The 141,085-nt window shown below is 42.9% G+C and overlaps 6 long non-coding RNA genes, 39 other non-coding genes and 1 pseudogene across 46 annotated transcripts; all 46 read right to left on the bottom strand.

The window, feature by feature from the left end:
- Positions 1–34,290: 34,290 nt before the first annotated feature.
- LOC127197224 (small nucleolar RNA SNORD113/SNORD114 family) lies at positions 34,291–34,360 on the bottom strand. The gene has a single exon (XR_007831628.1). It is a non-coding gene; the product is annotated as a small nucleolar RNA SNORD113/SNORD114 family (small nucleolar RNA).
- Positions 34,361–35,384: 1,024 nt separating this feature from the next.
- Positions 35,385–35,454, bottom strand: LOC127197268 (small nucleolar RNA SNORD113/SNORD114 family). Its single transcript, XR_007831637.1, has one exon. It is a non-coding gene; the product is annotated as a small nucleolar RNA SNORD113/SNORD114 family (small nucleolar RNA).
- A 2,721-nt stretch (positions 35,455–38,175) lies between these two features.
- Positions 38,176–38,250, bottom strand: LOC127197159 (small nucleolar RNA SNORD113/SNORD114 family). The gene has a single exon (XR_007831611.1). It is a non-coding gene; the product is annotated as a small nucleolar RNA SNORD113/SNORD114 family (small nucleolar RNA).
- Positions 38,251–38,902: 652 nt separating this feature from the next.
- LOC127197154 (small nucleolar RNA SNORD113/SNORD114 family) lies at positions 38,903–38,977 on the bottom strand. Its single transcript, XR_007831609.1, has one exon. It is a non-coding gene; the product is annotated as a small nucleolar RNA SNORD113/SNORD114 family (small nucleolar RNA).
- Positions 38,978–40,493: 1,516 nt separating this feature from the next.
- LOC127197143 (small nucleolar RNA SNORD113/SNORD114 family) lies at positions 40,494–40,568 on the bottom strand. The gene has a single exon (XR_007831606.1). It is a non-coding gene; the product is annotated as a small nucleolar RNA SNORD113/SNORD114 family (small nucleolar RNA).
- Positions 40,569–41,388: 820 nt separating this feature from the next.
- Positions 41,389–41,463, bottom strand: LOC127197254 (small nucleolar RNA SNORD113/SNORD114 family). The gene has a single exon (XR_007831633.1). It is a non-coding gene; the product is annotated as a small nucleolar RNA SNORD113/SNORD114 family (small nucleolar RNA).
- A 630-nt stretch (positions 41,464–42,093) lies between these two features.
- Positions 42,094–42,168, bottom strand: LOC127197137 (small nucleolar RNA SNORD113/SNORD114 family). The gene has a single exon (XR_007831605.1). It is a non-coding gene; the product is annotated as a small nucleolar RNA SNORD113/SNORD114 family (small nucleolar RNA).
- A 1,516-nt stretch (positions 42,169–43,684) lies between these two features.
- LOC127197211 (small nucleolar RNA SNORD113/SNORD114 family) lies at positions 43,685–43,758 on the bottom strand. Its single transcript, XR_007831624.1, has one exon. It is a non-coding gene; the product is annotated as a small nucleolar RNA SNORD113/SNORD114 family (small nucleolar RNA).
- Positions 43,759–44,537: 779 nt separating this feature from the next.
- Positions 44,538–44,612, bottom strand: LOC127197259 (small nucleolar RNA SNORD113/SNORD114 family). Its single transcript, XR_007831634.1, has one exon. It is a non-coding gene; the product is annotated as a small nucleolar RNA SNORD113/SNORD114 family (small nucleolar RNA).
- Positions 44,613–45,257: 645 nt separating this feature from the next.
- LOC127197204 (small nucleolar RNA SNORD113/SNORD114 family) lies at positions 45,258–45,331 on the bottom strand. Its single transcript, XR_007831622.1, has one exon. It is a non-coding gene; the product is annotated as a small nucleolar RNA SNORD113/SNORD114 family (small nucleolar RNA).
- Positions 45,332–46,150: 819 nt separating this feature from the next.
- LOC127197260 (small nucleolar RNA SNORD113/SNORD114 family) lies at positions 46,151–46,225 on the bottom strand. Its single transcript, XR_007831635.1, has one exon. It is a non-coding gene; the product is annotated as a small nucleolar RNA SNORD113/SNORD114 family (small nucleolar RNA).
- A 643-nt stretch (positions 46,226–46,868) lies between these two features.
- Positions 46,869–46,942, bottom strand: LOC127197195 (small nucleolar RNA SNORD113/SNORD114 family). Its single transcript, XR_007831619.1, has one exon. It is a non-coding gene; the product is annotated as a small nucleolar RNA SNORD113/SNORD114 family (small nucleolar RNA).
- A 798-nt stretch (positions 46,943–47,740) lies between these two features.
- On the bottom strand, positions 47,741–47,815 carry LOC127197265 (small nucleolar RNA SNORD113/SNORD114 family). The gene has a single exon (XR_007831636.1). It is a non-coding gene; the product is annotated as a small nucleolar RNA SNORD113/SNORD114 family (small nucleolar RNA).
- A 647-nt stretch (positions 47,816–48,462) lies between these two features.
- LOC127197216 (small nucleolar RNA SNORD113/SNORD114 family) lies at positions 48,463–48,536 on the bottom strand. The gene has a single exon (XR_007831625.1). It is a non-coding gene; the product is annotated as a small nucleolar RNA SNORD113/SNORD114 family (small nucleolar RNA).
- An 818-nt stretch (positions 48,537–49,354) lies between these two features.
- LOC127197173 (small nucleolar RNA SNORD113/SNORD114 family) lies at positions 49,355–49,429 on the bottom strand. Its single transcript, XR_007831613.1, has one exon. It is a non-coding gene; the product is annotated as a small nucleolar RNA SNORD113/SNORD114 family (small nucleolar RNA).
- Positions 49,430–50,071: 642 nt separating this feature from the next.
- LOC127197199 (small nucleolar RNA SNORD113/SNORD114 family) lies at positions 50,072–50,145 on the bottom strand. Its single transcript, XR_007831620.1, has one exon. It is a non-coding gene; the product is annotated as a small nucleolar RNA SNORD113/SNORD114 family (small nucleolar RNA).
- A 1,515-nt stretch (positions 50,146–51,660) lies between these two features.
- LOC127197219 (small nucleolar RNA SNORD113/SNORD114 family) lies at positions 51,661–51,734 on the bottom strand. Its single transcript, XR_007831627.1, has one exon. It is a non-coding gene; the product is annotated as a small nucleolar RNA SNORD113/SNORD114 family (small nucleolar RNA).
- A 784-nt stretch (positions 51,735–52,518) lies between these two features.
- On the bottom strand, positions 52,519–52,593 carry LOC127197271 (small nucleolar RNA SNORD113/SNORD114 family). The gene has a single exon (XR_007831638.1). It is a non-coding gene; the product is annotated as a small nucleolar RNA SNORD113/SNORD114 family (small nucleolar RNA).
- Positions 52,594–53,236: 643 nt separating this feature from the next.
- LOC127197149 (small nucleolar RNA SNORD113/SNORD114 family) lies at positions 53,237–53,311 on the bottom strand. The gene has a single exon (XR_007831607.1). It is a non-coding gene; the product is annotated as a small nucleolar RNA SNORD113/SNORD114 family (small nucleolar RNA).
- Positions 53,312–53,651: 340 nt separating this feature from the next.
- LOC127194139 (uncharacterized) lies at positions 53,652–55,413 on the bottom strand. The gene is made up of 3 exons (XR_007831246.1): positions 55,082–55,413; positions 54,428–54,555; positions 53,652–53,690 (listed from the first exon to the last, which is right to left on the bottom strand). It is a non-coding gene; the product is annotated as an uncharacterized LOC127194139 (long non-coding RNA).
- On the bottom strand, positions 54,152–54,226 carry LOC127197126 (small nucleolar RNA SNORD113/SNORD114 family). Its single transcript, XR_007831603.1, has one exon. It is a non-coding gene; the product is annotated as a small nucleolar RNA SNORD113/SNORD114 family (small nucleolar RNA).
- Positions 54,876–54,949, bottom strand: LOC127197131 (small nucleolar RNA SNORD113/SNORD114 family). Its single transcript, XR_007831604.1, has one exon. It is a non-coding gene; the product is annotated as a small nucleolar RNA SNORD113/SNORD114 family (small nucleolar RNA).
- Positions 55,414–55,641: 228 nt separating the features above from the next.
- LOC127197119 (small nucleolar RNA SNORD113/SNORD114 family) lies at positions 55,642–55,716 on the bottom strand. The gene has a single exon (XR_007831598.1). It is a non-coding gene; the product is annotated as a small nucleolar RNA SNORD113/SNORD114 family (small nucleolar RNA).
- Positions 55,717–62,225: 6,509 nt separating this feature from the next.
- LOC127197242 (small nucleolar RNA SNORD113/SNORD114 family) lies at positions 62,226–62,295 on the bottom strand. Its single transcript, XR_007831631.1, has one exon. It is a non-coding gene; the product is annotated as a small nucleolar RNA SNORD113/SNORD114 family (small nucleolar RNA).
- Positions 62,296–65,834: 3,539 nt separating this feature from the next.
- Positions 65,835–65,904, bottom strand: LOC127197230 (small nucleolar RNA SNORD113/SNORD114 family). The gene has a single exon (XR_007831629.1). It is a non-coding gene; the product is annotated as a small nucleolar RNA SNORD113/SNORD114 family (small nucleolar RNA).
- Positions 65,905–75,846: 9,942 nt separating this feature from the next.
- Positions 75,847–78,127, bottom strand: LOC127194091 (uncharacterized). Its single transcript, XR_007831230.1, has 3 exons — positions 78,076–78,127; positions 77,234–77,314; positions 75,847–76,306 (listed from the first exon to the last, which is right to left on the bottom strand). It is a non-coding gene; the product is annotated as an uncharacterized LOC127194091 (long non-coding RNA).
- A 476-nt stretch (positions 78,128–78,603) lies between these two features.
- LOC127197112 (small nucleolar RNA SNORD113/SNORD114 family) lies at positions 78,604–78,675 on the bottom strand. The gene has a single exon (XR_007831597.1). It is a non-coding gene; the product is annotated as a small nucleolar RNA SNORD113/SNORD114 family (small nucleolar RNA).
- A 2,974-nt stretch (positions 78,676–81,649) lies between these two features.
- On the bottom strand, positions 81,650–81,721 carry LOC127197067 (small nucleolar RNA SNORD113/SNORD114 family). The gene has a single exon (XR_007831589.1). It is a non-coding gene; the product is annotated as a small nucleolar RNA SNORD113/SNORD114 family (small nucleolar RNA).
- A 207-nt stretch (positions 81,722–81,928) lies between these two features.
- On the bottom strand, positions 81,929–84,973 carry LOC127194113 (uncharacterized). The gene is made up of 3 exons (XR_007831242.1): positions 84,890–84,973; positions 84,044–84,132; positions 81,929–82,077 (listed from the first exon to the last, which is right to left on the bottom strand). It is a non-coding gene; the product is annotated as an uncharacterized LOC127194113 (long non-coding RNA).
- LOC127197180 (small nucleolar RNA SNORD113/SNORD114 family) lies at positions 83,639–83,710 on the bottom strand. The gene has a single exon (XR_007831614.1). It is a non-coding gene; the product is annotated as a small nucleolar RNA SNORD113/SNORD114 family (small nucleolar RNA).
- A 378-nt stretch (positions 84,974–85,351) lies between the features above and the next one.
- On the bottom strand, positions 85,352–85,423 carry LOC127197082 (small nucleolar RNA SNORD113/SNORD114 family). Its single transcript, XR_007831592.1, has one exon. It is a non-coding gene; the product is annotated as a small nucleolar RNA SNORD113/SNORD114 family (small nucleolar RNA).
- A 1,572-nt stretch (positions 85,424–86,995) lies between these two features.
- LOC127197061 (small nucleolar RNA SNORD113/SNORD114 family) lies at positions 86,996–87,067 on the bottom strand. Its single transcript, XR_007831588.1, has one exon. It is a non-coding gene; the product is annotated as a small nucleolar RNA SNORD113/SNORD114 family (small nucleolar RNA).
- Positions 87,068–87,847: 780 nt separating this feature from the next.
- On the bottom strand, positions 87,848–87,918 carry LOC127197104 (small nucleolar RNA SNORD113/SNORD114 family). Its single transcript, XR_007831596.1, has one exon. It is a non-coding gene; the product is annotated as a small nucleolar RNA SNORD113/SNORD114 family (small nucleolar RNA).
- A 690-nt stretch (positions 87,919–88,608) lies between these two features.
- Positions 88,609–88,679, bottom strand: LOC127197077 (small nucleolar RNA SNORD113/SNORD114 family). Its single transcript, XR_007831591.1, has one exon. It is a non-coding gene; the product is annotated as a small nucleolar RNA SNORD113/SNORD114 family (small nucleolar RNA).
- A 248-nt stretch (positions 88,680–88,927) lies between these two features.
- On the bottom strand, positions 88,928–92,370 carry LOC127194102 (uncharacterized). The gene is made up of 3 exons (XR_007831239.1): positions 92,139–92,370; positions 91,287–91,374; positions 88,928–89,078 (listed from the first exon to the last, which is right to left on the bottom strand). It is a non-coding gene; the product is annotated as an uncharacterized LOC127194102 (long non-coding RNA).
- On the bottom strand, positions 90,278–90,349 carry LOC127197098 (small nucleolar RNA SNORD113/SNORD114 family). The gene has a single exon (XR_007831595.1). It is a non-coding gene; the product is annotated as a small nucleolar RNA SNORD113/SNORD114 family (small nucleolar RNA).
- On the bottom strand, positions 91,755–91,826 carry LOC127197091 (small nucleolar RNA SNORD113/SNORD114 family). Its single transcript, XR_007831594.1, has one exon. It is a non-coding gene; the product is annotated as a small nucleolar RNA SNORD113/SNORD114 family (small nucleolar RNA).
- Positions 92,371–92,612: 242 nt separating the features above from the next.
- Positions 92,613–92,684, bottom strand: LOC127197085 (small nucleolar RNA SNORD113/SNORD114 family). The gene has a single exon (XR_007831593.1). It is a non-coding gene; the product is annotated as a small nucleolar RNA SNORD113/SNORD114 family (small nucleolar RNA).
- Positions 92,685–96,228: 3,544 nt separating this feature from the next.
- On the bottom strand, positions 96,229–98,503 carry LOC127194132 (uncharacterized). Its single transcript, XR_007831245.1, has 3 exons — positions 97,836–98,503; positions 97,232–97,320; positions 96,229–96,485 (listed from the first exon to the last, which is right to left on the bottom strand). It is a non-coding gene; the product is annotated as an uncharacterized LOC127194132 (long non-coding RNA).
- On the bottom strand, positions 96,963–97,036 carry LOC127197191 (small nucleolar RNA SNORD113/SNORD114 family). The gene has a single exon (XR_007831618.1). It is a non-coding gene; the product is annotated as a small nucleolar RNA SNORD113/SNORD114 family (small nucleolar RNA).
- A 2,033-nt stretch (positions 98,504–100,536) lies between the features above and the next one.
- Positions 100,537–100,607, bottom strand: LOC127197072 (small nucleolar RNA SNORD113/SNORD114 family). Its single transcript, XR_007831590.1, has one exon. It is a non-coding gene; the product is annotated as a small nucleolar RNA SNORD113/SNORD114 family (small nucleolar RNA).
- An 858-nt stretch (positions 100,608–101,465) lies between these two features.
- LOC127197167 (uncharacterized) lies at positions 101,466–101,542 on the bottom strand (annotated as a pseudogene).
- A 1,271-nt stretch (positions 101,543–102,813) lies between these two features.
- Positions 102,814–102,885, bottom strand: LOC127197249 (small nucleolar RNA SNORD113/SNORD114 family). The gene has a single exon (XR_007831632.1). It is a non-coding gene; the product is annotated as a small nucleolar RNA SNORD113/SNORD114 family (small nucleolar RNA).
- Positions 102,886–103,524: 639 nt separating this feature from the next.
- Positions 103,525–110,050, bottom strand: LOC127194121 (uncharacterized). Of its 2 annotated transcripts, XR_007831244.1 has the most exons (4): positions 109,508–110,050; positions 108,307–108,484; positions 107,592–107,667; positions 103,525–103,665 (listed from the first exon to the last, which is right to left on the bottom strand). It is a non-coding gene; the product is annotated as an uncharacterized LOC127194121 (long non-coding RNA). The 2 variants fall into 2 exon arrangements; XR_007831243.1 differs by lacking the exon at positions 109,508–110,050 and having other exon boundaries at positions 108,307–108,590.
- Positions 110,051–113,897: 3,847 nt separating this feature from the next.
- On the bottom strand, positions 113,898–113,970 carry LOC127197217 (small nucleolar RNA SNORD113/SNORD114 family). The gene has a single exon (XR_007831626.1). It is a non-coding gene; the product is annotated as a small nucleolar RNA SNORD113/SNORD114 family (small nucleolar RNA).
- A 25,225-nt stretch (positions 113,971–139,195) lies between these two features.
- LOC127197612 (small nucleolar RNA SNORD112) lies at positions 139,196–139,273 on the bottom strand. The gene has a single exon (XR_007831703.1). It is a non-coding gene; the product is annotated as a small nucleolar RNA SNORD112 (small nucleolar RNA).
- Between the last annotated feature and the right edge of the window lie 1,812 nt (positions 139,274–141,085).

Genomic DNA, 141,085 nt, shown 5'->3' with positions numbered 1-141,085 from the left:
AGCTGCCCTGGGGGCCCAGTCTCCTCTAGAGTCCTATAGTGTATGTGACACCCACCAAGTGACATGTCTTGCTGAAGACACCTGCAGCTGACACCTAGGCACTTGTCTACAGAAGAAGTAGGTGGTTGGCTTGTATCAGCTGTTTGATTATATTGTTGTTATTTGATATTTTTTATCCTTTTCTGAGTTCCGCTCATCTGAACTTTAGCGCGTGAGACAGCCTAGAAGTGTGCCTCCTAGTTTCCCTTTCCGACTACGCCTGTCCTGGGAGGTGGGAATACAGATGCCAAGTGTCCCTGGACCCAGCAACACACAGAGCCATGGGGGGGGGGGAGTTGTGCTTCTCTGAGGTAAATGCTCCCTCCCATGCACATGGAGAAAAGTAGCAAGTGACCCTAAGACCCTTTGACCCCTTCCCGCTGTTCCATGGGGGAGCTCTCCGAGGTGAGATTTGATATCGAAAAAGAAGTGCACCATGTTTGTTTCGTCACAAATAAAAGCGAAAATAACATGGGCAACTTCTTTCCAGGTACCACAGGTGAGCTCTTGCTTGCTCCAGCAGTGTGCCTGTGTGTGGAGGGATGCTGAGGGACAGGCAGGACGGGTGGTGGGTGAGGCAGGCACTGGCTTGCCCTGGAGGAGGGCAGGGCGAGGTAGGTCCCGACCGAGGTAGATGGTGCAGTGCCAGATTAGTCCATCCCAAATTCCCTTTACCGTAGGATCCCTGAAGTCTTGGTGGATAGAACTTGGACATCACGGTCGAGGATTCTGGGCTGCGACCTCGGCAGTGTTCCTGAAGGGTGTCCATCATCCAGGGGGGCCCCTTCTAGAGCTGAGGGGAAAAGGACACGGAACTAGGTGACAAAGTTCAGGGCAGCATAAGCCAGTTGTGTTTGCCTGTTGAGGCGCTGATACCCAGGTCTTCCCACTGAGATGTCCTCCTCCCTGGGTCCCCTACAGGCAAGCTGCCCCTACACAGTAGCGACTTGTGACTTGGACAAACAACAAATGTCTCACAGAGAACTGGGAAGCACAAGACAGGCAGGAGCAGAAGATGCCAGGATTCTGAGAATGTGAGGGGTCTGGGGGTACAATTCCCATCCATCATCTGCAGGACTCCGGAAGAAGATATAGGGCCCTTCCCTGAGAAAAAAAAAAAAAAAAAAAAAAAGCACATTATTGTGTGTTAAGATCACTGGCGGGCTGGAGAGACAGCTCAGAGGTTAACAGCACTGACTGCTCCTCCAGAGGTCCTGAGTTCAATTCCCAGCAACCACACGGTGGCTCACAACCATCTATAATGTGATCTGATGTACACTGTATACATAATAAATAAACAAATCTTAAAAAGAAAATCACTGGCAAGTTAAAATGCTATGAAAATATATCTGAAATACAGCCAGAAATTCCACCAAAGAAAGCAACCTTGTACCAACAACCTACCTTAGACAGCACAAAGAGAATAGAAATATCAAGCAATAGAAATATCATTTAAAAAAATGCCAATTGTACTCATTAGTAACTTAATGATGTGTCATCCACAGGAGTTGTCTGGATTTATATAACTTAAAGGCATACAGACTGTGTTGAGCTTCAGGGAGGATCTGATGCAGGTCTCAGGTTGAATTCTGTTGCCCAGATGGCCTTTGGTTCCTTGCTGCCTCTCCAATCTGTCCCCCCATGACAAGCAGGCCTCCCCTTCTGTGTCTACACAGCCCTGGTACCGTCCTTTTGAGTTCTAGCTGACCTTCAAACTCACATTCCTTACCACATCAGGTGGCTGAAGGGAACAAGGAGGGTCTACTCAGGCACCTCTCACAGAAACTAAGACCCATCCCCCTATCCCAGAAGCCTCAGCAAGCATCTCCCTGTGCACTGAGGTAGCAGCTGAAAGGGGAGGGGCTAACTGGTTACTTTGAAGCTGTGCCAACCCAAGTCCGTTCTTGTTAAGAAAGCTCAGAAGACCATTAAAAAAAAGAGAGAGAGACAAACTCTCAACCCAGGCCCACGACCCAGACTAACATGGCTTCCCTGAGGTTGAACCCCCGAAGTCTTCAACGCAGAATAGGATGCTGAAAAAGAAGTGCACCGCGAATGTTTCGTCACATATAAAGCGAAAAAAACACGGGCAACTTCTCATTAAGCACCGTAGGTCCACAGCATGGCACCCTGCAGTTTGTGTACTGTTGCCGTCACTTCCTGTGCGTGAGCAGGCGATCACGCTGCAGCCCCGCTGTACCTAGGGGGCTCTCACAGCTGTGCCCGCTCCACGCAGGCAGAATGGGGATCTTGTAGACAGCCTTTGGATTAGTCATCATCTAGGAGTTCCTTGGAGTCTCCTCAAGTCTTGGAGAGAGAGATGATACAACAAATTCTGGCTTTGCTTCCCAAAGTCCGGCTGTGGATCCGCGACCAGGAGAGGAAGAATGTCCCATGACCTCCCAGCTGAGTTCACCACCCACCCACTAGAGAGGACAGAAACCTATTTATCCATGGTGGAGGTCCTGGGCCAAGGAGGTCTTCACAAGATGGGGAACAAAAAGATACCTGAGCTTTTGTCAGAACCGGCCAATGTATTTCAGATGAAAGTAAATGACACAGGTGATCAGAGAACAGGTTACAGGAAGGAACGGAAATGGAGTGATAAGCTCTGAAAGGGCGTGAATAAAGCCAGGCTTCTTAGGTATTCCAAGTAGAAGGTGGCTGCCTGTGCCTGGGCACATACTTCATGACCCCGTGGGTGCAGGGCACAACCCACCTGCCCTCCATTGGCTTAGCCAATGAAACGTGAGCTCAAACACAATAGTCCCCATCTCGGCCCGAGGGCACCTAAGTCCCCATCTCAGCCCGAGGGCACCTACTTACTTTTGGTATCTCTGCCAGGAGCTTGGGGTGGGGGATGAAGGAAACCACCTTCACCTCCCCAGAGTAGGTATGCATCAGGAAGCCCTCCTAGGCATGGAAACATACCCAGAGTCAGTAGATCAGGACACACATGCCAAGAAAACAATTCTTTCAGACAAAACACCCTGACATACCTTTTTCGTTGATGGGGACTCCAATGTCCTTCCCCTAGGAAGATGTCACATCAGAAATTTGTGTCCTGGGTAGAAACTTGAGCTGGGAAGCAGCCAATGGATTTAATCTTCAGAAGATAAGCAAAATTGAACAACAGACATAGAGATGAGCAAAGACAGCAAAGCCTATCCTGAAGGTGACAGAACAGATTCGAGGCTGAGGCTGGCCTAGAGAGATCCACTCACCCACTAGGAGTGCTGCTGAGACCAGTGCCCCCGCTTGGGTTGTAGCTTAACATTCAGGAGATCATCCAGGATGGTGCTCTTCATTGAGAAGATATGGACCATCAAATACCAGTCACACCTGTGGCGAGCCTACTGCCCAGCTTTTCTTTAAGTACCACAGAGAAGGCTTGGTACTGGGTTCATAGCTGCTGGCTCACGCAGACTACCCCTGGTCCACCCAAGGATCTAGTGGACCATACCAGGTACCACTCACATCCTCCATTAGCACAGACTAGGATGGGGGCTCCCTGTGGGTCCTGACACCAATAGCCCTTCTCATAATACATCTGTGGTCAGCCTCGTAGACTCCCCAATGGCAGGATTAAAAAGTGGGAGGGACGAGGTGGAGAGATGTCCCAGAGGTTAAAGAACACTGACTGCTCTTCCAGAGGTCCTGAGTTCAATTCCCAGCAACCATATGGTGGCTTGCAACATCTATAATGTGATCTAAAGCCCTCTTCTGGTGTGCAGGCAAACATGCAGGCATAGCACTGTATAGATAATAAATAAATAAATCTTCAAGAAAAAAAAAAAACAGGGAAGGAGAGGAGTTAGGAAGAAGAAATGGCTCTGGTTACACAGGCGTGAGGACCTGAGTTAAATGTAGAAAGGACAGACATTGTGTACATACCTGCAATTCCAGAACTAGAGAGGCAAAGACAGGCAGATCCCCGGGGCTCACTGCCAGCCAGGAAATTGGTGAGCCCCAGGCTTGGAAGGGAACCTGTCTCAAAAAAATAACTTGAAGGTAATTATGGAAGATACCTGACATTGACCTGTGGCCTGCACACATGAGAGAGTGCACGCACACGCACACACACACACACACACACACACACACACACACACACACACGGGCACAAACACACACTCACATGTACACACAAAAGTAAAAAAATAAAATCTCCTTAAAAAGGTAACCCCCGCTTGAAATAGATTTAGATTCACAATGGCCGCAGCCCCGCCCATTTCTTCTTCGCAGTTGCCACGTGCATCCCACAGATGGTCTGGGTGCTGGTGGATAGTGAAACGGGTGACCTACAGCATAAATGAAGTGTACGTCACCAGTCTACCATCCTCTCAGCTACCCTGAGAGCAGAGAGCACTATTATTCCTTCAGTCACCTTGCTGGCGTGTCCTATAGCTCCTGTGAGGAGGCCCTTGCTGAAAAGCTACCACCCACAAAGAGTCATCCATCACACACCCCAAAGCACCCTCCCACCACCACAGGGACCTTGGCCCTTCTTCACACAACTTCCCTTCCCTTCCAGGGCCGAGTCCTGGGGCCACACCCTCATGGTCCATGTCACACAGTTCAGGGTACAGCAGGTCAAGCGCCCTCCCCTGAAGGCTGCATCAGGGACAGGAAGTGCCTCTAGGGTGGGGTTTGATACTAAAAAAGAGGTTTCCCGTGTATGTTTCATCGTAAATACAGAGAAGACAACACGGACAACCTCTCCTTCAAGTATCGATTAGCACTGGTCAGAAAGCAAACAAAAACAAACGGAAACGAAACTGTCGAGTCTTCACAGGTGCGAGGCAGCAGGCGCTATGAGTCTTGTCAGGAGGGTCTGCATTACATTTCTGCTTCAGTGGCCCTTTAAACGTTGACAGTGAACAGAATTGCCGGAGAATACTACCCACCAACACAGACCTCTTGTATTCCACTTCTCTCCAGGTTTAGGGGTTTGCTGAAGGAAACCAAGACACCACTCCCCCGCCCCCCGCCAGAAATTGTGCGGGCCTCGGGAGATAGCCCTGGAACAGCAGTTCTTATCTAGACCCAAAGCAATACATTGGAAATGTTCAGGAATGGTCCTCAGATTTTAGGTCCAAGAGGTAGATGGGTGGTCTGAAGTCAGCCAGCCCCCAGGTCCCATGTAAAAGCTGACTGAGTCTAGGCAGTTTCCAGCGAAGAGTCTAAAAACAGACACATTATGGAGTTAGTGGTAAAGGAAATGAGTCCCACCACCTTCTGCAGAGTAAAACAGGAAGGAGGCAGGAGCAGCCAGGTCCTGACACTAACCCTAAGCTTAACCCTAACCCTCCCACCCCCTCAGGCAATGGTTCAATGGTTCTCAATCTTCTTGATGCTGAGACCCCTTTAATTCATCTCCTCATGCTGAGGTGAGCCCCCAACTGTAAAATTATTTTCATTGCTACTTCATAACTGCAATTTTGCTACAGCTATAAATCATAATGTAAACATCTGACAGGCAGGATATCTGACATGTGACCCCCATGAAAGGGTTGTTTGACCCACAAAGGGATCACACCCCACAGCTTGAGAGCTATTGTCCTAGATGGAACTCCACAGAAGGCTCTACTGCTGACCACAGAACCAGACAGACTTAAGAAATACAAACAAATCGTATTTAAGCTCACTGGCCAAATGCCTGTGCCAATTTCAGGTTGACTTTTCTAGATGTCCTTTCTCCTGCCCTAAAGGGACAAAGGGCAGAGATCCTGCTTAGTCACTAGGGTGCCCAGTCTGCACAAGCCCAGCAGTGTGCCCTGGTAACTCCGGAAGCAAGGTACACTCTCTCCTTCTATCCTTGCATTTCCTGGGTATTTCCCGGATGGAAGCAACAGAACTGAGCATCTGCTAACCAGGAAGCGGATCATATCACTACCCATTACACTGCCCACCATATAAGTAGGACAATCTTGGCCTTCCCCAGATCTCAGTGCCTCCACAGACAAGTGTCCTTGCCTCAAAGACTGACAGTACATTGAGAACCAGAGTCATGAGTTATTGCTCAAAACAAGCAAGCCACGCATGGGATGTTTCACAGTGCTGGCTTTATAGCTCGTGGGGAACCATCGCTTGCCTTATGTGAGCATCTCTTCCAGTTCATCACACAAAGACCCAGGTACGTGTGTATGTGTGTGCGTGCATATGTGCCAGCTACCATGCAGAACAAGAAAAGCCATCACCTCAGCTTCTTCACTCTGGTCTAGGACTGGCAACTACTGCCTGGTCCAGGAAGCCTTCCAACCAGGAATTTACTACTGACAAGGGACTGTCCGAATATCTGGCCCCAAGAGGAAGTTTTCTCCCTATGTGCTGAATGAAAACTATATCATCTACAGAAGCAGAACTCTTTTTCAATGCCAGGAGCACCTCCTAAGAGTCTACTGGACACCATGGTCAATAGGCTCCACCCAGCGCTCAGTCATAGCTCAACTCTCCTCGATCAGGGCTGAGGACAAGTATCTCTCAAGTTGTTTTTAACATCAAATATTATTTCTTTACAGCCAAAATAAGGCCACCCTTGCATTCTGCCAGCACAGGTGCCAGCCTAGGCCAGTCCCAGGGACTTCAAGGTATCTTCCTGATCTCAGAACTGGGTATTCCCAAAGGTGTCACTGTATCCTGAACATCCTTTCAGAACAACTTGGAGGCTGAAAGGCATGGGTTTAGGCACCATCTGTCACAGTGGGTGGTTTGTTTTGTTTTGTTTGTTTGGCGTTTGTTTTTGTTTTTTGCTCTTTACAATAGACAATCCTGTGCCATGGGTTGGCTGCCTGACTGCCCATCACTGTGCCTCTACAGCAGGCTGGGTATGTGTGGAGACGGCTATTAGAAGCAGAATGAATACAACTTACTTGTGTGGTCTGGGGTAGATCCATTTCAGTGGCCACCATCTTCCCCAAGGTTAGAATCTCACACTGGTTGGGAAGTCCTCCTGAGAATGGACAAGACGTTGAAGGTTAGTGACCCAGGCGACACAAATCTGATGTATGGTATAGACTGAGTCACTCACTTGTTCATGTCTATTTAAGTCTCCTCCTCAGCCAAAGCTGAGGGGTGGGCTGTGAGGCCTCCACAGTGGGTTCTGATGGAAAGAGAAGTGGACCAAGGTGTGTTTCAAACAGAGAAACCTCTCTTCAGTGTTCCCAGTTAACAATGACAAGGCTACCTCTCACACCTTCCCAAAACCGGACCTTCAGACCTGGCAGGCCTATTTTGTAGGCCTGGGAGGGTTAGGAGAACAAAGGACATGAGTCAAACAATAATCCGCTGGTTTTTGTGGCGAACCAGTTATTCCTGTTCCCCTGGCTGGATGCTGACAGGACATCCTTCCCTGAAACTGGGGTCTGGACCACGAAGCCTCCAAGATGGGATCTGATACTGAAAAAAAGGTTAGCTGGGTGTGTTTCATTCTCATCAAAGAAACAGAGACCCAGAAAACCTCTCTTCCAGTACCACCGATGAACACTGACAGACTACCTTGGATACTTCCCCAACTTGACCTTCAGACCCGGCAGGACTGTTGGATGCAGGGTTGCACACTGGGTGTTAGTCAAAGTGCTCAAGCAAGCCATTAGTTGATGTTATCAGACAGCCATCCCTTGACATGCTCGGTACAGCAGACCTCCGTGGCATGATCCAGAGAGCAGTGATGCTGTAGAGCCTGGCCATTGGACTCCACCATCTTGGGTAACCACAGAAAGGCATAGATGCCCTGAACCAAAGCTGATTCTTCCCAGAGATTTAGCATACAAGTGACTTGTGTCACATATAAATTTTACACACTCTGGTCAGCTGTCAACACAATCCTTGCCTTGAACTTGGAACACCCCATATCAAGAAAGGCGTCCAAGGAAAGAGACAGCATTGAAAGCTTGTCCAACACTACCATAGCAGGCACATGTGTCGCAAATGTTGAGGACGCTGTCTCCAAGTCTAGCAGAGTGCAGCTGGCTTATTGTCCCCAAGAGTTGACATCTCTTCCAGAGAGTTCTCCAAGGGAAGGTTAGATACTGAGGGTTAGTGGACCAGGTCACAAACGGCACAAATATAGCGTGTGCTCTCTGGTCAACCACCTCACGTACCCACACATGTGTCACATGTCGATGTCACTTTCCTCGTCTGTAAGTCACCCCTGCCCACGGAGCTGCCAAGCCAGAGAAGTTTGCTGAGAAAAAGGCTGCCACGCAAGAGTTATTGTCAGACACAAGAAAAGACAAACCCACTGGGTTGCGCTAGCACAGACTTAAGTGTCCCCACCCCACAGCTGGTGTTAGCTTCGAGAAAGCTCGCAAGGCGGGATTAGATACCGCAAAGAGGTCGACCGTGTAATGTGCGCCATAAATGAAGCGAACGCGCCACGGACCACCTCTCTCCAAGTACCAAGCAGCAGCAGTAGGGACACCGGGGAACTGGCTCTTCCTCAAAGCGGTTGTCACCTCCTGGAAGTCTTCCAAGGCGAGATGTGACATTGAGAAGAAGTAGACCATGTGTCCTACGTCATAAATAAAGCGTACACACCATGGTCAACCGCATCTTCAAATACCATGAGGTAACACTGGCTGATCTCAGCTCTCTTTTGTTAATTTGGTGTTACCTCTGAGAAGCCCTCACCATGGGTATCACAAACTACCAGCAATCGGCAAGTGTGGCAATGACCACATACTCATGTTTAATGCTGCTATGACTTCCAGGATGCCCTGTAAGGCTGGGTTAGGTGCCAAGTATTGGCTGAGGATCAAATGGCCAGGGTCATAGATAACAAACATGCTCTGCAGCCAAGCACTGGATAGGTCTTACTGCCTAAGCTCTGCTCTCAAGTTGATATGGCTTCTAGAAAGCCCCTAGAGACTGGATGCTGCTGAGATGTGGTGGACCATGCTGCACACACTGTAAGCAACGCACACACTTGACAGTCTACCATCTCCCCAAGTACTGCGCTGAAGCCAGACCAGGAGCTCTCCCATGAAGTTGGCTTGGCCTCTAGGAAGCCCTCCACGACTGACTTTGATATTGAGAAGATGTGGACCATACTACATACGACACAGAGGTAGCGCATGTTCTATGGTCAACCATCTTTTCAAGTATCAATGGAGAGAGGGTGGTGTCTTTACTTTCACTTCCAGGAAGCTCTCTGAGGCTAGATGCAGTGTTGAGAGGAGACCACCATGCATTGCCTGCTGCAGATGCAGTGAATATAGCAGAGAGGAGGCCCGCAACGACATGAAGTGAAGACCCTGTAACTAGTGCTGTGACTTCTGGAAACACTACCCACTGGAAGCCCCCAAGGTGCATTCGCTGTTATGGGAAGGTGGACCAAATAACATGCGTTGTAAGTAAAGCAAGAAGCATGGTCAACTTCTATCCCAAGGCATTTGTCCCCTGCTGCCTTGTCCCCTGAGGTTAATGTGACCTCTTTGGAGACCTTTAAGGCTGAAGTTGAGATGGAAAAGAGTAGACCATATTATACACGCTGTTAATAATACACATGCAGTTTGGCTGAGGCCTCTTCTGGTACCGTGAGGTCACTGCTGGTGCAAGAACCAGTGCCCTGTCTCTGAGGCTGGCAGCATCTTCAGCAAATTCTCCAAGGATGAGCTGGAGGTAAAAAGATGTAAGCCAAGAAGCAGGTTTGCTCTGTACACCCACGTGGTTGGGTCACTAGGATATTCACAGAGGAGCCAGGCTGGGTCATCTTGGCTGGAGTTAATATGAAAAAAAGATACCATCCATGAAGCATCAGTGGGAAAAAATGTGTCTTCATGTACCTGGCTTGGCATTGAATCATGCACCCCTGTCTGCCCTTCCATGGGCATAATGTCTTGAAGGCAGCTGAGAAGAGCGTTGATGATGATGAAAATGTGTGGCATCCCTGGATCATGAGCATCTGTGGAGCCAATTACCACTTCTTCAAGTCAGGGTGGATGTAGGACACCTTCCTGGAAGTTGTCAGCATCCTGAAGAAGCCCTTAGAAGCTGCACTGAAGCTGAGAGGAACACTGTGTCACAAGAATTAACAGAAAAAGCACACAAAAAAGCAGGGATGTCTGGCCAAGCAGCCCGATGTAGGGGTTGAGCCACAACAGCGCCTCTTCTCTCATTTCAGGCTTGCTCCAGGATGGTATGGAATAGATGGCTGGGCTGGATACCAAGAAGCGGTTTACCGTCCCACATGCATACTCAAAATGTATGTGGGACGGTAAACCATTTCTTCAAGTACCGCATGATGACAGCTGTAAGAAGGCTCATGTCTGCCAGGGTGCCTCAGGACACCTCTTCATGGCTGGTGTTGAGAAGGAGCAGATCACGGAGTCTACTAACCAAGAGTCGCCTAGACACCCATGTCACTGAAGTCATGATCATCACTGATCCCAGAAAGTATTATGGTCATCCTCCCCAGAGATGGTGAGAGTTCCCAAGGCAGAGCTTGGCAGAGGAAGAAGCAGGTTACGTCATTTCCCTTCATGCAGCAAAGAAAGCATGCCATATGAAAACATCTCTTCCAGTGTCATGGAGACGCCCTGATGGTGAGTCTAGTGGCGTCTCCCCGAAGACAGTGTCCTCTCCAGGAGCCTCGGGGATGGATTTGATACTGAGGGTTAGTGGACCGTGTTACATACGTCACAGATAAAGCGTACGCTATACGGTCTACTATCTCTCCAAGTACCACACAGAGACGCCGAGGACAAAGGCTGAGGGCACGTCCAGGAAACCCTCTGGGCCACTGAGTTGGCAGAATCTTGAGTCTGGCTGGGCACAATGCATGCATCATGCGGCAGACACACACAAGCCAAGAGTCTCATCTTCATCAGGTTTGACAACAGCAATTCATCCCCAAAATGGGCAACTCTTCCAACAAACCCACAGAGGCTGCAGACAAACGATGGTGCAGTAGGTGGTAAGTGCCAGCTGTGTGCTGAAGGGATGAGGAGTTGGGGACAATAGGAGCGAGGACATGCACAGCAGGGGACTGATGTGGGGAGGGGAATGTATGCAAAATCAGGAAAGCCCAATGGCCTGTATGCAATAAAGTAGATGATCGAGTTAGTTAGCGCAGGCCAAGCAAACGTTTGAGGACATTTGAGGCCCTATCCTATCTCCTCATGAGACCCAATCATAGCCATAGGAAACGGATGCCACCAGAAAAGGACAGTGGCAAATCTGTTCCAGTCAAAGGCAGTTCCATGAGGCCTTCTAAGGCTTAATGAATTGGAAAAATTTTTTAAAGTATTATTTGAGTCAACTACGTCCCTAAACTCAAAACCACTATTTCATCTCCACACTTGGTAATGCCACTAAAAAGCCGACTGTGACTGGATTTAAACTTGAGATGAGGTAGACCGAGGGTAGAATGTTCTCCGGGGCCAGAGAGCATCTCTCCAATGCTCAGAGCAGGACGGGTGCTCAACAGGCGGGGTTCTCCCTTCAGGGAGAATTGGCTCCACGAAGCCTCCAGAGCTGGCTGCCTTGGAGATGTCCCACAGACATCTCGCGCATTGTCACATGGAAAACCATATCTTCAGATACTATGACTGAAGCTCCCAAAAGTCCCCCCAGAGGGCTCACGGAACACTCAGAAGATGCTGGTCTTGCTGTAGGTCAGAAATCAGTCATAGCAACAGAAATTACACGGAGCGGTGTGAGATGATTCTCTTTCTCGCTGTTGGTAACACCTCCGGGGTGCCCTCCGAGGATGGATTGGATACTGAGAGTTAGTGGACCATGTTACATAGGTCAAAAACATAACGCCTACGTTCCATAGTCTACCATCTCTTCAGGAACCATGGAATGGTGGTGACCCCTAGAAACCCGGGCCTCGTCCCTGAAGCTGGCGTCACTTCCAGAAAGTTTTTCTGAGACCTGATTTGGCAGTGGGAAGCAGGTGCGGTGAACAGCACACCCTCCTTGAATAGTCTCGTGGTGACGAAGGGGAGGCGGCACATCTCCCCCGAGGTAGCACATCCTATGAAGGTCACACCAACTTGGAAAGGCAAACTGCCATGCTAAACATGTTCTGACCTTTGAGCTTAGCCTTTGCTCACATTGGAGGCCAATGGTCAGTTCATTGGACCAAAGGACACACCACAACAGCACACATCATTATGAAAATACCTCTAGTTGGTATCTGCCAGGCCCACCCACACTATGGTCATTCTTGCCATGTACCCCCTCCCCCCTATATAGACACAAACTCAAGGCTTAGAGGAAAAGTACTTCCCCAACCCACAGTGAGAACCCTCCCCTCTGATGGTGCCTCTGTGTATACAATACCCCTCTCATGGGTATAAAGCTATGGGACTCAATAGTCTCTGGGGAAAGCCAAGGCAGGTTCCTGGGCTTGCCCTCAGAATAACATGAACATTCATCAGGGGCTTTGAGGCCAGTGTCTGGTGGCTCACATCCCTGCATGCCTACTCTAGACGAAGTGTTTAGAATTGCACTCATGGATCCAGTTTCTTTCCTGCTCCCAAATAGGTTAGACAATTCTCCACACCATATGGTCCTTTGCTCAGTCCACTCCTCCACACTGCCCAGAGCATCACGGCTTATATCATTCTCAGATCTAACAGCTGGATGCTTCTCCTGGAGCTCTGCATTATCCCACCAAGTGCCTGCCTAGCATCCCCATGCTCACCCTCCTCCCATGTGTCTACGCCTTTCCTCCAGCCCAATGATTTTCCATGTGTTCTGTCTTGAACATGCAATATTTATATGGCACACTGTTGGAGAAAAGAGTCATGGCCCCTGTCATCCGGCAGAGTCCAGCTTAGCAGGGATTAAACCATGTGAACACAAACTCTACAGAACACGGAGAGGCAATGGCTGACGTGTTAAAAAGAAGCAAAGAGTATTTGCGAGATCTGAGAAAGTTCTCTGAGCAGCAGAGAAAGAGTGAGAGATGATGGGAGAAAGAAGGGGGAAGCAGGGGCCCGAGTGGAGCAGAGCATGGAGCTTGTGGGCAGGGTATGGCTATTGAGCACATTTCTGTGATGAGGATGAGGTAGAAAGAAGCAGAAGTCACCCTGGTTGAACACAGGTCATACAAGGCTTTGGAACAAAGGTGAAAGACCTTAGACTTTACCTTCAGACCAAAGGAAAAACATTACCAGTTGACAAGGGTCATAGGGGGTTTTCATGTTTTGTACAAAGAAGACATCACTTGACAAGAGCATGCACAGAGAGCAATAGCTCAAGAAGGGAAAAAAAATGAAACCCAGGTAGCAAGGAGGTCCCAGAGATGGAACAGAGAGGATAGGCTTGAGATCCCATGAGAAAGAGCCAGAGAGATCTCGGTAGCACTCCAATGTAAGTGTGGGATGGCAGGCAGTAAGTGTTCAAGGCACGCCCCCCCCCGCCACACACACACACACACACACACACACACACACACACACACACAGATGTCTGGCACAGGGAAAGTGGAGGGACACCATGTTGAGCTGGGGGCACTTGGTAGCCAAATGTGTCAAGTTGGGATTGACTTCACAGTGGGAGGAGCCTGAAGCATTGGTAAGCAATCAGAAAAGAGTTACTAAACTGCCCCCATGCAAAGGGGTTCATTTAGTGGAAGTGATGGGCAGGGAGGCAAGCACACATGAGTTCTGCAAAGCTGCCAAGAGGGAAGGAAGCCAGAACAGGTTGTTGAGATATCTAAGTGTGAAGGAATTCACTAGAACACTGTAAGAAGTGAAGGGATGGTTGGCTCCAAAACAGAGAAGTAGAGGAGAGTGTAAGGCAGTTCTAGAGGATATGTAGGGGTGGGGTACAAACTCAGGGCCCCACGCCATTGAGTGGGAAGCCTGAGGTACCACGAGGATCAAGGAAGGAGGAACAATGGCACATGGCTGAGGTAGAGGGTAGGGACGTATGGTCCTCATATCTACATCCTTTGTGGCTGGAACAGGGCACACAACACCCAGCTCCATCTCCCCTCTGCCTCTCCCCTCCTTTAAGAATTCACTCTTATACATGATCACTGTACTGAGCTGTCCTCATGTGCTGACCACGCACTCCTTACAGCTCTTAAGTACTGACTACCCATGTCTAACCTGAGCCACAGGCTGGCTTGGTGCTCTCATCTTTCAGCAGCATACTGAGTAGATGAGGGAGATTTGGAGGAGATGGACACTCCCCATGGGACAAGCCATCAGGAAGCTTGTATCCCTGGAGGGTCCGAGGATGCACAGCCTAGAAAGGAGGCTGGAAGGAGGCTCCAACCATGCAGTAGAGCCAAGCCTCAGAAGGCAGAAGGCCATTCACATCTCCCCCAAAGCAGGCCATGGTGCTGAAGAAAGGGCATGTGGAAAAGCAGGGAGAGACCCCATTGGACCCGATCACTGGGGGAGATGAGGACTGGGTGGGAGACACCTGACTAATAATCACTGCACACGGGGGGTGGGGGGGGACCAGTCAGACTAGGTGCAAGTATGGTTTTTAAAATGCTAACCTATGAGTCCACATAGATGCCGGAAGCTGGCTGAGTGCTTTCCAAATCAGCAGAGCAAAAGAAAATAAAAATGTGCTTTCGGCGGTGTAACAAAAGATAGCAGAGGGAAAGAGGACAAAAGAAATAAAGCATATTTTTTTTTAAAAAAAGCTCAAACATGACAATCAAGGGGGAAAATGTAAATGGGTTATACACCCTCAAAGAGAAAGAAGTTTCAATTTGGGTCAAAAGCCTCAAATCCAAACTATATGTTGTCAATTTAAGACAGATTATAAATAAACTTGAAAAACTGCAAAGCCAAAAGATGGCCCAGAAAAATAGGAAGGCCTCAATTTTCCTGTATTCAACTCTGAGGCAGCCCACACAGCATGCATCTCAATCATCAGGCAATTTAGACAGCAGCTGACAGCCAGAAGCCACTCTCTTCCTACGGCACCTGGTTTGCCGTACACAGCAATGGGTTCGATTTGCTTGTGCAGTTGATAAAACAGTTCATTGCAGAGGCTTTCCAAGAGTGGTGAGGGGTTGGCCCCCGTTCCACTGTGAGAGGAATGCCCAGCACTTATCCATCAGGGATACGCCCACCTCCAACCTAAACAGGGAGCTTCAACTTGGTCTCGTTCAGTTATTAGGCCGCAGGGTAACCTTTAGCCTAAACAAAGGATTTAGCAGCCCTTGTAAGCTGTTACTTAATCCCCTTTCATTTTTTATTTTGTTATAAATATATGGGAAGGTAAAATAAAACACCTGATTGGTGGTGAAAAGACTAACCCTGCAATTTATATGAAGCCAATGAGTACAGCGGTCACAGGGCAGGCACAAGGCAGCCGCTCTTTGACTTTAATTTGAGATAGTCAACTGTGTGTTTGGAGAGCAGACTGAAGAAGCACCAAGGGATATCAGGGACCGCTTTCGTGGGTTTGTGAAGAGCAAGTCTCCAGTTCAGCTAACGTGTAGCCTCCATTAGATGCTTCTAGAAGCAACTATAAGGAAAAAGCCACCTAACTTAGAGATGAACAACAAAAGTAAGATGTGATTGTGCAGTTCTGTGCCACGTTGAAGCACGGTAAGAAAAGCACCCGTTCAAGGTGGAGGAGGCAACCCGCGATGGGCATGTGGCATCTGCTAACATTACACAGTGAAACAGAAGACATCAAATATGGAGAACAAAATCATAGAAACATAGTTTTCACAGCTTCTCAGTCCAAAACCAAAAAGACCAAATGATAAACAGATCTCAAATCTAGAGCCAACATCATATTAAACAGAAACAGAAATAAAGGATGTTCGTTTCATCATTATTGGGTTTTCCTACCCCAAGTGCTAAGCAATACAGTAGAAAAAATACTGCAAACTCCTAGAATAAGATTAAAACTCTGGTTATTTATAAACTTTGAATCTTTTCTAAGAAAATCCAAATGGAACAAACGAAAACTAACAAGATTTAAAAAAAAATTTTTTTTACATTAAAAACCTGTGTCTGATAAACAAGTAGACATCTTGCTTTAAAGGCCCATGAAACATTTACAAAGTTGATCATATTATACTTTAAAAGGCATCAACAAATTTTCCCAGAATAGAGTTTGCATGCACATTCTCTAGGCACAATAAAATACAGTCACATTTGAACAGAAGGCATCAAGGACAACACACAACTCAAATAAAGTGGAAGGGAGCTTTAAAGGGAGCTCTAATTTTCATATTGCATTGAGATAACCATCTAAGAACAACAAAAATCGTATTTACAAGTGTTCCAAATTACTGAGAAGACTACATAGGACATGAAGTCAAAGTTGCAACAAGAGGCAAATGCATACCGTGGAATATTTCAATCATCAAAGAAGAGCAACAGTTGGGGATACGTAGACAGACTGAACACACTTCAGGAAAGGAGAAGGCAGGAATAGCAAAGATACAGGCAGGTCTCAGTGGACATGCTCACACAAAATGCTGAATTGAGAAATTATTCCAAGAACAGATTTTTTGAAGGAAAAAGTACAGACATTTCTTTAGATCATGCATTAAAGAGATAAAGTATGCATACATTAAAATAAAGAGGTGATGTAATCACAGAAACAGATAAAATCTTGTTATAACATAGCATTACTTATAACTCTATACCAATAACAATTTAAACTTCAGGATGCATTGCCCCATAGGATTAGTAACACCCAAAGAGAACTCTTGAGTGCTGACTGTGTCAGACACAGGATGACAGACTTTATCTCTTTATCCTCTCAGGTCCCTTATTAGGCTCTCATTTTAACCGCTTGACAAACGAGGAAACTAAGTATAGGAAAGAGACGGTAGTTCAAGAGCCCCACAAGAAAGAATTTAAGCTCAATACATCTAAAGGTTTAACTACTATGATATATTAGAAAAAGAGGCAGATCTTTTAAAGATACAGAAAATTAAGATTCAAGTAAATACAAAAGACACAGAAAGCACTGCGAAAGATTTCCCAGGAGGTCTACGTTAGCAAATTCAAGTTTTCATGGATCTTTCCACTCAAATGCTTTATATATGGTACAGAATATAGAAAAAGATGAAGTGACACCTGATTCATTTTACAAAGCCAACATAACTTTGACACTGAAAGCTGACAACAAACACATTTGAAAAATCCTACATTAAACACATGAAAAGCAAATCTTATTAAAAGGACAACATACCACAATCAAATAGAATTTGGTCAAACTCAAATGCTTCAAAGTTATGAAACATTATAATTCATTGTACTGACAGAGAGAAAGAACACAAATATCTCTCAGACATCAAAAAAGCATTTCAAAAATTCTAAATCCATTACTGAATCATATGAACTAGGAGTACTACAATCTTAAAATAAAAGGTCTAGTTGGAAAATAATTTGTAATTGGACCCGACAGCAGAAACAGAAGGTAGATTCTTGTTATTAACAATTTGTTTTAGAATTTGTAGCCAATACAATAAGATAAGAAAAAGTAATCAGGAAGACAACATGAAAGAGATAAAACTATAAAGCTTACAGAGACACGAGTGACTATATCTAGAGACTCTAAATTATTCAAGGAAAAGCTTGTAGAACAAACAAAATAGTTCAAAGAGACAGATTGAAAATGGAAATTATGTATATAAAAGTTCTCCACATAACCACTGACAAGGAGTTCAAAAATATGAAGGGGCCAGATTCACAATAGAGGCGACACTCAATTCTTTGAAATAATCTTACGGACAAATTATATGTATATATATATAAATATAATATATTTAAATTGCAAAGTAGCATGCAACAAGTTTTGCTGCTTTGTTGCTGCTGTTGTTTATCTGTTTGTTTTTATTAGGCAGGGATTCCCTATGTCACTAGGTGGGCCTTGAGCTTATGCTCCTTCGGCCTCGGCCTCCAAGTGCTGGGGTTACAGGCATGCGCCACCACGCCCAGCTTTCACTGGCAACTTTAATAAATTCCACAGAAAACCTAGAGTGCTTTACACTTCAATAGGATCACTAAAAACGCACCTGTAAGAATAAACAAATGAGACTAAAAAGGAAAAAAAAATTTTTTAAAGAGAAAAATGAAGACCTATCACTACTAAATAATTCACCATAACACAACACACGAAAGCCAAATTCAGCTGGTCAAAAAAATGTAGGGAGCCAATGGAACTGGGGGAAGTCAACACAAGAGTCAAAACCATAGAGTATATTTGGGGGCTGGAGACATGGCTCAGCAGATAGGAGCACTTGGGTTTAGTTAGCACATGGTGGCTCACAAGTGCCTCTAACTCTAGTTCCAGGAAAACCAGTGCTCTCTTCTGTCACCATCAGCACTACACACAGTGCGCAGACACATGCAGCCAAAACACTCACGCACATTTTTAAAAAATGGTATGCAATGCAATAAATGTAGAATTGCATAGTTTATAATGAGCTAATGGGTTAAATATTCAAATGCAGAACATAAAATTGTAGAAGTTCTAGAAAAAATTGACTGCTTGTAAAAGATTTATTTGGGAAATACCTTTCTATCCAAACATAAAATGCAATGAATAAACCATAAGGAAAAATGAGTGATATACTTATGAAACCTAACAATTTTTATTTTTAAGGGTTATTTTAATATTTATGTGTGTGGGGAGAGATGTTTGTGTGTACATGTCCATGGACATGCTCACACATGCGTGCATGCAGGTACAGCAAAGGCCAGAAAAGAGCATCAGACTTCCTGAAGCTGGAGGTAGAGGTAGTTGTTAGTCACCCAACATGGGTGCTGGGAGCCAATCCCTAGTCTTCTGTAAGCAGTCTAAGCTCTTTGCTGCTAAACCATCTCTCCAGTCTCACAATTTTTTAATAAAAGACTCCATGAACAAAATTGAATGGAAAATGGAGATGGGGGGGGGGGGGAGGGAGAGGTGAATGCTGGTAGCATAAAAGAAAATTAAGAGTGTAAAATTGAAGGAAACACTTAGTAATACTATAGAATTAGACAAAGAGGTCCCTATATAACTGAGGTGCTTGGGGTAGGGGAGAAAGAGAGTGAGAAATTGGTTTGTAGAATTAAAAGAGAAATTTTGGATCAAAAGAATAAAAAATGGATGAGCATATACCCAAATCAACATAGAAGCAATGAAAATCTCATACAATGAGAGAAAACATGGAGATCCTACATATTTCTGTAAGATTAATGAATGGCAAAGGCTTAAGGCTTTGCACAATATTCCTGGAAGCTAGAAAGACAAGGCTTTTGTATCCCTGATGTTACAGGTAGGGTGTTATTTGCCCCCACCTCTCTTATCCTGAGAGTTTCTTTACCTGGTTTTTTCATTCCCAAACCCATATATCTCTGAAAATCTGAGGGGAAAAGTTTGTAACCTAGAATTTTATACCTAGCTGATTTATCAATGTCAATGTGGACATTTCCTATTCAAATGTGAAAGGTCTCCAAAAGTTTACTTTTCATGAACCTTTTCTCTTACAATTTTAGAAAAACAGGAGTAACCCCCAAAATGAGTATCATGGTTTCTATAAAATCCAGGGACCCATGAAAGGGAGAGAAAAACCAAAGGAACCTATCCTCAGGAAGAGAAGCTGGGAAGATCAAGATGGTGGCAGCAGCCTAAAGATGAGCTAGCCCATAAGAAGATAAGAGAGCTGACTCCAAAAAGATATCTCTTCAACACAATATACATATGTCTTAAACAATTCACATCTTTATATATACAAGAAGGCTATAAATTAGCCTGAGCTACATAAAACAAAATTGAACAACCGAAGAGAAACACACACACACACACACACACACACACACACACACACACTCCAGAAGATAAAAAAAGAAAATACTAACTAGGGAAGAGATAAAAACTCAGGACCACACACATTGCTCAGCTTTGTGAGGATGTTCATACCCTTAGAGGGGTGTAAACGCTTGAGTATTGATCAAACCAGCATTTCAACAATAACCTATTGAGGGGATGGTGCAGGGGTGTGTGCAGGGTGAAGACAAGTGCACATGTAAAAGAGAGATAAATGCTTGTCTTCAACAATAGAACAATCAAAGAGAAAAAAAGGGGAAAAAAAGCACACACACAAAGAAAGAACATCAAGAAGCAGAAAAACAAGAATGTTACTTAGCATTGGGATGTTAATGTCAAGAGAATCAGTTGAAGCCGTTACAGATAACTTAATATTCAGGTGGAGCCGGGAGGGTGGGAGGGTTGATGCTTCCCTGACAGTCTTGTAGAAGGATCTGGCTCTTAAAATGATGTGTATGCATGAGTTTGACAAAAAAATACATAAAAACTAAAGGAATAATGAAAAGTGCAAGGAGCCTGAGCTGGTAATTCAGATACAAATACCCCACAAAGAGGGCGGAAAAGTACTCTGTGCTGCTGCGATAAAAGCCGTGGGGATGGAAATGGTGAAATGTCATGTTTTGACAAATTGGCAAAGGTTAAAAAACTCTGATAATTCCTAGAGCAGCAGGCACTTCTCTCAAACTAAGTCTGAAAATGGAACTGACAAAAAGTTTGCAGGGAGTGGTTTGACCACGTTGCTCACACCGCCTGACAGAGCCAAGAGACTGAACTGTGAGGGAGAGCATGGAAAGAAGGTCCCTAACGTACGCCACCCAGCTTTTTCATCTTTCTGCAGATGGACGCACATAGACAAGTTGTCAATTATAGACACTGAGTAGATTCCTTTGTGACCATTTAAAAAAAGATGGCAAATTACTGAATGGCATGGGGCAGAGTTAAGGATACATAAGCAGATGAGAAAAAAATAGCAATGACAAGCTCAATTACACACACACACACACACACACACACACACACACACACACTATATATATATATATATATATATATATATATTATAGTTATAAACCAAAAACAAAACACTGTTAACCAAATGTTGGCAGTGGTTATCTTTGAGTGGTGTAGTCATGAAATTTCACACTTCCTCCAATATTTTCTATGCTTTTTCATTGAACAGGATTTTTTTAGTAATAAGAAAACATTCTTTTCAAATATCATGTGTTAAATGTGATTTCTTAGCTCAGTATCTTTTAGAGGAGAGCCTCACATGGCTCTTGCTTCTGTGTTTCCCCATGGCAGTCTATAGTTCAAAAAATGCAACGAACTAAAGACCAGGCTGGCTGGCAATTTGAATTTCCCTGCCTCAGCCTCTCCAGAGCTGGGATCACAGGTGCATATCATGATACCTGGCTTGTTTGCATTATTTAAAAAAAAAATACCACAGGTGAGGGAACAGAAGTTATCCTAAGCCCCATCTCAAGCTGCCGGGGAGGATTCTGGTATGCAGCTAACAGTGATGAGCAGAGATGGGGCAATCGGGGACTTGTCTGGCCACTCCTGCCTTCCACTCAGAGACGCCACTGCCAAAAGTAGCTAATACTACTCTCCAGGAGAAGCCAGTGTACCTGGCCTCCCCACAGGCAGCACACACTCCAGCTCAGTGGGAAAGCTTATCTCTCAGAGCTTACAATCTAAGCATCCACCCGACTAAGTCTGGCCTTGTCCGAGACACACGACATTGAGAGTAACCAGAAAAAGTGCAGCTTACCCAGTGAGACTGGCACTGCGCCCCTGGCATCTTTCCTCACAGGAAGCTGGATCAGGCAACCAAGCCTCTACAGGTTCTATGTTGGGGTACCTTTCAAGACAAAGTGGGCAAGTCACGAAACAAAATCCAGCAGAGCATTCTGTCTGCTCAGTTAGACCCAGAGGAACCCTGTACATTCTGAGATTGGGGGCTTCAGGAATGGAGAGTCGAGTTTGGCCCATGTCCTGTCCCCAACTGGTCCTTAGCAGTGTACAATAGGGCTCCAAGGCCATCTCGGAGAGTGCAAACACGAGGTGTGTGTGAAAACGATGAGCTGTCCTGTGCCAGGAGATTAGAGCACAGGCACGAGGGGCGGTGGGGAGGGCAGCAGGATTTTCATGGAGTCCTCATTGCTGTAGGCCATGGGGGCATCATCCAGGAATGCTGACCTTGAGTGTGTAGCCCAAAATAAAGGGAGAACCAGTGGATAGAGGGTTGCTGAGAACATAGCCTGGAAGGGACTTGGTGCAGAAGAAGGAACTGTGAGTGGAGATGAAGGGGCCAGTCCAATGAACAGGACTGGCCAGGCCCCGCCCCCCACCTCACCCCGTACTTAGGGTTAGCTGATGGATGTAGCACTACCATTACCATTTACCATCTCTGAACTCAGGTATACAGAATTGGACTAGTGAGAGCTTTTTATGGCACCAGGCAACCTTAGTCCATGTCACCTTCACTTAAGGATTGAAGGACTCAAACAGTCACCTGAAAGCCCATGCTGTGCCCTGAGATAAGAACACTAATGAGGACTTATGTCTGCAGAGGCCACTGCTTCCTATTCGGTCATTGTCCCATCTACTTGGTGACTACCATGGGTGCTTTCCACAGGCTCCTACATCTGAGAATCGAGGATCCAGAAGCTTGCTTAGACCCTGGGTGTAGTATAGTCCTGGCTGCATCACTCCTGACCCAAGAGCTGAGCTCAGTGGCTCTCACTGTTAAAGAAGAAACGGGCTACTGTTAACGACAGGTGGGTCCTCTCTGAATCTGCTTCCACTATCACAGAGGAAGCATGTGGGGGCTAGTGAGAGCCAATGACCAAACTTTGGGGTGAAGTGAGCTCAGAGGGCCAGAGTGGGGCACAGGGGGATTTGGATTCTATACAAAATAAAGAAGGGAGCCCTGCTCTTGGGCTGTGACTCATGTGCACCACGATTTTGGAAAAATGCTGTCTCGGACAGCTACTGGCAGGAAGGACTGTCCCAGATGTTTCTCTGTACAGCTCTCAGAAAGGTCAACTAAATCTGGGAGTTAGTTAAACTCTATTATTCCAGTGAGCAAATAATAAACATATGTTACAGTACAAATGGGATGGAAGCTTCTAGAAAGCAGGAGGCTCTGTGTGGAGACAGAAATGGCCAGGCCCCAAACAAGATGACTGCCTCTGAAGATGGCTGTGGAGAAAGGAGACACATCCCGGATGTTAAGACATCTGGGTTACTTCTGCTCATCTGAGTGCTTGTTTTCTTTTTTCGGGGCGTGGGGAGGGCAATGGCGCACCCATACAGCACTGGTCACTGGTATGTCACAGGTGGCTACACTCACCTCCTCCCTCCGCTGCAGGAAAAGGGTGAAATCTCACCAGGCCCTATTTCCTTTCTTTCTACCTTCTAAATCACCATTCCGCCCACGAGAACTGGCTCATCTAGTGTAGACTCATTTTGCCCACCAACCTGGCACCTGGCTGATCCTTTACTCTCACTCAATACAGCCATGTTCTCAAGAAGAGGTGAAAAGGAGGACAAGCCCCAAAAGAGGCCAGAAGACATCTAGCAAGGTTCCCAAGTGGCTACTTTGCACAACCCCACGGCTTCAAAGGCTGTGCTCTCTGGGAACTGGCCCCTCCACACATTTCTCATGTGCAGGGCCAGGTCTGATGAGTGTGCAGAATGGTGGGATTATATAGGGGGAAAGTATATACCATCCCGAGCAATATGTAGAACAAGTTAAACACAAAAGAAGGAGAATAGGGCCTAGACTGTGAGGACAGAGCAAGGAGTCCTCAGAGACAGAGAACACTGTTCACATGATTCCCCCAAGAAGTCTGTGGTCTGACCTAGGGTTTTGTGTTTCTCAGAGATTTTCATAGGCAGGCTCATCACTAAATGAATCCAGGGGCTCAGAAATATCCAGTGTAGTGGAGATGAAGGGCACAGCTGCAGGGAGGGAGTCCGAAAGCTGGCTAGGGTCTCTGGCCACTGCTGATGCTGGGACTATGCTGAGAATGGGTTCTCATAACAGGGCCAAGGATGACCTCTACATAACCAGAAAATATGATGGAGGGGGAATGTGTGAGTTTAAGGGAAAATAAAATATCATCAACTAGATCTAAAATTAAGAGCAAGTATGTAAGAAGGAGGCTTGGAATATACGGAAAAGCACACCCCAATCAGGCAGAGCCTGATCCCAGGCTCACTGGCACAGCACAGCACAGCACAGCACACAACAAAGAGCCTTTTGCGCAACAACAAAATGAAACCAATTTGTGTCTTAGAGATGAGTTCTGGGTACCTTCCTGGGTGAGGAAAGAGAACACCACCAGGTCTCTGATCATTCCACCGATGGAATAATGAGGCCTTGGGGGCACGGTTCACACTGGTCCCATCCTACACCCCACCCAGGCTGGGCCAGATCTCCACACCCATTCACACCCATTCACTGCTTAGTGATTTTAAGACCAAGCTCCTTGATGGTTAGGGGAGGGTTGAAGCTTTTGCCAAAATCTTCAAGGAAGAGCTAGAGTGGGGAATACACTCTCTCCAGCACCATCAGGGAAGCACAACTAAACCACAAGGTCAGCCTTGCAAGTCGGCTATGGGCCCAGTGACAGGAGGACTTGTATTCAGCCTTCACTCTACTCCCCCTTTTCATCACATACGCTCTCCCAACTCCCAAGTCAGACTCAGCTATGGCCTGTGACCACAGGGTTTCAAATTTTGAAAGAGACCTTTGGCAAAAAGATTCGGTTCCAAGCCCTAGTCTGATTGCCCACATCCTGTCCAAACTTCTTGGGGGGAGTGAAATTTACTTAAGTAGGGAATAAAATTCATGCCAGGCAATTTCAAGGATTAGGGTTACACATCTTCTAATGAGGCACAGGCAAAAGCAGAGCTGGATGTGGAGGGCAGACTCCAGCAGTGGGCAGGGACTGTCACTGTTTGGGGGATACAGGACCCGAGCCAGGCATGTACTCTGAAAACCCAGGATTGGCACACAACTGTGTGTGTTTGCCCTCATTCATCTTTACCTTTCCCCAGCAATATCCATGCTGAAGTTATGTACCAACTTCTGTTCCGGGCAGCAGAGCCCAGGGGCCATCAACTTCAAGCACCTCAGCCAAGGACAGCAGGGTCTGCTTGGAGTGGCACACATTCAAACAGGTCATGCGTGATCAAGGAGGTGTCTCTAAATATGTGTCAAATCTAAGGCCAAGTAATAGTCAGAGCCCGGGTGACGCATCTCAGGGCAAAGACTTGCTGCCAGTTGCAGTAGCCATGTTAACGATGGTGGTGGTGGTGGAAGTGCTAGTGATTGTGGTATCCATGGTGATCATGATGGTTGTAATGGTGGTACCACTGTTGTTGCTGCTGATAGTAGTGTCATGGTAGTAGTAATGGTGCTTGTATTAATGACAGTAGTAATGGTACTCTTGAAGGTAATGGAATTGGTGGTAGAGGTGATGGTCATGTGGTTGTTAGCGATGGCGGTGATGGTCGTGTTGTTAGCGATGGCGGTGATGGTCATAGTCAAGCTGAGATGCTATTGTTGTTGGTGTTGGTGATGGTCATGTGGTTGTTAGCGATGGCGGTGATGGTCGTGTTGTTAGCGATGGCGGTGATGGTCATAGTCAAGCTGAGATGCTATTGTTGTTGGTGTTGGTGGTGGTCATGTGGTTGTTAGCGATGGCGGTGATGGTCATGGTCCTGGCAGTGATACACTATTGTTGTTGGTGTTGGTGATCATGGTGATGGTTTTGACGGTAGTGTTAATAGTAACAGTAGTGCTATTGGTGGTGGCTGTAGTGGTAGGCATTAATAATTGTGATGAGAGTGATGAGAGCTGATGGTGGCAATGTTTGTGATGATGGTAGTGGTGGTGCCTATGCTGATGGTGGTAGCAGTGGTGATGGTGGTGGTGGTAGTGATAATGGCGTTAGGCAGTGGTGATGGTGGTGATGTAATGCCAAGAGAAACTAAGGCTGCTTTGAAGTTGTTGAATGCTGTAAGACTGATTGTTTACCAGAAAGTTCTCTTCTATGTTTGTGCCACCCTTAAAGCAGAGTTTTAGAGACTATCCAACAGTTGTAACTGCTTGCCAAGCCTCAACATCCCAGGGTTACACACTGCCACAAGCACACTCAGATGGTAAACAATCAAATGAAATTAATCAAAAATTGAGAGTCGGGTGGGAAAACTTTGGAAGAGAGGGAAATTACCTGAGTTGGTCTGAAGAGGGTGGATGGCGGGAACTGAGATCAACTCTTCATGGCTGAGCTGTATCCCACATCATCACTCAGTCCAAAGGGAGGATGCAGAACCAGGAGCATGGGCTAGAGTCCAGAGTCAGGGACCACCATAGTAAGAAAGGAAGAACAGCCAGGGTCAGGCACATGGCATTGCTAGACTAGTTGAAAGAAAAGACGGAAGGGAAGAAGGGAGGAACCATAGGTGGTACATCTTAGGCAAGCAGCCCATATAGAACAAAAATGGTGCTGCCAACGTACTTTTTAAGTCTTCTGTTCTCTGGTAGAAGGGCGTACTGTGCTTTGTTTACTGGATGGTTCGCCTCATGTGCCATTCCTCTTAGAACTTGGTTGACCTCTCCAGTCCTAGACATAACCATAGCATCAGACAAATATAACCAAAGTGATCAAATAAATATAGCCACTTTGGATTGGGAGGGGGCCGAAGAGGGCTTTTAAATCTTTTTAAGGGTATCTCTCCCAGGTGTGATCCTACACACAGGAAAAGCACGAATACCCTACAATAAGCTTCTGTAGAATGAACAAATCCTTTGGGAATCATCATCCTGTAGCCGGGGCTTACTGTGGGACGATGCTTCTCATTAAACCCAAAGAGCCATGATTAGAAGCGAAAGGGATTTGGTTTGCTTGAAAAGGCAAGGCATGCGCCCACTCAGCAGAGGCATAAAAACAAGCCTCAGTTATTTTTGATCTCCTGTTTTGGCAGAGGCAAAGGTAGCTTTCGGGAAGACCCAGGGCTTCCATTCCACTATGCCAAGCCAGAGTTACCCAAGGATGGGCCAGTGTCCCGGGCAGTAAGAACTGCCAGTATCCTGTCTCATTATCTGGCACAGGAAGCTAGGCCCTGGCGAGAATCTGGTCTTGCAGGGAGGATGCCACAGACCATCTGACACATAGCACACTCCTCCAAAGAGCAGCCACCAGGCCATACTGGTTCCACAAAAGCACATGTATTTTTAGTCATTCGCTCATTCATTCAGCAATAATTTACTGGGCGCCTACCAGGCTCAAGGCTGGGCAGGGGTTGGGGATAGAGAGAAGAATTTGACCCAATTCCCGGCCCTCAAAGCTCTTTAGTTCAGTGCTGACATGTAAACAAACGCCCATGATAGAGAAAGCAGGGAGCACTGGCTCAAGTATTTACAACTGGATTGGAGTTGGGTGTGGTCACGCTCCTTGGAACAGCCAGAGAAAGAGTAGCTGTGAGTTCATTCACTGCCTCACGCCCAGCAGAGACAGCTGACTCACTCATTTGTTCAGTCACTCATTCACTAGGACTTATTCTTTAATTACATACTTGCTGACTAATTTGCTCCCTAATCAATTCTTTTATTCATTAACTATGATATGTTCATTCAGCCATTCATTGGGCTTTTCACTCACTTATTCACTTATCACTTCTTTCAGTCACATGTTTATTATGTACTTATTATAGTGATTTTTCCTTTCATTGATTCACTCAGTCACACTTCGTTCGTTCGTTCGTTCATTCATTCATTCATTCATTCATTCATTCAGGCAAACAGTGACTCTTCTCATTAATAGACCCAAACACTGACTCACTACCTCACTTATTCCTTCATCAGAACCAAAGATCTACTCACCCATTCATTCATAAAATCCATTCAAGAATTTGTGGACTGACTGATTCACTCAAGATCGCACATTCACGTCTCCCAGGTTGACTCATGGATGCGTTTGTCTTTCATTCATTTGCTCCCTGGCTTTATCGTTCATCACTCAGTCATTCCATGCTGGCCTGCTTACTTTTCAACTTAGTCATTAATTAGTGCATTGTTGATCTGTTCTTGGCACAATCCTCCATATTTTCATGTCTTCATTCCTTCATTTTTTCCCCTCAAGAAATCTTTAATTCACTCACTCTTTTATTCACTCTTTCTTTTTGTCATCATTTATTCATCTACTCACTCAACAAACATTTCATATGCCCCTTGCAGTAAGCTGAAGCTGTGAACGACCTCACAGCATGGTAATGCCACCATTTATAAGGCAGCCAAGACTTAAAATTGAGCAGAGATCCCAATTCCACATTTCTGGACCACACATACACTTGTCCTGTCACACTGTTTGTGACTTGCTACTATGAAATCCCATAGCCACTGGATCAGGCTCCCATATAACATCTGGGTTTGACACAAGGTTGTTCAAGGATGAAAGTCAATCGCCAATAACTATTGGGAAAAAAGTAACACTTTTATATCAATTATTTTTACCATTATCAGATACTAAGTTATCAGAAAAAAATTATGGAGTATTTGAGACTCCTAACAAACTTGAAAAGAAGTAAGCTCACTAGAATTTATGACTGAGAAAGGCAAAAGTAACTCCTGTAAGTGCCATGAAAGAATATAAAATGCATCTCATCAGTACATACAAAGTGGCCATGTACACTGTGTTCTATTAAAACTCAGACAGGAAGACACTAGGTTCCTTCTGTAGATGTCAATGGCTAAGAACTGTAATCACAGTATCTCAACACATTTTATTTTATTTTATTTTATTTTATTTTATTTTTTTTTTTGGTTTTTCGAGACAGGGTTTCTCTGTGTAGCCTTGGCCATCCTGGACTCACTTTGTAGACCAGGCTGGCCTCGAACTCACAGCAATCCGCCTGCCTCTGCCTCCCAAGTGCTGGGATTAAAGGCGTGCGCCACCACGCCCGGCTTCAACACATTTTAATTGCTGGCTCATGACTGGTCTGCTTACATTTTGCTTTTTAAAAGATTGGTTTACTAAATAATAATTGCAACAGTTCCACAAACTCAGCAAAGTAAAAAAATAAAAACAAAAAGAACAAGTATTTAACATGTTTTTGGAGCTTCCTTTTATACAAATGCAACAGATTAATTCTTTTTGGTTAAATGGGTTTCAGAGAAAAAAAATAGAAAAAAATAGATTTGACCATATCTGTTATTTCATGGTCAATGTTCCCATGGGAAACTCTCCATCATTTACCACTTTTTGGAGGTGGATTTTTCCTTATTAATTTAGTCACTCATTTTTAAATATAAAATCAGCAGAAAATAATTTATAGCCAAAGAGAGGACGGGGAATTGATTTTCTACATTTTTCTATAGATTCCTTTAGTGGAACACATTACACGCCCCTGGTTAAACAAATCTTCCTTTTATGATACAATTGCAGGATGGGTGCCATGTGGATACTGCACTTGCTTTTATTTCCTTTTTTTTTTTTTTTTACCAAGAACACAGTCTTAGCCTGCAATTAGAGGGTATCTGTGACCTCTTTTCCAGAATATAGTCCAAACTTGTATAGGTCTCATTCATGCAAACAGACTGCCTGTAGCTTCTCAAGACCACCTGACCACTAGTGTATGTGTCGTCTTCTTTGATGATAAGACACACAATGTCAATTTTAAATAGACAGTGGTCACTGTAACAAAAAGAAAAAGCAAGAATAGAAGCTTGGTCTACTACTCACCCAGACCTATACTGCCCCCGGCCATACAGTCAGTGTTGGGACCTTCATCCTGATGCCATGACGAAAGGAGCCCACGTGTGTCTATTCTACTGAGTACAAAGTAACACAAAGAAGCATGAGTTGGCCTCAGTGTCAATCTACATGTTGCATTTATTTGTTCATTAACCTTCATCTATTTGTTTAACTTTTTTTTTCTATAATAAGTTAAATACCAAGGAACCTTTAGCACTTCAAACCGAGTGGACCAAGATATTTCAGAACCGAATTAATAATTCTTCTTTTAAAATTGGTCCACATACTGAGCTCTTTTTCCTTCCCCATCAATAGATTTACTGAGATATTTACTCAGCCTCTGTACAAAATCAATGTCTACAAGTCCTCACAAGCTCCAGGGGAGGTGGAGATTCTTAAACTTCCCTGGAGTCATTCTCCTCATGTTTCCTCCCTACTTCCTTCATGCGATGGACCTCAGTCACTCATTGTGATCATGGCGTTCCTCAGATTCATTCCATTCACATCATTAGCCCATTCGCATGTTGGTTGACACCTTCAATGTGCACAAGCCCAGCTCCGAGCCCACTTCCTAAGAAGCAGCCTCCACGCATCAGGAGGTGTTCAATTCAAGTCATTTGTATTAAACTGAATTGATTTTGGCTCATAATGCATTAGCATCCTCACAGACCATAAGGCCTATTATCATCTGTAAGACACAACGGAAACCATGAGCTAATGGCCCAGACGAAGAACTTTATCACTTACATTCTATGACATTCTCTCTTTCCAGAGGACAAAGGCAGAAATCTTCATGATTTGGAACTGACCGGCTGTGGCACAGCACCCTGGAGATCAGAAAGAGGACATTTGCAAATGGTAGTGCCTAGGTACGGGGAAAGGGTATTGTATCTATACAGTACATATGTATGAAAATAAAAAAATTAAAAGACATATTAAAATTTCAGAGACTTAATAAAATACTGAAAGTATTTTTATCCTTACTTGTTTATTCTTTAAGATGATAAAATCACTATTTTTACACTCTGGCAAAGATAATATAGGCACAGGCACAGGCTCTAACTTTGTGGTGGCAGTCAGCAAGCACACAGTGGTCACTCGTGGAGATGACGGGGTATTTCGTCTTATGATAAAATGGGTTCTGAACTTACAAAGAACCTAGAGTAATATTCTCACCCAGCCATCATGAGCTATTGACTCCTAGACACACAGCAAAGCCTGCTGGTCCATTATCATCCCTTCCACACTCTACCAGGGCTCTTCCTTTGGCACACACATTAGGAGTTAGACTGCAGCTTTCTCTGTCATCTTAAACCACTTCCTTCTTCCTTGGTTCCCATGGACTCATTTCTACTCAACACGAACACGAGCCCCATGGCTACTTCTCAAGGTCTTTCTACGGACTCTGCCCTAACATGGCATCCAGGCTCCTACTGTGCTGGAAGTCCATGCCCCAGACACTCTTCACAGTACAGTCTATAACTCCCTCATCACCAGCACCACCGTCGTGGGCTTAGACTGCTTCTTGTGTTCGTCATCCATGTCCTCATGGGTTTATTGACCATGTAGCTGAATCGATCGGCTCACTACAAATAATCATACAGCAATTACAAAATCGTGTGCTCCTTCTACCTAACTACTACCCAGGAGGCTACCTCTATTTTTTTTTTTTTTAATCTGGTGATTTATTTATTTATTTATTTATTTTTACTTCCTGTATATTGGTGTTTTTCCCCCCCCTTGCTTACATGTATGTCTGTATGAAGGTGATGGATCCTAGAATTACAGACAGTTCCGATCTGCCTTGTAGGTGGTAGGAACAGGTCCTCTGGAAGAAGAGTCAGTGCTCTTAGGCACCCTCAGTACCAATACCCCAGCCCCAATACCTCTATTCGTAATCAGCCTCAGTGCTGTATAATAAAACAGTGTAAAAATGCTTTCTATTAAGTCCATTTTTACAGTTAGGTCAAAGCGTCTTCTAGATGATTCTACTTCACACTTAAAAAATAATTTTGTAGGATCAGGTGTGGCACTCTGGGAGGCAGAGATAGGCAGGTCTGTGAGTTCGAGGCCAGCATGATCTACGAAGTGAGTCTAGGACAGCAGGGATACACAGAGAAACCCTGTCTTGAAAAGCCAATTACTACCACTACCACTACCACTACTACTACTACTACTAATAATAATAATAATGAAAAAATCAAGAAAATTATCTTAGCTGGCAATAGTCACAGGGCTTGCCACACTCACAACACATACGCTCACCCAGAGATCTGACCAAAGAATGGATCAGCACAACTTTGTCCATTGAGGAATACAGAGCAAAAAAGATCCTTAACAAGAGTGACACCTCATTTACACTGGTCTTTGTATTTGATCTTCCATTAGTCAGTCATTTAGGCAATTGGGGATGCTTTTCATTTGATTCTCCTGTGTAAACAAGCAGCACCAGTCAGTCTTCTCTACCTGGTGCTCAACAGTGCTTTCAGTGCTGAGAAATGTCTCATAGTCGAGTGAGGTTTATTTCTACTCATTAGTAACTATCTATTTGGTTGCTGACTCTTTCCTTGAACTGCCTGTAGAATTAGCTTCAAAATGCATCTTGAGAAAAGCAAAATTGAAACCCTTATATCTTCCTGATCAATGTCCAGAGGAGGGTGGGGTGGGGTGGGGTGTCTGCATTGCTTCTATGTTGTACCTCAGTTCCCTAAACACACGCATTCATCTTCCAGACAACCCAGAGAGACCCGAGGAACCCAGCATGAACACTGGTCTCTTTCCATTGCTATCCTCTTTAGTTATTAACTCATTAATTTACCACGGGCAACTTTTAAGAAGTATGGCCCACAGAAACCAAAGCCTTTGATATTGCTATAAACAGTTAGGGACTCATTTTCAAAATTGTGTCTTACCATTACAGTGCTCAGGTTTTCATATGTGTGCCTTCAAATGGAATGCATCGTGTCCTTCACGCATTAGAAACTGGCTTTCTGCTATTAAATAATGGCATAGAGTAAGATCATGATATAAATATCATATTTGAATACAGCTCTAACAAAACTATACAAAGACAAAAATTTATCTAATACTTACCTTGGCCTCCAGGAGTGAATAAGGAACTTTTCTTCCATTAGGCTACTCTAAGAGATAAAAAGTAGAAGCCATGACAAAGAAAATACTATTTTTTACTCTCCACTGAGTGTTGCTTTTCAGCTTTTATTAACAATCATTAATTGATAGTGTACTTATTTCCTTTATTATTAAAAGAAAAATGAAGAATGTTGAACTCCCCTTTATTCCAGAAATAGAAAACTTCTATAATTTATACTGTTGGTGTTATCACAGCCAATGAGGTGGTCGTTCTGTAAGTAAATCATGATTTCAAAATCCACTGATGGTATTTTTGCTTCATCATATAGTTTTAATTTTTGACATTGCCAAATTTATGTTTTTAATTTATTTGCTTACTACTCACCCTGGCCCAATTATGAAAGCATAATAAAATGAATAAATACAAACTCTAAAATGTAATGTGATCCAAGTCCTGACACTTTTCAAGAGAATCATATGAATCAAAGAATGCACTGCTAATCTTTGGGGATGGTCATGAGAATTCCAGACATGTATCCATTCATGACTCCTCCTATACCACCACGGTCATCACTGATCAAGGACTTGTTTTATTTCTCTCTTCTTCTCTGCTGGTAAGTCATCATCTCACTACCAATGTCAGCTCTATGAATTTCACAAGATGAAGAACAGCCCTTCTGGGGCTGGAGAGACAGCTCATTGGGTAAGAGCACTAGATGCTCTTTCACAAGTCACGAGTTCAATTCCCAGCAACCATATGGTGGCTCACAACCATCTATAATGAGATCTGATTCTCTCTTCTGTCATGCAGGTGTATACATAGGCAAAACACTATACATAAATAAATCTTAAAATCTTTAAAAAAAAAAAAAAAAGAACAAGCCTTCTAATCCTAATTTGAATACAGAGCTACCGCAAAGTTGGTGTACCTATTTTATCAATTATCTTCCATTTTTCATGTATACCTTATCAATAGACTTTGTGTCAACCCCCTACTGGCCACTAGAATAACATTGCCCACTATTAGGCATATTACACACTTTATTACAATATAATGATTACCTTAAGCAAACCACATAAACCAAGACGAGAATGCTGTTTTCAACTCACATCCCACATGTGCTTCTTCTCAGAAAGCTCAGCACCCTTGGTCGTGATAGATCCTTGAGTCACATGGTCGCTTCACTTTGAGACGTACCTCACAGAGAATATAACAAAATCAAGACATCTCACTCTTTATCCTTGCATTGCAGATTTTTGACCCAGTGAATCATTACTTGGAGTCTTTTATAAGAAAATAAATAATTTCAAACTAGCTATCATAACAATTTGAATACTCTCTTGGTTACACAGGCTATACATAAATAGCTACAGAGGTAAGTAGAGTGACTTTCTCCTTGAATTTTACTATTTCCACTGTATATTTGTAGTTCTCTAACCTTGTCATATATTTTTATAACTATACAATGACTAACTACACTTCTTGCTTTTGTTTATATATTTATTTATTCCCATATTGACCAATCATGAAAATATGTAAACATAAAGATTAAAAAAAGAACTACATTGTATATTCCTGACATCTAGGCATATGACCATTTCAAACACAGACATAATGTGCTATGCAACCTTTGTAATGCACCTCAGAGTATGTAAATATGCCCATCGTACATATTCATATTCTACCAGTGGTCATCATTGATCCAAGGCTGACAACTATTTCATTGCTTTATATCTTGCTTATTCATAGATGCATGGAGATGTCACAAATAAGTGTTAAGTCCTACAATTCATAAAGTGGCAAGAACAGAATCGATATTCCTAATCTGTATTGAGAGTATTTTTGTATTCGTAGTAATTCATTCAGGTTTTTATAAATGTATACTCAATAGAAGACTTAATATCCATCCTTGATCTATCAATGGGATACACTTGGCCATCAGTACTCATGTATTTTACAATAATGCATTGAATACTTCGGTCTTTTTTTTTTTTTTTTTTTTTTTTTTTTTTTTTGCATTGGCGTTTTTTGACACAGGGCACAGGGTTTCTCTGTGTAGCTCTGGATCTTCTGAAAGCTGCTTTGTAGACCAGGCTGACCTTGAACTCAGAATCTGCCTGCCTCTGCTTCCAGAGGACTAGGATTAAAGGCATGGGCCACTACACTGGCCAACATAAAGCACTGAATGTTCTTAAGCAAATCAACCCAAAAACTGATCCAAAATCAGTGCAGTGGAAACAGAGACACTGATCATGGAGGATACTCCAATCACGCTATATGTCCCTTCTGGGGACTAGTGAGTAGAGAAGATAACAGCACTAAGACTGTCTCATTAATGACTTTCACTTCTCACCTACCACTAGCCACTAGGGCAACCATTTTTGAAGTATATTGAATCTTAATGGTCAAAAATATGAAAAATTTCAAACTTGCTCAGAATGTGGACATTGTCTATAAATTTTACATAGTTAATGTCACCATTAGCAAACATAATTTTTAAAAGATGGAATAATATATTCCATATATACATTAGTATTTCTTGGCTCTCTTCGTATTTTGATAATTAGACAGTGCTTTACCCATTTTACTTTTACTTATTTGTAAGAGTGATTGCTTGATTTTCACATTGATACAATTGAAAAAAAAGCAGAGAAAAATGAATATATTATACAGTCCTGCAATCTTTCTACAGAAACACTAGAAAATAAGAAATGGATTATATTTATTTAGTAAATCTCAGAATTCCAGACATGTAGTCATCCATGTGACTCCTGTATACCAGTGATCATTATCAATTATGACTGTTTCTTTTTCTAAGTACTCCTCTTCCAATGTCTGTTAATTAGTTCAACAATTGACTAATAATACTTTGAGTACCAATTTATTCAAGCAGCTCTACAAAAAATATTCTTATTCCTATTCTGTGTGGAATTGCTTTAATCTTAATTAACTACCCTCAGTGTTTCATAAATAATTAACAACCTCCAATCACTTCTGTAGCTTTCACTGGTATGGGGGAGCCATCATTGATGTTACGTTATACTTTTCAGCCACATGTTGAGTTCTGCTAAGCAAACCACCAAACTTGAAGAAAGAGTCCTAGTCATTACTCACAGTGGTGTCCGCCCAGCACTGGCCGTGACGTCAGCAGAGCTCCTGGCCATGGAGGTTTTGTAAAGTCAGCAAAGGCCTCAGGAATGCAAAGCAGAAAAGATAAAGACCAAACTCAGATGTTGCTATTGACCTATGATCGTGACCATTGCTCAGCCATAGGCAACCATTTGTAGGAGGACGATATCTATGTAATTAGCTCTTAAATAAACCGTGGCAGACTTAGCACTGATTCAGACATCATATAGCTACACTTTAGAATGTAACTTCCACCATTTGCTGAAGAGAAGATTTCTATAACTCCTATTTGACCTAAAAAGCATGTCTTGTTCATCATGTATTCTTACAACTGGGTCACACTTTATTTGTAGACTTATTAATTCTTGCACTCACCCAAATACAAGAACAGCAGAAAATGCATACACATGAGGACCAAAGTCAACCCGCCTCTAATGGTGACCTCTGGACTTCATAATGGACCTCAGAATCACTATTTGTAACTTATATATGCCACCAGTGGTCACTATCAATCCAAAACTGGCCCCACTTTTCTCCATTCATTTCTATATTGTGCATATAAATGTATTTACTTTAATAACTTCCTACCTTTTACACATAAGCATAATCTAATATACTATTTTATACTAATTCTATATATACTGGTGGTTATACTTGAACTAGTAAAAATTTATTTCATGTCCTAGTAACATAGAGACTAACCTTCCATAAGCTATCAAAACCACGGCACAAACGCTGGCTGGATCCCACATCGTCGCAAGTAACTGAGGACCTGGAAGCCATTGAAGATGAGTAAGTTCCCTTGGGAGAGACAATTCTAAGGACCACAGAGCAAAGCAGACAACAAGACAATAATCCCACTGTTAGCAACCTTCATGGAGCCACTTATCTTCTCTTTTGGATCTTGGTATTTCAGGCACATAGTCTTCGTGTGTAAGTCAAATTAACCCCCACCCCTGCAAAAAAGTAAATCTAGCAGTCTAATTATTCCTAAGCTGTACATGGAATTTCTCTAATATGCCTGCCACCTGAATAAACACACTAGTTAACAAATTTGCCTTACAAATGGACAATTTCATGTAGCCCCCCTACCTACCATTGGTATCCAGATAGTCATTACTAGCTACACTATACATTGTTTAAAAACTACATTAAAGCACTTAAACCAAGAGATTCCTGTAACTCACGCTGGTGAAATTTTCCTCCTCAGCAGGCTGCAAATGGAGCCCTTGACCGTCCAGGATGCTCGAATCACAAGGCCCATCCTGAGTACACAGAAGAGAAGAGAAGAGAAGAGAAGAGGAGAGGAGAGGAGAGGAGAGGAGAGGAGAAGAGAAGAGAAGAGAAGAGAAGAAAAGAGAAGAGGGGTGAAGAAGGGAGGGGTGGAGAGGGGTGGAGAGAGGGGGAGGGAAGAGAGAGAAGGGAAATGGAAGTATGGGAAAGCTAGATTTGGTCTTTGGATTCATTTTGAAGTTAAAACTATCACTGTATTATTAATGCTATGCATTATATTATTATGAGTTTTTACCACACTACAGGTCCATGTGCGAGTCTAGAGTAAGAAGCCGTCACAATGGGCTCTCTGGTGTCAAAACAATATCAAGGGCAATCTCAGTGAGAGAAAGTGTCTGCACAGACAGCAGACAGCCAGACTATCTGGGAAACAGAAAGAGAAACAGAAAGAAGCACAGAGAAACTGGTACAAGGAAGCCAAAATGTTAGAGAATTCCTGAGAGTGGCCAGAGCTTCCACTTGAGAGAACTGGGTGTCTGAAGCACTTTGATGAAGTTACTGTCCATGTTAAACTGACTCAGAGCAAGGGCACTTATTATATGGAAATACTACTTATTGATTGAAGTCCACAACCGATATGAAAATAAACTTTAAAATAACAGTCCAATACCTGACATCCATGGTGTGGGTTCTCAATCCCAAAACAGAGGCATGACCACACAGGACAGCCATTTCCGAAGGGTACAGAGCAGAGAAGGGAGACAGTGCTGAGACTCTGGAGGCTAGCACCTCTGACCTCTACACTTAGGAAGCCTAGGCTTTTAGGCTTCACCTAAGGCTGTACCTGTCTGTCTCTTCCTTCTCCTCCCAGGCCAGATTAATATCTTGCCATTCACCAGGAAAAATAGCTGTCCTCAGATAAACTATACTGTCCTGCATTGGGTCAGCAGCTCAGCTCCCCCATCTCTTGAAATGGCCCAGAATGTCAAAGCTGTGGAACTGCACACACAAGAACAGTGTATGGTCCTACCCGCTTTCCCCAACTCTGCCTATCTCCCAGCCACGTTTCCTCTGCTAATGGAAACAGATCAGGTTGAGTCAAGAGAAAAGGTTGGAAGAGTGACCCTCCTCAGTCTGGCACAATGAGGTGGTTTTCTGTTTTATCTCAGATTTCTGTACACATGGCAGTCATGGAGAAACACTCATATGCCACCAGATCTCATCATCAGTCCCTAGTTGGGCCTCTCTCTCTCTCTCTCTGGAGCCATCTGGATGGGCTCACTCAGTGGCCAGTGTGGGGCCACTTGGGGGACCACACTGTAGGAGACTACTACCCTGTGCTGGGTCACATGGATGCCTTCTCTGCTCACTAGCACTAAGATAACTGTCTTCAGGGTTCTACGTCACTGACACCACTTTAAGAACCTCCTTACCTATGAGACGGTGCCCACAGGAGGATCAACACTGGATCCCTCAGGCAGCCATGGGCTCTGGACTGCGGCTTTGGCATCCCAGGAGCTCTCTGTCACAGCAAACCTCTGCCATCACTTGGGTCACCTCCCTAGAGGGCAGAAGGAAAAGAAAGAAATAGAAACATTGAGACTAGCTCTCAAGATTTGCACAGGATTCTTACTTGTCAGGGGTGGTGCGTGTGCTGTTACAGGCTTTCTCTTTAAGGGAGTGGGTGTGGGCTTCCCTCATATTCAAGTAGATTTTTCAAGCAGATGCTGACTCAAATTCCAAGGCAGACCACTGGCTGGGCTACCCTTAACTCTTGGTAATAAGATCAAAGAGCCCTCAAGCTTCGTCTCCCACCACAGGTCCACAAGGGACAGCATATGCCTATGGCCTCCGTCCACAGCTTAGCTGGAAGGCGGGCATGGAGAATGACCTCAGATCTCTGGATACCTGGCGTTCACGGAGTATCACTCAAACGCCACCAGATCTCATCATCGGTCGTGGATGGGGCCCCCTCTCTCCCTGTCCAGCTGCAAGGTTTTAATTCTTATGGGGTGCTGAGGGGAGGGCTCTGATACCAGCAGATTAGACTCTGCTGTGTGTGGAACCCTAAGGAGCACCCATCAATAATCACTAGCTATTGCACCAATTGCACCAATGCATCAATGCACAAACATGGCCGTGCCTCCGCACTCATGAAAGAACACTCTCGTCCCACTGCACATACCTGCCCAAGAAAGATCCAGATGTTGCCTCTTCATGTGCAGTGAGTGCCTCTGGGCTGTTGTGATGACGGAACCATGGGGTAGGTTCTTGACCAGGTAATGGGACAGCGTCAGTCTGGACACACTTCCTGAAGAGTAAAGAGCAGAGCAGGCAGAGACCATGTTGAGACTCGTAGACAAGCAATCTGTGCCCTCCGTATTTAGGAACCTGGGCTCATAGGCTTCAACTAGGCTATACATTTTTCTTCCTTCTCCCCGGTCAGACTAACTTCTCGCGATATGCTGTGAAAAATGGCTGGCCCTCGGTTATGCTATGGTATCACTCATGAGGTCAGCATTTCAGTGCTCCAATCTCAACATGCCCCTCAGAGTGGCCAGACTGTGCCTAGCCCATGCAAATACAGCTTATGGTCCCACCCTCTTTAAGCCACCCATGCCTACCTGAGAGACACATCTCGTGGGCTAACAGACATTATAGTCCAGTTCAGTCAGGAGCAGAGAGGTCTCAAGAGTGACCCTGCTCTATCCAGACTCTCTCTATATGGGCCTGCACTCAAGTCGGCCCAACTGAGGCGGGTTCTGTGTCTGACCTCAGATTTCTGTTCTCATGGCTGTCTTCGAGAGACATTCAGACGCCACCAGATCGCATCGTCGTTCCCAGGATGGGTTCCTCCCTCTGGAGCCATTAGGATGGGCTCATTCAGTGGCCAATGTGGACTCGGGGATCACATAGTAGAAGACTACTACCCTGTGCTGGGCACCTGGATGGTTGCTCCTGCCGCTTGCTTTAAGTTAACTCTCTTCAGTGTTCGAATTAAGCACCAGCACTTTGAGGAGAAACTCCTTACCCGGGAGCTGGTATCCAGGGGAGAATAAACAAGGAGCCCCTGGCCTCGATGGGCTCTGGACTACAGCCATGGCATCCCAGTAGCTCTCTATTGCAGGAAACATCTGCTGTCACTTGGGTCACCAGTCTAGAAGGCAGAAGGTAGAGAAGAAGAGAAACATTAAGCCTTGCTCTCGGTTGGCCCAGGATTCCTACTTGTCTGGGTTTAGCGGGTGCTGCATAAAGGATTTCTCAATAAGGAGTGTGTGTGGCCTTCCCTCATATTCAAGAAGATTTACAAGCCCAGTCTAACTCAAATTCCAAGGTAGACCACTACCTGGGCTACCCTTAACTCTTGGTAATATGATCAAAGAGCCCTCAAGCAACACCTCACATCACAGGTCCACAAGGGACGTGTATATAACTATGGCCTCCATCCACAGATTAGCTGGAAGGCGGGCATGGAGAATGACCTCAGATCTCTGGATACTTGGCGTTCATGGAGTATCACTCAAACACCACCAGATCTCATCATTGGTCGTGGATGGGGCCCCTCTCTCCCTGGACAGTAGCAAGGCTTCACTTCTTATGGGGTGCTGAGAGGAGGGCTCTGATCCCCTCATATTAGACTTTGCTGTGTGGTACCCACAATGAGCTGCCATTCTAACCACCCATAAATAATTGCCAACTTTTGTACTAATTGCACCTATGCACTGGTGCACTAATGCATCAACATGTTCTTGCCACTGTGCGCATGCATGAACATTCACGTGACTCTGTTCATACCTTAAGTCCGGTGGCCAAGGAAGATCCAGGTGTTGCCTTCCAGCAGCCCTTGGATTCTCTGAGTGAAGAAACCACGGGATGGGTTCTTGATCAGGCACAGGGGAACCACCCATGGGGACAGCCTTTCTGAAGGGTACAGAGCAGAGCAGGGAGAGAAGATGTTGAGAGACTTTAGGCCAGCACTCTGTGCCCTTGGCATTTATAGAACCTAGGTGCATGAGTATCACGTGGTCTGCACCTGTCTCTTCCTTCTCATTCCCTGTTAGAAAATCTTCTTGCCATTTGCCAGGAGAAAAGCTTGCCCTCTGTCTGGCTAAGCTATAGTGTCTTTAATGGGATCTGGATCTCCGGTCCCCAATCTCTCAACATGCCCCTTGAAGTGTCTGGGCTGCAGCATTCCCCAAATAAGCACAGCCTCTGCACCCACCAGTTCTAGCCAGACTCTGACTATGTGCTAGCCATGGGAAACTGGTGGGGTTAAGCTAGGACAAGAGGTCACAAGAGTAACCCTACTATGTCTGGACTCAGTCTATATAGGCTTTCACCTCAAGGCGGCCCAACTGAGGTAGTTCTGTGTCTTATATCAGATTTCTGTTCACAAGGCTGTCATCGAGAAACACTCAGATGCCACCAGATCTAATCAATGGTCCAAGGTTAGGCCCCTCTCTCTGGAGCCATCAGGATGAGTTCATTCAGTGGCAAATATTCACACTGGGGAGACCACAATGTCGGAGATTAATACCCACTGCTTCTACAACCAGATGCCTGCTCTTGTTGCTAACACGAAGATAACTCTCTCTTCAATTCTCTTTAAGGAGAAACTCATTACCTATGAGGACGTGCCCACAGAAGGATCAACACTGGAGTTCTCCAGCATCAATGGGTGCTGGACTATGGCTTTGACATCCCAGGAACTATCCATTGTAGAAAACCTCCGCCATCACTTGGGTCACCTCTCTAGAGGGCAGAAGGAAGAAAAAGGAGTAGAAAAACTGAGACTTGCTCCAAAGGTTACCTACGATTCCTAATCTTGAGGGCAGTGCACATGCTGTTATAGACATTATCTCTGGGGAGTGGGTGTGGCCTTATTCCTTTTCAAGTAGATTTTTAAAAGCAAAGTTTGATTCTAATTCCAAGGAACCCCATTGGCTGGGCTAACCTTGATTTTTTTGTAATATGATTAAAGAGCCCTCAAGCCTTCCCCTCGAACCACAGGTCCACAAGGGACAGGCATATGCCTATGGCCTCCATCCACAGTTTAGCTGGAAGATGGCCATGGAGAATGACCTCAGATTTCTGGATACCTGGCGTTCACGGAGTATCATTCAAACGCCACCAGATCTCATCATCGGTCGTGGATGGGGCCCCCTCTCTCCCTGTCCAACTGCAAGGCTTCACTTCTTATGGGGTGCTGAGGGGAGGGCTCTGATCTGAACATACAAGACAGCTGTACTGAGATCCCTAAGGAGCTGCCATTAAAACAACCTATGAATCATTACCAATTTATGCACTGATTACACCTATGCACTAGTGACCTACTGCTTCAGCATGTTGTTGCCACTGCACTCATGCATGAACACTCACGTGACCACGCTCATACCTTAAGTGTGGTGGCCAAGGGAAGATGCAGGTGTTGCCTTCCAGCAGGGCTCTGGACTCTCAGAGTGAAGAAACCACAAGATGGGTTCTCGACCAGGCACAGGGGAACCATGCATGGGGACAGCCTTTCTGAAGGGTACAGAGCAGAGCAGGGAGAGATAACGTTGAGATTCTGTAGACTAGCATGCCATGCCCTGAGAATTTAGGGGACCTATGCTACACCTCTCTCCTTCTCCTCCCAGGCTAGACTAATTTCTTGCCATTTGCCAGGAGAAAAGGCTCGACTTCGGCAAAGCTACGCTGTCCTTTATGGGGTCAGAATGTCATCTCACCCATCTCTTAATATGCATCTCGAATGGTCCAGCCTGTGACTTTGACCACCAAGAACAGCAGATAGTCCCACATGTTTAGACCAACTCTGCCTATGCACCCACCATGTTTCCTCAGCTAACGGAAATTAGTGCAGTTCATCCAGGAGCCAAGGTCACAAGGTTGACCATGCTCTGCCCAGACTCAGTCTACAGAGGCTTGGCCCAACTGAGGTGGGTTCTGTGTCTGACCTCTGATTTTTGTTCTCATGGCTGTCATTGAGAGGCACTCAGACGCCACCAGATCTCATTGTTGGTTTCAGGTAGAGCCCCTTTCTCTGGAACCATCGAGAGGGGCTCCCTCATTGACCAGTGTGGCAGTCTCCAGAGACCACACTGTAGGAGACTACTACCCTGTGCTAGGGCATCGGGATGCCTGCTCTTCTGGCTTACACTAAGCTAATTCTCTTCAGTTCTCTGCTTTATCACCAGCACTTTGAGGAGAAAGTTCTTACCTATGAGCAGGTATCCACAGGATGATCAACGTTGGAGCCTTCTGGCCACCATGGGCTCTAGACAGTGACCATGGTCTCCCAGGAGCTCTCCACCACAGCAATCCTGTCCCGTCACTTGGGTCACCCTAGACAGCAGAAGGAATAGAAGGGAATAGAAACATTGAGACTTGTTCTCAAGGTTGGATCAGGATTCCTACATTTCAGGGGTGGTGCGTGTGCTGTCACAGGCTTTCTCTTTTAGGGAGTGTGTGTGGCCTTCCCTCATATTCAAGTAGATAGTTGAAGCCAAGGATGACTCAAATTCCAAGGCTGACCACCAGGTAGGCTAACTTTGACTCTCGATAATATGATCAAAGAGCCCTCAAGCCTTTGCCTTGCACCACAGGTCCACAAGGGACGGGCATATGCCTATGGCCTCCATCCACTGTTAGCTGTAAGACGGGCATGGAGAATGACCTCAGATCTCTGGATACTTGGCGTTCACGGATATCACTCAAACGCCACCAGATCTCATCATCGGTCGTGGATGGGGCCCCTCTCTCCCTGTCCAGTTGCAAGGCTTCACTTTCTTATGGGGTGCTGAGGGGAGGGCTCTGATCTGAACATACAAGACAGCTGTACTGAGACCCCTAAGGAGCTGCCATTAAACCACCTATGAATCATTACTAATTTATGCACTGATTACACCTATGCACTAGTGCACTAATGCTTGAGCATGCTGTTGCCACTGCACTCATGCATGAACACTCACGGGACCACGCTCATACCTTAAGTGTGGTGGCCAAGGGAAGATGCAGGTGTTGCCTTCCAGCAGGGGTCTGGACTCTCAGAGTGAAGAAACCATGGGATGGGTTCTCGACCAGGCACAGGGGAACCATGCATGGGGACAGCCTTTCTGAAGGGTACAGAGCAGAGCAGGGAGAGATAACGTTGAGATTCTGTAGACTAGCATGCCATGCCCTGAGAATTTAGGGGACCTAAGCTGCACCTCCCAGGCTAAACTAATTTGTCATTTGCCAGGAAAAAAGGCTGGTCTTTGGCAAAGCTACGCTGTCCTTTATGGGGTCAGGATGTCACCTCACCCATCTCTCAACATGCATCTTGAATGGTCCAGCCTGTGACTTTGACCACCAAGAACAGTGATAGTCCCACATGCTTAAACCAACTCTGCATATGTCTCTGCCATACGTCTTCAGCTAACAAAAATTAGTGCAGTTCATCCAGGAGCCAAGGTCACAAGGTTGACCATGCTCTGCTCAGACTCAGTCTACAGAGGCTTGGCCCAACTGAGGTGGGTTCTGTGTCTGACCTCAGATTTCTGTTCTCATGGCTGTCATTGAGAGGCACTCAGACGCCACCAGATCTCATTATCATTCTTGGGTAGAGCCCCTTTCTCTGGAGCCATCGAGATGGGCTCCCTCACTGACCAGTGTGGCAGTCTCCAGAGACCACACTGTAGGAGACTACTACCCTGTGCTAGGGCATGGGGATGCCTGCTCTTCTGACTTACACTGAGCTAATTCTCTTCAGTTCTCTGCTTTACCACCAGCACTTTGAGGAGAAAGTCCTTACCTATGAACAGGTGTCCACAGGACGATCAACGCTGGAGCCCTCTGGCCACTGTGGACACGGGACTGTGGCTATGGCATCCCAGGGGCTCTCCATCACAGCAAACCTGTCCCGTCACTTGGGTCACCCTAGACAGCAGAAGGAATAGAAGGGAATAGAAACACTGAGACTTGTTCTCAAGGTTGGACCAGGATTCCTACATTTCAGGGGCGGTGCGTGTGCTGTCACAGGCTTTCTCTTTAAGGGAGTGTGTGTGGCCTTCCCTCATATTCAAGTAGATAGTTGAAGCCAAGGATGACTCAAATTCGAAGACAGACCACAAGCTAGGCTAACGTTGACTCTCGGTAATATAATCAAAGAGCCCTCAAGCCTTTGCCTTGCACCACAGGTCCACAAGGGACGGGGATATGCCTATGGCCTCCATCCACAGTTTAGCTGGAAGGCGGGCATGGAGAATGACCTCAGATCTCTGGATACTTGGCGTTCACGGATATCACTCAAACGCCACCAGATCTCATCATCGGTCGTGGATGGGTGCCCCCTCTCTCCCTGTCTAGCTGCAAGGCTTAATTTCTTATGTGGTGCAAGGAGAGACCTCTGACCTCAGCATACTAGTCTCTGCATTACTGAGACCCCTAAGGAACTGCCATTAGAACCACCCGTCAATAATCACGAACTATTGCACCAATCGCACCAGTGCCGTACTGCATCAGCAGGTTCATGGCACTACACTCATGCATGAACACTCTTGCCACTGCACCTACCATTCATCTGGTGGCCAAGAAAGATCAACATGTTGCTTCTCAGTCCACAGGGCTCTGTGAAGTCACAGTGATGGATCCACGGAATGGATTTCTTTCAGGCACATGGGAACCATCTGTTGAGACAGCCTCTCTGAAAGGTACAGAGCAGAGAAGGAGGACACAATGTTAGGACTCTGTAGGCAAACAAAGCATAGCCTCTGCATTTAGGGAACCTAGGCTTATTGGCTTCACCTAGGACACACCTGTTTCTTCCTTCCCCTCTCAGGCAAGACTAATTCCTTGTCATTTGCCATGAAAAATGGCTGACCATTGGTTACACTACAGTGTCATATATGGTGGGGCAGCATCTTAGCTTTCCATCCTTTCCACACACCCCTCTGAGTGTCCAAGGTGTGGCACTGCCCACTCAGGCATAGGTAATGGTCCCAACGGATGTAAGCCTATGTGCCAGCCATGGTTCCTCAACTCTTGGTAATTTCTCGTATTCAGTCAGGAGCAAAGGTTATAATAGAGACTTTGCTGGGGCCCAATTCAGTCAATATAGGCTTACATCTCTAAGTGACCCAGCTAAGGAGGTTCTGAGTCTGACCTCAGATTTCAGTTCTCATGGCTGTAATTCAGAAACACTAAGATGCCACCAGATCTCATCATCGGTCCCTGGTTGAGACTCTGTCTCCGGAGCAATGGAGATGGGCTCACTCAGTGGCCGGTGTGGGCATTTGGGGGACCACACTGTAGGAGACTATTAATCCGTGCTGGAATACATGGATACAGGCTCATGCCGCTAGTCCTAAGTTAACTCTCTTCAGTGCTCCAATTAACCTCCAGCACTTTGAGGAGAAACTCCTTACCTTTTAGAAGGTGCCCACAGAAAGATCAACACTGGAGTCCTCCAGCCACCATGGGCTCTGGACTGTGGCTTTGACATCTCAGACGCTGTCTATCACAGCAAACCTCCAACGTCTCTTGGGTCACTTCCCTAGAGGGCAGGAGACAACGAAAGGAATAGGAACATTGAGACTTACTCTGAAGGTTGACCGGGGTTCCGACATTTCAGGGTGGTGCATGTGCTGTTACAGACTTTCTCTCTAGGAAGTGGGTGTGGCTTTGCCTCATATTCAAGTAGATTTTTAAAGCCAAGGATGACTCAAATTCCAAGGCAGACCACCAGTTAGATTACCTTTGACTCCCAGTAATGTGATCAAAGTGACCTCAAATCACCACCTCGCACCACAGGTCCACATGGGACGGGCATATGCCTATGGCCTCCATCCACAGTTAGCTGGAAGGCGGGCATGGAGAATGACCTCAGACGTCTGGATACCTGGCATTCACGGATATCACTCAAACGCCACCAGATCTCATCATCGGTCGTGGATGGGGCCCCCTCTCTCCCTGTCCAGTTGCAAGGCTTCACTTCTTATGGGGTGCTGAGGGGAGGGCTCTGATCTGAACATACAAGACAGCTGTACTGAGACCCCTAAGGAGCTGTCATTAGGCCCACCTATGAATCATTACTACTTTATGCACTGATTACCCCTATGCACTAGTGCACTAATGCTTGAGCATGTCGTTGCCACTGCACTCATGCATGAACACCCACGTGACCATGCTCATACCTTAAGTGTGGTGGCCAAGGGAAGATGCAGGTGTTGCCTTCCAGCAGGGCTCTGGACTCTCAGAGTGAAGAAACCACGAGATGGGTTCTCGACCAGGCACAGGGGAACCATGCACGGGGACAGTCTTTCTGAAGGGTACAGAGTAGAGCAGGGAGAGACAACATTGAGATTCTGTAGACTAGCTTGCCATGCCCTGAGAATTTAGGGTACCTAAGCTGCACCTCTCTCCTTCTCCTCCCAGGCTAGACTAATTTCTTGCCATTGTGCTAGGAGAAAAGGCTGGACTTTGGCAAAGCTATGCTGTCCTTTATGGGGTCAAGAAGTCACCTCACCCATCTCTCAACATGCATCTCGAATGGTCCAGCCTGTGTCTTTGACCACCAAGAACAGCAGATAGTCCCACATGTTTAGACCAACTCTGCCTATGCACCCGCCATGTTTCCTCAGCTAACAGAAATTAGTGCAGTTCATCCAGGAGCCAAGGTCACAAGGTTGACCATGCTCTGCCCAGACTCAGTCTACAGAGGCTTGGCCCAACTGAGGTGGGTTCTGTGTCTGACCTCAGATTTCTGTTCTCATGGCTGTCATCAAGAGGCACTCAGATGCCACCAGATCTCATTGTTGGTTTCAGGTAGAGCCCCTTTCTCTGGAGCCATCGAGATGGGCTCCCTCATTGACCAGTGTGGCAGTCTCCAGAGACCACACTGTAGGAGACTACTACCCTGTGCTAGGGCATGGGGATGCCTGCTCTTCTGGCTTACACTAAGCTAATTCTCTTCAGTTCTGTGCTTTATCACCAGCACTTTGAGGAGAAAGTCCTTACCTATGAACAGGTGTCCACAGGACGATCAACGTTGGAGCCCTCTGGCCACCACGGGCTCTGGACAGTGGCCATGGCATCCCAGTAGCTCTCCACCACAGCAAACCTGTCCCATCACTTGGGTCACCCTAGAGAGCAGAAGGAATAGAAGGGAATAGAAACATTGAGACTTGTTCTCAAGGTTGGACCAGGATTCCTACATTTCAGGGGCGGTGTGTGTGCTGTCACAGGCTTTCTCTTTAAGGGAGTGTGTGTGTGGCCTTCCCTCATATTCAAGTAGATAGTTGAAGCCAAGGATGACTCAAATTCCAAGGCTGACCACCAGGTAGGCTAACTTTGACTCTCGATAATATGATCAAAGAGCCCTCAAGCCTTTGCCTTGCACCACAGGTCCACAAGGGACGGGCATATGCCTATGGCCTCCATCCACAGTTTAGCTGTAAGACGGGCATGGAGAATGACCTCAGATCTCTGGATACTTGGCGTTCACGGATATCACTCAAACGCCACCAGATCTCATCATCGGTCGTGGATGGGTGCCCCCTCTCTCCCTGTCTAGCTGCAAGGCTTAATTTCTTATGCGGTGCAAGGAGAGACCTCTGACCTCAGCATACTAGACTCTGCATTACTGAGACCCCTAAGGAACTGCCATTAGAACCACCCGTCAATAACCACGAACTATTGCACCAATCGCACCAGTGCCGTACTGCATCAGCAGGTTCATGCCGCTGCACTCATGCATGAACACTCTTGCCACTGCACCTACCATTCATCTGGTGGCCAAAAAAGATCAACATGTTGCTTCTCAGTCCACAGGGCTCTGTGATGTCACAGTGATGGGTCCACGGAATGGATTTCTTTCAGGCACATGGGAACCATCTGTTGAGACAGCCTCTCTGAAAGGTACAGAGCAGAGAAGGAGGACACAATGTTAGGACTCTGTAGGCAAACAAAGCATAGCCTCGCTTTTAGGGAACCTAGGCTTATTGGCTTCACCTAGGACACACCTGTTTCTTCCTTCCCCTCTCAGGCAAGACTAATTCCTTGTCATTTGCCATGAAAAATGGCTGACCATTGGTTACACTACAGTGTCATATATGGTGGGGCAGCATCTTAGCTCTCCCACCTTTCCACACACCCCTCTGAGTGTCCAAAGTATGGCACTGCCCACTCAGGCACAGGTGATGGTCCTACCAGCTGTAAACCTATGTGCCAGCCATGGTTCCTCAACTCTTGGTAATTTGTCATATTTAGTCAGGAGCAAAGGTTACAACAGAGACTCTGCTGGGGCCCAATTCAGTCGATATATGCTCACATCTCTAAGTGACCCTACTAAGTAGGTTCTAAGTCTGACCTCAGATTTCAGTTCTCATGGCTGTCATTGAGAAACACTCAGATGCCACCAGATCTTATCATCGGTCCCTGGTTGAGACTCTGTCTCCGGAGCAATGGGGATGGGCTCGCTCAGTGGCCAGTGTGGGCACTTGGGGACCACACTGTAGGAGACTACTACTCCGTGCTGGAATACATGGATACAGACTCTTTCCACGAGTCCTAAGTTAACTCTCTTCAGTGCTCCGCTTAACCTCCAGCACATTGAGGAGAAACTCCTTACCTGTTAGAAGGTGCCCACAGAAGGATCAACACTGGAGTCCTCTAGCCACCATGGGCTCTGGACTGTGGCTTTGACATCCCAGATGCTCTCTATCACAGCAAACCTCCATCGTCTCTTGGGTCACCTCCCTAGAGGGCAGGAGACAAAGGAAGGAATAGGAACACTGAGACTTACATTGAAGGTTGACCGGTGTTCCGACTTTTCAGGGTGGTGCATGTGCTGTTACAGACTTTCTCTCTAGGAAGTGGGTGTGGCTTTTCCTCATATTCAAGTAAATTCTTAAAGCCAAGAATGACTCAAATTTCAAGGCAGACCACCAGTTACATTACATTTGACTCTCAGTAATGTGATCAAAGAGCCCTCAAATCACCACCTCGCACCACAGGTCCACATGGGACGGGCATATGCCTATGGCCTCCATCCACAGTTAGCTGGAAGGCGGGAATGGAGAATGACCTCAGATGTCTGGATACCTGGCATTCACGGATATCACTCAAACGCCACCAGATCTCATCATCGGTCGTGGATGGGGCCCCTCTCTCCCTGTCCAGCTGCAAGGCTTCACTTCTTATGGGGTGCTGAGGGGAGGGCTCTGATCTGAACATACAAGACAGCTGTACTGAGACCCCTAAGGAGCTGCCATTAAACCACCTATGAATCATTACTAATTTATGCACTGATTACACCTATGCACTAGTGCACTAATGCTTGAGCATGTTGTTGCCACTGCACTCATGCATGAACACTCACGTGAGCACGCTCATACCTTAAGTGTGGTGGCCAAGGGAAGATGCAGGTGTTGCCTTCCAGCAGGGCTCTGGACTCTCAGAGTGAAGAAACCACGAGATGGGTTCTCGACCAGGCACAGGGGAACCATGCATGGGGACAGCCTTTCTGAAGGGTACAGAGCAGAGCAGGGAGAGACAACATTGAGATTCTGTAGACTAGCTTGCCATGCCCTGAGAATTTGGGGTACCTAAGCTGCACCTCTCTCCTTCTCCTCCCAGGCTAGACTAATTTCTTGCCATTTGCCAGGAGAAAAGGCTGGACTTTGGCAAAGCTATGCTGTCCTTTATGGGGTCAGGAAGTCACCTCACCCATCTCTCAACATGCATCTCGAATGGTCCAGCCTGTGACTTTGACCACCAAGAACAGCAGATAGTCCCACATGTTTAGACCAACTCTGCCTATGCACCCGCCATGTTTCCTCAGCTAATGGAAATTAGTGCAGTTCATCCAGGAGCCAAGGTCACAAGGTTGACCATGCTCTGCCCAGACTCAGTCTACAGAGGCTTGGCCCAACTGAGGTGAGCTCTGTGTCTGACCTCAGATTTCTGTTCTCATGGCTGTCATCAAGAGGCACTCAGACACCACTGGATCTCATTATTGGTTTCGGGTAGAGCCCCTTTCTCTGGAGCCATCGAGATGGGCTCCCTCATTGACCAGTGTGGCCGACTCGGGAGACCACACTGTAGGAGACTACTACCCTGTGCTAGGGCATGGGGATGCCTGCTCTTCTGGCTTGCACTAAGCTAATTCTCTTCAGTTCTGTGCTTTATCACCAGCACTTTGAGGAGAAAGTCCTTACCTACGAGCAAGTGTCCAGAGGATGATCAACGCTGGAGCCCTCTGGCCACCATGGGCTCTGGACAGTGGCCATGGCATCCCAGGAGCTTTCCACCACAGCAAACCTGTGCCATCACTTGGGTCACCCTAGAGAGCAGAAGGAATAGAAGGGAATAGAAACATTGAGACTTGTTCTCAAGGTTGGACCAGGATTCCTACATTTCAGGGGCGGTGCGTGTCCTGTCACAGGCTTTCTCTTTAAGGGAGTGTGTGTGGCCTTCCCTCATATTCAAGTAGATAGTTGAAGCCAAGGATGACTCAAATTCCAAGGCTGACCACCAGGTAGGCTAACTTTGACTCTCAATAATATGATCAAAGAGCCCTCAAGCCTTTGCCTCACACCACAGGTCCACAAGGGACGGGCATATGCCTATGGCCTCCATCCACAGATTAGCTGGAACGCGGGCATGGAGAATGACCTCAGATCTCTGGATACCTGGCGTTCACGGATATCACTCAAACGCCACCAGATCTCATCATCGGTCGTGGATGGGGGCCCCCTCTCTCCCTGTCCAGCTGCAAGGCTTCACTTCTTATGGGGTGCTGAGGGGAGGGCTCTGATCTGAACATACTAGACAGCTGTACTGAGATCCCTAAGGAGCTGCCATTAAACCACCTATGAACCATTACTAATTTATGCACAGATTACACCTATGCACTCGTGCACTAATGCTTGAGCATGCTGTTGCCACTGCGCTCATGCATGAACACTCACGTGAGCACGCTCATACCTTAAGTCTGGTGGCCAAGGGAAGATGCAGGTGTTGCCTTCCAGCAGGGCTCTGGACTCTCAGAGTGCAGAAACCACAGGATGGGTTCTCGACCAGGCACAGGGGAACCATGCATGGGGACAGCCTTTCTGAAGGGTACAGAGCAGAGCAGGGAGAGACAACATTGTGATTCTACAGACCAGCAAACCATGTCCTCCATATTTAGGGTACCTAAGCTGCACCTCCCAGGCTAAACTAATTTCTTGCCATTTGCCAGGAGAAAAGGCTGGTTTTTGGCAAAGCTACGCTGTCCTTTATGGGGTCGGGATGTCACCTCACCTATCTCTCAACATGCATCTCGAATGGTCCAGCCTGTGACTTTGACCACCAAGAACAGCAGATAGTCCCACATGCTTAAACCAACTCTACCTATGCACCCGCCATGTTTCCTCAGCTAACAGAAATTGGTGCAGTTCATCCAGGAGCCAAGGTCACAAGGTTGACCATGCTCTTCTCAGACTCAGTCTACAGAGGCTTGGCCCAACTCAGGTGGGTTCTGTGTCTGACCTCTGATTTCTGTTCTCATGGCTGTCATTGAGAGGCACTCAGATGCCACCAGATCTCATTATCAGTCTCGGGTAGAGTCCCTTTCTCTGGAGCCATCGAGATGGGCTCCCTCATTGACCAGTGTGGCAGACTCGGGAGACCACACTGTAGGAGACTACTACCCTATGCTAGGGCATGGGGATGCCTGCTCTTCTGGCTTACACTAAGCTAATTCTCTTCAGTTCTCTGCTTTACCACCAGCACTTTAAGGAGAAAGTTCTTACCTATGAGCAGGTGTCCACAGGACCATCAACGCTGGAGCCATCTGACCACCAATGGCTCTGCACAGTGGCCATGGCATCCCAGGAGCTCTCCATCACTGCAAACCTGTGCCATCACTTGGGTCACTTCCCTAGAAGCCAGAAGGAAAAGAAGAAATGGAAACATTGAGACTTGCTCTCAAGGTTGGACCAGGATTCCTACATATCAGGGGCGGTGCGTGTGCTGTCACAGGCTTTCTCTTTAAAGAAGTGTGTGAGGGCTTCCCTCATATTCAAGTAGATTTCTGTAGCCACAGTTGAAATTAACAAGGCAGACCACTGGCTGCACTCCCTTGACTCTCAGTAATATGATCAAAGAGCCCTCAAGCCTTTGTCTCGCACCACAGGTCCACAAGGGACGGGGATATGCCTATGGCCTCCATCCACAGTTTAGCTGGAACGCGGGCATGGAGAATGACCTCAGATCTCTGGATACCTGGCGTTCACGGAGTATCACTCAAACGCCACCAGATCTCATCATCGGTCGTGGATGGGGGCCCCCTCTCTCCCTGTCTGGCTGCAGGGCTTTACTTCTTATTGGGTGCTGAGGGGAGGGCTCTGATGTGAACATACTAGACAGCTGTACTGAGCCCCCTAAGGAGCTGCCGTTAGAATCACCTTCTAATAATCACGAACTATTGCACCAATCGCACCAGTGCCCTACTGCATCAGCAGGTTCATGGCACTACACTCATGCATGAACACTCTTGCCACTGCACCTACCATTCATCTGGTGGCCAAGAAAGATTAACATGCTGCTTCTCAGTCCACAGGGCTCTGGGATGTCACAGTGATGGATTCATGGAGTGGGGTTTTTTTTTTTTTTTTTTTTGAGGCACGTGGGTACCATCTGTTCAGACAGCCTTTCTGAAAGGTACAGAGCAGAGAAGAGAGAAAAGATGTTAAGAAACTGCAGTCCACTGCTCCTTCCGTGACCTATGCATTTACAGAGACTAGGACGGTGGATTGACCAAGGCCCCACCTGTTTCTTTATTCTCCACCCAGTGCATACTCATTTCTTTTCATATGCCATGAAAAATGACTGGACCTTGGCTATGCTATAGTGTGCTGCCCAGGGTTAACTTCTCAGTTCTCACGTCTGTCAACACAACCCTTGGAGTTTTCTGACTGTGGCATTGCCAACCCAAGCACAGCTGATGGTTCCACCCATTTTACCCAGACTCTGCTTATCTGCCCGCCATGTTTCTTCCAATAATGAAAAGTGGTTGGATTCAGGCAGGAGAAGAGGTCTCTAGAGTGACCCTCATTGCCTGACTCAGTCTAAATAGACTTGCACCTCAAAGTGGCCGGACTGCGGTGGTTCTGTGTCTGACCTCAGATTTCTGTTCTCATGGCTGTCATCGAGAGACACTCAGATGCCACCAGATCTCATCATCGGTCCTGGGTTGGGCCCCTCTCTCTCTCTCTCTGGAGACATTGGGATGGCCTCATTCAGTGGCCAGTGTGGCAGACTTGGCAGACCACACTGTAGGAGACTATTACCTGTGCTGGGGCATCTGGACGCCTGTTCTTCCTCCTTGCACTAACTTAACTCTCTTTAGTGCTCTGCTTAACCCCTAGCACTTTGAGGAGAACCTACTTACCTATGAGCAGGGGCCCACAGGAGGATCAATGCTGGAGCCCTCTGGCATCCATGGGCTCTGGACTGTGGCCATGGCATCCCAGGAATTCTCCATCACAGCAAACTTCCTCCATCACTTGGGTCACCTCCCTAGAGAGCAGAAGGCAGAGAAGGCAATAGAAATATTGAGACTTGCTAACAAGGTTGGCGCAGGATTCCTATTTGTGGTGGTGCACGGGCTGTTACAAACTTTCTCTCTCAAAGAGTGCATGTGGGCTTCCCGCATATTCAAATAGATTTTTCAAGCTGAGGCTAACTTAAATTCCAAGGTAGACTACTGGATGATCTACCCTTGATTCTCAGTCATATAGTCAAAGAGCCCTCAAGCCTTTGCCTCGCACCAGGTCCACAAGGGACAGGCATATGCCTATGGCCTCCATCCCCAGGTTAGCTGGAAGGCAGGCATGGAGAATGACCTCAGATTTCTGGATACCTGGCGTTCACGGATATCACTCAAACGCCACCAGATCTCATCATCGGTCATGGATGGGGCCTCTTTCTCCTTGGACAACTACAAGGCCTCATAGCTTATGGAGTGCTTTGGCAGGGAGGGGAGGGCTCTGATCCCAGGATAGTAGACTCTGCTGTACTGTAACCCCCAAGGAGCTGCTCATACCTTAAGTCTGGTGACCAAGGGAGATGTTGTCTCTCAGTTAGCAGGACTCTGGGCTCTCAGAGTGAAGCAACCGCGGGATGGGGTCTCGACCAGCCACAGGAGAACCATCCTTTGTGACAGCCTTTCTGAAGGGTACAGAGCAGAGCAGGGAGAGACAATGTTGAGACCCTGTAGACCAGCAAGCCGTGCCCTCTGCATTTAGGAACCTAGGCTCATAGGCTTCACCTAGGCTGCACCTGTCTCTTCCTTTTCCTCCCCAGAAAAAAATGGTTGGTGCTTGGCTATGCTATGATATCTTCCATCAGTCAGCATCTCTGCTCCCCAATCTCTTGACACGCCCGTCAGAATGTCCACGCTGTGGCAATCCCCACCTAAGCACAGCTGATGGTCACACATGTTTTACTCAGACTCTCCCTATGTGTCAGCCATGTGTTCTTAGCTAATGGAAATTGGTCGGGGTTCAGCCAGGAGCAGAGAGGTGACAAGAGTGACCCTGTTCTGCCTGGACTCAGTCTATAGAGGCTTGCATCTCAAGTCGGCCTGACTGCGGTGGTTCTGTGTCTGACCTCAGATTTCTGTTCTCATGGCTGTCATCGAGAGACACTCAGATGCCACCAGATCTCATCATCGGTCCTGGGTTGGGCCCCTCTCTCTCTCTCTCTGGAGACATTGGGATGGCCTCATTCAGTGGCCAGTGTGGCAGACTTGGCAGACCACACTGTAGGAGACTATTACCCTGTGCTGGGGCATCTGGACGCCTGTTCTTCCTCCTTGCACTAACTTAACTCTCTTTAGTGCTCTGCTTAACCCCTAGCACTTTGAGGAGAACCTACTTACCTATGAGCAGGGGCCCACAGGAGGATCAATGCTGGAGCCCTCTGGCATCCATGGGCTCTGGACTGTGGCCATGGCATCCCAAGGGGGCTCTTCATCAAAGCAAGCAGCTGACCTCACTTGGGTCACCTCCCTAGAGAGCAGAAGGCAGAGAAGACAATAGCAACATTGAGACTTGCTGTAAAGGTTGTGCCAGGATTCCTACTTGTCAGGGGTGGTTGGTTTACAGTTTCAGGCTTTTTCTCTAAGGGGGTGAGTCATGTGTGGGCTTCCCTCATATTCAAGTAGATTTTTTTTAAGCTGAGACTAACTCAAATTCTAAGGCAGAGGACTGTCTGTGCTACCCTTGCTTCAGGGTCACATGATCAAATTGCTTCTCTATCTTACAGTTCCATTCTTACCTTTTATAAAATCATTTTTGCTACTGTTATCTCAGTTTTGTCAATTCAAATCTTTCCACCTTCCTTAAGGACTTAAGGTAATATCAATCCATGGGCCAAACATCTACACGATAAGGCATATATCTATATTCCTATGTTATAATTTGGCACTATAGGCTTCATTTTCCTTGTCCTCCATTTTTATCCCCAGTACTTATCAGTTGTCACTCCAATAATATCAAAGTCTATCATTACTTTTGTGGTAGTCCCTTTTCTCTCTCATCTACCCCCAACCATTGATTATTTATATGGTGAATCATAGATCACCATTGCATTCAAATGTATGTTAATTATACTCCAATCTCTACACAGATTTAAATAATCAGAGATTCACTCTCCTCAATATTGTATTCATTCTATATTTTAGTTACCACACATCTTTCAACCAGTACCATGTTGATAGTAAAATGCTTTGAAATCTGTCATTTTGTGACACTTGCATTCATAGCAGCTTAATGTATTTCCTTAGCCCACCTAGCACTGACCACCCAAACTGCTGTGCATGGACAATCTTTCCAGGCCCTTTGTAAGCATTTTTAAGAAATATGGACCATATTTATACCCTCCGCCAATTTCCTTTGATTTTCTTCTTACGTCGACCCCTTTAGGTGTTATATCATACTTTAAAAACTATTTATCTCACGTTTTACAAAATGAAGTACTCCAAACTAACCAGGAAAAGGCATTATCTGTAACTTATATTATCCTAACTTCACACAAAATTATTCAACTCGCGTGGCCCTTGCTTCCCTCAGAGGCACCCTCCTTCCTTCATATTTGCCTTTATTATTTGACTGACATTCTAGGAATCAAATTAAAGCATAAAATAGGTGAGCTTGTCATGTAGATCTGCTGCCGGATAGACCTCTGAGACAGGCACATGTGTCCCATCCATCCCGACTTCTAGTAACCACTCCCTCCATGGACTTTCTTGTTGGCTGTTCATGGAGTCATTCAATCATAAATAACAATGGAAAGCTCTATTATCCTTCCCAAACACAGAAACTAGCTGGAAGCTCATCTTGTAGAAACGCAAAGCTCGGTGATGAGCCTTTGTTTTACAGACTTACCCAATCTACTGTTCTAAGTCACAATAACTTAATTAGTTTCACTGGTTGCATTTAGCCTAATCCAATCATATTTCACACTAATTTTTATGACAGTTATTCATAACTGTGGTGAGGAAGAGGGCCATGGAAGTAATAGGAGAACTCTAGGAAAACCTGTTCTTCCATCACTTTGTGGTGCGTCATCGGGCTTTATCTGCTGAGCACCTTAAGGCCCCACAGGTCTCCCTGTTAAATCGTGCAGTGACTAACTTTCGACAGACCACCTGTCACCTAGTACCCACACTGGCTCCAGGCTCTAACACATTTAGTCAATTTGTAAGCTGGTGTCTATGTAAGATGGCCCAATCCTCTTAGGAATGCTCATTCTAGAGAGTCCAAGAGAGGAACATGACTGAAATGTGAAACATCCTTTTGTAACTGTGATTATCCCGTTATCTTTGGGGTTGCACCTCCACATTTCAGACACCCGGTTCTGTCATCTGACAGTCACATGACAACAGTTGTCATCAACCATCCTACATAGATTCCACTTTACCTATACCTAAGTATTGGATTGTTTTACACTAGAGGAATATACAGGTTTTCGAGTTCTGTAATAATTACTATCTAACTGTGAATTTATAAATTGTAGAATGCAAATTCAGCACATGCATATGAGGCATAATAAGATCATCACTTTAGCTAGCCATTTTGCTTTGCCCAAAGCTTTTCTTTAAAGCTGTAAGCACCATGTAAGAAGCACATGTATTGCTATAGATTAGTTTTTTTTATTTGTCACATACATCTGATCAAATCAGTATTATTGATTTCATACTATTTAGTCATGCAAAGAATAGCCTTCAATGCCACCAAAACCATACAAAATATAACTACTGCTCATGCTTGTGCAAAGATCAAGAGATACAAAATTCAGAGGTATGACCAATAAACCAGTAACTGTGGAATATGTAAAAATCCCCGCCTCCAGGAGTGGCAATTCTAGGGAGTAGAAAACAGAGTAGGGTATAATAAATGACCTTCCCTTCCACAGGTCCCTGCTTATGCATTTGTCTTTCGTGTTGGACCCCCGAGTTTCAGACACATGTTATTTATTCTCTGAGACTCATTCACTGGCAGTTATGATGACTGATCTCTCTTTTATTCTTATCTACAGTGTTTGGTTCCCAATCCATTAATCCACTAGCGATGAGTCTTGAAGCCATTGGCGTATATGAGCACAACAAGACCATGCTATTTGGGACATAAAACCTACAACCTTTCACTATATCAGTTACTCAGGTAAAACACCCCTCATGGTCCACAGAGGACTGCACTAGATCATCGATCACTGCCTAGTTTGAAAACAGAGAGTAAATCATCCATGAAAACCAAAACAAGGTCTCTGCCTATTACTCACACCGATTTCCAGATCCCAGTGAGAGATGCAGCACTAAGCACCAACCTTGGAGAATTCTAGCTCCGGCTCTCACGAGACCACTAGGAAGAGCACAGAACAGAGCAAATAAACATGAAGAAGATGAAAAGCTGGGACATTCTTTCTACAGATCTTTGGTTTCTAGCTTTTTGCTTTCTGAATTGACTTATTCTCTCATTAATTTAATGGTGCATAGTTTTGCCTAAATAAAAGATATGGAAACACTTTAAATTAGAAGCCAATTTAAGATAACCCCACAGCCAGATGATGAATAAGGCTCCAACATCTGCTGTCTATAGTAGCTGTGGATGAGAGGATAGGAGTTAGTCATTGCCCACTCTGCTTCACTGTTTTCCTAACATAGCAAGTACTCCCGGTGGGCTCCTGACACGCTGCACATGTTTGTATCAGTTATTAGCTAGATTATAGCTCCACTGCTTAATTCTAATGACAGAATCAACACATATATCAAGGCCCTTGTATATTCCTAAATATGTCTAGAGCAGTGCTTCTCTACTTCCCTAATGCCATGGCCCTTTAATACAGCGCCTCACATTGTGGTGACCCATAGCCATAAAATTATTTTTGTTATACCTTCAGAACTATACTTTTTCTACTGTTATGAATCATAATTTAAACAGGATATGCAGGATATATGGTAAGTGACCCCACCCCCTGGGAAAGGGTCATTTGATCCCTAAAGGGTGAGAGATTCACAGGTTGAGAGCCACTGGGCTAGAGTGTCCTCCACCAAGAAAATGGGCCACCCTACATTTTGTTATTAGAGTTCAAATAGGTTTCCTGCACTGTGTAAGGCTCATTCTCAATGCCTGCTATCATCATTGGGTCATAGTTTAACCTCTTACCTTATTTGAATTTACTTTATTCTAAGCTATTAAGTAAATAAAATAGCCCAATTCATAAAAATCTAAGAACATGATGCTTGAGAGGTTAACATCTGTCTGTAGAATCCTATTCCACTTGAGACTTTAACTTTTGTTAATTGGCCTCAGCGTGGCAGTGATCAATCAGAAAATACAGCTGACATCAATCTCTCATTAGGCTGCAGTTATCCGTTATTTGGGTGAGCACTGTTCCATGCATGTAGGTACCACATTTCCTGAACCTGCTCATCAGCTGATGGCTATGCAAGTCTGTCCCATTTTAGCACTTGTAGACAGCAGTGAACATGGGAATGCAAATATCTCTTTGATACAAAGGCACCATTTTCTTTCCATGCAGACCCACTAAAGGGTTGGCTGGATTATCAGACAATTGTGTTTGTTTAGGGTTTTTTTTTTTTTTGAGGAACCTCCATGCTGTTTTCTATAATGTTCTATTAATTGGTATTCCCATCAACAATGTAGAAAGAAAACTATCTACCTCTTTGCTAGTCATTGCTACCATTAGATTTTCTTGATGAGAGCCTTTCTTACTGGAGGGAGGGGTTATCTTGCTGTTATTTTGATTTGCATCCTCCTGGTGATTGATCACCCTGGGCACTCTTTCTTTCATGGATTTCCTGGCTATTTGTACACCTTCACAGGGGTCACCTAACCCATGAGAAAACACAGACATTAACATCACAATTCATAATGGAAGAAACATTACAGTTGTGCAGTAGCAACGGAAATAATTTTATCTTGGGGGTTACAATAACACAAGAAACTGAAGGGTGGCAGCATTAGGAAGGCTGGGAGCCACCGCTCTAGATATAAGCAGCACGTTAGGTGCCGTCAGCCATAAAGGTGGTTGACATGCTGTATGTTAGTTACAGCATGGAGATGATCATATCGAAGGAAATACAAACACAACACGGACTCACTCATGTGGGCCACCGAAGAGTTCATATACTGGGAGTTGAGTGTGGAGTGATAGTCATCAGATGGTTTAGATGGGAGGAGAGAAATGAGGAAAAGCTGCTAAGTTTACAGTTTAATGGCCCTCAGAAGCCTTAGGGTGTGCTGGAGCAACTCTAAATGATAGCTTCTTAATATCTTAAAAAGGTAGAAAAGAGAATAACGAATTTTCAGGACAATGAGAAAATTATTATGAGAGAATGGATATGCTTGGCCTGACGGGAAAATTATACAAAGTAAGCATCTAGCAAGACACCTCAAGGCATCACTTTGTCCGAAATCATTTCTGTTTGGCATCAGGCAAAATGAGGAGGAAAAAGACAGCACTTTCAAGTGACATCACTTTTCTTCTGCTCCCTGCCACAAACCTACTAATAAAACCATCCATACATGAGTGTCTCATTGTCTGCTTCTCAAGGAAAATAAGAGTGTTGGCTGTTACACACAGTGCAAACACACAGCATGTCAGGAAGCATCTGTCCAGAGATTCTGTCCCAACCCAGTGCCTCCATTTGAGGGGTACAAGGCAGAGATAAATGGGAGGCCAGACACAGTCTCTCCATTGACTCATTTTCTACGATGCTTGAACATGACCTTCCATATGTTTACAGCAGATATATGTATTCCTTTTCTTCTTTGTTAACTTCAAATTTATAATTGATATATTTTAATAATTGACAATTATTTTAATAATTGACAATTACTTGTCTGCATCGTCTTTAGTCCAGAGCTATAATGCACTTGATCATTTTCTGCTGTACGAGGCTTGGTGACAAGTGACCAAAATTTGACCTACCCAGAGGGGCTAGGAGTTTGAGAACATCTTGGTCCATCTAGGGAGACCTCATTAGAAAACTAAAAGAACAAAATGTCTAATGCCTGTATCCTAGATGCATATTTGAATAATGTACAACATTTTACTTTCTTCATCTCTATCCATACATTTGTTTATTCAACCTGTCCTGATTATTTTATAATACTTAAAGGAATACAAATATATTAATGAGATCTTTGTACGTGGACACTTTAACATAGAACAAGAGGTTAAGTAAGGACCTGACTGTTTGTTCCAGACATACGGTGTTCAACATGTGTGACTCACATGTCACCTTCGTCAGGTGGTACCAGACGCTGGATGGGTCTCCATTCCCTAATACCTTCTCAACTTGTGCATTGATTCATTAACGAGAAAAACATGTGGTCCCTCATATTTGTCTATAGATTAAAACTTGTCAACCATTATATCTTTTGGCTACTGTTCTCTTTTCTTCATGTATGGAATAATCATTAAATGCCACTATTAACCTTTTATAGATGATATGTTGTGAATCCATTGATTTTTTTTTAAATAAAATATCTTTTGGTAAAATACAGGAAAAAATAAACAATAAGAAAATACTATTTCTCACAATGGGGGATGTGAGTAACAAGGAGGGCGCCACAGAAGAACCCACCTTTCTGGAACACCCGTGTTGAAAAGCAGAGAATAGAAAATAGATCCTCATGCTCCAATCCTTGTCCATTGTTTTAGACCTCAGAGTTCGAGACTCATTCATCATTTGCAAATCATTCACTGATGGTTGGCATCACTAGCCCAGGGAAGGCCCAATACCCCCTCACTTATTTCTATATTGTGTGGAAACTAATCTATTAAATCACTAATAATATTTTTAAAATATTATAATTGGAAAACTCCAACAAGAACATAGCTGTTGTAATCCAAAATGAAGCCTGGGTCAATCTATACCTTCAGTTAATTATCCTTAGCCTTATATGCATAATACTAATCAGCATAATCATTCGTTTTTAATCTAAAATGTAAAATGGCTTCAGTTAGTCTTACATGACTACCCCACAAAAATTCTAAAATACAATGGATTCTCCATAAATAAACCACCCGAACTAAAGTAGAAATTAGAAATATTACATACATCATCCTGCAGGCTCCCAACAGAGACAGACCAGAGAGAACTGTACCGTGGAGAATTCCATCAGCTCACACAGGTCCATAGGAAAGAGCAGGGAAAAGAACACATGATTTCAAAAGCAGGTCTGAGAGAAGAAAAATTGAGCCATTCTCCCCACTGGCCCCTAACTTTATCTTCAGTTTAGAGCAGTGGTTCTCCACCTTCCTAATGCTGCAACCCTTTACTTCAGTTCCTCATGTTGCAGTGACCCCTCACAACTATAAAATTACTTTTGTTGCTATTTCATAACTATAGTTTTGCTGTTGTTATGAATTGTAATGAAAATACCTGACACGCAGGATGTCTGATATATGAATCCTGTAAAAGGGTTATTTCATACCCCCCAAAGGGGTTACGGCCCGTAGGCTGAGAACCACTGGCTTCGAGAGTCATTTATACATTCATTAACTTAGTAGGGTAAGGGTTTATTTTTCCCTCTTAAAAAAAGAGAAATTTAAAATTTTCATGTACAGATAACACTGTCTTTACCATGTAAAGTCTGTACCATCTTTAGCCAAAGAAAGTGAGGAAGGGAGTCAGGTAGCTACATTTGGAGCTCCCTGGTTTCCTAACACATTATAATGTCACTGGCCACGTATTTTTGTAGCTGAACAATATTTCCCTAACTAAGTGATTGATATTCTCGTTCATCTCATTTTGACACAAAGGCCAGCACCAAGATCCTTGAACATTGTCAAACCTTTCTCCAAAAACACGTGCTAATGAGGTGATGAACTGTATTTATTTTGCATTGGACTCTAGAGTCCAGGCATATTTTATTCACCCCGACAGCAGCCACCCTCACTTGCTCATGTTTGCCTTTTTAATTATAACGTTTCTATTTTTATTCTAAGTTATTAATTAAAGTATCCCAATAAGCACGATGCATATGCTCAGAGCATGATGGCTGGCACATTGGGTCTGTTTTCCAAAGGGGCTCAGAGAACCCTTCCCATTTCAAATCAAATTATTGTTGTTTTTCTGATGAGGTGTCTTCAGTTTTCTATATTATTATGGCTTTTTAAGTTTTTAAATATAGCCTGAGAATTCCGTACCTGTATATAATGGATTCTGTTCATATCCAACACCTTACACCCTCTGGGATGATCCCTATGTCTGTCTGTCTCTCTCTCTCTCTCTCTCTCTCTCTCTCTCTCTCTCTCTCTCTCTCTCTATCTCTCTCTCTATCTCTATCTATCTATCTATCTATCTCTCTATATATATACATACATATATCACACAAAGTCTACCCAAATGTGTGTGAGTATGAATCCAAACACTGGAACATGGTAAAGATACTAAACTATTAAGCCCTTGTCAGATTCCATTTGGATATAAACTATTTTTAATTGACATTGTGAATGGGATGGGTTGAATTAAGAGAAATAATTCAGGCTCAGAAAGGGCAAGTAGTACATGAGCCCATTTATATTGAAAACTGATCTCAGGGAAGTCAGGGAAGGAGAAGTGGGAAGGAAGGAAGGGGGGAGGGGTGCTAAAGGAGAACCCTTTGGTACTGGGTCACCATTAGGTGGCTTTGGTAAAGTACAGTTAGTAAGGTGACTTTAGGTAACAACCAGATTGCTCTTCTTTCTCTACGGCACATCAGTTTGTTGATTAACTCACAGGTTAAAAAAACATATATAAATGTAATAAAAAGTAGACTCCTGATCAGTCACTAAGATGTTTCTATGTAATTGTTTCCAGAGAGTCCAGACATATTGTATAAACCAAGGTCAGTGGTTCAGACACAAAGGACTCAGTGCAATCTTTACTTCCAGCCTAACGTTACCATAGGCACATTTCAGCTTCTCCAGTTAACTTCAATTCTTTTGAAAAGTCAAAACAGCCACTGTGGTTATTATCAGGCACCCTTTCGTGTCCCTGACACACATGCATGTAACCATGGAGCTCAAGGCCCTGGGAGGAGGTGTCCCCCGGCTCAGAGCATCCGGGCCCAGGACATCAAAGCACAGCAGCTCATTAAAAGAAGGTCTAATCTATTTTAGTTTTGCTCATCCTTCCTTCAGCTGGCTGTTTAGAAAGTCATTATTTGGAGGCTCTTTATTGCTACTTTCCTTGACCCAAATGTTGACTGTTATCTATTAATTATACTGTCTACCTCATCTCTAGCCAAAGAAGACATGAGAATACAAAAGCTATTTCTATCCAGACATCAACCCCTTCAGACTAACAAGATGGAAATAAATGAACATGTACACTGAAAACAAATACATTCCATTTTACTGACTGAGAAAAATCGAGCATGAGGCTGGGCCCGGAGTCCATTGCCTATGACTCATATTAAGTCATTGATCATCAGTGATCCAGGATTGAGTGATTGGGTTCTCTGTTCTATAATCATTTCTACTTTTAAAATTGATCAATTAATTATAATTTTAAGCCCTATGATCTACAATCCCTTTCCATAGAGTGGGAAGGCTATTATTATAGCTGTTGTTAGTAATCTGTTCATGGACACCCTCTCTCTAACACTGGCGTATCCTTTGGATTAATTCATGACAGTTTCCGTATTTCCATTATGAATAAAAAATTTCACACAGTCCCTAATTGTACCATTTGTATTCAGTTGGCAATCATTAGCTACCCTACAAACGTGTGCTAAAAGATACCTCAAATCACCCAAGACAAAACAAGAAGCCTTGAGTTCACGTTGGCCTTACTCTCCTTCTCAGCATGGTACAGAGTGCCTAACCTTGGAGGATCGTCCACTCACAACGTATGGCTATGGTGTGGTATGCACAAGAGAAGAGACAAGGAGCCTGAGACCGTACTACCATGTGCTGTTTCTTCTCAGCTTTCCCATAGAATCATCTGGAATACATTTTAAATAAAATGAATACTTTTAAACAAGAGTGATGGAGAACGTTGTCTGTCTCCTTGTGTGTGACACACAGAACACTAACATTAGCCATGTGCACAAATGCACATTCCATTTAATTTCTGTTGCACCATCCTGTCTTCAGTATGTATTAGTATTATGGTCCTATGAGTACTGTGGGCTAGATGTTACTTCATCTATTTTAGCTCATTGATTTCTCACAATAACCCTATAGTGAAAATAAAACAAAAACATGTAACCATAGAAAACTGTTACAGACATCTGTCTGCAGAGGCACTTTAAAATGGAAGCACTACATTCCTCCTTATAGACCTCAGTTTCAGATATGCGTGCATCATGTATGATTCACACACCAACACTGGTAAGCTTGGATCTAGAGCCAGTCATTTCTATTTTCTAGTTGCTTCTATATTGTCTATTCACTGAGTCACTAAGTTGCTAATGGTAACTTTATACTTGTATCCACACACCTGACTGAGAATGGCTTTGATATTCTCTTTCTGATTCTAGGAACCATCTCACATCAATTTCCGTATCTCATCAATCATCTGAGTCTACGTGTCTATGAACCTAACAATCCATTCTTTTAACTTAGCTCTAGTGGTAGTTCTTGGCTCTATCTGACACAGTGCAAACTTATAGTGAAGCATCCAGAGGCAAGCTACCCCAACTAAGCCAAGAGCAGTGGCTACAATCACTGACTTCCACATGTGTGCCTGTCTATACAATCTTGGGCAGTAAGACAGCTCCCCAGAACCACTGACCCAAGGACTTCAGTATTTGCAAATTATATTAATAATATTTCTTGCCTCCCTACATATTTTTTTAAAAACGGGACAAACTTCTTCATTGTTCTTTATGTAATTAGAGTGTAAATTTGGCCACTGATTTCTTCTTATAGTAACAATAAAAATTCATGAAGCACAAACTCCAAAGAACATGACCTTTGGGAAGAGTGGATGTCTCCAGCTTAGTCCCAGCAAAGTTAAAACAACTGATCACTGTCTCTGAACCAAACTAGGGTTTTTGGCATGAATTATTCATCACTCATGGTGTGTACATGCAATCATCATCATGGGTCAAGGTTTGAACCCTTCCTCTTCCCTTTCCACATTTAATCTTTTAAATTTAAAATTAGTAAACAAGAACAGGTACATGACTTCCAATATAATCAAATATATTGCTGTATTCATAAGACCTAGATAGAGTCATCTATCTTTAAAAAGTGCCTTTCAGGAATCAATCCAAGCCTTGTAAATGTCTACTGAAGAACATATATTCTATGGATCCCATAGTGACTGCTGGCTGGATTCTTAAACTACCTAAGTGCATTTTGAAATTAGTTCCTAATTTTAAAAAAGCAACTAATACTGTAAAAAATTGCCTTAACACTGATTTTTGTCTCTGTTCGTCACACCTTGATCTCATGGCCATATGATGACACTAATTAAAAAATATTGAGAGATAAATAAAATGTTGAGATGACAAGTGTAGTGGGACTTAGTCCCAGAACTCAGGAGGAAGAGGTAGGTGGATTTCTGTGAGGTCAAGGCCTACATAATCATTTCCAGGGCTACACAGTGGGACCCTCGCTGAAAACAACATTTAAAATCACCCACTATCAATAGCCATTATATTGACCATGCCTTTCAAATTTCATTTTCTTAGTCATTTTAGTCTTTATTACCTCATGGTATATTTTGTGGTGGTGGTGGGGGAGAGGGCTTGTTTCTTCTTTGTTTTTGTTGTTGTTTTTCTTAAGCATATGAACTCTTCATGGACCCAAAGTAAGAACCCTGACTATTCCATGTCGTTACTCAACCCACTTACCCAAAAGGCAGCCTCCCCCCATCCACCTCATGCTTAGTGTGAGCTTCATGGGGCCTGCAATACATTAAATGATACTCACCTCACCGTGTATGCTTTTGTGCTGGCATGGAGTTCGTCCTCATTTTCCTCACCGCCATGTTTATTCTTTCATTTGATGATTTTTAATCACAAAATCAACCCCATGGTGAAACAAAGACTGAGAAGATGATCCTTGAATATTATCAGAGTCTGTGTACTCAACGCCACAGAGACAAACATGCAAATCCCTGCTTGCAAGGAACCTCAGAAGGTCATGGGCACTTTGGTTATAGACACAGTTGGAAGACACACAGTCCTCATCCTGGGCCCTCCCGCCTTGCCCATCCCTGGGTAATCCCTATGATCTCCCTACTCACAGCATGAGCTACCACCAGCTCTCTGACACCAGTATGTACATCTCTGCATTCTTGCTCCACAGTAAAAGTGTTTTTATCTTATATGATATCTATATTAAACATATTTATCTCTTAAGGAATATTAGAGGACTTGTCAATATTTTACACACATGCACTAACACTCAGAGACTGAAGACGTGTATGTAAAAAAAAGAGACTAAATTGGAAAAGGACGGGATCAGTGGGATTAGAAATGCTAATGGGGCACAAATGTGATCAAAATAACTTATATAAATATATGAAAATTCCATAATGAAGCCACTACTATTAATTAAAGTATGCTAATCAAAAGCTGGGGGATAAAAAGATACTTTTCTTTGGGAGTTGGCTACCAGCAGCTTGCCCTTGCCTCAGTGGAGGACTCATACCTCGAAGCTTCTGGGAAGTTCTATTTTGACTCAGTGAGTGAATATAAATACTACTAATAATGATAATTTAAAAATATTTTAAAGGAAGTAAAATTGGTAGAGAGATGTATTTGATGACTCTAGGACCAAGATACTCCGTATGCATGTATAAAAATTTCAAATAATAAATAAAAATATTATTTAAAAAACTTCAGAAGAGTTAGCAACCTAGACTTGATCTTTTAAACATTGTACTAATATTTGAATGTAGCACAAAGGTTGGCTCTCTGTTGATCAGACAAGCTGAGTTTCCTGGACACTGGCTATTATGTACAGTCCCTTTACATTTTTAACACATGCAATGAGTACATGTGAAAACCTGCATGAAGGGAGAGTGTTGGCTGTTCTCTTGGCCTCACCCAAGATAATTCATTGTGCACAATATTAAAAAAGTATTTTTAAAATATTAAAGATATTTTAAAAGTTTTAAAATGTTATAAAATATATCTCATCCATTATATCATGGTTTTCTCCTATGGATAATAATTTAATGTCCTTTTTTTTTTTCATAATATAACAATCAGGTTGAAACTCACAAGTGGCGCAGGATAAGGACATTAGCTTATTTTTACTAGCAACTTAGTGGACACCCTGGAGGACCTCAGATGAAGGCAGGGACCTCACAGCTCCCTGCAATGGCTTCTGTCACCATGGTTACTAACTGGGGCACTCTCTATCACATTGCCCCCAGGGACTGTTGACCAGGTGGAGAAAAAGCAGAACGCAGTCACCCCATTGACCACGCATCATCATTGTCTAGTTCACGTTACCCACTGGTCTCCTCGCACCATAATGTCATTACATGTGTCTACTAGAAACTTCAAATATCTGAGCTATGGATGTGTTAATGCGGAAATGAGGAAGAAATGGGGACATTTAAAATGGAAAATGCACAGGGATGCAAATGAATGAGAAACCTGATCTCCTTTTAAACAGGGCTCTGTTGTAGCACAGTGATTAATTCATAATTCACGGTAGTAAACACACTCACACTAGGTACATAAGGTACATGGCTAGCTCACTTTCCTTTCTTTACATGCTTTAATTTGGATATTTACGTAACTTTTTTTCCAAATTTGCTAAAGGTCAAAAACATATAAAGTCACAAGTACCTGCGACAGAGACACTGAGTACTCACACATCTGTGTATAAGCTGGCTGCTGACGTGGGTCACAGGCTTATTCTATTTTTATCCACGGACAGCAGTGTTAGAGACAAAATCACAAGCCCTGCTCCAGTAAACAAGCTCTTAAGGAGGATGTTCTTTAGGAGACGCGTCTCTCCTCCTCCACAGCCCTTGTGTTTATTGATTTACTTATGACACATCAGCACTCAGGAACAAGCTAGCAAAGGCCCAAACAAGTTACTGAGTGTTTTTCTATTACCTGACGATAGACTCATTTCCAATAAAGGTAATAGAGAAAAACGTGTTTGGGGATTTTTTGAAGAATTGGTTTTTTTGTTGTTGTTGTTTTGTTTTGTTTTTGTTTGTTTTGTTTTGACTGTGCTATAAAACAATGTGGGAAAAAATATGGATTTAATAGTTAAGATTTGATTCCATTCATGACTTTGGGCCATTTATGTTTAGATTATACATTCTATTAAGATCAATCAGTAAATCAGAAAACTAAACCACTCTGCCACATGTGAAACAAGAGATTTGTATGCTTCATCAGCGTTAGCCCACTGCATCGTTCGCAAATGATCCCAGGAAGTGCAAACCCCACAGTTCCAGATGCATATGGTAGTAATCCTGTGTGACTGCTCCACACCACTAGTTATAATCATTGGGACAAGACACTGGGCCAAAAGATGTCTTTTTAAAATTAAAAATGTACAGTTATTTACTAATTGATTTTCACTTCCTGAACACCATTAGCTGCCTATGAACCATAATGCTCATGGGAGGGCAAGACCTATAGTTGTCCCTAAAATGCACCTATAGATTTGCTTATGCCATGGAATGCATCTCTTTTTATCAGTCATTTTCATAAAACCAATTACTCAACTAATCAATTCATCAATATAATATTTCATAACATTCTATAATTTCATTGGCCATCATTGGGCTTCACTGATTACAGTTGCTACTTACCAAACAGCAGTCACTGCGTGTCTTAAACAGGCCACCCACACACATCATGGCCTCTCTTCCTCACATTGGTCCCTCTCTTGTGCACTTACGGGCTTCTCACAGCAGCACAAGGGTCCCATCCTGAGAAGTGCAAAGCAGAGAAGGTAAAATCAACCCTGAGATCAGCTCTCTGCCTGGAACAGACAACAGCCTAGAGTCTCTTGGACATGGAACTCATTGTTGCAATACATAACAAACCAGTACGCATCATGAATCCATGGTTAAGACTACCTTTCCCCGTTCACTTTTGCATTTTTACTGAACAAATTATTTGTTCATTGTTTCTACTGAAATAAATACATGATTCAGAAAGCCCAAGGCTAAGAGATGTAAATTCCTCTGTAGTTGGTGAGCCCAGCACTCTCAATTTCTATTGCTCTCTGGCAATAGAGCCTATCAATTTTAATACATATGAAAAGCACCAAGAATGTTTTAGGACAAGTGCCCCAAATCAAAAGGAGACCTTAGTTACTCACAGGGGTGTGCCACGATCTCAATTCCAAGAGATGGTCAAGCAATCGGTATGTCCATTGTCCATTGTGAGGAAGGTAAAGGAGAGAAGTCAAAGAAAAGAGTTTTTCATTAATCTTTTTTTAGAGTCCATTTACTAACATAGTCATGTAGATTAAGACACAGCATACTCATATTTCTACCAGCATGATAAATAAACCTGCGCCCACCACAAACCTTTAACTGTGACAAGTGACTATCCATAACCTCCCTGGCTGAGGAGCACCCACTCTGATCAGTATCAGGGCTGTTTTTCTTACTGTGCACTGAAATAATAAATAGTACCTGCCTCTCATCTTTGTGTTAATAAAATGGGTTTATTTAGTCAACAACTGCTATTTTGAAGGATGTCTGGGGGAGGGGTACAGTCACTGCTAGGCTATCCATACCTCATTGGATGCCCCCAATCCCATGTACATATGGGCAACACTAATTAGACCCAATGAGTTAAACTTTAAATGTTTTTTTTTTTTTTAAGGAAAGACATGAAGTTGGAAAGAAGATGTGTTTAGGGTGCAGAGGAAGAATTAGAGGAAGGGAGTTAGAGGTATATAACCTAGATGTATTACATACATGTATGAAATTTTCAAAGGAAAAATTTTAAATATTCTTTTTTTTAAGTATTTTTACTTAAGGTGAGAATAAGGTCCTTGTGTTTTCCTGAAAGCTGGCTACATGATCAGACCTCAGAGGTGCAAACATGAATCATTCATCTTACTGACTCGCGTGTGACCAGTTTCACAATGGCTGTGTCACGACCCTTCATGTGATTACTATTCAACTTATTAATTCACTAATAACAATACAGTCAGCACGATGGATACAAACTCAAAGGCAAGGACACTAAAGTGCTTATCATCTATACAGACAATCACATGCTGTCTTTTCCTCAAAACGACGGCAAGACTCAACTGATCTACCAGCCTGCCTTTCACTGGCCCAGGCATGCCATTCCTAGTGAGGAGGGAAAGTGTTTACTAGTCGTCTTCTCGAAAGAAAACCAGCAAAAATGAGCCTGAATTATTTCTTGTGCCTATCACCCTTAAGAAAATAAGATACATGGATTGTGTATGTTTCCCAGTAAAGCTCCCTGTCTAAGGAAGAGTGATATGATGTTATTTGCATACAATTGTACAGTGGCAGCTTTGGGAGTCATGTCTGAGAATGTGACTGTTCTCGCCTGCACCTAGAATCGCTTGCAGAGGGAACGTTATCCATTACATGGCCATACTTCAGCATTTCAGACATGTACCACGCTCCATCATAACTCATTAGGCCTACACTGCCATCATGGCTGCTGGTTAGGACTTCTTTATTCACAGTCATTTGCATGAGTTTATTAAACAAGTAATTAATTCAGTGGTCCTAATTTGAAAAACAATGATTCATGAAACCTAAGAGCACTGAATAATCTGCATGCCTTTAGGGTCATCTGCCACACTCATATCATGTTCACTAATTACCATGAGTGAATTTATAAATGTATTATTTCAGGCTAATTCCACGTATATCATTTTCCACAGTTGGCCTGGCGGAGGCTTTCTTTACACTTTTGATAATGTAATAAATACTTTAAGAGATGCTTACAAGAACATGAACATTAATTCTCACTCACTTTGATCGCTGTGCCCTTCACCCGTGAAGCAAACAGCATGGCAGAATCCTCCAAAAGCCGTGACCACCCTCCTGAGAAAAGACGATGAAGGTTAGAAAGCCCACCCCCAAAGGGTTCTCTTTCCTCCATGTCAATCATTGATTCATCCAGATGTTTATTACATTTTTCCTACTATGAACATCTGTGTCAGAATGATCATCTCTGTGTGCGCCTGCATCTTTGGGCATGACATATGCCCACAACAGCAGGCGCTGTTTTTCAGTACACTGCACGAATAAGTGGCTCTTTGGCCCATGTTTTTTCTTAACACACAGTTTACATTAATATTTCATGCTTTCCTGCATATATTCATGGTGGGTCAAGGCATTGTTTTATTTACTTCATGTTTATTGATCTACAAGTAACTTATATTAATAAAATAAAATGTGAATAAAATAAAACAAGGCCTTTGGACAATGGGGTGGTTTAGTGGGCAGAGGCACCTACCACCAAGCCAGATGACTCCAGGCCAATCTCTGGGACAAACTGCCACACCCCTTCCAAGACAATAAATAAATGTAATAAAGCAAGATCATGCTATAACCCTCCACAGGGTCAGTAACAAAACAGGAACTGAGTGAGATTATGTCCGTCACTAGCCTTGGTCTTCCAGAGGCACAGTCCTATGCTACTGTGAGCCTTTCTGGCTTATTGATTTACTAATAATAAATGAATTAATCACAAAAACTCATGGATATCACCCTACCAGCCATTTGTCTTTGTAATTAGTCTCTAATTGGATAAACCCATCAGGCGTCCTCATTGTTGCCAATGCCAGAGAATCGAGTTATTTCATACACCCCTATTTATCCATTGGACCACAGTTGGCTTTTAAAAGTTATATCACGTACTTACTTCAAGTGTTACAATTTTAAAAAATCAAACCAAGAACTCTAAAAGAGTGGACAAAACGCTCCTACCTACAGAGGCAATGGTGAGGGCCGGAAACCAGCAGAACACATTCAGCCTAGGATGTCAAAAACAAAAGAGTTAAGGGAGATTAAGACACCGCCCACGTTCCCTCATATGTGAGGTAACACATTTTAATAATTTTCTGACGTTGACACATATTTTACAGGCACCATACTTTGTATCTATATTTTTATGTCTACTGTAGTAGTCACAGTTATCTATTTACATTACAAGAATATAGCTGCCTATGTATGGCATTCTTAGCATCCAAAAGTAAGAGCCCTTGAAGCAGAAATGACACATTTTACCCTGTCTTCACTGGACCTGACAGCATCCTACAGCGTTCCCACTGTGGGATACATATGCCAACATCAGCACCTCTGGATTGGGTCCATTTCTAGTTATTCTCATCTAGTTTGTTAGTTAATTGGCCGAATAGCAATACAACAAATATCTATTATAAAAACCCAGTTTAAAAAAAAAAAAAAAACAAAAAAAAACGAACCCTTAATGTGTTTTTCCCCCACAGGCTTTTGTTGTTCTAATTTGAGTGCATATTCACATTTCCCGTCCTTGCTGCCGTGCTGTATTCCGTTAAGAGTGGCACAGACAGTCTCCTTTAAAGATTTGTCTTACTTATTGTGTACACTGAATAACTGGCTTATGTTTTAGACAGGGACTCATCAAGTTCAGCGTAGCATCAACCTCACTACATGTGAAGCAGACACTGATAAAATTGAGACATTTCTTCCACTGCCCCTGGTATCTCTGAGTCAATGTTCAATCCCTTGAATGTATCTGATTTAGCTTAATGTATATTTTATAGTCTATTAAGAATAACAAGATAACATTGAACTTCCATTAACCCACTGCAAGAGTAGCAGCCAGCACTTAGATTCTCTGCCATGACCATTAGCCATGGGAAACATCCCTCAACTAATTATCACTATTTATTAGCATTAATAGTGTTAATAATTAGTGTTCTCTTTCTCATTTTGTTATAATTAGATATTATGCCACCTTCATCTTTTCTTATGTATATTGCACATTGACTCTTTATGTTTTAAAATTACTCACAATTACAAAAAAAAACATACCTCTTCAGCATGTCCAACAAAGTGTTGTGATTATACATTCTCTTACTGATTCCTTGGCTGCAAAATAATCAAAACCTGTGAAAAGCAAACTCAGACAAGATCCATATAAAATCCAAAATCTATCTATAGCATCTCTTCTAGAGTGGGAAAAAGTTAGAATTTTTTTATATGTGGCTTCAGTGTTCCAGAACACACTTCACCACTCATGCCAGCAGCTCTATCGATACAGAGTTCTGGCTACTTCGCTTCTTATTATCCAGCCATGCATACCAATTAACTCAGTAGCTTCCTGTGGATAATCCAAAGTTACAGACTAATACAGGGCAAACATGTATAAACCTTGGCTAGTTCTTCATCAATCAAGGCACTCATAGGCTGCAAAAATATATAACTTGTTTGTGACCCACAAGGTTTCATATGTGTACTGACCAACATAATATCGCATATCAATTCTATATTCATGATAGTTACTTCTGCCCACTTATATTTACCCATGCTGATAGGGTCATTAAAAAGAAGGTACACACTGACCAATGACCAATTTCTTTTTTAGGACTAGAGATGGAACCAGGGCCTTGTGGACACCTGGCACGTGCTGTACTATTGACTGACCTTTCTCCCCATGTGGATAAAGACACACATGTACACGCCAATCTTTCCTTAGCCAGAAAGACCTCACCCTTTAACTATTTTTCCTGTTTTCTTCTGGGAGTAAAATAATTGATGCTACCTTTAAAAATATTTTAGCTAATATTCATACATGTATGTAATATGATTGGGTCAAGTCCACCCCCATCCCACGTAGACTTCACTATTCTCAACATCTTTTATCTCATGATAGATTAAATGATTAGGTAAAGATCCACTCACTCATATTATTTACTTATATTTCTTTCGATCTTTTCATTCACTTTCAATAATTGTACTTCACACCTTTTTAGTGATAGAGGACATACATTTTATTTAAGGGGATTATTTACAACATTTTGTATTGCAACTTCCCGTCCCATAATACCTCCCACATTCTCCCGGTTTCCTCATCCACCCATTCTTTCATTCTTATATTAGAATAAAAACAGGCATCTAAAATGGTGATGAGGAGGAGAAAGAGGAGCATAAATAAAAACAAGCAAAGCAGAATAGGCAAAATAGAGCCAAAGAAAAATCACAAGAAACACACACACTGAGACACATGCATTCACCCGCAGGGAAAACTCATCAGGAACCATAATATATAGGGAACACATACAAACAACGAGACACATGTGTTCACTCCCAGGGAAAACTCATCAGGAACCATAGTATATAAAGAAACGCATTCATACAACGAGACACATGCGTTCACTCCCAGAGAAAATTCATCAGAAGCCATAATATACAAGCAAAATATCTACAGGGTAAAAAAGTTATGCAGACAAAGCATTGTGAGTCGCAAAGCCCTCCAAAAGTGCCATTGAGTTCATATTGCGTTGGTCATCTGGTCCATGGAGCCTGCTCTTAAGGGTGGCTTATATGTCCAGTGAGACTCCATTGGAGAAAACTCGTTTTTGCATTGAGAGAGGTTGTCAGTTGGAAATAGCTGCTGGGTTATGAATATAGGGTTGTGTCCACTTCCCCTCTCAGCACTGGGACCCCATCTGGCTTGGACCTGTGCAGGTCCTGTACGTGCTGCCACAGTCTCTGTGAGTTCATCTGTGCATCAGTCCTGTTGTGTCTAGAAGGTCTTGCTTCCTTGGTGCCGTCCACCCTCACTGGCTCTTACAGTCTTTTCACCTCCTTTTCCATAGGGTTCTCTGAGCCCTGAAGGGAGGGATGTAACGGAGACATCTCAGTTAGGACTGAGTGCTCCGAGGTTAGAGGGGAAACTTTTAAAAATAATTTATTCAAAAAAATATATTCAGGCAAATGCAACATTACTACTCTAATTGATTTCGGCCACCATCTTTAGCACATTGATGAGCAAGGGGACCGAGAAAAAAGGTTGTTTGAAAATTTGATAGAGTGGTCCCACCGGCCTTGCCTCAGTCTTCTCTTGGGTTCAGATGCACATTAGTTTTCATGACCAAAGCATACTGCATGTGTGCCCATTATTGTTATTTATTCATATATTCATAGTCATAATGATTACTCCATGTACTATTTTAAATAATTAACCAAAAGATAATAACATTCTTGAACATTATCTTCCTTTATTTCTTTGATTATGCGGTACTTGAGGCTAGAACCCACGGCCTCACACAAGGCACATGTTCTACCACTGAACTATCAAGTGTTTACCCACGTCATCTTTAACTGGTTTCGATGTTTTAACACATATTGATAGACTATCATTAAATAATGCCTAGCAACTGATATTTACATGTGTCTACTGATCCTTTTACTAATTTTAATATATAAAGTATAACAATAGACTCAAAACCCATCCAAGATCAATAACACAACCCTTGTATCTTTTCACCAACTCACTACAGGACTGTTACCAACAGTGGTGGTAACTCAAGTTTCCTTTGCTTTGGATTTTGAGTCCAAAATGTCTGGTATTTGCCATGTATAAAGTATAGGTAGTAATAACCAGACATTTTTCTTAGCTTGAGTTAAATCTTGTACAATATTACACATATTTGTGGCTGGGGGGCAACTGCCTTTTCCTAATCACTGTAAGCACATCACATCTCTCACATAAGCACGTGTAAGAAAACCAGCAGAAGCTGATGCTGCATTACTCACAGTTGTAGCTGTGACCCTAACAAGGCAACCTTATGGCTTAGGATGAGGCAGGGTCCATCCACTGACCTGGAGGTGGTTTTGCTGAGAATTACAGAACAGACAAGAAAGAACTGAGATGGTCTTCATTGGTCATTCATTTCTCTTCTGATTATTCAGTCATATTTGCTATCTCTTCAGAAACAGAATAGCACTAAATTTCCTATTCCAATAAGCCACGTCAACAGACAAAAGGAATATATTGGAACTACTAATAAAAAACTAACACTTCCAATATATAATAGCAATTACCTCCATCCTTATTTTATAATCTTAACAATAGTACAATGCTTCCTTATTTATATTTTTATTCTTGTGAATCTAATGATTCTCCAAGGATCTATTTGCAATATAGCCAACATCCATTAATACTACCAGGAAGTATATAATGCTGCCTCAATTCACAACTTGTGGAAAGGACTACTTCTAAGAGCCAGTGTGGACTTCAGATTTCCAGAACTGTAAGCACAGTGGTCATCATTGAAACAAGATAGGACATTTCTGAGTTTATACATTTGTTTAAATAATTTCCCAGCTTACTATTAGAAGTTAGATGGCTATGAATCACAAACAGTTAAGAACAAGATGCCTAACTCATCTACAACATCTTTGACTGCTTTTGATGAGATCTCTTTTTTTCTTTTTCTCAATTTTGAAAGCATTGATTAATGAGTAAAACGCCATATGGTCATGCATATTTCTCCATCAGCCATAGTTGGTCTTAGTGGCTTCTGGGTGATGTTTTAACCAATAGAATACGCTTTAAAAACCTCCCAAACTAAGTCAAGGCACTTGAGGATACTCACATTGGTCTCTCTGTTCCTGAGACACATGGTAACTGTGGACTCGGTCACCGGACTGGGAGTCTCATCTGGATAGCATCTATGCTGGCAGCATGAAGAAAAAAATTTTCAAAAAAAATTATATCCATTTATTCTGTCATTCCCCCTCCATTTTCTTAGTCACTTGGGTAGAAACTAAATTGTCTTAGTTTGGTTTACTTGGAAAAAAAAAACAATTATAAATACTTAAGCCCTGAACAAGACAAGGGCTCACCATAATTTTTAGTAATTTCATGGTCCTATGTTATACCATAAGGCTACACATTCCTAAACACAAATCATGGTTTCCATGCTTATTACTATTTCTCAGTTGACATGATTCTCACGCTAAACAGTGCTGACATGCTTTATCTTTACTTATACATTTACATGAAGAGTCTTTCATGGACCCACTTTAAAAAAAGAAAATTCAAGAATTTAAAATATAACATATTTGACCATACTTCAGAGGTACAACTAGAATCAGAGCATGCACACTAGATGCCTTAAGGTGTGGAACTCAGACTTCCAGACCTGTCGTCATGATCCACGGCTCACACCCAACAAGATGTCATCACTGGTCCAACCTTGGCCTCTAGTTTCTCTGATGAACTTATACTGTTGTTTATTAACTGATTATTCATTCACTAATAAAAATTACATAATTATGGATGGTGAAAACCAGATTTTAACTGTAACCTACATCTAAATGTAGGCTCTTTTGCATTATGTTACAATGTCTCCTTACATAAATCTTAATTTCAAAATATTTATTAGTCAAACAAGCATGTCATGGCCACATGATACTTCTCACAGGGACATGGGCCCTTGGCTTCTTTCTATACAAGCCTTTACTAAAACAGCGGAAAGAATTAAAACCAAGAACTTTGACTCACATTGGTCCCTATGCTCCTGAAACATGAACCTGGTGACCAGTGATGAAGGCATCCATTCTGAGAGTACAAAAATAAAATAGAATATGAATAGGCTCCTGTTTTTTCCATACACACTTAAATGAGATCTTTCATTTCATTACACATTCAAGAAAGGCCAACTTGAAAGGAATCCAATGGTATATATTGAGGTTTTTTTAATCTCATAATGCTTTGGGCATTTTTAAAACCATACTGTTGTTTTGCTTATATATATATTGTGGTTTCCAATTTTGTGAATTTCTGTGTTTTCTATGTGTGTATTTGTCTCTGTATGTGGATGGGTTTCAAGGGTGTTCTCTTTCTGTCTTTGTTCTTCTGTGTTTGTTTTGTTCTATTCTGGTTTGTCTGGCTTGTTGTGGTTGTTGTGAATTGTTTGGGTGGGGTGGAGTTGGATGGATGTGGAGTTGGGGAGAATCTGGAAGAGACAAGTAAGAGGAAACCTTGATCAGACTCTACTGTATGAAAAAAATCTAATTTCAATTTGCAAAAGACAGTATCATAGGCCAAATTTGTTTAAATATGTAAGTGGTTTGTGATGATACCTTTTGGTGAGAATACATTAAGCATCAGCCATGCCCCAGCCCTAGAGAGGGTGTTAACTTCCCTGTGTTATCATTCTCAGGCAATGACTCTGACACCTTTAAGCCATTTATCTCTTAATGACCTTCCATTATTCTAAATATTATTATTAGTTCTTTCTCTCTTCTCTCCTAATTTGTGCATATTTAGTAAGCAATTGATCACTAGTATTACTGAGATAATTATAATTCACAAAAATCAACTACAATATCCTTGAGTATATTTCAGACCAATAAGGGATCTTTTGCCCAGGTTAATTATCTCTTTCTTTACCCATTCAGAATTGGCCAAAAATTCATTTAATCATAATGTTTCACTCACATCACCATATTAACATTTTGTTAATGACTACAGTATGAGATAACAACTAGTGTTTTTTATCAATATAGAAAGCAGCCTTTAAAAGCAACCCAAACTAATACAAGAACACAGGTCAGTTTTAGATACTCACACAGTATCTACCTTACAAACACAAAGGTAAGGTCAAAAACTCATGACCAAGGAAGAATGTGTAAGTCAGTTGTGGTTTTTCATACACAAAAAATAAGAGTATGAAACCACTGACATTTTGTTTACTTATCCATATTACTTGGTTAAATTACCCCTCTGTTGGTCAATCACCTATGTATGAATGGCATTATGATGTGTTCGTTTTAAGAAAATACATAAGGACCATGTCTTCGGCCACACCAAAATCATTATCTGTCATTTTACTCTATGTGATTTCCTCAATCATGCTAGCTGAATAATTTGGGGGGGGGGGCCGTGGGGCATATTATTGGAACTCTTGCTATAGAACTAGGTCTTAATTTTAAAATGCCTTGCTGATTTATTTTATTTATATTTATATCTAACTATAAAGGTTTATTATCCTACACATCTGCTGCTAGGATAACAGGCGTAAGCCAGATTCTTTGTAATATGGGCCTCACACTTCTAGAGCTGGAACGATGAACCATAATTCACATGCCATCAGCGGTCACCGCTGACCGAACACCAGTGCTCTTCTTAACAATGTCTACATGATTGTTGAGTGGTGAATGAGTAGCACTAACGAGATAATTATGAATCACAGGAATATAAGGCAAGATCCTGGACACTGGACATTTTCAAAAATATTTTTACCCTATTAAGTATTTCTTTTGTTACGCACTCTTCATTTGGATAAAAAAAAAAAATTGGTGAGCATTATATTGCTCATTATTCATCTTAACAATTTGGCCATGGTTCCTCTTCCCAGATGACAAGTAATGATTCAAAAAAAAAAGGGACTAGTGGTAACCAAGGGACAGAACATTCTCCACAGTTAAGTGGAGACTGGGGACTGACTTTCACACGATCTCTGGTGCTCCATATTTGGCCATGTCCCCTTGTTGGGGAGGCCCAATGGCACTCGGAGGAAGGATAGCGGACTACCAAGAAGAGACTTGATACCCTAGCATCATATTCAGGGGGAGGAGGTCCCCCTCAGTCACAGTCATAGGAAAGGGGATTGGGGTGAAAGTGGGAGGGAGGGAGGAATGGGAGGGTGTAAGGGATGGGATAGAAAATGAGATGTAATATGAATTATTTTACTTTTCAATAAAAATGTGTTTAAAAAAATGACAAAAGAAAAGTAAACCCACGAGAAGAAGATATGAATGCTGGCCGAACTCACACAGAATCCACTGTACACACAGAGCAGATCCAGGGAGAGGATGGGGATCAGCTTGGAGGGATCCACTCTGAGAGTATGGGGCGAAGGAGATCATAAAAAGGTTGGCATTATCATGTACTCTTTTTCTAATCATCCAAATGTGTTACACAACTATGTATTCTTTTTGGATTCATCTACGAATACTCAATATGATTCTAAATTAATGTGGCATTGCCACGCAGCGTGTCTGCATGACTACTGAGTTTGGTATACACTTTCAGCACTCTTTTTGTAAATTATGACTGTGAAGTGCCTCCCAATTTATATATTCTTATATTTTATCTACTTGTAGAAGGAGGCTGTTCTTAACATCTGTCACTGAGGTGATGGGTATATTCTATTTTAGGATGTGGACCTCAGACTCCCAGACCTGTAGTCACGATTCACAACTCATACGGCACCAGTTGTCATCACAGATCCAGCATCAACCAGCCTCCTCTTCCCCATCAATCTACGCATGTTTAGTAATAAATTGGTTGTTAGCACTAGTGAGATATTTACAAATCACAAGAACCTAAGGGCAAACCTGGAGCACACCTCCGAGCTCTACAGGACTCTCTGTTCTTAAGGTGGCTAAACTCTGTGTCTCACATGTAAACCATATTAACCCGTTGTCAAGAAGTGTCTTTATCAGTCCAGGGAACAGCCTTTCAGACAACCCAACCAATATAAGAACACTGACGATACTCACACTGTGTCTATACTACAAACACAAAGTGCTCATCATGAAGCTCGGGAGCAACGGAGAATGTGGAGTCTGTCCTGGGGGAATCCATTCTGAGAGCACAGAGCAAAAGGGGATTAGAACAAGATTCAATTCTGTTTATTCATCCTTGTATCCTGTCTGCTTAACTTGCCCCTCTCTACTTTTCCTTCACCTACATATGCATCACACTACTAAGTATTCTTCTTGAGCGAACAATGGCCATGGTTCTTGCCCAACCAAGAATACGAGCCTTCCTGATAGCACATGTGGCAGGTCCACTCACACTGCCAGACCAATCTACTTTGTTCAGTTCATATTACTGACACTCTTATTGCATATAGCGATACATTTTAATTGGTAAACATCTTAGCAGTATATTTATATTCATACTTTCAACTAATTTTAAAAGTACAAGATCACTTGTATACACTGGTAGTATCAAGGGCATAAACTAAGTATTTTATGATGTGGACCTCAGGCTCCCAGACCAATAGTCATGGCACCATTGGTCATCGCAGATCCAACACTAGCCCTCCTCTTCTCCGTTAACTTATGCACGTTGACTGAGCAGCTGATCAGGACTACAACTGAGATAATTATAAATCACAAAAATATCATCAAGGATGCTCGTATATATGCAGAACACTGTATTCGGCCATGACTATTCTTCCAAATGATTACAAGTGCTTCTTTAAAACACTGGACAGTCTTTAAAATTAACCCAAACCAAGACATAATATCAAACAAAGACTAAATATCCTCATACCCTATTTATCCTCTTAAAAGAAACAGAGGATAACAAAGCTCATGACCAAAGCACAACATATAAAAATCATTTCTGGGGTATCCATTCTAAGGGTACAAAGCAGAAGAGAATATAAGAAGATTGAATTTCTGTTTACTTATTCATCCATTCTGCACGCTTCAAATTACTCCTTTTCTAAGCAGTCATCTAAATATATAATACAATGTACTATTTTGAGTTGTTTTGAGAAAACATATAACTGTGGTTCTGAACCTATCAAAAGCATTGCCTATAATTTTCCTGATTTGGCAAGGAATTTTCAATCATGAAGTTTGAATCAATTATTACTGCTAGAAATATACTTTATTAATTTTTTGCAATTATCCCTTGATTAGAAAATCACTCCTCTTTTGGGTTTTCTTCTCTTTTTGTCTGGTTATTTTTTGTTGTTGTTGTTTTTTGTTTGTTTGTTTGTTTTTGTTTTTTGAGACAGGGTTTCTCTATGCTATACTTCTGGTTGTCCTGGCTTGTCTTTGTAGACAAGGCTGGCCTTGAACTCACAGAGATCCTTCTGCCTCTGCCTCCTAAGTCCTAGGATTAACATATGTGTCAACACAACTGACCTTTTTTTGGGGGGGGGGGTCTTTTTAAGACAGGATTTCTCTGTGTAGCCCTGGCTGTCTTGAAAATAACTCTGTAGACTATGTTGGCCTTGAACTCAGAAGTCTACCTGTTTCTGCCCTCTGAATGATTCAATTAAATACATGCATTATGTTGCCTGTCCCAATTTTATTTATTTATTTATTGATATTTTATCCAATTGTAAAAGTATATCATTCTTAATATCTGTCACCAAGACCATGAGTATACATTAAATATTTTACAAGGTAAACTTCAGACTCCCAGGGCTACAGTCATGATTCAAGACTTATATACCAACATTGGCCACCAATTATCCAACATCAGCCCTCTTGTTTTGTATTAATTTATGTATATTTATTGAGCAGTCAACCATTAGTACTATAGAGATGATTATGAATCACAAAACTCTAAGTATACTAAACTTTAAGTATACTTTTAAGCTCCATGGGCTCTTTTGAGATAATGGGGTATGTCTTTGGTTACACTTTCTTAATTTGACAAATTTCTTAAACATTAGGTTTCATGCACAAGCTCTTTTAATTAACCGTTTAGCCAGATCTTCTCCACCAGGATGGTAAGGAGCTCTTTACCAATGCAGGAAGAGCCATTAAAGCAACACAAAGCAACAGAAGGACACTGAATGTCCTCACACTGTGTTTCTATTACGGACCCAAAGAGCTGATCACAAAGGCCACAACCAAGCGAGCGTATGTACATCATCTTAGTGGGAGAGTCTATCCTGAGAGCACAGAGCAGAAGCAAGCATGAGAAGACTGATGTTCTGCTCACTTACCAATGCCTTAACCATCTCTTATCACTCACCTAAACATGTGTGACATTATGGGGTTTCCTTCATGGGGAAAAAAATCACACAGGGCTGTGATCCTACCGACAACATGGCCTATAATTTTAACTAATGTGGCTTCCTTAGTCATTCATTCTAAATGAAGTATTGTATTTTGTATATATTATTATGCACATGGTGTAGATTTATGTTTGAACTAGAAAGTGCCTTGAAAACTAATTTTTATTTATATTTAATCCACAATTATTGAGGAGACTATCACTCATATCTTCATCCAGGGTTATGGAGTAACTACATTAAAATAATAATAATTATTATTATTATTATTATTCCATGTTCCATGACTCATATGGCACCAGTGGTGATCACAGATCCAACACCAGCACTCCTTTTCTATACTAATTTCTATATTTTTATTGAGTGAGGTGTCACTGAGATAATTATGAATCATAAAAATTTAAAAACAACATCCTTCAATATACTGTGGACCTATAAAGGAACCTTTGTTACACTCAGAATCTTTCTGCGACACATTCTTAATTGAGCAAAATTTTGTGAAGTTATGTCTTATCTACTTGTGATGGCAACCACTTGGCCAAGGTTGGTCTTCTAGAAAAGAGGGCTTTTATGTATACAGTGAACAGTCTCGAAAATTAATCCAAAGCAATACAGGTCCACCGGCTATACTCACTCGGATTCTATGCTGTAAACACTAGGAGCAGATCACGAAGCTCACGGCAAAGGGACAATGTAGAAATCAGCTTGGCGGAATCCACTCTGAGAGTACACAGCAGAGAATATGAAAGCATTGACGTCCTGTATGCTCATCCACGCACTGTGATTTATGGTATTACCCCTCCCCTCTCATCATGCACATAAGTGCTTATTCCTAAGGATGTGCTCTTCTGTAGGAAACAAACGGCCACAGCTCTGGCTCTACCAAGAACATCGCCAATGATTTTGGCTTCTATATGATCCTAAATCAAGAATATAAATGAACCTCTGTGTTTGGCATGCCTATCTAGTCTTGTGCTATGGATGTATGATTTGAATTTATGAAATGGAAATGACTTGTTCAATTTATTTGTATTTTATCGAATTTTGAAATTACACTATCCCTACCATAATCATGTGTACACGGAATTTTTATGATGTGGACCTCAGACTCCCAGACCTGTAGTCATGATACACGGCTCGTACGCATCCAGTGGTCATCACAGATCCAGCAGCAGCCTCCGCCTCTCTATTAACTAATGCATTTTGCTGAGCATTGATTACTAGCACTATTGAGATAACTGTGAATTATCAAATGAATCACAAAAACCTAACGATAGGATCCTTGAGTCTCCTTAAGAGCTCCTCAGGATATTGCTGTGTTGAGTATCTATTTTGTTATATATTCTTAATTTGACAAAAATATTATTAAACATTGTGTTCATGCCCTTGGCACATTATTCGTTTGGCAGTGGCTGCTCATCTCGAATGACAAGCGGTCTCTGTGCATACAGGACCAGCATTTCAGAGCACCCCAAATCAACACAAGGACACTGACTATACTCACACTGCATGGATACTGTGAACCTAAAGTGCTGACCGCAAATCACAGGGCCAATGGAGAATGTGGAAGTCCCATCGGATGTATCCGCCCTGAGAGCACAAAGAAGATGAGATTATAGCGATTGACGTTGTGTTCCCTTGTCTACGCATTTGATCTGCTTCCCTTGCTTCCTTTTCCTTAGCCACCGTCTAAGTGTGTTGTATACTACTATGTGTACTTGAGAAAACAAGTTGTTCTGATGCACAAAGAGCATGGGCTTTGATTATTGTTTATATGGCATCCTCCATAACACTATCAGAACAAAGCTGACTTTGGTGTAGTAAATATTAGCGTTACTCTTGCTATGTAGAGATTCCTTAATTAGTAAAAGATTTCTCAATTCACTTCTATTTATATTTTTATCTAGTTGTAAAGGGAGACTAGGGTACATATCTGGTGTCCTGCTTATGGGTATAGGCTAGATAATTATGTTGCAGACTTCCACCAACAATGGTCACCATAAATCAAAAATCAATCCTCCTCTCTATTAATTTCTAAATGTTTATTGAGCAATAGACTATTAGTATATTGACATAACTATGATTCTCAAAAATCCAAAGACAAGATTCTTAGGTTAATTCAGCCCCTTATAGGATTGCTTGTCCTGTTTAGTATTTCTTTAATTATGCAACTTAATTTGGATAAATATTGTTAAATATTTTATTTCACACAGATGCCATATTTACTATTTGGACATGGTTGATCTCCCAAATTAACTACCAAAGTTTTATCAATAAATGAACAGTCATTAGAAGAAACTCAAACCAAGATATGAATATTGACTACACTCAGGTGCCGACCTTAGAAGCACAAAGAATGGCTCAGAAGGCTCAGTACCAAGAAGGCACAAAGAAGAAGAGACTATAAGAAGATGGGCATGCTGTTTCCTTAGGTCATGTTGTCTGCCTTTCTGACTCTATCACTCATCTAAGTATACCATATACCGTTATCTACCATTTTTTGGGAAAACAAGTGGCCCTTCTCTAACCATGCACGGCAAGGATCTTGCCATTAATTTTAGTTGATATGGCATCAAATGTCATCATGTACGAATGTGGAACTCTGGTATGTTTTATTAGTATTTTTGACATAGAATAATGTCTTGATTGGAAAAGAACTTAACTATTTACTTTGTTCCTGTTTTAGCTGATTGTAAAAGTAGGTTGTTCCTAACATCTGTCACAAGTATATACTAGGTCTGTGGACCTCAGACTCCCAGACCTATAGTCATGAGCCATGAATCATACGCCACCACTGGTCATCACTGATCCAACATCAGCCTTCTTTTTTCCTACTAACTTATAAATATGTATCACGCAATAGATCATGAATATTACTGAGATCATTATGAATCACAAGAATCTCAGAAAAAAAAATCTGAGTATACCTCAAAGATCATCAGGATTTTGCCAAAAAATGGGCAAATTTTTCTATTTCAAACATAACTTATTAAACTCTTGGCCACTGTTACTATTCTCAGATGCCAAGTAGCTCTTTATCAATACAGAGACAGCGACTAAGACTAACACGAATGTACAAAGAACAGTGATTATACTTACACTGTGTCCATACTATGAGCCCAAAGACCTGATGATGAAGTTCAGGACCAATGAAGTATGGAGATATAAGGTTGGGGGTATCCATTCTGAGAGTGGAGAGCAGGAGAGGTTACCAAAAGATAGCCATTCTATTGATGGAACCATGCTTTCTGTCTTTCTGCAGGACCGCTCTCCTCTTACCACTCACCTAAGAATACTATACTATATTACATGGCTTTTTTTTTTTAAAGAAAACAGCAAGGATTCTAACTTTAAATAAAATATTACCTATAATTTTAGCTCATGTGGCATCTTTGAGTCATCAACTCTGATTGAACTAGAATGTGTATTACTAAGTCCTATTAGTACTCTTTTGGCACAATTATGTCTTGACTAGAAAATGCTTTACCAATTTACCTTTATGTGAGTTTTATCTAATCACTAAAGTAGACTATTATTAACATCTGCTATGAATAGAATTGGTATGTGCTAGATTTTTTTTTTTTTTTATGATGTGGACCTCAGACTCCTAGACCAGTAGTCATAATTAACAATCATACGCATCCAGTGGTCATCACAGATCCAGCATCAGCCTCCTCTTCCCTATTAATTTATAGGTGTCAACAGAGCAGTTGATACCTAGTACTATTAAAATTACTATGAGATAAAAAAAATATACGGGCAAGATCTTTAAGTATACTTTAGAGCGCCTCAGGATTTGTCACTATGATGAGGGGCATCTTAATGTGCCAATGTTTTTGTGTTTGATGCTCTTGCCATATTAACCCTTTCGTTGAAGCTGCTCTTTTTAGATGATCACAGTCATTTACCAATATAGTTAATGGCTTTGCAAAACAAACAAAACTAACACAAGAACAGTGATGATACTTACACAGTGTCTATATTACAAACACAAAGAGCTGATCAAGAAGCTCCCAAGCACGGAAGAGTGTGAAAATCAGCCTGGGGTATCCATTCTGGGAGTACAAAGCAGAAGAAACTATATGAAGATTGACATTGCGCTCACACATCCATGCATCCTCTCTGCTTGTCTTCCCTCTGGCTTCTTACATTACACTATTTCTTGTTCTTTTCGATAAAACTAATAGCAGTGGCCACTTTGCTTTATATGTATGACCAGTACTCATCCTGTGGAATCGTAGCAAATCTCGAAATGCCTTGCAAACTTATTTTTACCTTTTATCTAATTGCAAAAATAGACTATCACTCACATTTGCTGCCAGGATCCCATATATAATCTAAATATTTTATGATGTGGACCTCAGAATCCAGATATGTAGTCATGATCCACGAATCATATGCCACCCATCGTCATCATCGATCCAACATCATCCCTTTCCTTCGCTGGTACTGTCTACATTGCTATGGAGCAACACTTAAGGGAAATATCCTTGCAACACTTAGGGGAAATATCCTTGCATATACATCAAATATCTACAGGATCTTTTATCTTGTTAGCACTTGTTAAATTATAAATTCTTAATTGGGAAAGATGCTGTTACACATTCTGTTTCACAAAGAAGCTTTACTTACCATTTGGGCAAGGTGGGTCTTCCAGAGGATGAGCAGCATTTTGACAATAGTGAGCGCAGTCTTTCTAAGTAACCACAACCAAGGCATGAACTCTAACTACACACAACTGTGTCTATCTTAGGACTACAACGATCAGAGCAGGAATATCACAACCAAGGAAGAATGTATACATCAGGTTAGGGGGATCCATTCTAAGAACACAAAGTGGAAGAGAACACGAAACAATTGATAGTCAGTTTATGCCTACATCAAACTATTCCTGCCACTATCACTCCTCTATGAACACAATACACTATTTTGCGTTGTTTTTGATAAAACAAACAGCCATGCAGATCCTACCAAGAACATGGCCTATAGTTTCAGTTGACGTAGAATGGCATCCTCAGCCATCAGCAAAGTAATTATTGTTTGGTAGACAGTCTTGGTACTCTTGTTATGAAAACTACAATCTTGATTAAAAGTAACTTCCAATTTATTTTATTAATATTTTATCTCATTATAAAATGAAGTACTCAGTCTGTCATTATGGTCATGGGCATATACTCTGTACATAAAAGTACATAAAGACCTGTCGTCACAGTCCACGACTCCTGTGGCACCAGCAGTCATCATTAAGCCAGCATCAGGCCTCCACTTCTCTATTGATTTATGAGCAACTGCTACCTACAACTACTGAGATACTTATGAGGCAAAAGGACCTAAGAACAAGATCCTTGAGTGAACTCCAGAGTTTACAAAGATTTTTTTTTTGTCATGAGTCCTTTTTATTACACGCTATTAGTTATTGGGGGGAAAAAACTTTTAAAACATTGTGTTCACCCACGTGCCATATTAACTCTTTGGCAATGGCTGTTCTTCTCAAATGATAAGTTTTTTTTAAATCAATGCATGCACAGATACTAACAATAACATGAACCAACACAGGAATGTTGACTGTGCTCCCACTGTGTCTTACTATGAATCATAAGAGATGAACATGGAGCTCATCTCAAAGTGAGAATCTGCAAATCAACTTGGGGAAGTCCATTGTGAGAGTATACAGCGGACGAGAACTAGAAAGCCTGGCATTCTGTCCACTAGTCCATGCTCTCCGCTAGCTTGTCTTACTGTTCTCTTATCGCTCACATAAATATGCATGATACTACAATGTTGTTATTGAGGAGACAAATGGCAATTATTCTGACTCTACCGGGAACTTTGCCTATAAGTTTAATTCGTGTGACATCCTCAGCCATCACATCTGAATGAAGTATATGCTTTGTATATATTTTAATACTCTTCTGCAATTAAGTCTTGATTAGAAATGACTTAGCAATCTATTTTAATCTAACTGTAGATTATTCCTAATATCTGTCACTAAGAATGTGACACTAAACTAATATTTAATGGTGCAGACCTTAGACTCCCAGACCTGTAGTCATGATCCACAACTCATAATGCACCAGTGGTCATCACTGACCCAACATTAGCCTTCCACTTCCCTATTAATTTCCATAATTGAGATAATTATGAATCACAAAATAATCTAAGGACAAACTTTTTCAATACACATCAGACCTATACTCTACTCACACGGTGGCTATATTATGGATCCAAAGAGTTGATAATGAACTTACAACAAAGAGAGAATATGTTAAAAAAAAAATCTTAGGGAAAATCCATTCTGAGAATGTAACGCAGAAGAAATAATAAAAAGACTTTTATTCTGTATATTCTGCTCACTCATCCACATCCTCTGCTTGCTTGTCTCGGCCTTTTCTTCTTGACACTCATCCAAGTGAGTATTATACAACCATGTGAGCTCCTTGAGAAACAGCCATGGCTTTGCCACACAATGAACATTGCCTTTAAAACATGGTTCTTACGGCATGCTCAACCACACATGGGTGTATATTGTTAATACCCTTTCTATGAAGTGACATCTTAATTGGAATATATGCTACAAATCTGTATTCATGTTTAAAACTAACTGAAAGACTAGATTATCACTCATGGCTGCTGCCAGGGTTAGGGGGTGTAAGTTAGGTATTATGATGTAGATCTCAGACCCCCAGACTTGTAGTCATGATCCATGCCTCATACATCAGCCTATACTCTTCTCTATTAATTTCTATGTGTTTATGAGTAATTATTCATACTATTGAGATAATTATGAATCAAAAAAATCTAATAACAAGATCCTTGAGTACAATTCAGACTGCTGCATGATGTTTTGTCCTGCGCAGGATTTCTTATACAATCTTAATCTGCCAAAATTTTGTTAAGCATTGTGCTTCACACACTTGCCCTGATTGCCATACGGACAAGATTGCTCTTCCGTATTATACAAAGCATTCTGTCAATATAGTGGGCAATCTGTAAGCAAGATAAATGAAGGTATGCGCGCTTAAAATACTCACACAATGTCTATCCTACCAATAAAAAGGCTAGATCGCGAGGTTCATTTCCAAGTGAGACTACATGGAATCAGCTTGTAGGGCATCCATTCTGAAAGTATAGAGCAGGAAAGGTCATAAAATGATTAGCACTCTGGTCTCCTCTCCCCCTGCTTCTCTGGCCCATTTTCCCTTATCTCTCATCTAAGTGTTCATTAATCTACAGTGTTTTCTTCTTGGGAAAACAAGTGGTCATAGCTGTGACCCTGCAAAAAACATTACCTACCATTTTACTTTATGTGACACTCTAGGCATCACTGGTGAATACAGTACAATGGTTTCGGTAGATTTAAATTGTCTTCTTGTGGAACTATTTCTTGATTGGAAAATGACTTACTAATATATTTTTATTTGTATTTGCCTAATTGTAGAAGAAGACTATTCTTTGCATCTGTCACTGAGATGATGGTTATACACTAGATATTTTATGATGTGAACCTCAGACACAAAGACTTGTAATCATAATCCATGACTCATAAAACACCCATGGTCATCACTGATTCAATATCAGCCCTCCTCTTCCTATTTATTTAGGCACATTTATTGAGCAATTGATCGCTAGTACTATTGAGATAATTTTGAATCACAAAAAAACTTCAAGATCCTTAAACCTCTACAGGATCTTTGGCAGTAATGACTGTCTTGCTCATTTAAACATTCTTACTTTGGCAAACTGTTGTTAAACATTGTGTTTCATCCACATACCAGAGTAACCCTTTGTCTACAGCTCTTACTAGATGGCAAGTAGTCTGTTGTCAATACAGAAACAGCCACTAAAGCAACACAAAACAACACAAGAACACAGGCTATACTCACACAGTCTCTATCCTGCACACACAAACAGTGAATCTCAAACTCAGGACTAACGAAGAATGGGTGAGTCAGCTTGGAGGTACCCATTCTGAGAGTAGAAAGCAGAGAAAATTATAAAAGATTAACATCATCTTTACTTGGCCATGCATTCTGTCTGCTTCCCTTGCTCATTCTCCTCCATGCCCCTCCTCTAACGTCCATTACTCTTTAATGTGCTCTTCTTGAGAGAACAAACGGCTACAGCTATGATCCTACCAAGAGCATTGCCAATGATTTTAGCTCACAGGAGATCCTCACTGATCATAGCTGAACGGACTGCTGATTGGTATATATGCTCAGCCTTATTGCTGTCAAATTATATCTTAGCTAGAAAATGACTTCCAAATTTAGTTTTATGTATATTTTCTCCCGTTGTAAAAGTACACTGCCTCTTACATCTGTCGCTAAGATCACAGTATGCACTAGATATATCACGATGTGAACCTCAGACTCCAAGTCATTTAGTCATAATCCATGACTCATACAGCACCCATGGTCATCACTGATCCAACATCAGCCCTCCTCTTCCTACTAATTTAGGCACATTTATTAAGCAACTGACCACCAGTGTTACTGAGATAATTTTTAGTCACAAAACAAAAACAGGAACACCTAAGGAGAAGGTCCTGACACTCAAGATACATTAACAGGTCTTTATCATCTTTTGCAATGATAAAGACCTTTTAATTATACGTTCTTAATTTGACACAATTTTATTAAGTCTTAGGTTTCAAACAAACACATGCTACATACTACTCTTCCAAAGTTGTTAGTGTCCTTATTGCTACAGGAAACACCCCTTAAAAGCAACATGAGTTGATGTCAGATGACATACTGTACTTACACTGTGTCTATATTACAATCTGAAGTAGCTTGTTATGACTGTCATGACCAAGGGAGAGTGCGAAAATCATCCTGGGGGCAGAATCCATTCTGAGACTACAAAACAGAAGAAATCATTAAAAAAAAAAAAAAAAAAAAAAAAAAAAAAAAAAAAAACCTGACCTTTTTTTTGTTCATTCATTCATGCAGTCTGCTTGATTGCCTTGCTATCTCTTCTTAATCACACATCTAAGTATGTGTGATAAAATCATATGTTCTACAGGAATGAAAAAAAAAAAAAGCCTGGCACAGTGGCACATGCATGTAATCCCAGAACTCTGGGAGGCACAGGCAGGTGGATCTCTGTACGTTTGAGGCCAGCCTGGTCTACAAAGCTAGACCAGGACAAGGACAGCCAATGCTATGCCAAAAACAAACAAACAAAAAAGTCTTAGAAAATCAAAAAGAAAGAAAGAAAGAATAAAAACACTAGACATAGCTCTGACCATAAAAAGAAGGCAGTTTATGATTTTTACTTCGTGTGGAATTCTCATTCATTCTGTCTTCATGACCTGCTATATATTTTAGGTATATTGATAGCACATCGATTGTATAATTATTTTATCAAATACTTATTTTGATCTGTATGAGTTTTTTTAATCTGCATGCATGTATGAGTGTCACATGTGTGTGGTGCCTACTAAGGCCAGAAGACCCTCTTGAACTAGAGTTACAGGGAGTTGTGAGCTGCCATATTGGTGACTGAACCCAACTTGGGTCCTTTGAAAGAGCATCAAGTTCTTTTATCTACAGAACCATCTCTCTAACCCCAGAAATTATATTTAAGTTGTAAAGCGCCTTTCCAGTTTACCTTTGTTAATGTTTTTGTCTAATTGTAACAGCAGATTAACCCTACCATCTGTCCCTAAGATGCGTATAGATTAGCTATTTTATGACGTAGACCTCAGAGAACTGGACCTGTAGCTGTGATCCACAGCTCATGTAGCATCCGCGACAATCAGTGATCCAACACCAACCCTCATCTACTGTATTAATTTCTCTCTTTGCTTCTTGATGAACACATCATTTTACTAATAACAAATAGAGTCCTCTGGGTGCCAAGACTTAAGAATGAGATCCTTCGGCACGCTTCACAGCAGGACTTGCTGCCTTTTGTCACATTAAGTTTACCTCTTTCCTTAGGTATTGCTACATTTGCACATACTAACTAATCGATATCGTGCCTGACAGCCATGCTGAACCCATCAGTCAGCCATTACATATAGAAAGGTATTTTGGAAAGCCAGAGGAAAATGCAAGCAACCCTTGGAAACATCCACTGTGAGAGTAGAAAGCAGAATATATGTATTACACCCAATTATTTTTACATTTCTTTTTCAATGCCATTAAGTGTAAGGGAGTTAAATTCTCTGGAAACCTTTTATTTCTGTTTCTGTTTTTGCTTAAGAACTCTGAGCATGCACCAGAGACTACAAGCACTTATACCTGTTATTTTTGCAGAAGTTTTAACCAAAGTTTTAAAGTTAACAGTTCATTTCTTCAACTGGCTTTAGGGTATGGTCCTAGTTAGTTCTTTGGTCAAAATGACACAAGCTAGAGTCATTCTGGAAGGAAGAACTTAAATAAAAATGTTTCCACAAGACAGGCCTATAGGCACATCTGTGGTACATTTTCTTGATGAATAATTGATGGAAGAGGGCTGAGGGTACTGCAGATCCTGGCACTCTAGACAGATGCTCTTGGGGGTTATGAGAAAGCAGGCTAAAAAAGTCGTAGAGAACAAACAGAATTCCTTTATGGTCTCCGCTTCAGTAGCTACCTCCAGGTTTCTGCCTTGAATTTCTGCCTGACTTTCCTTGATGATGGACCACCAACTGAAGATTAAATAAACTCTCTTCTCCCATGTTGCCCCTGGTCATGGTGCTGATCACATCAATAAATACTAAAGCCATTTTGTACATATTTGCAGAATTTATGCCATGCACTTATTTTCCTAACTGTCAAAAGAATAACAACTGTCTTCACTTTTTGGTTTATTTGTGTAATAATTCCTTCAATAGTCTGAGGTACAAAAATATAGTGAAAATTAATTTATACAAACATCCATGACTGTACCTAGAACCCCAAGTATAAACCACAGGCTGTAAGATGTAGCCCTCATACAAATAAAACAGTAGTCATGCCCTTGATTCATATGCCACCATATGCCATCATCTAGTTCACATGAACCCTACACATTTTCATTAATTTATACAGTTATTTACTGAGATCCTTACTGTTTTGTATTAATAACAAGATAGCCAAGATTTATAAAAGCTTACAACTGATATCCTTAAATATGCTTTAAAGCCATCTAAAGGATCTTTGGCCGTTCACTGCGGCATTATATCCATCCTCATTTTACAGATATTTATAAAATTTGTCATGTTGCATCCATCATTAACTGTGGGTATCATTCTTGAGTTACACAGAATTAAGTTAACAAGAAGGAGAATTTATCATAGAACACGAGACATAAACTATATTTACACAGTCTCCTGTGCTGCCAAGACCCAAGGTTTGTCATGGACCACATGCCCAGGGAAGAAGGGTAACTCAGCTTAAGAATATCACAATGAGATGGAAAAAACAGATTAGACACATAGTTACATTCTATCCAATACTTGTGTTGTTTCTTTCATATTTTACTAATTTAATTATATAACAGCATGATATTTTCTCCTGGGGAAAATAGATATGAGGCCTGGGGTCATATTGTAAGAATTGGACCGCCATTTTAACACTGCGCACAGCTCTAGTCTACTTATTTATAACAGACTTCTAAAATCTGATGTGTATATTGTTAGTATACTCTATGGCATTATTTTTACAATTTGAGACTTCTATGCCCTCTTTTATGTCTTATGTACTAGTCTAGTTAAGAAAACCTGTGAATATAAAAATCAAGATAGCATACCGTATCGCTCCTGATATCTATCCCACAACTACACACTACATATATGGTCTAGTATGTGCCTGAGACTCACAGACCAATAGACAGGATTCACAGATCATACACCACTGACCCAACACTGCCCCTAGCCGTCTCTCACACTTTTTATGTTTTTATTGCATATTTGTCTCAATTAACTAAATATGAATATTTACATGTGTAAACACAAATATTTACATGTGTAAATACAAATATTTACATAACTATTCATCACAAAATCTTAGCATAGGGTCCTGATGTGTTGAAGTCCACCCTGACTCTCTATCTTTTCTCTTAATTTTGGAAATCCTCAGAATTGTGTTCATAGTCATGTTGAGTCGACCACACAGTCTAATAGGCCTCATAGGAGCCTACATCTGCCTTTACCAAGACAAGAGTGTCTGTCTCATCAAGGCCACCCAAACCAAGAAAAGAACTTTGTCTTACTTACATGCGTTGCTGAGCTCCTTACACACAGGGCTATGGTAACCATGGATCTCTCAGCCAGGAAACAGTGTGTTAGTCAGCATCCATCCAGGGAATCAAAGCAGCAAAGATAATAAAAATATCGATATTTTGTCCAATTATTGTGACGTTTCTTCTTTTATTATTTAAAAGTCAAATTGTTGTAACAGTTTTCTTAAGAAATCAAGTAATATTTAAAATTAAGGCTTTGACCATCACAAAGACTTAAGGCATTAACTTTACTGTATAAATGACCTCGGATAAAGGTTATATAAACCTTTATGCCATCATTCTAAATAGATTTTCAGTGTGTGTTAATATCACTAGTGGTCAAATATTTATCTTCAGAATTGGTCAATGCCTTAAATACCTTATCTGCATATATGTATGTCGTGATTCAATGACCCACTATGAAAATGATGAGCGTGCATGATCGTAATGCCTAATATGTGCCGCACATGCCTAATTTTTAACCCCTGCATGAGGGGGCACATGGGACATCCTATGCTGTGGACCTCAGAACTCCAATGATATAGTCATCGTCAGTGACTTATAATCCCGAAACCCAGTCATCATTGGCCCATATTAGACTTCTTCTTCTCCAGTAACATGTGCATGTTGGTGGACACGCCCATTCATTAACAACTCAGATGACAGCAAATGATCTCATGTTGCCCTACAGGATGGCCGGTATCCTTGCTGGATACATTCTATGCTCTACAATAAGAGAGCACGCCATTGGATCAAACCAAGAAAAATAATTTAGGAAAGTACTCACCCAAGTTTTGTGTCTTAATGTGGACACAGAGGGTAGGAATAGCCTATGTGAGCATGGCCTGTGTTTAAAGCATTTTGGAGCCACTGGTTCTGTGGGATGAGGACACGGGATCATAAATACCTGATGGCTTCACTAGAGTAAGCTTTGTATGACGTTTTCTGGAGAAAGCTATGAACCTATAGTAATACTTATGTATTTTCTTTTTTTTTTAATTAAGTTTTGGGGTCTGGTTCATGTCAGTGTGTGGTGATTTCTTTGCAAATTTTAAAAATAAAGATTCAAAAATTAACAGTGTCAACTGTGAACTACCCCCAATCAATATTGATAGTCACTTATAATCCCTAGATCTAAACACTTCTGGCAGAGAGGAAAAACGTTCTCGATCGACATGTTTTTTAAGGACTGAAAGTGTAAATTACACAAATGACCAGGGTTCCTTGCTCTGCCATATACACTGATTAGCCAACCTCTTTTTCCATTTATTTATGTATTTACTTACTGATTGCCTAACTGATCAACACATAACAACAAATCGCAGGTTATTTATTCAGCATCAAGTCACAAATATCTTAGATTAGATATAGGATTTCAGAAATGCACTAACCTCAGTCTAGGTATCCTATGTCCACAGCAGAAAACCTTAGACCCTTGGCCACTGAATACTCATTACATCAGATACAGTGAGTCCATTCTGGGAAATAAAACATAGGTAGGTTATGAGAATGGAACCACTGTGGTGTTATCCTTACTACAGATGTCAACATCTTACTAGGTTCACAGAGATATTAGGAGGGGAATTGTTAAGTTAGAATGGGCCTAGTTTTCTCAGGGTCAATTTTACTCTCTGTATAACAAATACAAATCAAAGCATTTCTATATCTTCCAACAGTACTCATAGAGACAACCGTGTATGTCTTCCTTGGAAATGAGATGAATCTGGATGGGCTGATGCTGAGGGATCACGTCACAGGTCTTTCTGGTCAATGCCAATAGCCATCCTTATTCTGTGCGTGTACTCGTTAAGTGAACATCTGCATGGCCTACTTGGGGATGTATTTGCTCACCAATCTCTTTCATCGTATATCCTATTTCAGGGACAATTGAGAAATTCACAAGGTAACAATATGGAAGAAAGGATGAATCTGCCTACAGGCACACAACCCAGGAAGAGCTGTGAGTGGTGGCTCATGCCAGCAACTCAGACAGAGGGATGCGCAGGACACTGGGAAGCTGCAAGCCATGCTAGACTGCATCATGAAACAGAGAAGGGGGAAGTGAGGAGTGGAGGAAATGACACCAAGGGGAAGTGAGGGAGGAAGAGAAGTAAAGAGTAAGGAAGGGCTAGGAGAGGGATAAAAGGGAATGAGAGAGAAAGGAGGGAATGACAGAGAAACAAGTGAGTGGGTGTGTGGGTGAGCAATCAAGGTTAGACAGAATTTGAAAGAGAATAAGGAAATGAGAAAGAAGGAAGGTTTGAGGAGAGAGAAGAGGATAGAGAAAGGGCAATGGGGAAAACTAAGAGAAGAAGAGGTAGAAAGAAAGAACAAGGGAAAAAAAGGAAGAAGAAACTAACTAAGACAGGGATTAAAGGGGTACAACCAGAGATTTTTTTTTAGAAGTTGACTGAGAGGAAGAAAGAGAGGTAGGGAGAAAAAGGTAGAATGGAGAGAAAGAAGAAGGGAAGTTTCTCTTAAGAAAGCCTGATTATATGCTTACCAGCAAGGGTTAAAAGCCACACCTCTGGATGGGTGGATCATAGTTCTTTAGAAACTTTCGTAAAAAAAAATAATGACTATTTTACTACTTATTCCTTAAACAGAAGGTTATCTTAGTTTGCCTATGAGATAGGATATTGTATTGCACACTGGTCAACACTCCCAGAAAAGTGTCAAGGCCTTCCTAACTGCTCTAATATCCACCTCGAAACTCATTTCCAAGGCTTGAATGGATTAGCCCCTCACAGACTTTACTATTTTGGATGAACAGCATTCCTTAGACCATACTTCCCCCCAAAAAGCCCTACCATTTTCTTATACAAACTCCCCACTGTCTTTTCACTTAATTCTTTTCCGTGTTTCACTGATGAATTGATAAAACGATCAAGACTCATAAATAAATTTGTAATAAGGCGAGGGTATAGCTCAGTACAAGAGTGCTTGACTAGTCATTTGGGGCCATGTCACGTGTCTGTAGACACAAGGACCTAAGTGATCCTAATTCCATTTCAGGAGCTATGGCCCACAGAGGAAGTAGGAAACTCACTTTGCATACAGAGACAATATTTTCCATGATTTCATATCAGCTTAAGCCTTCCAGTGAACAAGACACAACATGTGTTGTTTATTTTTTAAATAAATACAATCATCATTGCAAAAATGTTTATTTGCCTTTTTTAGAGAGTCATGTTGGACTGGATTAACAATCTACCTGTTCCTGTTTTCTTCTGAAAAGGTCCTCACTGGCCTGTACTTTGGCTTTGATAATTGAGATAATAATGACATTTGCCTATATTTGTGCCATTACAACTGTCAATGCACAAATATTGCACAATATTAATGCCCGATTATATCACATATATAAAATTTATCAAATTATATTATTAAGCTTTAGAGCTGTCTAAGGGAACGCTGGTGATTCAGTGTGTCATCAGAGCAATTTCAATCTTAAAGATACTAATAAAATGTTTCTGGACATGTGTATCTGTCATTAATGGTGGGTGTCATTCTTGAGTAATTTGGATTTATTTAACACTAAGGAAAAGCAGTCAGAGTAGCACAAGAACACGGACTGTACTTACAAGGCCTGCTGTGTTCCTAAGACCCTCAGCTAGCTGGGGACGCCATGATCCAGACAGAAGGATAACTCAGCTTGAGCATATACCCAGAGGTAAAAAGAAAAACAGATTATAAACACAACTATGTTCTAGCCAATGGTCCTTGCATTGTTACATTTTATTTTATCCATCTAAGTATATAAAGCTATGATACATTCTTCTTCAGAAAATAAGTAGGAGACTTGGTTCTTACCCTAAAAAGAATTTTGGCCACCATTTTGAAGAGCACACAGAATGCTCAGCTAAGGGATTTTTACCTGGAGATCTTTATCACTAGTGGATTTGGGAATGTTGGAATTTGTATGTGAGTATCACTACAAAGTATTATTTTCAAAACTGAAGAATACTTTGCTCTTTTCATTCATTGTATTTTAACCTAATTATATAAGTGGAATAAAAACTTGGGAACATAAAAGATTATGCGAACACAGCTGATACCTATATCACAACTCCACACTGCATGTGTTTTAGTGTGGACCTCAGACTCCCAGACCTGTAGTCATGACCCACGATCATACACCATCAGTGGTCATCATTGATCCAACACTGCCCTTTTCTTTCTCTCAAACTTTCTGTCTTTTTGCTACCTAACTATTTGTGTCACTTTGTGATGACCTAGCTGGTCATCACAAAATCCTGGCACAAGGTCCTGGTGTATTTAGGTTAGTCAACGGATCTTGTGCCTCCCTGACTCTGTCTTCTCACCTAATTTTGGAAATCTTCAAAATGGTGTTTAGAGTCATGTCGAGTTGACCACACAGTCTAATAGGCCTGATAGGAGCCTACGTCTGTCTTTACCAAGACAGAAGTGTCTGATCAAGGCCACCCAAAACAAGACAAAAACTATGATTCCACTTACATCAGTTTCCATGCTTTCACACATGAGGATAGGGCAGCCATGGGCCTCCCAGCCAGGAACGAATGTTTTAGTCAGCATCCATCCAAGTAGTGAGTACAAAGCAGGGAAGATAATAAAAAGATTGATATTTTCCCAATTGCTCCTACACTTCTCCTTTCACTATTTGTTATTCGAGATTCAAATTGTTATGACAGCTTAAGAAATCAAGTAACATTTAAAATTAAGGCCTTGATCCTCACTACGGCTTAACCCATTAATCATACTACATTTGTGAACTTGGATAAAGGTTACGTGCATCTTTATGTCAATTATTTGTTGACAGGCTTTCAGATTTTCTGCATGTATTAGTAGCATTGTGGCCAGTTGTTTATTTTCATAATTGGTCAGTGTCACTAGTAATTTACCGGCATTTGTGTGTATATTTATACCATGATTCATTGATGCACTAAGAAAATGTATGGAAGTGCCTAATGCTCAGTGTGTGCTGCAGATGCCTAAAATTTATCCTTTTTCTAAGATGGGAACAGGAGGCATCTTATGGTATAGACCTCAGACATCCAGCATGTAGTATAATCATCGTCCACGACTTATAGTGCTGACCCTGGTCATCATTGGTCCACACTAGCCTTCCTCTTCTCTAGTAATAGATGCAGGTTTCTTGACTGACACATTGATTTATTAATAATAAAACTATGTATGTATAGGAACAGCCTAAGAGTGATTTTATTTCATTCTTCAGAATAACTCAGTCCCTTTCTGGAATACGTTCAACACTCTGTAGGAACACAGAGCATCTCATTAAGCAAAACAAGGCAGAATAATTTTGAATATTACTCACGCAAGACTTGGGGTCCTCAAGTGAGCATGAGGACACAAGAAGAGTTTGTAAGTGTGGTCCAGTGTCTAAAGCAGACTGGAGCCATTGGTTCTGAGGACGGGAGCTCTGTGGATAATGAAAATGTGATGACTTAACTTGTGTGAGCTTCGTAAAATGTTCTCTGTAGATGTCTGTGAATCTTGACAAAATTAAAGTCTTTGGGTCTGGTTCATTTTAGCATGTGATGATGATTTATGCAATAATTTTCTAATAAAGTTTAGGAAATGAAGAATGTCAACGTTTCTTCCTTTTCAGTGTAAGTCCTGGCCAGTCTTAGTACGTGTCTGTGCAAATGGGATTCTTTCTTCCTGCAACTTCAAAGAACTAGCACAGAAATTTTATAATAGAACAGTCTGTCGAAACAAATCAACGTGATCATACCATTGCGAAACTGTGAGAGTATCAGCTTAAATGTCCACTTTCTATATACGATAACGCCATTACAACTGTGATTCCACAGACAGAGCACAATATATTACCGCCAGATCATAGTATATGCTCAGTAATGGAAAGATTGACTCATTTTTTCCTAATTTTTAAAATTAAACTGAGGATTGGGATTGAAATACAGTGAAAAATAGAACAGAAATCAAAGTTGCTCCTCAGGGGCATGTTGCCAGCCCAGGATTATGGGTAAACCCCCTTCAATTGGGATTTTATTTAGTTAATAATCAACTTAAATAACTATTTTGTTCTTTTCTTAGTTTAAAAAAAATACAACATACCTCAAAATAACAAATATTTATCCAAGTGCTACATACCCCACAGCATCACTCTTGATCAATTTATGGCTAGAAGGTAGTGCTTCACAAATACAATAGTAATGATTCTTATTGAATTAAAAACTCGCATATTTGGAAGAGAAATGACCTATTTGTTTGTGTTCACTTATAGGATTCTTGGTTGATTTATACAGAGCTTTAATGCACAGAAGCCCAAGAGTAGAGCCTGTGTTATTTTTGATTGCCAGTTAAGCTCATATCCCAAAGAGATAATAAATGGGATTTTTCACAATGGACCTCAGAGTCACAGGGCTTAATCAAAGTCCTCCATTCAGACACCCCAGGGTACTCATCACTGAGCCATAAGCAACCTTTGACCTCTCTCTCTTTTTTCCTTCCGAGCCAGTTTTGTTTATCGACCCACTCATCACCTCACTGGCAGCAATAAAATAAATATTCATGAACTTAAAAGAAATAGCTAAGAACAATACTTTTTTTTTGGAGGTCTCCTATAGGTTCTTTTCTCATTGCTTAGCTCTTTCCCCGGCCTCTTTTTCCAGGGGCCTTCAGTGAACCATGGATGGATCAATTCGCATGCCTGCCTCATGGCCATCACATCTGTCTCTCTTTCCTATTCCTGGGTGTGGCCTTCTCTGTGCAGAGCTGTCTAAAAGCACTCTGCAGTATAAAGCAAACATGATAATAGTCCTATCTCCAGCGCAGCGCCCCATAACCTCAGGTAGCTACTGAGTACTTGAAGTGTGGCCACTGGAACGGGGAAATCGAATTTTACATTTCACTTCACTTTAATTACTTTATATATAAGCGGCCATGTGTGTACGGTGGCAGCCATATTGGACATGCAGCCCCAGATTCTGTGAGCAGATAACTTGTAAGGAAATGGCAGTGCGCAAATAAAAGGGTTCGTGAAATAACGTACGCCAGTTGGATTCGTAGCCACTGTTTCCTAATGTATTGTACCATTGGTCTGTAGTGACTAGACTTAAATAATTCAATGCACACTGCAAAGAAAGCGGCCCTGATTGACAGGTGTCTTTGATTAGTCTGTAGACAGAACGTATCTTACCCACAGAGGCAGCAGCACCTGCTTCGTCTCAGAGTGAGTCAGCTACAGTCTTCATTCTGTCAAATACCAAGTTTTAAAACAATGAGCCGTTTAGATCCACATCGTCTTAAAAGACATTAGTTTGACACTAAAATATTCATGAAGTCAATTCCCATTTTTCTCATTGACCAAAGACTAGCTCACCTCTTTATTTATCTAACTCTTCACTTTAAATGATAAAATGAACTAAGTTCAATCCATTACTTAGAAACAAGAAGGGTCAAGATTGTGCACACTTGTCTATGGGTCCCACCAGGGTTAGAAGTATAATCCCTTTTCCAATGGATATTTTTTAAATAAATGAATGAATAGCACACGTTTATCAAAAATTAAATGAAGCATTTAAAAAGGGAACTACAATGAAACCTGAATTTTTTTTTTTTAAATTTAAAGACAAAACAGTCTGAGTTCTTTGTTTTGTTTTTAGTGAAAGGAGGGACACAGACCCAGTGTCACTATGTAGCTCAGGCTGGTCCTGAACTTGTGACCCACCTGCTATTTATACACACACACCCCTCACAGGGATTGAGGGCTTTAAGACTGTGCAATGGTGGTCTGTGCTATTCTTCATGACAGCCCACACCCAGCTCTCTCTCTATTCCATATCGGCACAGTTACACAGCTCATGTCTTAACAACTTCTCATAAAAATCAGTCTAGATACATAAACTATGAACATCCCTGGTCCAAATACCCAAGAATTCTGAACAGCTGCTCTAGCCTGTTTCCTTCTTGGACATGCGAGGCCACTTGATAAACAGAGACCTCAGCATTCCACATGCTCAAATCAAAGTTTTGATTGAGACATCTTGTGATTCCATGCTGGCCACTCCTCCTCTCCATACACTTCAACCTTTATACTCCCGTGAACCACAGTGCCTTCTCAAAGTACTACCTGAGACATGGCTGCACAAGCACAGTCCCTGTCCATCAATAAATAGCGATGGAACTGAACCATATCAATCAAATGGTTCTTATCAGAAAGAGGCAGAAGGAATAAACAGACTCTATGAAGGCATCTCAGAACTACAGCACACACTGTGTGCCACCATGACAGCATCTCAGAACTATAGCACATGCAGTATGCCACCATGACGGCATCTCAGAACTACAGGACATACAGTGTGCCACCATGATGGCATCTCAGAACTACAGGAGACACAGTGTGCCACCATGACAGCATCTCAGAACTACAGGACACACAGTGTGCCACCATGACAGCATCTCAGAACTACAGGACACACAGTATGCCACCATGACAGCATCTCAGAACTACAGGAGACACAGTGTGCCACCATGACAGCATCTCAGAACTACAAGACACACAGTGTGCCACCATGACGGCATCTCAGAACTATAGGAGACACAGTGTGCCACCATGACAGCACCTCAGAACTAGATCACACACAGAGTAGCACCTTTTGAAAGCGTCCTCTAAACCACTAGCCACCAGGATCTCTACCAGCCTGAAAATGCCGAAACCAGCTGCGGCGGAGGAAAGATGTGGAGCATCAACAGCTCTAGAAGTTGACTCAATTCCCTTCAACATTTTCAAACTCATCTTATTTTTCTTTTATTTTTTATTTTTTCCCTACGATGGGTTCATGTTACTCTTTGGCCTACTTCACTTCTTTTTACAGTGTGCTTGGGCTTAGTTCGGGGGGAAATGCCCTTGGTCTTTGTACTTCTGGAGCCCTTGTGAACTGATGTGATCACACCACTGCTCCCTACCCCCAGACATAACAGCTAAGAGAGCTTCACCATGGGGCAATGACCAGAGAGCCAAGGCTAGAAACTGATCCTGACGTCAGTCTGCGAAATGAATGGAATGCCTACATTTCAGGAGAATCGTGAGTCAACGTTCTCGCTGCTTTACCTAACATGAGAGCCAGTCACCTCAGCTTCAGGTCCCCAAACTGACACTTCTGTGCGCTACTCACTCCGCTCTTAGACAAAATTTAAAATGGAAAGATCTTTGACTCTGTCACTCAAAAGGAAAAGAATGATCATCGGTATCCATCTAGATTAATACCTGTCTGGCCATCTGTCTGGCAAGACTGATAGGAATCTCAAGGACCACAGAGGCAGAGGACCCTGAGCAAAGAAACTGTCACAAAATGGGATGAATTACTGTTCAACTCCTCCTTTATGTATGTATTGCCATCTGCACTTTTGCACAGTGGCCCGGGCCGTGCCAAACAGGACTTGCTGCAGGAAGGCACACTGACCAGTGTGGAAGCCAGCATGCAACGCAGTTTGGAAAATGTATAGTATGGCTGAAAAACTTAATTCTTCTTTTTTTTTTTTTAAACTAATTGGAACTTAACTGTTTATCATAAGATGAATCTGAACAGTGAGGGCTGTGTAGCTCTTAAAGAAAGAAGAGTGTTCCTAGCACTTCAGCGGACTTAAAGAGAATCAGAAGGATTAATTATGTGTTTGTTTACTTTTTACTTTTTAAATTAAATAAATACATTACATTTCATGTAAGGTCTTGTTATATAGCTAAGGCCAGCCTGGAACTCACAGTAATCCTCTTGCCTCCACCTCCCAGGTACTGGGATTCCAAGCACGCGCCACCGTTCTCATCCCTCGTGATGGGTTCAGACAGGAAGCTCTTCTTTCATTCACTTATAAAATTAGCAACCATCTTCATGAACCCGCAACATTAAGCTATGTTTGTGTTTGTCCACTCATTCCTTACAAAACGATCCACAACTTAACTTTCAAAAAGAACAACTATGTTTCTCAGCCATACCACACTGCTAAATTTTTCTTTTCAAGTGAAAACTAGTCAGTACCAGCATCTGTAAGGATGACTGGACTTCAGTGTTCTGCCTCTGGCGGCTCCCGTGTTTCAAGGGCTAGTCATTAGTCTTCGAGGTTTTGGGAATTGTGTTGTTCATCAAAATACTCTTTTGTTAGTGTGTTTAGTAAGATGTCTCACTGTGTTGTTTCTATTTATGCAGAATGTACCTATTTATATTAGTAACTGGTTTGAGATTATACTGAAGACAGAACTTTATGGGTACATTTTGAAATAGTCATGCGACCCAGCAGAAGCCACAAACAACAACGCACAGGGGACAGCTAAGTCCTCTCCCTGAAGTGAACAACAGTCTCTGCTTAGCCCCTTCCATAACTGCATGCAGCACAGCCTTTTGTCTTTACTAATGTATTGATTGGCATGATAGTGGCCTGACACACATGAACAAGGCAAGACCAAAGGCACATTTTCCATAGGCACAGTTGACCACACAGTCACAGAGCAGGCTCAGTCAAGAAACTGAATTCAGTCAGACACCCCATGCATGCCTATCACCGACTCAGACCTGGTATTCCACGCTTTTAGTCAGCTATATTATTCGTGACTTACTCATCGATTCACTAATAATATAATCAATATCCACGAATTAGGGGAAGAAAGATACTTGAAGATAGAAATATATCTCAACAGTGCATATCCTGCAGAGCTACTGCCAGCCCTTTCTGCTGTGAGCCTCAACATGGTAAATCTGAAGGAATCCAGCTGTGTGTGCACCCTATCAGTTGCTGTCACTCACACAGCCCTGCTGGGTATTTTCACTTAACATCTGTATTTTAAAGGCGGTACAATGAACTCCCAGGTGATAAGAAGACTCTCTGTTTCATTACATTTTCCTCTCAGTGAGGAGACCACGAACACAATACAATGGAGAAATGCCTACGTCCATTAGGATGCAAATCATGTTAGAATATTCTGGAAATGGCTGGACTGTGCACTCAGCTTTTTATCCTGAGGAACTTGGTTGTGCTGAAGTGGATCCACCCTGGTTATTAACTCACAAAACATTCCCATCACTGGTGAGCTCATGGCCTCTTTTGAACCTGCGCCTCAGGAACCACCCTGAGGACGTGGTGGCACCTGCCTCCCAGCAAGGACACACAGGTTGATTTGCACTTACATATGTATCTTCCCTCTGATCTAGCAGTAAACAGGCAACATCTTCCCCAGAACAGGACTGTGGAGCCGTACTCATTCTGGGGGGTAAAATGCAAGCATTCAAGTGAATTAGTGTCATTTGGCTTTTGAGGAAAAACAGCAGGTGGGGGTGATCAATTAGCCATAAACTCTGGCTCGCGTTCCGGTCGGAACACTTGGGAAGGCAGCCTTTCTTTATAGTTATCACCTTATGGGATTTAAAAGCAAGAACAGCACTTTATACTTATGAACCTGCATAAGTTTTTACTTTAAATAATGTAATGAACACCACTGAACCCAGCAGTCAAAGCAAGAAAAATAACTCTAATTATTAGGAACATCTGGCGTATTTGTTAGCAACATACATAAGAGCAAGGTTGTCATTTCTGTTGAATTTTGTGCAAAACTGGAGGTGAGAGAGTTACCATATGTCTAAGCTCTGTAACGGCCCAAACTTAACTTTCCTGGGTTAAGTGTGTGCACGTATGTGCTGATGCGTATGCATGCCATGTTCACGTGTGTGAATGGCCAGCTAGAGGACAAAGTTGGGTGCCAGTCCTCAGAAGCTATTCACCTTGTTTTCCGAGGAAAGGACTTTCACTGGTCTAGAGCTGCTCTGCCTCTCTAGCACTGGAACTCAGGTACACACCATCACACTCAGCTGTTTGTTTGTTTGTTTGTTTGTTTTTTTAATTTACCTGGGCCCTGGTGATGGAAACTGGATCCTTGAGGTTTCAGGGCAAGTGGCTGACCGAGCTATCTCCCAGTCCTGCTTAACTCACTCACCAACTGGTTTGTTTAATTTCTCATAGGATTCTTTAGAAAGCAGAATTGTGTAGAGGTCAGAGGACAACTTGTAGGAGTCTGTTCTTCTCTCTGAGGTTTCAGAAATAGATTTCAGACCACCAGCCCTACTCACAAGAGCCATTACACATGGAGCCATCCCATCTGCCCTGCGTTGGGATTTTTGTTTGTTTTGTTTTTGTTTGTTTGTTTGTTGTTGGGTATTTTGTTTTTAGAGGGATGTACCGTTGGCTGTCCTTAAGCTCCCTGGGACTGCAAGCATGCACCATCTTGCCAAGTTGTATTTCCTTATTTTTTATTCATTAATATCTTCTTCATTCACGGCTAATTTTATTACAGGAATATGTGGGTCATGCCACGAATCCACAAAGATCAAGCTTTGGGGACTCGTCTCTCTGAGATGCAGACACCACTTCGCAACAGTCCTCAGATTTCATAAGGGTTTAATCACTGTCCTCGGTCAGAAACCCCATGCTCCTCATCACTGGCCCATGCTGGGTGTTTGCTTCATCTGTTTACTGATTGATACACAACTGACAACACAGTCCCCAAAACAAGATCTTTGGATTGGGGCTCTTTTCTCATTGAGATATTCAAGTCACACTAAATCTCTCAGGAGGCTCAAAGGTGCACTATGGACTGTCAGCATCTCTGTTTTGGATCAAATCCACATCTAGTTTTTGATTGGTTCTCTTTCATTTAATTCATTCAGATGTCAAAGATGGCCCCATGAAACGTAATGGAGCTCCATATCTCAACTTGTGCTTCCGAAACACTCATAGGCTCATATATATTCGTAAGAGGCATCCCCAAAGGACTACTACTGTTGGCACTGCAGAGCTCAACCACAACACTAAGGTTCTGAGGGTAAGTTAAATAAATAACCATCAACCATCCTCTTCTTTTTAAAATCATTTCTCATGTGCCAATTTGGCTTAAGAATGATTTTGTAAGTCACAGTGCATTCCCAGGATTGGTCCACACTTGGAGAGAGTTCTCTGTTTTAGGTATGGGAGTTTTTCTCATTTGGAACTTGATCAGCTAGCATCCACAAACAAAAGACTCCCAACAGAGGCCATGAACTACAGGTCTTACCTTTATCCTCATCTATGCTTCTTACCCAGGACAATGGTTCCAAATTAAATAATTAAATCAGGGGTCCTACGTTCACCACAGCAGGGAAAAGAAGATTTAGAAGAGATTTAGAATTTAATGGGTCAAGCAGAACTACATAATAATAAACTTTTGATTTACTATCTAACTTCAGATGTTATCTATGATAAAGATGTGAGCTCACTACTTCACCCAAGAGTAAGTCCTACAACGATTCCAACCATCTGTAAATCAGGAGGATATTTAAAAATTGCACTTTCTCTTTTGTTAATTACCAGTAAACACTAAGCAGCTCTTTTAACTACAGCTACTAATATACTCAGTATGAAAGCGGGCTACAGACCCCATCCTACGTTGCTTCTGATTAACAAGTGCTCTTGGCTTATTACACTATTTGTTGAAAAATAGGTATGTCTTTCTTATTTTCTGTATCTACTTTTTACTTACATATTAATTCCCCTGAAATATTCCTAATTACACTTCTGACACTGTGTGTGTCTGTGTGTGTGTGTGTGTGTGTGTGTGTGTGTGTGTGTGTCGGAAGACGGGAAGAGTATGGGATGGAATTCTTACATGATAATATTTATTCCTAATTACACTTCTGACACAGTGTGTGTGTGTGTGTGTTTGTGTGTGTGTGTCTGTGTGTCTGTGTGTGTGGTGGGAGACAGGACATAGTATGGGATAAAATTCTTACATGATAATATTTATTCTTAATTACACTTCTGACACAGTATGTGTGTGTATGTGTGTGTGTGTGTGTGCATGTGTGTGTTTGTGTGTGTGTGGTAGGAGGCAAGACGGAGTGTGGGATGGAATTCTTTTTTTTTTTTTTAAAGATTTATTTATTTATTTATTTATTTATTTATTTATTTATTTATACAGTGCTCTGCCTGCATGTACACCTGTGCGCCAGATCTCATTATAGATGGCTGTGAGCCACCATGTGGTTGCTGGGAATTGAACTCAGGACCTCTGGAAGAACAGCCAGTGCTCTTAACCGCTAAGCCATCTCTCCAGCCCGGGATGGAATTCTTAAATGATAATTTTTATTCCTAATTACACTTCTGACACAGTGTGTGTGTGTGAGCGCGTGCGCATGTGTGTGTGTGTGTGGTTGGAGACAGGATGGAGTATGGGATGGAAATCTTACATGATAATATTTATTCCTAATTACACTTCTGACACAGTGTGTGTGTGTGTGTGTGTGTGTGTGTGTGTGTGTGTGTGGCGGGAGGCAGGACGGAGTATGGGATGGAAATCTTACATGATAATTTTTATTCCTAATTACACTTCTGACACAGTGTGTGTGTGTGTGTGTGTGTGTGTGTGTGTGTCGTGGGAGATGGGACAGAGTATGGGATGAAATTCTTACATGATAATATTTATTCCTAGTTACCCCTATGCTGACTTTAAAAATAAATAAATAAATGACTACGTACCCCTAAACAAAAGGCTAAGATCCTTGACTGTTGGGTCGATCTCGTAAAAATCCTTGTCTCATTACATCCCTTTGGAATAACTGCTCAATTTGCCCTCTCTTTTATTCATACTTTTAAATTTTCATAGGTTAATTTCTTAATAAAAGTAAAACCTAAGCTGAGAATGTACTTAGCTTTTTGTACATAAACACACAGTGCTGGTATAGAAATAAAGTCAATGTATCCCTCACAAAGCCAAGAACACACTTCCACACACTGTCCCCTAAAGAGGGGGTAACTGCAAAGGACCTCAGAGCCATATACGGGTTTAATCACAATATCCTGGTTCAGATACCCCATGGTACTCATCATGGGCCCAAACACGCCTTCCTCCCTCCACATCTCTGTCACCTGTTAATCCATTAGACTGTGTGATACAACATAAAATCCCAGGGGCAAGATCTGCCTTTTCTTAAAAAAGAAATCTCCCTTCACCACGGACCTCAGGGAACAGGCATATTCACCAGCTAGGGCTCGTACCTGTCTGCTTTGAGTGCTGGTCCCCTGAACCTTCTACTGAGAGAACCTGCCCATGTGTAAAGATGGCCAGATGAAAGGTAACAAAGCCACCATCTGCCACCACTTGTGATATCGTCACTATCAGCCAGGGCCACACAGATAGGCAAAAACTTTAATCACAAGTGCAGAACACAACACTAAACAGTTCTCACGATAAATGAAATGACTATTGCTTTGTTTTTTTTTTTTTTTTTAATCACTGCCACTATGCCAAATTGGATGAGAGATTTTTGGTTCCTAGGACCTTCCCATCACGGGTCCATTCTTGGAGACTTTAATTCATTTTTTGAACGTCTTTCCCTTTGAGCTACTACTACATATCCATGAACACAGAACCCGGACAAGGCCATGAACCTGATGTCTCACTTACACTGTTCTCTCTGTTCCTTACATGGAGAGCTAACTGCCAAGATTTTGTTTCTTAGAAAAGCTGAGTAATCCAGCTGCCTGTGACCATTCTGTGGAAGAAAAGTAGACTTAGCCAGATTTAGAAGTTTAAACGGAGCCTAGTTGGGTTTCTTTGTTAACGAACCAGTGTTTTCTGTTTACTCTGAAACAATGTAAAAGACACTGGTGCATCTACCCCAAAAAAACCCGCCCCTGTTAATACAGCTATACAAAATACCCTTCTCATACAGGTAGTGGGATCGTCTTCAGATGGTACTACATAGCAGTCATCCTTTTTTATGGTCTATTCTAACTATAAGCTAAATTGTTATGTTCAATCCTAAGAGTTGAACGGCAGTTACAAGTGGCTTGGGTGGCCAAAATAAATGAAAAGTTTCTTGATCAAAGAGGACAAAGTTTTGGACAAGAGAAGTGTTCGTGCTTACAAGGAAACTAAGAAAAGAAAAGCAAATCAAGTAAAAAGAAAAAAAAAAACTAGAAATGAGAGCAAAAAAAAAAAAAAAAATCAATAAAATTGAGAATATCAAGTCATCGCCAGCCAGTGACATAGGTGATCTGACATCAGGTATCCCCTAACCCAGGCAGTGACACAGGTGATCTGACATCAGGTATCCACTGACCCAGGCAGTGACACAGGTGATCTGACATCAGGTATCCACCGCCCCACTTGCCACTGCTCTCCACCCCCTTTCTCCGGTGGATGCCACGGCCCTCTCCCCCAGCCTCCCTCTCACCTCATCCCGGGAGCCAACCACAGCAGGCGTTCGGTGGGGACCTACAGGCTACTCCAGCCAGGAAAGCAGAGCGCAGATCTTCACCTTCCCCTCCATCCATTCCATCACATACTCCTGTAACTGACCCATGCACGGCTTTCCTTTATTTTTTTTTTTCACTCACTTACATGCATGTCTTCTTTTACTTATAGAGGATATAATCTGAACTAAAGAATCCCAACGGAGAGAAAACAAAATGGACTCTTCCTATGCTCATTTGCCACCACAATGGCAGTCGTGTTGTGTACTTTGTTTAACTGTGCCTCTCGGCATATTGAACTTTAATAAAAATCTTGCTGGCACGCTCTAAGATCACTGGCCTGGGTTTTCATTCTTTCTTCATTCATTCAAACCATCATTCTCTCACTCGCAAGCAACAGTAACACCAACAGACACTGAGTCCGAGCAATAACAGACATGATACTGTCATCATGAAGCTGAAGCTGCCTCTTCCCACAGTGAGCATCAGTGTTGCAGGGATGATTAGCTGTCCTGAAGCTCATCAGTGTTGCAGAGATGATTAGCTGCCCTGAAGCTCAGCAGCTCTGTGCTCGCTACACCAGTGCTGCTTCCATATACTGAGCTGTTCTGATATTTTAAATACAGTCCAATAAATAAGCAAAAATTTACCATCTACTATTTCCTTAATAGTGAAAAACAATGTTATCAGTTTCTCAAGACTCAGGGTAAATGGTTATCAATCAGATTTAATAAATTTATGTTGTAATTTATTGCTTCAAATGTACTCACAATAGTATATAAATTATGCAATCACATAAGGAGGCCACATCAACTATCTTTTGTCCTTGATGATTTAAATATTTATTTGTTTAATTGTTCACCTAGTTATATTAATTTACTTACACTGAAACAACACAGACTTAGGAACATAGGTAGCTTAAGATGAAAATTTGAAATATTCCAAATTTCTAATGACATTTACTAAACAAGTGCTAATGAAGTTTATTCTTTTTACATATTCGCTTGGTGTGTGTGTGTGTGTGTGTGTGTGTGTGTGTGTGTGTGTGTGTGTACGCACCATAGCACACACGTGGAGATCAGAAGACAACATCGGGAACCAGTTCTCTCCTTCCAACATGTGGGCCCAGGGGATTGAACTCATGTCCTCAGGCTTGGCAGCAGGTGTCATAACTCACCAAGCCATCTCGTTGGCCTCTACTGGAGTCTACAGTGGACCTCAGAGTTTACAGGGTTTAATCAAAATCATTGATTCAGACACCCCAGACTTCTCATCACCGGTCAGGGCTTGGCTGTGTTTGGTTTGGTTAGTCCTCCTTTTGTTTATTTACTAAGGAGTCACTACCAAAAAAAGGTCAATAAACATGGACCATGATTCTGAAACATGCTCCTGACACTGCACTAAGATACATCTGATGGCTTGCTTTCTAGAGAACTGAGACACTCTTGTGTATTCTGAGATCATATTATTACTCAGCTCCTTCACTTCAGGTCAAAGCCACTTATGAACTTTCCTTGCTCTTCTTTAATTAAACTTATCTGAATTGGCTGGGGGTGCTAGCACACACCTATAATCCCTACACTTGTGGAGGCAGAGGCAGGCGGATCTCTGTGAGTTTGAGGCCAGCCTGGTCTACAAAGCGAGTCCAGGACGGCCAAGGCTACACAGAGAAACCCTGTCTCAAAAAAAAACAAAAATAAAAATAATTTGTCTGAATTGTAAAGATGGTCCACATGCTAGCTAGTCAGCCTCCAAAATGGTGTTCAGTGGGTCTTGACAACTGTGGCATGTACAGTCTTGTGTTATCTCTCACACTGTGAATCATGACTGTCTATGTGGCCAGTAGAAGACCGTGGAAGTTTGCGCCTAAGGCAGATGAGCTATGTGATACACTGGGTATCTACCTAATTCTGCCCTGCATTGATTGTTCTAAAGACCCTCACTGAAAAAGACTCATATGGAGAAGAAGGTTGGTCCCCATCAGCAGCCAGCCATGGACATGAACCCTGCGGGCGGATACCACACACACAGCCAAACAACCACTTTACCTCACAACTCACCAGTAAATTGACAAGAGACACAACACAGAAGAAACCCATGAATTCTGGCCTCATGGAAACTGGGAAAAATAACACACTCATGCTTTGCAACCATAAAGTCACTGGGGGAGCTACTCCATAGCCAATCATACAGGTTCCGACATGCCAGGCATCAGAATTGTTTCGGTTTTGGACTTTTTTTTTTTACCCAACTTTTGGAATATTTGCATGAACACAATGAGTTGTCTTAAAAATGAGGCCCAGAAAGAAACAAAGTTCGTATGTCCTCTGGTCTCCTCACACACACGACCAGAAGGAATCTGTTACATTATTTTGGTGCACCTGCATTTTGACTGTTAACCCATCACAAGGATGAGTGTGGAACCCTCCACACCGGACAAAAAGCGATGCTCAGAAAGTTTCAGATTTAAGAGTGTTTTCTGACCTTTCGGATTAGAGAAGCTAGCCCTGGACAGCCATGAACTGCCCTCCAGTCATGGCAAGGACATGAGGAGCAACTTTCTTCCCTCATCCCACGTGTCCTCATCTCAATGGGTTCGTGGCTCAGACGTTTGTCATTGACAAAAATATGTAAATTGCTAATGACACAAAACAAATCTCAGTACTGAAAAATCCTGAGAACAAATAAAAGCTCTCCATGATTAACGGATTTAGGCTGTGCAGAATCGTATTAAGCACAGACTCTGGTCAATGCCCTCTGCCGGTCCTACAGTGTCTATTTATTTTATTGCTATACAATCATATATTCTTTTGTTGTAGTTCAGAAATAAACAATGCACCTACAGAATAAAGATGATGAGCCAGTCAGCTAATGTGTGAATTAGGGGGCCTCGAATTACTGTTTTGAGGCAGACCCTCAGCAATGCACAGTGAGGTCCGCTGAAAAAGACAAACGAGGCTAGGGTGTCTGTGGGCAGCAGCGCACAGACAGTCTTAATGGCTGCATTTATTTCTCTTGTGTTGGGTGGTGAATTTTAGGTTCTGTTGTATTAAAAATTAAAGAGTACATAAGTCTGTACGTAAGAAGCAGAGTTATTTTGGAGTCAATAATGGGAATGTAATAGCAACCAAGGCTGGATTAGTCACCCAGTCCCTCATGAGTCAGCCTATTAAAGGAGTTAAGCCTGTGGGCTCCGTTCTTTGTAAAGTGTGTGTTGTACATCACAAAGCAAAACACCTTCCAGTCATCATAGAGTTTGCTGTACTTTACAGAGGAAGAATACTATGGCGGATGTAGTTGTTCAGTAAAGATGGAGATGTTAGTTTCCACTTGAGTGGCTAAGGGGCCTCGAGGACTTTTGTACTTCTAAAGTTGTATCTTTGGCGTGGGTTGTTCATCACCAACTTATGTCAAAGGCATAAATGACCAACATATACATACAATAAAAGGATGAACTGCAGGACCAGCCATAGAAATGAACTAAAAATTTGCAATTAATACAATTCAACCCAACTTGGATCAGTTAAAGATGGAGGGATTTTATTAATCATTAATGAGTCTAAATTAATCAGGTCTCTATGCTGGCAAGATGACTCATTCAGTGAGTAAAAGCACTTGCTAAGAAAGGTTTAAGATCCAAGCTTTATTACCACATACCACAATGAGGAGAGAAACAACCTCCAAAATAGTTGTCCTCAGATTATGCACACCAACTCACAATAATAATAAAATGATTATTTTTCTTATTTTGGTTTTTTCGAGACAGGGTTTCTTTGTGTAGCCTTGGCTGTCCTGGACTCGCTTTGCAGACCAGGCTGGCCTCGAACTCACAGTGATCCGCCTGCCCCCGCCTCCCTGAGTGCTGGGATTACAGGCGTACGCCACCACGCCCAGCTTAAAATGAAATTATTTAGTTTCCATTTTTGTTTCACAAAACTTGCTTTGAGCCGACCCTAGATCTGTATCCCTTTAAGTAATAAAGTGAGATATGACCTCATGCTTTCATTCACCTTTAAGGGTATTTCAAAACACATAAAAATTGAGACACTGTACGAAAACATTAGCTACATACGTAGACCCAGTGATCACAGATACAATTGACAAGGTCCATTTTCGGAGAACAGTGTCTTTGGTAGACAGAATTAGATTGATAATGCTTATTACCATGTGAACAAAAGTCACCCATGCTTGGCCTTCTTTCAATTAGACAATTATTCAAACAATCATTTTCATATAAATCATTTGTTCCCTGTCTAAATAAAACCAGGGGCCAGCTGCCCAACACAATTCAAACAGCAACACCATGGTTCATGGCCCAGGACATGTCCTTCAGGGAAATGGTCAAAGAGACTTGGTCTTATATGTATAATGAGGCTTGGTGTGTCAGAAAATAACAGTGAATGATAATACTTTTTCTTTCCTTATCCTTGCCAAAACTGGCCAGCTTTACTCATTCTTGCACCCATCTCATTACAATACAATTCACAGATGGGAAGAGCTAAGACCAAGGTCTTTGACTATGTCCAACTTGTACAAGAAGAACGTCTCAACACAGCAGAGATAAAAGGGTTTTTCTTTTCCTGGTGTTCTTCTGACATTGGTCTGACAGTTTAGTCCAAACGCTTTGACTCACACATCGAACTCACTGCTCTATATATCCATTGATATGTTTTCTTCATTTGCTTGATGATTTATCCATGGATGTGCTGATATATATGACAAATTAATAAACCAAAAGGCGGAAGAGCAACATCACGGAATAATACATGTGTCGATCAGGTGTCCATTTACCACATAATTAATAGGTCTGGTCCTTTCCCCGGTGTATGTGTACTTTTTCCACACTCAAGTCAACGCAAATTCTTATCCGCTAGCATCTCTGTGTTCACCCTTGGTCCATGTTTGCCCTCCTTAGGCCTTAAAGATGGTGCCATGAATAAGCAAACAGCCATGATCTTACCACACAACTAGAATAAACAGGTCATTTTGGTCATTGTCCTGTACCCATTCGCATCCAGAAATTAATAACCTAAGTGTCATCAGTGAGAAGGTACATAAAAGAATCACAGAAAAAATATATACTAGAATACTAAGCAACCCTGAACATGAATGAAAAACCACTTATCTTCTTTTGTTGGATTTTAGTGATGCTAAGTCGCATGAATCAACAGCCCCTAGTCTGACCATATTTCCATCAACGCTCGCCGCTGGCATTTGTTTGTTTTACTTATGGATTACTTATGGATTACTATCATCTATTACTTTGGGAAAATGCAAGCAACACTCATAAGCCCACCTCCCAAGCCAAGAACATAAAACTCAAGGTATCACTCACGTGAATCTCTTCCTCCCTTACCCAAAAGGGGAAAAGCCAAAACCTCTGGCACTCCAGGATGACTCAGTTGGTGGGCTGCATCGCTTGGTGAAGTCAAGCACAACCTTCCAAAGGGGGGGAAAAAAAAGAAGCCTAGTGTTACATGTACCAATGTGGACTTATCCCACACACAGTGGGGGTCAAAGATGGTTTCGTACATGCATATCAAATATTCTCACGACAGCTTTATCTATTCCAATTAACCACGCCCACCCTCTCCCCACACCTACATCACTGCTGGTCCCTTCCTAGTACCGTCTATATTTTCCATTAGATTCCACATATGAAAGAAAAGGCAGGGTCAGAATTATAGACAACACTCTCTCTGTTGGCCCACACTTGCTCCCATCCCATTATATACTTATAAAGTTGTTCATTTATGTAATTTATCTATTCTTCTTAGCACATCTAACAGCTAGCTATCACCTACCACTCCTAAAAATGTTCATGGGGACCACTTAACGCACTAGGCATGTGAGTCTGTGTGTCTCAGGGTCTTTCGTGCCCCTGAGGGGTGGCAGTTTTTATTGGTTTAACATAGGATAACTCAGGATTAAAAATGACTGACAGCTGTGGCTTCACGTTGTGATTTCCTAACTTACCCATAGGTAACGATCTGTATTTTTCTCACATGATCCTACGGTCCTGACTCGGGAGCTACTGAGGCCCAAGAGCCAGATGAACTTCCCACTCCCCCAGACCCGCCAATTATGTGTGTTTCTAATAGACCTCAGTTTACGGTTTAATCAAAAGTATCTTTGCATATGCTCCAGAAGTACCCATTAGTGACCCACGCTCGATGCATTTTCATTTAGTTATCTGTACGGTACTGACTCTTTCTGCATAATTTATTGATCTCTTTCGTTCATTCAGAGTTTCTCTGATTAAAAATCTTAATGCCCATGAATCATGGAAATCCAAAAACAAGATCTTCCACTAGCACAGCAAGCGATAGCCAGGCTCGTGTCCATAGTGCTGGGAAATAAGATGTTGCATTAATTAGGCCTAAGGTCTGAACATATAGATTAATCAATCATGTTGCTTCCTACTGTTCTGTTGATCGTGATTCATTCAATTGCCTCGTACGGTCCGTGGGGTGAAAGAGTGCACCCCAGACTCCACAGCTAGAGATCCACAGACCTACCACACTTGGGATCTTACTGGGGTCTTCCTGCACAGTGTTTAAAACCTTAGCTCAGATCTCTACAATAGACAAACAGAATAGAATGTTGGGGGACTGTGTAGATGAATGCAACAGCCCTCAGCTCTTTAAAGGCTTACAGCTGTTTATCTTTAAAGGCCTTGGGCTATGCTAAAACCACAGAAACAAGTCCCCCACCAACAGCTGGTATCTGGCAGGTTTGTTCATTTTTATTTTGTTTTGCTTTTATAATTGAAAGATAAATTTTTGCACATTAAGTGTGCACATGATGTTTTCAAGGACTTAAGCACTACAGAATGACTAATTTCTAGCTAGCTAACGTCTGTACTTCCTGATTGTCAGGTCTGTGCTAAAGACACTTCCCACTCCCCCAATCATGGGCTCCTTCTTAGTTGTTGCTGCTACTGTTCTTTTTGTTCTGTTTTTGTTTGGTTTTATATAGCTATTTGGTTTGGGTTTGTTTTTCTTTTAAGATGAGATCTTCTTATGCAGCCCAGGATGGCATCAAACTCATAGCAATCCTCCTGCCTCAGTGTCCCAGGTGCTAGGATGATAAGCATGAACCATCATGCCTGGCTAACCTCTTATTGCATGTCTGCTGCTAATTCTCATTCATCTGTTTGAGGTGAGCCCAAATCACTCAAAGCACCAGGACCCCAAACGCTGTACTGATCTCAGTACCTGTATTCCTGGCCCATAGGGCCACAGCCTCAGACAGAACCTTCAGGTGCACAGCACTGACTCTGTGGAGTAAAGACCTTTACTAGGTTTGTAATAATCCTTACCTAAAGAGTGAAAAACATCACTCAAAGAAAGAATAAGCAGACTACCAAGATGAGACTTGATAGCCTATGACCATATAGTGGGGGAGGAGGTGTCCCCTCAGTCTTAGACCTAGGGGAGGGGAATAGGGTGAAAGAGGGGGGAAGGAGGGAGGGAGGAATGAGAGGATACAAGTGATGGGATAACAATTGAGTTGTAATCTAAATAAATTAATTAAATTTTTAAAAGTGCAGTGAGAAATGCCTCTGAACAGCTACAACAACAACCAAAAAAAAAAAAAAAAGAAAGAAAAAGAAAAGAAAGAAAGAAAGAAAAGAAAAACATTTTAGAAGCAATTAGGATGTTTGGTATAAAATTTGGAGAATTTGAATTTTTAAAAATGCGGGTTTTTAGAAAATTCAGCATCAATACAGCCTTAGTCTCTCTATATGAAATCAAGCAAAGCCACAGCTTTTACACAAAACCCATGATTAGCCAAAGAGCAGCACTTATCTCACTTATTGAACTCTACAATTAGTAATATATGTGATTTAATTTATAACTCCCTTATACGCAGATCCTAGCCTACAAAGAGTATATGTGTGCTCTATCAAATATATGTATATATTTGTATTATATATTAATATGTTTTAGTATGTATGAATATTATATAATATGAAGAAAGAGAACAAAAATGAGTAATTAAAGAGATATAGCACATACTAATGTGTTCCTGTAAGTCCTCTGAATATTGTCTCAACAGCTAAAACAGGTTCAATTCAGAGTAAGTCCTGAGAGGGGCAGTATCCACATATAATTCATGAGGGGCTTTTACCTTCTTAGGAGATCTGAATGTGAAATTAAGTTACATTGTTTGGACGTTTCTGTGCGCTGTAGCTCTTCGTAACTACAAGAAAATTTGCTGCATTTTATTCTTTAAAATATGTGGTTTAGATGTATGTTTAAAATAATCATAACTTTGAAATTGCTGAGAATTCTGATTCATTGCTACTGCATCTCAGAGGAATACGCCAGGAATTAGAACACAAAGAAAACTGCTTTTTTTTTCCACTCTGTGTTACAATCCTAAACTGCATCATTGTGGCTGAGTAAATGATGTAATAAATAAGTAAGTAACCCTGATCAGTCGACACACTTACTCAAGAGTTTATAGGAACATTTGGAATTGTCTGTGTAGGTGACAGTCCAACTGTTCAGTGTGGCTAGTGGCTACTCTGTTTGGACAGTGCATGCCTATAAGCTAACTTCCCAAAGAAAAGTGCATTTCTTTACATAATCTACCTCTCTCCTCTTCCCCTCCCTGAATCCAGGGTCTCACTATATAGTCCAGGCTAACCTTGAACACTGATTCCTTCCGTCTCAGCTTTTTTGCCACTACACTAACATTCTTATTCTTATTTTTCATTTTTTAATGTTTTCCTTTCTTTTTTTTTTTTTGAGACTGTCTCCCTTTGTAGCCCATGATAGCCTCAAAGTCATGGGAAATCTTCCTGCCTCTGTTTTGAAAGTGCTAGGATCATATACATGAGCCCCTTGGCTCAGTCAACCTTCATGATACCATAAGGCTTCCATACTCATCCTAGTCCATTTTTCCCCTTTCTCTTACTTGTCTAGAATTCAAAGTTGATACAATAAGCTATTATGAACTTTATCAGCAGTGGTGCAAAGGTCATGGGAGCTACTGAAATGCTAACCACAGATAAAACGACCTGACTGTGTGTTACTGGAATTGAGTTGTGTTGAAGTGGATTGATGTTGTTCATTTATGGCTTAGGATTCTATTGATTTGAGTTCATCAGAAATAGTCATATTATTGCGTTTGTGCCACAGGTAGACTGTAGTGTTTTATTTTCTGGGGGTTGGGATGGAACCCAGGACCTCAGCCATGCCAGGCAAGTATTCTCCACTAAGCTACTTCTCCGGCCCTTTACTAAGTAGTCACTAGTCAGTTGTTGGAGCCATGTGATAATATAAAAAACACATGCAAACAACCACTTAATGCACCACTAACAAGTGTGGCAATACCTTTTTGATTCCTGCCCATGAAGATACATAAATCTTCAATATTATAGCACGCTCACGCAGACTATGAGGTAGAAAATTAAGGGACAAGTGTAAAGTTAATAAAAGAAAGAAATACAGGAATCAAACATTTTAACAGTAAAATACAGACGTACAGGACCATATTAATTATAATAATTCTTCGTAGCACATTCAATCATTAACCTCCATTAATACTCATTCGTCTAAATTATGTGTTTACTTATTCGTCTTTACCATTCCAAGCTCCTACCTAACCTAACTGGTAGAAAACCATTAGTCATAAAAGATTATTTAAATTTAAATTAATAAAAAAATGAAGGAAGAGAAAATTTTCATTCCTTTTACCTACATTTCAAGCATTCAACACTCAAGATCACCACCGAAGAAGAGGACAAGGATCTGTTCTTCCTCCCTATAATATCCCACCCTCCTCCTAACGAGCTTGACTGGACTACACATGAGCTTGAGTCACAAATTTTGTCTTCAACATTTGTGTGCATGTGCACATGTGCACGTGTGTGTGTGTGTGTGTGTGCACGCGCATATGCACAGTTGCACTTGGAGACCAGAAAAGGGATGCTGGCCCCTGGAACTGGAACTACAGGTAGTTGAGATCTACTTGACATGGGAGCTGGGATCTGAACAGGTGGGTACCTCTCCTGGCTACCCTGGAGCAATCTCTCCAGCCATGAGATCTGAGCATTTCTAAGGAAATATTAGCAAGCAAGCTCCACCAATGCAAACGCCATCTACAACTTCTTATGTGGATAACGCCTTTCATCATCTTCTTCTCACTCATTGCTCAGAGAATAAACGGCCTAGAACTTCACTGATGGTCAAAGTCTAAACAAATCCTGTAACATACACAATAAAACCCAAACCAGCTGGCTCGGAGAATGGACTGAGCAGGATGCTGTTATGGTGGTTAGGAGCACATTGCTGAATTAAAATGCTTTCATACTTGGACCATTCTTCTCACCAGTGCTTGTCTGGGGCTTGCCATTCTTTTATGCACTTATGAACTTATTTACTTTTAGTACTAAAATTAACATCCAACACACCATCCTGTTTGCATGGTTATAAGCATACTGGCTAATTCCCTAGTCAATGTATTTTTAAAGGACCTTTGATGCTCATAACCCAAATCATAATTCCTGGATAATAAGTGTCTTATCTTCCTTTAATTTAGTCTCCAGGTCTACATCAAGAGACAATTTATGTAGTGCAGCCCTGCCATGAGAGCATCTCATGGGGATGGTTGCCAGTGTGCCTTCCGTGGGACACTTCCTCGTCCTAACAGACAGAGGAAAGCTCCATCATTTCACCCATGACAAGCTGTTCTTCCTGACATACTGACAATGACCTCTGAGTCATGGCTGACGTGTCTGGTTTGTTCCTACCAAGGTAGCTGCTCACTTGATCCTGATCTAGAAGAAAGTCAGGAGAGGTGGGCTCTAAAGCAAAACGTGGATTAACAACTGTCGCTTTGCTATTAACAAGGCCCAAAGAGACAGAGGTCGGACACCTTGCAGGGCAAACAGAAACAACCTCATCATCAAAGGCTGTGGTATATAACGCAGACAATTTCCTACAGGGAGTTGAGGTGCCAGGTTTAGGTAAGCCAGTAGGCCTGAGGGGCACGTCAGCACGCAGATCTTGCCCATTGGCATATGGCCACCAGCAGTAGAACGCGGAAGGTAATTTGGCTCAAATATCTTGAAGACTTGGGTAACTAAGCCTGCTTCTGGTCCGAGGCAGTTAAACTGCTGTTCAAAATGGAAACTGAGGCAGCAGAAAATGATTCTTTTTTAATTTCCAGGACATTTTATCATCTTTGCTTTATTGCTGATTTTGTTCATTCATTCGCTTACTTGTTTATGAACTCTCTTGAACTCTCTAGCTAAAGATTATAAACCGTGAAGACAGTGGCTACAGAGGCTGCTCAGGGTTAAGAGAGCTTGTTGCTCTTGCAGAGAACCTGGACTCGGTTCCCAGCACATATGTGGTGGCTCACTAACATCAGTAACTCGGTTTTGTACACCAGACACCCTCTACTGACTTTCATGGGCACCAGGTATGTGTGTGGCACACACACATAGATGCAGACAAAACACTCAAGGCACATAAAATAAGTTTTAAAATTGTTTGAAAACATGAAGACATCAACTTTTGTCTCCAAAAATTAGTAAGAAATCCTTATGAACAGTACATGACTAAAATAGACTACAGTGCACCCACTCTACATAATGGAAAGAAGTTACTGGAAACATACAACCTGTATCAATTTTCAGAGACTCATACTTACAAGGAATTGATTAATAAGCTTAATAGTTGGCCTATGGTCAGGCCATTCAGGTTTTGCTTTTATGTTTTTTAAAGCCTCATAAAATAACATCTGTAAATCTTAGCTAATTAACTAAGTTAACCAACTGCCTCCTTCCCATACAAAGCTCGATCACAGATATGTTTCCTAAGCAGGTACATGTCGAGGCACAGCGTACAAACTAGGGGTTTGACAGAGCGAAGGCACTGGCGCTTGGATGCCTCTCAAGTTGGAAGAACTGTGAGTTTATGACCTTCCATTCATTAGCCCATTGTTTTATTTTATACGGGCATCCATTTATTAATATATCTATAAACATGCACAAACACACCACCCCCGAAATGATAAAGGAATATGGAACTCATAAGATACGAAACCTTGAACTCCCCATGTAGGGTAGATGGCTGGCTCCTCCTATCTCTGCCTCCACAGGACTGAGACTATCAGCATGCTACCAGGACCGGTTTCCTGTGTGTGGGAACCAGGAGATTGACGGCAGGCCCTCATGCTTGTAAGGCAAGCAAGCACATTACCAATTGAGCTGTCATCCAAGCCTGAGAGAGTCCATTTTTCTTTGCTATTTCCTACATGGGAAACAGCCTACCATATCATCTCTAATTTGGTAATTATTATGCCTAATTGGATTAATTACCCTTGGTTCGTGACAGTCTCATCACTGACTAGTGCTTTGGCCATATTTGATTTTATTTACAAACTCAATCGTGTTTAATAATGCAATAAACACCCATCAGCCAACCACCCAAGTTCAAAATAACAAAACTAGCCATTACTCACATTGTTGGCCCATGGCTAATTGCCCACAGCGGTCACTGCCAAGGTCTCTACCAGCAGACTAGCCTCCGTTCACATTAGGGCTTCCATTCTGTGGAACACAAGGCAGATATTAAAAAGGATGAAGTAGGAAGATGGTCCTCGTGGCCATTAGTAAGCAGGGCAGATAATTTTAATCTTAGATCATGATATTGGCCCAAGCACATATTCATTCATTCATTCATTCATTCATTCTCTTTCTTTCTTTCTTTTTCTTTATTGTTTTAATGAATACGTGGGAATTCACCATCCAAAATCAAACAAAAAACAAAACAAAAGCAAATGTTTATATAAACATTGATCACTACACTTCCTGTCCACAAAGGCAACAAGAGACCCTCTTCTAAACGACCCCGGTACAGAGCTGGAGACACAGCCATCTTAGATTCCAGGTACAATCTCATCATTATTACCTATTCATTCGTTCCATTATTTTCATACATTTTTAAATACAATAAACGCTGATGAACTGCATGCTAATTCAGTGCGGATGCTTCAGTACATCTGAATGATTCTTAACACACAGAGGTAAAATATTAGGTTTTTTTTTTTTTAAAGGCTACAATTATACATCAATAGATTAAAAATTAACCTCCTGGTCAGAAAACATTGTTGGCGGCCCACTCTTGGGCTCTTGCCCTTTCATCTGATTTATTTACCCATTCAGTTCCTTTTTAACAGCAGGCCAAGTACAATCAAAGTCACCAATCAGACCTGGGTCACTGATGGTTCTGCACACCTGAGGGCCTTCTTACTCACAGCCCAGTAGCCAACAATTGGCTGGGATTGGTCTCTTAATAACTTTACCCAAACTCAGAGTAGAAGGGCAGTTGGCAGAGGTCAGCGGGTGTGAAGACCAGGAGTGGGTCAGGGAGTACAACTTGTATTTGTACAAACATTCTCAATGGAGAACGTACAGAGCAGCAACTCTAGTTAACAGAAATGTATACGGAGAGTTAATACAGAACGTCCATCTCAGATATTCCCCTTCCACATATAAGCAGTCTGATGTGGGGTATTGGAAACAAAACATCAAAGCTTAAATACATACAATTTGATTTGTCAATTAAACCATCTTAAAATAGGACAGAAAAACAGCTCGTCGCCAGTCTACATATGATGCTATTTAATATTATGCATAATTAATTTAATTTATGCATAGCGTATTTCATATATAACTTCACACCATTAGTTATTACTTTCTGAGGGGAGACCTGCCAGGCCTGCCACCTGCCCAAAGTGGTCATGTAAGAGGCACAGAATGGAAGGAAATGGCTGCTGGGCCCTTTTGCTCATAAATGTCAGGTTAGCAGACCTGAGTTGGTCTTGGTACTTATGTATTTGATGGACTCTCATAGCTTCTGGATCCAAGGCATGAGGACATTAATTTTTGTTCTTTTCTAATTTTTAATAATAAAATCAACAGCCCAAAACCATTCTGAGCTCTTTTTATATGTTAGCCACTTGTGTTACATTAACCCCAGACCTTGGTTCACAGCCCACACTCATCCTCAGGCCTTGTTCTTGTCTTATTTTATTTACTATTTGAACCACTCAGGGCCAGCCATGTATGACCTCCACCCTTGTGCTCCCATTTCCCTACTGACCACCCAAACTTTTAACAATTGTTCTTCCTTCCTTCCTTTTATACACATAACATTTAAACACATGTGTGTTTTTGAAGTATGCTTTTCAAGAGCCCATGGTCTGCTGAAGATACACAGCTTGACTTTAGGACATGCCCACCCAGATTTGGTGGCAGGACTTGAACCCAGACCCTCGTACACATGTGCTGCTTCTACCTATGGTTACAATCATGAGGCAAGAATAGCCTACAAAGTTACGCACACTATGATGCCCACCCCCAAATTCAACCTTAACTTATAACTAGCTGTGTGACATCAAGATTACTGAGGGGCCCCTCTGTGCTCTGTTCCCCATCCATTAGACATCCACAGGTCTGATCCCTGAGAAAAGTTAATCATTCTCTTCAAAGCCAGGTGGAAGCCCTCTCATGACATCTCTGAGCCCCTTGTCCAAATATTTGCTCCCGCAGCTGCAGCAACGCCCAAGCGATGGTGGTAGACAGACAGACAAACCAGGTTCCACCCCAGCAGGCACTCACGAGCTGTGTAACTGCAGAGACGTGACCTGGTCTCTCTGTCTTAGGCCCCGGTCTCGTAGGATTTGTAGCGTGAGGACAGCAACACCTTCCTGGGTCCAATAGGGTGAAGGGCTACCGACTGACCGATGGACCAGGTGGACTGACGGATGGACTGACAGACCGATCCTCAAAGCAATGTCCACCCTATGCATATCCTGTCAGCAAGCCCCAACACACACACCACACACACACACACACACACACACACACACACACACACACACACACACACAAACACCTATCTGCTCAAACAGTCTCCTAAAGATTAGACAATCATGTTCACTCCATGCTCAGGCCCAGCCATGGGTTTCATGGAGACTGGACCTTAGGCCAGATATCACCAGGAGCTGTTCCTTTGTGGTCAAGTTAAAACAGTTAAAAGAAGAAATCCACCCAACAGGATGAACTTCTGAAAACCAAGACACACTGGAGGAAGTCTGTGCTCTCAGAATGGTTGTTTTCTTGAGTGTGTTTTTCTTTAGATGAGGTCTCTTGAAACCCAGGCTGACCTAAGGGTGGTATTGAACTCCTAACCCACCTGTTTCTACCTCTTTACTGCTGGGATTAGGGTTATTCACCACACCTACCATTAAGCAGTGCTGGGAGTTTCGAACCCAGGGCTTCCTGAAGGCTAAACAAGAACTCTACCAACACCCCACCCCCAGCTCTACACTGCCACGAAATTCTTGACGCTCAAATTTTTCCCCTCTCCACCAAATGGGGACCCCACTAACGAAGTCAAGCCACTTCCACACCCCACTCCCAGCACGGGACCTCAAGTGTTGTGAGAGTCCCCTGGGAGCCCCGGTCAGTCATCCCGCACCCAGCACAGAACACTCAGGGCATGTGCTAGCATTTAATACTTCATTTCACAACCACAACAGTCCCGTCAGTGAGCCATAAACAGTCATAGTCAGGCAATAGTTACTGAATGCAGACACTGTACCGAGCTCCGTGCAGCCTGCTGTGCACACGCGGACATTCCTCGGGTGTGGAGATGGCGGGGCAGCGCACATCCTCCCTCCCATTCCATCCCAAGCAATAGGTCTAGATGCTGAGCACAGGGCAAAAAAACCTTCCAAGAATGATCAGCCCTGTGGGGAAGGACAGAAAAGAGAACAGTCAGACTATATAAGAGCAAGGTGTGGGGCTGACACAGTAACTAGAGCCACGAGGAGAAGGAAAGCAGCCATCAGGGGAGAGAAAGCCTGACTGAGGCGCTTAGATGTGGATAGAGATACCAGCAGCAAAGTGACTCTCAGAGAGGGCAAGTGACTTGCCAGTGGTCACACAGCACAGAGGAGACAGAACAAGCTAGTAAACACCCTGCCTGGGTGATGAGTCTCACCGAAGATATTACACTGTATCTTAACAGTTATAATGATTATAAGGAAACTAAAATGTTATTTTTTAGAAACACCTTTTGAAGGCAGAAGCGTTTCGTGCACCCCAAGCTGGCTTTGAACTTGCTACGTGATCAAAGGTGAAGTTGAACATCTGTTGTTCCCACTTCCACCTCCTGTGCTGCCACACCGAGTTTTACATGGTGCCAGGGAATCAAACATGGGGCTTCATGGATGCTAGGCAAGCCCCTTTCGTGTATTGTATGTGTTCAATTCACCTCATTTGTTCTAATTATTCTAAACAGCATATATGTGTGTCTGCAGTTGCCTGCAGAAGCCAGAAGAGGGTGTCGAATCTATTTGGGGCTGGAGCAGTTTTAAGCAGCCTGATGTGAGTTCTGGGGACTGAACTTGGGGTTCTTTGTAAGCTCTTTTAACTCTGCCACCTTCGCAGCCCCTCAAGTCATTTTTAATACCTGTTAATACGGCCAGGCGTTGTGGTGCATGCCTATAATCCCAGCACCTAGGAAGTAAAGGCAGGCGGATCTCTGTGAGTTCGAGGGAGGCCTGGTCTACATAGCAGCCAGGGCTGCACAGTAAAGACCCTGTCTCAAAAGAACTTAGAAGTGGGGAGGGGGGCTGGGGGGGCTGGAGGGCAGGTAGTGCATTTGCATTTCCATGCTGCAACTGGGTAAACTGAGGCATCAGGGTTAATGCGCATACAGAACACTTGTAGACAAGAGCCTGGCAGAGCCTGGCCCAGATGCAGGTTTTCAAATCCTACCTGCTAAAACTGAAACCAGTTCTGCAGAGAGGCCGTTCTCAGAGTCTCTGTGCTCCTTGCTTTGCACCCCCTCGGGCTGAGGAGCCATTTTTCCACCTGCTCCATTAGCATTCAGCCCGAATAGAAAATGCAGGCGAACTCACTTGCTGAATTCTCCCGCGGGTTACCAGAGTACGCGTGGCCCCTGTTTGCGTGATCATTACAGATAGAATGCACTTGAGAAGATGCTGCTCAGAAAATAAACTAAAATTCGATTGGGCAAGAAGTTTAGCCCCAAAGGGTGCACCTCTCATGAGGGAGTGCTAAGGAACACAGATTTTTATTTTCAGGCGTGGCCATAGAAGAAAGGCAGTCTGTCAGAAGTGGGGGTTTAAAAGAAAAAAAGAGGCTGGGTCTGCATCTGCCCCCTATATGACTTTCGGGACAGTCTTTAGCCACCTCTAAACCTCAGTTTCTTCTCCTTTTTGATTGACAGTGGAAAATGCCATCATGGAGGGTGGCTGTGATGATCTAGCAAAATAAAAGAACACCAAGTTCAAGAGGAGGGCTGAGCGTGAGGCCAGGGCTCTCTGGGCTTAGTCATCCAGGAGAGCCGTGGAGAAGCAGCAGCCTGCTGCTGTTCCCTAGCACACGTGAAAGCAGCAGGGACTGAGAGCTGCCAGAGCTCCAGAACCATCGCTGGGACTGGGTCCTCGTGACCTGCTCGGCCACCTGTTATCTCAAAACCACCTGAGTCAATCGATCCACTTGGAGGCTGAACAGAAGGCAGAAGCTTCACCAGCAGACTGCTGAGAGGAAACTTCTCCTGGAGAAGCCAGTGAGCCTTTGATCTTGGTGAGAAACTGCCTGTTCTATCTCCTTCATCTATCCGTCTCTCATCTACAGGGAAGCTTGCTGACCTGTGCTTATCCATGCCCCCATCTCACCAGCATTTATCATCCATACAGCTGCCTCACTAGGTACTCACGCATCTTCAGGCAGGAACCTACCCATCCATCAGAGCGACCCTCCATCCCTCCACCTTTCTGTTTCGCAACGGAATTAGACGAACCTGGGTTGGAGCCCCCCGGTTCTGCTTATTAGGCAATCTTGGGGAAATTCTTGAGCCTTCATCATCCTCTCATCTGTAAAAATAATGAGCAATCAGACGTAGCTTGGACAAAGAATTAAAAGGGGGGTGGGCAATCTAGTGTTTGGTCTCAGCAAATTGTTATGAAATGTTCGTTCTCTGTGTTTCTGTTACTGGGCTGGGATGGATGCGGGGAGGAAAAAAAAAAAAAACATTGCGTTTTGCGCGATATGTAAAGATGATGTTTTAGGATTACCTGGGATGTTTCGGCTGTGGCCTGAGTGCCCTGGGGAGGGGGTCTGTCCTGGACACACAGCAGAGAGTGCCATCTAGTGGACCCGTACCCTGTGGGGGTCTCTGGACCTAGCCCCCTGGACTGCAGGCTGCCCTTGTTAAGATGTGGCACACACTCTGTCTAAATCACTCAGGGGCCACGGCCTGCCAGGCGCCTTTTGTTTTGTGGATGAGGGCAGCTCTGCCTTGCCTGTCCAGTCCAACTCTTTTAAAGGTTTCCGGGAAAAACAGATAATTCAAGTAACAGCTGTTGGCTGCCGTGATTGTTTTTTGTTTGACATGGGGTGGGGGATATGTGTCTACCTGTCTCTAACTTGCCTGCTGGCCCTGGGAGGCACTTAGAATTGGCCTCATTTTTAGGAAGAAAACTGAGCCTCACTAAGATTGTATTTGGTTAAAGCTCTGCATTTCAAGCTGTACTTACCTTTGAGAACCCCACATGCCCCTTGAAAGTGCAGGAAGTACTTTGGACAGAGATCTGAATAAGCCAATCATAAAAGAAATTTATGAATCCATCAGGAAGATTTGAACACTGCATAGAGGTTAGGTGGCAAAAAGGAAAAGCTGTTAATTTTTTAATTGGGATAACAGTGTCACACATATTTTCATTTTTTTAAAAAATTGTGGTAGTGGATATCTTTAAGTTTTTATGAAGGAAGACAGCTCTATTTAGAGTTAACTATTCTAAGATGCACAAAAGAGACAATGAGATCTCTAGAATTAGTTTCAAAACACTCCAAAAAATGGAGGCAGGGGCTGTGAGGGTTGAGGGAGGGTCCAGGGCTCAGACAAAGCAGGACGAAGGACAAATTTGTTGAGCACTAACTACATCTAGATGATAAAATACAAAAGTTAACACTGTGGTGCTTAAGGACACATTGTTTTCTCTGTTTGTGCTGTCTGAAAAACCCCCATCACGCAGTCTGGCTTTCTTTTTAATCAAAAAGAGAAAAAATGAGGTCTAGGGGTGGGGAGGGAGAAAGCGCAAAGCTCAGAGGGGTCTTTGGGTTCAAGTTAAGTGCAGCCGAGTGTCCTGAGGCTTGTTCTTAACTGTCTGAATGGCACGGGGATTAAAGCAGCACTTACTGCAGATTGGGTGTCTTGAAGGAAAGTGTTAGGGGGCACGGCATAACCAGACACCCCCAGGTGCACACCAGCTAGCTCCCTGCTGGCCTTCCTGTACCCCCAGACCCTTCCTCTAAACACCCCCACAGCATCTTTCCTTCAGGGAGAACCAGCAGTTCATGCATCTTCCTGCTGGGACACGGTGCCAATTCAGTTCAGAGACCAGCGCTGTCACCTGTCACACACACTGAGTAACCAGCTCAGGCACACTGTCTAGTTTTCTGTTTTGTTTTATTTTTAATTAAGCCTTTTTGGAAAGGTTAAGAATTGATGCTTTTCTCTCCCCCTTAAAACAGTTTGCCAAGCTGCCTCTGCTGCTCTCAGCCCCACTTGCTTTGCTCTCTCAGTCACAGGACAGAAAACTGACTCCCCTTGAGACCCCTCCCCCAAGACTGCCTGGTCCACTAACCCCTTATGATTCTTTACCATTCCTAGGGTCCCCACTTTTCTGTCCTTCCTGGAACAGCCACAGACTCTGGCCCCATCCTCACTCTTCCCCTGGGTTTCCTGGGCGTCTGGCCACTGCGCACTGCCTGCAAGCTCTCTCCCTCATCTTTCATTTCTCACTCTGGGAAGCAGACACACCGGACAGCTCCGACCCTCAGCCGCTTGCCCGCCGCATCTCCTGCTGCATTGCAGCGTCCGTGAGGGAGAGGTACAGCCTGAAGCCACCCCAGGACACTGCCGCCCCCCACCCGCCCGCCTGCGTCCTCTGCAACTGCTGCAATTAAAAGCGCTGCAGCAGAAAGGCAAGGCTTTTCTGGTCCCTCTTCTGTGTCTCCCCCTCCCCATTTAAGAACGCCAAAGACTGTAACCCAGGCAGCCCCCTTGTGGCACATGGGGGCGCCACAGACTCTTGGCTGGTGTCTGAAGATTTCAGACCTTTTCCACTGCACCGTGAGTTGGCACAAATCTTCAGTGGCCTAACTCCTAACAGACTCAGAACTCTGCTTCCTGCTCCTTTATAGGTGGCACCTCTCCCCTCCCCTCTCCCCATCCACATCTCCCTCTGAAGGAAGGGAAGCCGCCTGAGTTCTCCTGTTGAATACAGCTCCAACAAGCAGACAGGTGTCCAGCAAACACAGCTTTGACTAGAAACAATTGTGGGAGTGGGGTGGTCTTTTAAAATAATGTTTGGTTCCCCTCTCTATCACACAGGAATTGGTTTCCATTTCTCTCTCACAGACAGCAAGTTGAGATGAGAGGAGGGTCCCAGTTTGTGTCTGAGGAGGGAGCTTGGGAGCCTCCCCCACCATAAGTGGTCAATGTAGGGTACTTCCCTAGTATGGGGGGGCTGCCTTAGGAGGTCTCTGTTTCCCACCCCAAGCCCCAGACACTCAAAGCTGACACTTCTCATCAGGAAGCTCGGCAGAACTCCTGAACATTTCCTTCTCTCTACCTCGCTGTCTGCACAAGTAAACCCCATCCCCCACTATCTCTAGCTATAATTTGATTGCAAATAAGGAGGGCCCTCTCCACATCAGGTTAATAATGCCATTTTCATAAGCCTCCGCCTATAGGTGCTTACACCTAGTTTTGAACCTGCCCTTCGACGGGATTGGGTCACGAAATAGCTGAGATCTCAAGTACTGCTGGGAGGTGCTTATAACTAGTCAATTCATTCTCTGCCCTCCCACACCACCCCTCCAGCACTAGGCACAGCCTCGCTAGGCAGTCTTCAGCAGCAGGGTGTGGTGGGGAGCCTCGGAGAGCCTTGGGTTTCATCCTGGCCCAACCTCACACCAGCTGAGAGACGGTAAGTATGGGACTTCGCCTTTCTGTGCCTTAGTGTCTTCACCAATCCCATGTAGATCTTAAGACTCCTCCTCTTTGTGAGATTTCCCATGTGAGTTTCTGGACAGACAGCCCAGCTTAGGGCTTCTTCCAGGGGATCCATAAATCCCAATTGCCATCACCCACCCTTGAGTGCATTGATGTGTGGTAAAGTATTTCCTGTTTGTTTTCTCCATCAGAATGATTGCAGTTCGAAGACAGGAAGCCGACTGACCGACCGACCGATCGACCGACCGACTGACTGACAGACCGAGCGATCGGCCGACCGGCCAACTGACATCATCACTCTATCCCTAGCCTCACTCTTGAGACCTAGGAGGTAAGTGTGCTGCAGTGTCTGACGGTGTGAATGAGTGGAGAGTCAGCCGTTTCCCACAGTCTACGGGATGCCCTAAGCCTGCTGCCTTCCCTTTAAAAACCTCTCTATCTCCCTAGCATAGTTGTCACATCAAGGGAGTGACGGGGGGGGGGGGGGAATGTCCCTCTCTCTCTCTCTCTCTCTCTCTCTCTCTCTCTCTCTCTCTCTCTCTCTCTCTCTCTCTACCTCTCTCCCTCTCTCTCTCCCTCTCTCTCTTTCTGCTTTCCCCCAAATGCTATTACAAACCATGCAAACGCTAGTAAATGCAGATGTGGGCTCCGCATGGCATTTCTGCCGCCTGCTGCATCTCCTAAGTTCCCCAGGCAAAGCGCTGCCTCCGGATGGCTTGATTTGTGTGATTAAGCCTGCAGGGGAGCCAGGAGATGCAGCAGCGTGAATGCAGCACGGAGCTTGAAAGGCTAGAATGTTTTCTCTCTTATGACACTTGTTACACTTTGCCCTCCTCCTGGATCCCACTGCCGACTCCACAAGCATTTATGAAGTGTCTGGTGGAAGCTAATCTCATCTCCCCCCTTAAGTCCTTACTTCAAGCCGGTGAGAGAAAAACTCTCATCTCCATTTCACAGGGAAACCCCGAGACCCTGAAAACTAAAGGGAATTGTGTGGTCTCACAGCTACAGAGTGAGAGTCAAGCCTAGCTGTGCAGCTCGAGAGCTCCTCAGCCCCGCTGCAGCTGCTTCTGCAGCTCCCACTTCTGCAGGTCAACCAGAGCTGTCCAGGCAGCCACTGCTCCGCCGCCGTCAGAAAAAAGAAAAAAAAAAAAAAAAAAAGCAAGGGGCTTTGCATTGAGAGGTTTCTCCCTAGCAACTGGCAAAGGGGCCGTGTGTGTGTGTGTGTGTGTGTGTGTGTGTGTGTGTGTGTGTGTGTGTAGAAAGAGAAAGAGAGAGAGAGAGAGAGGAGAGAGAGAGAGAGAGAGAGAGAGAGAGAGAGAGAGGCACCCCGGAGAAAACCAAGAGGGCTCAGAACTGCTTAAGAGACAGAGATAGAGCAGCTGCCCCCACCCCAGGAGGAGAGAGCAACACGCCCTCCCCTGGGCTGCTGGAAGATGAGTAGGGTAAAGAGCTCAGTCCTAAGTGCAGAGGACCAAGGGAAAAGCACCCCCAGACAGGTGTAGAGGCCCCCAAATTTGTTCTCTTAGTGGGTGGGGGTTTTTGCTAGACACTACAGTATAGGGACGACCCTGAAGAGAGGGAGTGTGCCTCCTTGTAAAGACCTGAGGGCTGAGGCATAAGCAGGCTGCTGTGGAGCCGCGGAGGCTGATGCAGAAGACAAGGGAGGGCTGAGTGGAGCGTCTCCGTACGTGAGCCCCCAAGCAGGCTGCCTGGGAGAGAGAGCTCCCTGTTACTGGAGGCACCCGAGCAGAGAGGCAGGCCGGTACGTGATGGGGAGGCTGCAGCAGGTTTCTCTAGCTGGCTGGCAGCCCAAAGGCATAGGCTTTTGAGAAGCTCCCACAGTGCCGAGCCCTAATCAAACAAGTGGGGCTGGCTGGAGTGGAGCTAGCTGGTGTCAGGGCAAGGATGGGTGACCTTTGCCACGGCCTCGCCAGGGGTTAAATGGCAAAGGCACACTGATAGTAGGCGGAGTACCATTACCACTGAGGCACAGTGGGAGAGGCGCTGAGACTGGGGGTGAGTGCTTGGGGACAGTGGGGGATGGTGGGGGCTGTCCTATAGCCAATTTCCTCTTAAGGGAGGGACACCTGGAGTGGCTAAGGGGCTTCTCTGCCTGATTTCAGATCCAGGAGTGCTGGACTGAGTTATCTTGAAGGCAACAGTCTGTTAAAGTGGGTGGAGGGCATGGAAAGAGGTGTCTGCCTGGTTGAGGCACCAGGTGGTTAAAGGAACAGCAGGGCACTTTTCTGGAGGTTGGGCCCTAGCCACAGAGTCAGCCAACTGCTGCTCTATTCCTGAACAGGCTTGGGGGGGGGGGTTGTGAAAGCACCCTACCTACTAGTGGGATTAAGGAGCCTGCACACGGATGGGTATAGCTCATGATGCTAGTGTAGAGATGCCTTTCCATGAGGCTCCACAGAAACTATGGGAGGTGGGGGCTTTTAGCAGAGGGAGCCCTCAGCCAGACCCGTCTATGCTCTGCAGTTTCTATGGTGGGCTCTTGTTGTTATCATTCACAGTGTATGTGCTCTGTATACGTGCACTGTGTGTGAGTGTATGCATTCATGTGACAGCTGCATGGCTGGCTGGGGTTTCTTGTCTTCGAAATAATCAGGACGTCCTGGCTAAACCTTGAGCAGGGCACATCTCAACGGGAAAAAAATTTATATATATAATTACAAAAAAGAACAGGAAAAAGATTCAAAATGACAGAATTATTTGAGCAAAGCTCCCCTACTTTCTGCTGCCTGAGATGCCCAGCTCCTAACAACCTGGGGCCTCAAGGTCAGTCAGCTGCTCTGACCCACCAAGTGGGGGCAGCATCGCGTTGCAGGCGAGAGACCCAGAGGATACAGACTGCCTGGCTGCTTCTGGATTAAGGCTGCAAGAGCTGGGGAGGCAGTGTGCACCCCCAACCCCAGCCCCAACCGCCCGCCCCCCCCCCACCGGAGCCTTGGTGTTGGGTTGTTGTGTTGGTGGTGCTGTTGTTCTGTTGTTTTGTTATTAAAGGATTTGTTGGGAGCTTTGGATGTGGAAATTTGAATTTTGGCAAGGTGACATTCTCACGTGTCACAGCCCTTGCAATATTATGTGAGGAGAGTGCCCTGTGGGGTGTGGATTAGGAAGGCTCCTGCGCTCCTGTGTGTGCAAGCTCGCCCACAACACAAACACACAGGTTTGTGAGTAAACATTTCTGGTTAGAGGTGACTGAAGACCCTGACAGGGCTTAAAAGTGATTCACTGTGAATTTGAAAAGTCACCCAAAGTCCAACCCAGGAGCTGGGTCACAGGGTAACAAGCCCTTTAGCCCCTGCTGGGTGGGGAGGGGACACTCCAGCGGCTTTCCCTGATAGCTCCTGTTGCTCAAGGCACAGCGATGAAATACAGGCTTGAGGAAGGAGAGAAATGGGTTTCTGTGGAAAGCAGGGTCGCACACGGAGGAGCTGTCTGCCTGACCAGTGAAGAGACCAAACACTGAAGAAAGAGGGGCCTTTGCGCAGGCAACCAAGGAGGGTCCCTTCTGTGTAAGGGGCGACAGGCAAGTTGTGCTTCCCAGAACACCCCAGGACACAGAAGGCTCAGTGAGCCAGGGGCTGGGCTTTTCTGAACCATGGGAAGCTAAGCTTTTGGGGGCCACCTGGAGATCACCATGACTATTTCTCGGGGAGTCAATCTTGCCAAAGGGAGTGAAATAGGAGCCTCCCAATGCCGCCAGTAAGCAATCTGGTTTCTTATATTTATTTATATAAAAATAAGATACACTCGCCACGAAACTACAGGAGCCCCCAGCAAAAAGCAGCGGAGCAGCTGGGCTGGCCCCAGGTGTTTCAGAAAAGCAGGGGGCCCCTTGGGAGGGTTTGTAAGGGCTCAGGATCTTGGGTAGAGGACGCTTTATGCATTCTAAGGGCTTTTTTTTTTTTTTTTCTCTCTCGTTTGTTTCTGTCAGTTCTGAAAAGGAAATGCTGCCTTGAAAAGGGAGGGCACGGGAGGCACTTGGCTGGGCTGGCCTGGGGAAGCCTCGGGTCTTTCTGGGTACCCTGCTGTGTTACTGTGTCAGATGATTTATTTGAGTTATTTTCTCATTGACATCTCAATGGGCCTGTGTGAGAGAGATTATGGATTTTTTTTTTTTTAATGAAAGGAACCAAAGCACAGAGACACTTGTGGACTAGCCAAGGACACACAGTTTAAGTCTGTTCTGTTGCTGGACTGGAGCTAAGGCAACTCCCAAGGCTACTCCCACACCAAGAAAAAAGGGTACCAACTCCACCTCACCACACACACAGGCCAAGTCCTGTATCCCTAGAGGCAAGGCTGACAACAATACAGACAGATATGACCACTCTCAGCCCATTCTATCCCCCAGAACTATCACTCCTGCCACTCTTGCTGCTTCCCACATCCTATCAGTGTGTGGTGTGTGTGCACATGCCTGTGCCAATGCATGTGCAGTATTGCAGTGATATGCAGACTCACCAGCGCCATACAGCAGGCAGTACAGCCCTCTGCCCAGCAGGGTCTCAGAAGTCAGTCTCAAGAAAGACAGAAGGGGCTTCTGGAAGGGACAAAAGAATGTGGTGATTAACATCTAATCCCTCCTGTTAATTACAGAAATAGGGAGGGGGTTGGTGGGTGGGGAAGTCTTGGAATAGGAAATCCTATGTGCAAGGCATCACAGGTCCAGCAGCCACGGTCTGGGGGATTGTGGACAAAGGCAGGCACACGTCTCACTCTGGTTGCACTATCAGGGGTGTGTCAAGCCTGTTTCTCAGCATGAGGTGTCCAGTGGGGACGAGCATGAGGGGGAGCACAAGCATCAAGCCAGATGCTCAGAGGACTTCTGTGTCAAGCTTTTTCCTTTCCCTTTTTCCTTTCCCCTTGGACTACATCCCAGAAGGCAGGATTGGAAGGCGAGATGGTAACAAAATGGTGTATTAGAAAGATGGCTCAATGAAAACAAATCTGTGCAAGACTTTTACTCAGCTATCCCACCATTAAGAAGTGGAGGTAAACACAGTCAGGGATGTGTCCACCAGCTTAGCTACCAGAATGTTCTCTGTGGTGCTGTCAGCAATGGCATAAAATGAAAACAGCTTAGGACTTTTTAATCAGCTCTTGATTGAGCTGGATCACATTAATTAAAATGTGGGTGTGCAGCATGCCCTTCTCACTGATCCATGTAGACGCTGCCTTTATTTATGTATCCGTGGGTTTATTTTTTTAAACAATGTAATAAACATCCACGAACCCATGACCTGCCCTGATGAGTAGGATGTTTACCATGCTTCTATCTATACACATCCTCCAGATAACAGTACAGCTGGGATTTTCAATAATAAGGCAGGATGTAAGTCCGGGCGTTGCAGGCATACACCGGAATATTAAACAGCTCTTAAAAAGAGGGAAATGCGCAGACCTATTGTTCTTTTAATGGACATCTGTGTTTTACAAAGAAACCAGATTAATCATGGTGCTTTGTTCAAAGCCACTTTCCCATCCCTGGTCCAAGGCACATTGCCTTTTATTCTACTAATGTATGTATTCATACATTCATTCGTAATAAAGTCATAAATACTGTGAGCTCACCCTCCAAGGGCAGAGCACTCAGCAGTTACTTACACCTGCCAGGATAAAGGACCCCAGCTTTCAGGGTAGCAGTGAGATGGTTAAATCAACTCTGGTGTGCACATTTAAGAATCCGAGGTGCTGGGTGTCATCAGGAAGACCATGGATCTTTGTTATTACCAAGCACATTCTGGAGAGGAGAAAAATAAGCTGATACAAAATGCAAAAGGAAAAATACTAGCTCTCAAATAGCCTATGTACTAAAGAAACAAAGTCATATATGCTGGAGTTGTGTATATAGATATATGCAAAATACAGAAAAATGCAGGAGCCCAGCAGGACCATAGCAATTAATTTGAGGTGGGGGCTATGGTTGAGGGAGGGGCTAAGTGCTAGGTACACCTTGCTTTTTACCAACCAACCACCACATTAATTAGCACTACTATTTCTTGTACTATTACAATAAATATTTTGTGTGGTTGTTTTTCTCTGGTTTTTTAGGGTTTGGTATTTTTGTTGTTTTTGGTTTTGGTTTTGGTTTATTAGCTTGAGGTTTTTTATATTGGCTAAAGCAGACAAACAAGCAAATGCACTGAGCATTTTAGCTGACAAATTCTGAGTCAGTTATGGGCGTCCAAAGCAAGTTCTGCATATACAAATTTATCTCTTTCTCTTCCTTTTTAAAAATGTTTGTTTCCTATGCTCTAGCACAGAAACCCCAGCCCCATGCAGCCTGTCAGTGACATGTAGCCGGCAGCTGTGAGCCTAAGGCTATGATTTCACCACCACTCCCCCCCTCATTGTCTGCAGTGTACCCATGGGGGAGCGTTTTCCCTTTTGGTCCTTAAGAGGCCCAGAAAGCTAATGCGCTGGCCCATGTTCTAGGGGATTAGCTGTATGCAATGAGAACTCCCGGGAATGTGACTTGAGATAGATGCTGGCAAAGGGGACACAGGCCTCTAGAGAAATGCAGACACAGCAGCCTGCCTGTGTCTTAACTGTGGAGCCTGCTGGCTGGCTGGGAGCTGGGGGACCTTGCTGTATGCATTGACAGTTTGACTCTCAAGCTGTACACAACATTACCAAGCACCTTCAGGGTCTAAGCTGGAGGTCCTGTCCTGGCATCAGATTGCTAAATCGGTTAGGTAGTGCACGGCACTCTGAACTCCTCAGAAGACCTCTTCTCCCCAAGGCACCCCAAGTTCTGCTTGCATACAGAGCTCAGACCTAGCTAGTGAGGCCCCTTGCAGCTGTCACAGGCTGTCAGAATCTCAGAACATGCATAGGGCTGAATGTGTGACAAAGATAATATGATTACACCCATATCTTCAGAGAAACATTTCAGGCTCAGAGACCCCCCCAGAACACACACACACACACACACACACACACACACACACACACACACACACACACACACACACACAAAATTAACCCTTTTTAAACTCAGCAGTCTGAAGTCTCATCCACCTTTGTCTTCCCTTGCAAAGCCACTTTTTCATTTACTGGGTAACCGTCTCCTCTGAGGAAATGAGGACCAGTTTCCTGCCATGACTTGAGGCAGGAACAAACAATCTGAGATGAGTTAACTAGTCCTCTGTCTTAAATCACTTGTGCCATGCTAAAAGTTCAGCCATAGGAGTTGTGGAGTGGGCTCTGCACCTTTGAGCACCTTGAGGTATCAGGCAAGGAGTTCGCAAATGCAAAATATTTTTATGACAAGTAAGAGCCCAAAGCAGCATCCAGCTGGATGC

Source organism: Acomys russatus, chromosome 1 (genome assembly GCF_903995435.1).
Source record: "Acomys russatus chromosome 1, mAcoRus1.1, whole genome shotgun sequence".
NCBI lineage: Eukaryota > Metazoa > Chordata > Mammalia > Rodentia > Muridae > Acomys > Acomys russatus.
This window is presented reverse-complemented; position numbering and strand designations above follow the sequence as displayed.